At 45.6% G+C, this 144,179-nt stretch overlaps 3 protein-coding genes and 1 pseudogene across 5 annotated transcripts in view; 3 read left to right on the top strand and 1 right to left on the bottom strand.

Annotated features, from left to right (window-relative positions):
* Positions 1 to 16,242, bottom strand: part of LOC141121798 (uncharacterized) — a 17,873-nt gene extending 1,631 nt beyond the window's left edge. The window contains exons 1-8 of one of the 3 annotated variants that reach the window (XM_073611518.1): positions 16,152 to 16,242; positions 6,128 to 6,310; positions 5,869 to 6,003; positions 5,659 to 5,782; positions 5,445 to 5,542; positions 5,128 to 5,355; positions 4,841 to 5,047; positions 4,577 to 4,718 (exon numbers count right to left, since the gene is read on the bottom strand). In XM_073611518.1, coding sequence (XP_073467619.1) covers positions 4,577 to 4,718; positions 4,841 to 5,047; positions 5,128 to 5,355; positions 5,445 to 5,542; positions 5,659 to 5,782; positions 5,869 to 5,991 — 922 coding nt within the window. In that variant the 5' untranslated portion in view covers positions 5,992 to 6,003; positions 6,128 to 6,310; positions 16,152 to 16,242. The remainder of the gene's footprint in view (positions 1 to 4,576; positions 4,719 to 4,840; positions 5,048 to 5,127; positions 5,356 to 5,444; positions 5,543 to 5,658; positions 5,783 to 5,868; positions 6,004 to 6,127; positions 6,311 to 16,151) is intronic. The other 2 variants (XM_073611517.1, XM_073611519.1) reach the window with 2 other exon arrangements.
* A 19,383-nt stretch (positions 16,243 to 35,625) lies between these two features.
* LOC141121810 (uncharacterized) lies at positions 35,626 to 86,015 on the top strand. The gene is made up of 9 exons (XM_073611529.1): positions 35,626 to 35,865; positions 36,322 to 36,449; positions 36,536 to 36,659; positions 36,776 to 36,873; positions 36,963 to 37,190; positions 37,270 to 37,479; positions 37,605 to 37,749; positions 50,895 to 51,870; positions 83,208 to 86,015. The coding sequence occupies exons 3-9, from the start codon at positions 36,575 to 36,577 to the stop codon at positions 84,064 to 84,066; spliced, it is 2,601 nt and encodes an 866-aa protein (XP_073467630.1). The 5' UTR covers positions 35,626 to 35,865; positions 36,322 to 36,449; positions 36,536 to 36,574; the 3' UTR covers positions 84,067 to 86,015.
* A 22,492-nt stretch (positions 86,016 to 108,507) lies between these two features.
* On the top strand, positions 108,508 to 132,016 carry LOC141121792 (uncharacterized; annotated as a pseudogene).
* Positions 132,017 to 143,705: 11,689 nt separating this feature from the next.
* Positions 143,706 to 144,179, top strand: part of LOC141121791 (uncharacterized) — a 428,955-nt gene continuing 428,481 nt past the window's right edge. Inside the window, exon 1 of the mRNA XM_073611510.1 lies at positions 143,706 to 144,026. Within this exon, the coding sequence (XP_073467611.1) occupies positions 143,831 to 144,026 (196 nt within the window). The 5' untranslated portion in view covers positions 143,706 to 143,830. The remainder of the gene's footprint in view (positions 144,027 to 144,179) is intronic.

The raw sequence follows: 144,179 nt of genomic DNA, 5'->3' as shown, positions 1-144,179 counted from the left end.
TGAGCCTCATCAGAGGTCAGAGTGAGGATGGGGGGGGATAGAGTTGGGCGAACAGTTCTGTTCGGTGAACACCCAAATTTGCAGAAAGTTCGGCGGGTGTTCGCCCCGCCCAACATCCTGCAATGCACTAGACGCTGCACAGTGCAATCTAAGCCCTAATTGGGCAAAGCTTTATCCAATTAGGGCGCACTGAACAGCTGGTTGTTAAGGAGCAGGGCCGGGATGCCGGCCACTACGTCCTTAACAACTGATGAGTCATCAGCTGTCACTGGGCTTTCCCGCTGACAGTTGAATAGAAAAAAAACTGCCGGCAAAAAAAGTGAAAAAACAGCGTGGGTTCCCCCCAAAATCTATACCAGACCCTTAGCTAAGTATACAACCTGGCAGGCCAGGAAAGAGGGGGACAAGTGAGCACTCCCCCCTTCCTTAACTATACCAGCCCACATGCCCTCAACATGTGCATGCTAGGTCGGTGATGTCACGAGGGGGCGGTGCCACCAGCTAACATTGTCATGTGGCCCCGGCCTTACCTATATAAGAAATGTCAAATGACAAGCCAGGCATTTGGCGGTTTGCCTTAGTTGGAGACGGATCTTTTTTTTCCTTCTTTTTCGAGTCCGGCGGGGGCAAAGTGATTGACGATGGATCTACATCTGGGTTTTTTTTTTTTTTTAAATAAAAGAAATTGTCAAAAACTGCCTCATGTTTTTATTTATTTATACACTTTTTTGGTGAATTGGTAGGGGTACTATTTACCCCATACTCATTCACATAAGGGCGAAGCTGGGATCTGGAGCCCCCTGCCTGCAGACCCCCACAACCACTGGCCAGGGTTGTGGGGATGTGAACCTTGTCCCCTTCAACATAAGAACAAGGTGCATTGGCACAAAACACCCCCCCCCCATGTTGAGGGCATGTGGCGTTCAGGGGGACACTAACTGATCACCCCCCTTTGCTGACCCGCTGAGCTGCATTCTCGGATAAGGGTCTGGTATGGATTGTGAGGGGGGACCCCCATGCCATTTTTTAACCACTTAAGGACCGAGCCTCTATTTTAGATGTGTTGTTTACAGGTTAAAGTGTTTTTTTTTGCTAGAAAATTACTTAGAACCCCCAAACATTATACTTTTTTTTTTCTAACACCCTAGAGAATAAAACGGCGGTCGTTGCAATACTTTGTCACACCGTATTTGTGCAAACGCACTTTTTTTGAAAAAAATACACTTTTTTTTAATTAAAAAATAAGACAACGGTAAAGTAAGCCATTTTTTTCTATATTGTTAAAGATAATGTTAACCCGAGTAAATTGATACCCAACATGTCACGCTTCAAAATTGCGGCCGCTCGTGGAATGGCAACAAACTTTTACCCTTAAAAATCTCCATAGGCGACATTTAAAAAATTCGACAGGTTGCATGTTTTGCGTTACAGAGGAGGCCTAGGTCTGGAATTATTGCTCTTGCTCTACCGATTGCGGCAATACCTCACATGTGTGTTTTGAACACCGTTTTCATATGCGAGCGCTACTCACGTATGCATTCGCTTCTGCACACGAGCTCGGCAGGATGGGACGCGTTTAAAAAAATGTTTTTTTTTCTTATTTATTTTATCTTTTATTTTTACACTGAATTAAAAAAAAAATGTGTCACTTTTATTCCTATTACAAGCAATGTAAACATCCCTTGTAATAGAAAAAAAGCATGACAGGTCCTCTTAAATATGAGATGTGGGGTCAAAAAGACCTCAGATCTCATATTTACACTAAAATGCAATAAAAAAAAAATTGTCATTTATAAAAGTGAAAAAAAAAAAAATGACCCTTTTTAAGAGCTATGGGCGGAAGTGACGTTTTGACATCGCCTCTGCCCTGCAATGTCATGGAGACAGGTGGGGGCCATCTTAACTCTCACTCGTCTCCATGCACAGCCACCGAGAGGACCGGATCGCCTCCGCCGGGGGGCCCCTCTCCCGCTGCCGATAAAAGTGATCTTGCGGCAAATCCGCCGCAGAGATCACTTTTATCTTGTACCGGACCGTTGGCCGAACACGGTGATACCGGGTTATGGCAGCTAGCTGCTGCCATAACAACGATATCCATCCTCAAAGTGAGGACATATATCGGCGTGCAGTGGTCCGGAAGTAGTTAAAACATTTTTCTGTTGCCGTCAATTGTATTGTATTGTATTGCTGGCAATTTAAATGTGATTTTTTTTTCTTTAGAAACGTCAGTTTTGCTGTAGCAGGTTCTATACATGGTACAGATGCGCCACTTTACAAGCAAACTAAGGGGACCCCCCTCCCCCAGGCACTACTGTATATTTAAAGGAATTTTTATTGTTTCACTTTTAGCATCATTAAAATCACTGCTCCTTCAAAAACATTTTTTTGTATTGATACATGGCCCCCCAGGGCAGTACCCAGGCCCCCATACACTTTTTATGGCCAATTACTTGCATATAAGCCCCCAAAATGGGGAATTTTGATTTTTCAAGTTCAGGTCCCATAGACTTTTTAATAGAGTTTGGCGTTCAGGTCAGAATGTTTTGTCTGTTCGGGAGTTCTGGTGTGAACTGAACAGGGGGGTGTTTGGCCCATCTCTAGAGAACAACTAAGATGAAGACTGGACTGATCCTGAAGACCACCATCATTGGGTTATTGACTCCTCCCTCATTATCACTTTCTGTTTAAGGTTCCAAAGTTTGAGGATGTTATCACATTATTATCAACACATAAAAGTCTGTGCTCCAATCAGATCATCAGATATAAAATGTCCAGCTGGTAGAAAATGGGTGTAACAAAAGAGAATACATATTATGTGTATATATAGCAGTGGGTAGAGGGGAGAGAGCAGAAGTCAGGACTATGTAATGTACAACATATTGTAGAAGATACAACAGATAGGACTATATAGTATCAGAATGATGTACTGTACAACATAATATATATAATGCAGGGGTCAGGAGTATGTAATTAACAAGGTAGAGTATATAGTGCAGGGGTCAGGAGTATGTAATTAACAAGGTAGAGTATATAGTGCAGGGGTCCGGAGTATGTAATGTACAACAGAGTATATAGTGCAGTGGTCAGGAGTATATAATGTACAACATAGAGTATATAGTGAATAGAGGCTGCATTGATGGGCGCAGGTGAGGCTGTATTGATGGGCGCAGGTGAGGCTGCATTGATGGGCACAGGTGAGGCTGCCTTAATGGGCACAGGTGAGGCTGCCTTAATGGGCACAGGTGAGGCTGCATTGATGGGCGCAGGTGAGGCTGCCTTAATGGGCACAGGTGAGGCTGCATTAATGGGCACAGGTGAGGCCGTATTGATGGGCACTGACGAGTCGGCACTGATGAGTCTGCATTGATGGGCACTGGTGAGTCTGCATTGATGGGCACTGGTGTTGTTGTTAATAATTATTTTTGTAACTTAATTCTGCATAAAACATTTTACAGTGTCATTTCATGAGATGATTTATAAAGGCAGAATTGGGGGCAGGGCAGGGTAGGGGTTGGGTGGGGCAATTGGTGGCAAGTAACCCTTAAGGCCTGGCTAGTAGGACTTGAAATTTTGAGCCCTGACGCAGAGTATATAGGACTGATAATACTGGTAGTCAGCAAGCAGTGAAAGCTTAAAGTGGAAGTAAACCCGATTCATGAAATTTGAGCTGGGCACATATATCTGCAGTATTTTGTTATCTCTCTTTATGTCCCATAGCTTTGTCCTTCTTTGTTCCTCTGTTATCAGCCTGATAACTTTTGACATGCTCTCCAAGAGAAGTGTGTGTCAGGGTAGGTTGCTATAATTAGATTAGCAGAGTGCTGAACTATACACAGGCAACCTCTGCATGTGTGGGGAGGGGGTGTGTGCCTTTCCTCCAATCAGCTGTCTCACAGTGTCTAGCAATAATCCCCTCCTACAGGGGAACCAGGAAGAGAAAATTCTAACAGGATGTGCACTTTCTAAACAGTATATCAAGGTGAAAACAGAAGATATGCATGTAAGACTTATGTAGGGAGATTTGTTTCATCTCTGTGTATCATCTGAGGCTGTTCATGTCACTGGGTATATGGAGGGTTTGCATCCGCTTTAAATATTTACATGAGACAAGTTGCAGAGGTCCCACACCGCTGCCCCCCATCTCCTGAGACTGCACTCAGTGACTTGGGTCTGAGACTATACAGACATATCCCTCCACCCGGCACAGTCAGCAGACAACAGAACAAGTAATCCCAGGAGAATTGTTCTGTCAGAGATCTTACTAGACCCAGGAATGGGGCAGAAGGCCCAAAGCACATACCCCAGGTGCCTAGGTCTAGCAACGCCTATGGTAAAATCTAAATTTTACTGCCAAGTGAACCCCAGAATCTCCATAAATCCAGTCTAGATACATAAATTGTGTCTGCAGCACAGAGAAGGAAGATCATCCGAGAGAAATAGAGGAATACAGGACGGGGAACACAGCTCAGGAAAGTGACCAGGGGATTACAGGCTGATATCACCCAGTCCCCGCCCTACTCTGGACCAATCAGTGAGCAGTATGGGTGGAGGAATGTATTTAGTGTTAATGACCCACCTGTGCTGATCTCTGTAGGAGTGTCCTCCTCTATAAATGTCCCCGTTATTCCATCCTCCTCCATAGGCTGCTGATCATCCCTCACATACCTCTCTTCTTCTTCTGCTTTACCCTCAAATTCTATATCGATTGGATCTCCACTCTAAATCAAAAAAATGAGAGAAATATCATTTGTAAGATATAAGATTTTTTATTGTGACATCACATAAAAAATCCACACATTGTCTCAATGAGTCTGTGTTTTATAAGCTCCGTCCCACCAACCTTGTAACAGTGAGGGATGGTGTGATCTTCCTGTGTGGAATCCCGGGAATACAGAGGACGGGGACATCTCTCTGGTGGGTTCCTGGTATTAGGTGGCTCCATCATATCCTTGTGTCCTTCTGAAAACTCCTCCATCACTCCATACTCCTCATCCTCCTCTTTATACTCTTCTTTAACGACAATATTATAATCCCCGAGGTTTCCACTCTGAATATTTAATAAAACATTCATTGTAAAAAACATGCTTTTGTAACAATTATTAGTAATTATGATTTATTCATGTCTACCTGATGATGATGAGGGATGGTGAGATCTTCCTGTGCTGAATCCCGGGAATACAGAGGACGGGGACATCTCTCTGGTGGGTTTCTGTAGCTGGATGACTCCACCATGGTGTCCTGGTACAGATCTTTGTGTTCTTTTAGAAACTCTGACTCCTCCATCACCCCATCCTCATCATCCTCCTCTTTTATCTCTTCTTTAACCTCAACTTTAGAATCTCTCAGGTTTCCACTCTGAATATAGAATAAAAATGACATCAATTGTAACAATGCAGATAATGTACAGATCCTAATGATACTATCAGTGATTGTTCCTCATCTACCTGATGATGGTGAGGGATGGTGTGACCTTCCTGTGTGGAATCCCGGGAATACAGATGATGGGGACATCTCTCTGTTGGGTTCCCATTACTGGATCCATCTGTAGGAAACACACACACTGACTGAATACATTGTTTCTATGTGTTTATCAGATGATGGGGGATCTAGGTGGATCCTCTGTACTGCTCTCTCCTTTACAATAAAGTCTCCTCTTACCCGGTGATGTGAGGGGCGGCTGATTGTCCATCATGACGTCCTTGTAGAGATCCTTGTGTCCTTCTAAATACTCCCACTCCTCCATGGAGAAATAGACAGTGACATCCTGACACCTTATAGGAACCTGACACACACAATGATACAGTCACCATCCAGACACATCCCTTGTCTGTTACTGGATAATGTCCCAGAATTCCCAGCACCGCTCACCTCTCCTGTTAGCAGCTCCATCATCTTCTTGGTGACTTCTAGAATCTTCTGCATGTTGTGTCTCTCAGGTTTTAGGGAGTCACATGGAGGCACTGTGATGGTCATATGATCACCGGACTTCATAAGAGGAAATCTCTGTATGAGGAACCAATAGGAATATCATGTTAGAATCCCAGAATCCTCCTCACCTCTTCTGTCAGGTCTGTTTTATTAAAAGAGATAAGAGTGATGTCATGTGACCTCCCAGAATCCTCCTCACCTCTCCGGTCAGGTCTGTGTTTTATTAATAGAGATAAGAGTGATGTCATGTGACCTCCCAGAATCCTCCTCACCTCTCCGGTCAGCATGTAGATGATCTCCAGGGTGAGGTTTAGTATCCTCTCAGTCATGTGACTCCGGTCCTCCTCCATCCTCATAGGTGTTGTCATCTATGAAGGTTTCTCTGTAGACAAATAACAATGAAGAATTATCTGTATTGATATTGATTGTTCAATGTCTTTGTTATCTTTATGGTCTCTATGTTGGCGGTGCTTTCTTTCTGGTCATCGTTTTATTTAGTTTTGGAATTTTATAGACATAATGACAAATAGGATCTTCTGACTTCTTGAATAGTTTTGCTCTGATGCACTTTTTCCTTGCAGGCACTGTTGGGGGTCATTGTAAAATCAGTGTGATGTCATATAATGTGCTTACTCTGGATGGAGGGACATTGGGAGAGGAGCTGTGAGGTCAGTGTGATGTCATAGGACATGTTGACTCTCGATGGAGGGACATTTGGATAAGGAGATATATGAGGCTCCTGTGCAAACCAAATAGTTGTTCCTGGGTGCGTCCTATCTCTCCTAAACTGAAGAGTGAACTTTGACCTTTACCATACAGAAATCTGTGAAAGTAACCTCTCATGTAAGCAGCTGACGTGCGGAGGAACGGAGTATAAATATCACACAATTTTCTCCAGAGCTCTGACAGTTTACACAGCACTTTACAACATGAGGGTAGACAGTACATTTACAATACAGTGTAATACAGTAGGAATCAGAGGGCCCTCTTCATTCGAGCTTACAATCTAACAGGGAGGGTCAAGATATACAAAAGGTAATAACTGTGGGGGATGGGCGGATGGAGAAAATAATGTACAGTTGTTAGGTGGGGCTGGATAGGCTTCTCTGAAGAAATGCGTTTTCAGGGATCATCTGAAAGTGGATAGAGATAGCCAGACAGATTGCGGTAGGGAATTCCAGAGGATGGGAGAGGCTTGTGAGAAGTCCTGGGGCGAGTGTGGGATTAGGTGACAGGGGAGCTAGAGAGCAGGAGCTCTTGGGAGGAATGAAGAAAATGATTTGGTAGATATTTTGGGCTAGGTTAGTGATGTGGCTGGGGGGGGGGGGGAGTTGTGGATGGCTTTGTAAGTTGTTGTTAGTATTTTGAATTGAATTCATTGGGTGAGTGGCAGCCAATGAAGGGATTGGAAGAGAGGAGTAGCAGATGCTGAGGGTTTGTAAGGTTGATGAGCCTGGCAGCAGCATTGATGAAGGACTGAAGGGTGGATAGCTCATGTAAAGGTAAGCCAATGGGGAAGGCGTTGCAGTAGTCAAGGTGAGAGATGACCAGGGAGTGAACTAGGAGCTTTGTAGTGTCATTGATTAGGAAGGGACGTATCTTAGAGATGTTGCAGAGGTTGGGGCTGCAAGCTTTGGGCAGTGATTGGATGTGGGGATGGAAAGGATAGTTCAGAGTGCAGGATTACACCTAGCACCTTGGCATGCAGGGACGGATCGATAGTTGAGTCGATGATTATGACCGAGAAATCAGGGGAAGGGGCAGGTGGGGGAGGAAATATTATGAGCTCAGTTTTGCATAGATTGAGTTTGAGGATTTGTATGACATCTAGGCTGATATGTCTGTTAGTAAATTAGTAATGCATGAGGAGACTGACGTTGTGAGGTGAGGGGGAGGGAGATGGATTTGGGTGTCATTGGCATAGAAATGGTATTGAAAGCCATGACCCAGAGAGGAGGTGTAGAAAAAAAAAGAGATCCAAGAACAGAACCTTGGGGGACCCCGATGGAGAAAGGAAGAGGAGAAGAGGGAGAAGAATTGTAAGTGACACTGAAGGTGCGGTGGGATAGTTAGGATGAGAACCATCGAAGAGCACAGTCATGGAAACCAAAGGTGTGGAGGTTTTGTGAGGAGGAGGGGGTGGTCAACAATATCAAAGGCAGCAGAGAGGTCCAGAAGGGGTAGTGTAGAATAGTGTCTGTTGGTTTTAGCCATTAGTAGGTAATTTGTGAGTTTTGGGAGAGCAACTTCTCTGGAGTGTTGAGGGCAAAATCCAGACTGAAGGGGATCAAGAAGTTTGTTCTTAGTCAGATGGTCGCTCAGTCTGTTTCAGACCAGACATTCAAGGAGTTTGGAGGAAAAGGGGAGTAAAAAGATGGGGCATAGGTTGTTAAGTTTGGCGGGGTCCAGTGAGGGCTTTTTAAGTGTGGGGTGATTAATGCATGTTTTAGGGAGTTGGGGAAGATGGCAGAAGAGAAGGAGAGGTTGAAGATGTGAGTTAGAGTGGAGAACGGAACCTGAGGGTGACTGTAGCATTTGTGAGGGAGCAGGATCCAGGGGACAGGTGGTTAGGTGGGCATTAAAAAAAAGTTTAGTAACCTTGTCTATAGTAGCAGGGTTGAATAAGGGAAGTAATGAGGGTACCTGTGGACATGGGGTTTTAAATGGAGGAGGTATCTGCACATTGGAGATCTCCTCACAAATTGTATCAATCTTATTTTTGGAGTGATTGGCGATCTTCTGGGCAGTGATTGAGTTAGAGGGTGGAGGCAGTGGAGGACAGAGTAGAGAGTTAAAGGTAGAGAAGAGGTGACGGGGACTGGATGAGAAGGTGTTAATGAGAATGATAAAACAGGTCTGCTTGGCAGTGGGGAGGCAGGAATAGTATTTTTGAAGGGCATATTTTCATTGGTTGAAGACTTTCTAGGACTTAGTCTTACACCACAGGCACTCAAGAGTGCGGCTATATTTTCTGAAACTTCTGGTGTCACCTTTTTGCCAAGGTTTTAGGGGTCAGGGCCTGATTATGTGTATAGTGAGGTGGTGAGCTTGTCTAAGGAGGGTGACAGTGAGCTGTTGTAGACAGAAGCTAGGTTGGGGCAGGACAGGGGTGAGATTTTGTCATAGAGGTGGTCAGTAGTAGATAAGAGAAGGTTTAAGGTGGCAAAAGTTTCTACTGGTAACTGTTAGGTGGTTGGAGAGAGAGGAGGTGGAAGACAGGGAGAGAGTGAAATTAAAAAGGTGGTGATCAGAGAATGGGAGAGGATTGTTGGAGATGTTGCACGGGCTGCATACATAGGAGAATACAAGATCAAGGGTGTTGCCATCAAAGTGAGTAGGACCCTATATCAATTGCTTCAGGTCAAGATATGAGGTTAGACTGAGAAGTTTAGAAGTAGTAGTAGTAGAAGGATTCCCACTCCGCCTTCTGTCCACTGTGTCTGTGGAAGTGAGTGCAGAGAAGGCCACCGTGGGAGAGGCAAGCGGGAGAAGCCTTGTCGGATTCATGAAGCCAGGTTTCAGTAATGGGAAGTAGATTAAAGGATTTTGTGATAATGAGGTCATGGAGGGAGGCGAGTTTGTTAGACAGAGCGGGCATTCAAGAGATCACAGGAGAAGGGGAGGCTGGTTTTGGGAAGAAGAGGAATGGAAACCAAGTTATGTGGATTGTGGCTGCCAGAGGGTTAGATGATGGAGGCCCCGAGTTTGGGGATATGTCACCAAAGGTTAGGAGAAGTAGAAGGGTGAGGGAGGTAATGTGGGAGTGTGATTTATATGATGGGACATGCCCCAATGTCCTGGAGAATTTATCAGCATATTGGTGTAGAATTAGCAGGAGTTGGTGGGTGCAGTAATAGGGAGAGGACAGAAAGGAGGGCGATATATATAAGCTGTAGGCTGGAAAAGAGGGGTGAAGAAAAGAGAGTTTAAGGAGAGAGGACACAATTGTTAGAAGGAGTGGTAGAGAACGCATGTTACAGAGTGGAAGGAGAGCTGTTGCAATTCAGTGCAGTTTGCTATGTATCTTTGCTTCGTGCAATCACTGAAGTGCAGAGCTTGAAGTGCATATCACTTGTATAAAGAATCACTAAAGGAAAGAACCCCAGTAACATGATGACCCCATAAGGGTACTCTAGTTTTATACTGTTGTATACTGTACATTAAGCCAAAATACACAAGAATTCGTCATTTTTGTTGTCAAACAGTCAAAGTCTAGCACCTAAAAATCAAGTGTTCCAGCATTGTAATTTGTTTATAACGCACAGTAAGTTGAGGGAAATAGATTCCTCCATTCACTGCTTTTTACAAACACAGTAAACAAAACAAAATTACTCTTTTGTGCGTGTCTAATGCGCATTAATCATAATAATATTTATACTATTAGGCCCCTTTCACACTTGTGCGACGTCCTGCAACTTGGGACTGCAAAGTTGCATGACAAGTCATACCCCATGATTTCAAATGAGTACTGGTCACATCTGTTGAAAGAACAACAGCATGTAATGTAAAGTTGTTAATAAACTGACAATATTGTATGCATTATACCTATCTATGCAGCAGGTGGCACTGTGGTATTATAGTGTATATTTCTTATATTCTATAATATAACAGGATGTATTGTCTATCCATGCTCAATGCACTCGTTTGTGTTCTCTTCCTGTTCCATCATGATAAAGACATGTTCTGATATTTTTCCATGACAGTAAAGTATTCTCTGCATCCAAGAAGCTTCCAGCGCATGATTTCAATACTCAGCCAATAATATCTGTGCTCTATGCCAGAAAAATGATCACTCTCTGCTGGAAAAAACGTGCCCCCGCCGTCAATATTCCTATGGAAAACACATGTCAATAAAGTACTACCACTCTATAAGGAAACCTACCAAAATAGAGGATGCCCCAAAAAATACGGCAGAGTGTGAGCCAAATGGCTGGCGGAGGCCTCCACAGCAACTGCAGACTGATTGAGCATGTGCACAATACCACTCTACGGGTGGATGTGATTTTGATACTTTGGGTGACTTTTTGTATTGTAATCTCTGATATGGGTTTATTTGATATCTATTATTGTCCCTTGGGTCTCGAATGAATGATCTGATCCTTAGATATTTCAATTGAGCAGAAGCCAATACAGCACTAGGTTGTTTGTTTGTTCTTTTCTTGTAGACGTGCTACAGCTGTATGTCACTAATGATGGAAGCAGCCCAATTGCCGGCTGGCACTGGCCCCTGCATGGGTCTAGTCCCAATGCTGTAGCGGGTTTACTGTTGTTTTTCTGTTTGTATGTCTTATGCCGCGTACACACGGTCGGACTTTTCATCTACAAAAGACCGACGGACGCCGACGGACAAAATACGGCTGACAATCCGATCGTGTGTGGGCTTCCCCGGACTTTCAGCGGACTTTTCCAGCCGCAAATCTGATGGACTTTAGACTTGAAACATGCTTCAAATCTTTACGTCGTAACTACGCCGGACCCAGAAATCCACTCGTCTGTGTGCTAGTCCGACGGGCAAAAACCCACGCTAGGGCAGCTATTGGCTACTGGCTATCAACTTCCTTATTTTAGTCCAGTGTACGTCATCACGTACGAATCCGTCGGACTTTTGTGTGATCGTATGTAGGCAAGTCCGTTCGTTAGAAAGTCTGCCGCAAGTCCGCCAAAAGTCCGCCGAAAGTCCGTCGAAAGTCCGTCGGACAGGCTGTCGGACTTTTGTAGACGAAAAGTCCGACCGTGTGTACGCGGCATTATACTCATAAAAAGACTTAAAAAAAAAAAATATCTGTGCGACTTCAATGTCACAGCAACTTCAAAGTAGTCCCTGCACTAACTCCTCTATCTTCTCCATAATCACCATAAGAAATGAACTACCAGCTTGTTATCACAAGAGTCTAAAACAAAGACTTTCAAAGTGTATTACTTCCGATTGTTTTAAAAAAAAAAAAATCACAGTTACAATTGTGAGGACAAATATCCACTTTCCACAATACAGGAAATCAATGTCATACAAGTATCTTCCGTGTACCACACAGAAGGAACTGTGATGAGGAAGGCGTTGATAATCACTTATTGGTTCTGAGCCACAGTAAGCATCATACTATTCTTCCATTTTATGGAAGATTACGGAGATTATTCCGATGGCAAAACCGGTCGTGTGTATGCGGCATTGCAATTGAGAGGACAAGTATTTTCTTTACACAGTACAGGAATTAGATGTCATAGAAGCATCTTCCGGGTCCGCAGCAGTAGAAAATGTGAAAAGTCTCTTCTAAGCAACAAAGGACAACAAACTAGATCCTACTCTAAATTTCAAGTCTCCTGGGCCGGTAGATCAGCAGCCACGAAGATGTCTCTATTACCAACAATACTATACAATTTCAGAACGCTGCCTATCCCACTTACCATATCTTATCTTCAGGGTCTACAGTCCACCTTGAACCTTTTTATTTGGGGAAAACAACGCCCCCCGCTTCAGGAATTATATCTTATACAGGCCTAAATCAGCAACTGGAATTGGAGTGCCCAACTTTAAAATTCTATTATCATGCAGTCATACTGGACAAAGTTAAAGCATGGTGGCACCCACCGCCCAGCAAACAATGGGTACATATTGAACAAGCAATACTGGGCCACCCATTAAAAGGACTGTTAGGAGCACTGTCATTGGGACTTCCTGCCCCACTGTTCAAATTTCTTACCATGATAACCACCGCAAAATCCTGGAAGTTTAGTGTATCCTCACAACCTCACCGAGGCCTCCTCAAACTACAACTCTCTTCCTCTTTGTGCCCTCAAATTCTTCACTAAAGACCTCTCCCTCAGCAACTGGATGGATGCAGGAATCTCTACCATCAGACACCTCTATGAAGGAGGTACCCAGAATTACAATCGCGCTTCAACCTGCCACACAAAGACTTCTACAAATACCTTTGTAAGGAGGAGATCGAAATTCCACCAGATCTTCTTTCCTTTATCCAAGTGCATCCTAACACTACTCCACTAACCAAAAAGGAATATGACACTTCTACCAATGGCTTCTGTCTCCTTCTTCAAAGGAAAAAAATCTCACTCTACGATGTTGTTGGAAAAAGATCTCTCCCAAACCTTCCACAATCTACAATGGTACAACGCCACCAACAATGTAGATTCAAGATGTACTACACACTGGGAATCCCAACTAAAACTTGTCCACCATTGGTACTATACTCCAACATGCCTATCCAAGTTCTCCCCACTCCTTCTCCCCACTTTGCTGGAGATAATATTGAGAACAAGGATCCCTGCTGCACACGTGGTGGCAATGTCCTAAACTAACACCACTCTGGATCAGAGTTTTTCAATTTGTCTCCTCAATTGGTTTGAAACTAGATCCAGACCCCGCATTAGCACTCCTTCTTCTAAAATATGAACGCTGGCCCAAACGCCCCTACCCTTTCATCATACACCGCATGATCGCAGCCAGGAGATCTATCACATCTAATTGGAAGCAAACAGAACCTCCTGATCTCTCTTGATTTACAAAAAAAAATCTCAATTTAAACTTATGTTCTCCATCAAAAATGGTGAAAGCCAATCCTTCTGGTCTCAATGGTCACCTTGGTTACAACATCCGTCCTGCACAACGTGTCCATAATGATGGCACGATAACACCCAATGTTTCACTGGGAAGCCATCCTTTATGTTAAATAAAATGAATATTCCCGCGGGAGGAAGAGTAGGGCACTAGTTGCAGCAAGCACCGGATTGGTCAATCCGTACCAAGGAGAAAAATACAATAAAATCAATAGATGGTGCTGCGCACTAGTTGATATCGAACCACTGAAAATAACTTAATACAAAGTGCTATGTATTCATAATATACTTCAAAATGTGCAAATAATAATAATAAACAGTTTAAAGTGCTGAGTGCTCAAAATACATAGGTGGTATAATCTCAATGTACATTAAAGTGCAAAAATACTGTAATTATTCAAAGGGTATAGCATCCAGATAGATAATATCCTAAATAAGATAATGTGCTAGTGCCAACAAAGTACAGGGATAGAGTCCAAAAGTCAGCATAAATCTTCAAACCTATCTCTTGAGATCACCCCTCTTTGAGGTTCTTCTCCCTGAAGTTGCCAAAACCAGTTAATGCACTTACTTACCTGTTCTCTTACTTACCTGTTCTCTTACTTACCTGTTCTCTTACTTACCTGTTCTCTTACTTACCTGCTACTATATAACCCTTTATACACCTGAACAGCGTAAAAAATACATGATATAATGTACTACACCCTACAGAATGTTTGGATCTTTATCTACATTTCCCTTTTTTTTTTCATTTTCTTTCCATGTCAAAATGTCAAAAAATTACCATATGCTTACGATTGGATACTATTTCTTGGAATGTTACTATCTGAAATCTATCTTATTTGCTCTTCTGTAACAAAATCGTATTAACAATACTTGTTTATGCACCTTCAAATTAAATAAAATATGATTCATATAAAAAAAACTGCCAGCAATTGAAATTTCATTGCCGGCTATCTAAAGAGAAAAAAAGAAAAGAAAAAACACAGACCCCCTCCAAAGGTACCAAAAATAAGGACCCCCCCCAGGGTTTGGACACCCTCCAGGATTAGTGCACCCCTAAGGATTAGGACACCATAAAAGATAAAGGCATCCCCCAGGATAAGGATACCCCCCAGGATTAGTACATCCCCCAGGATAAGGACACCCTCCAGGACAAGGACATCCCCAGGATAAGAACATGCCCCAGGATAAGGACCCCCCCACCAGGATAGGGACATCCCCAGGATAAGGACCCCCCCCACCAGGATAGGGCATCCCCAGGATAAGGACACCCTCCAGGACAAGGGCATCCCCCAGGATAAGGACCCCCCCCCACCAGGTCAGGGCATCCCTAGGATAAGAACATCCCCCAGGATAAGGACCCCCCACCAGGATAGGGCATCCCCAGGATAAGGACACCCCCAGGATAAGGACACCCCCCCAGGATAAGGACATCCTCCAGGATAAAGACACCCTCCAGGATAAAGACACCCCCCCCCCAGGATAAGGACACCCCCCCCCCCCCCAGGATTAGTACACCCTCCAGGATTATCCCCCAGGATAAGGACACCCCCCCCCCCAGGATAAGGACACCCTCCAGGATAAAGACACCCCCCCCCAGGATAAGGACACCCCCCCCCCCAGGATTAGTACACCCTCCAGGATTATCCCCCAGGATAAGGACACCCCCCAGGATTAGTGCATTCCCCAGGATAAGGACACCCCCCCCAGGATTAGTACACCCTCCAGGATTATCCCCCAGGATAAGGACACCCCCCAGGATTAGGATATCCACCAGGATTAGGACACCATCAAAGATAAGGGAATCCCCCAGGATTAGGACACCCCCGGGAATGTCAGTTAAAGGAATTGGATAATTTTAATGTTTCACTTTAAGGATTTAATAATCACTGCTCCCGTGCCTAGTAGCCCAGAAAATGAGCATTTTTAATGTGACAGATTTGGATCCCAATTATTTTAATAGGATTTGGATTCAGCCTCAGAATTTCTTAGCAGTGAACAACACTCCAACCGAACCCAGGAATGTTCATCTCATCTCCAGTGAGAAGGTGACATCTCCACAATGAGGAGAATGTTCCGGCATCGTAAGTGGGGAAATGTTCTGCCCCTTAAAGTGGTTGTAAACCCTTACAGACCACTTTCACCTACAGGTAAACCTAGATTAAGGCTTACCTGTAGGTGCTTGAAATATCTCCTAAACCTACATGGTTTAGGAGATAATTACTGTTTCCCCGAACTATGCTGTCTTCTGCGCATGCACGGTTGTATTCAGCGCATGCTGTGCCGTTTCAAGCTGGGACGTCACGCGACTCCGGCCAGTCACAGAGCCGGAGTTTGCGGCCCCGGAAGGATACGGGGTGAAGAACGGACGCTCCCTGCCAATGAGGAAATCGGGGACATGGCAGGCTCCTGTGTCAGGTAAGTGACACATAATGGGCTACTATGCGATAGTAGCCCACTATGCTTTACATTTGCAGGGAAACAAAGAGGAAGTTTACTTTCTCTTTAAGGGGTTATTCTACATTTCCACACTATATATGTGTGTATCATCATCTGCTGGAGATAAAAGACATCACAGTGACTATGGAGGAAGAGGACGGACATGACGGGGGGTTACTGGGTGTAAATAGAAAATAAGATCTTATTACCTCCTCTGCTGCCTCTTCCAACAATGTCTCCTCTCTACTTCCTCCCAACTCACCTCTCACCCGGAACTTCCTGTCTGTACCTGACATCACTTCCTGTCTGTATTCCATAGAGACTTCCTGTCTGGGTAGAAGGGAGATCACCATCTTTTGGAGCTCAGAGGAACTGCAGCTCAGGTAAACGTCTCGTAGTGTGAACACGGCCTTGTGCTGTGTGTGTATGTACTGTATATCCTTATAGATGGGGTCATCTCCACTCCCACCAAGGGGGATAGAAATATATGATAATAGAACAAGAACGCCCCCTTTTTGGTGACAGACAAGACAGGGAGACCATGGATGGGACACTGCTATTTGATGATTATTGTTAAGGGAACATTCATGTCCATATATGATGTTCTAAGGAATGAGGTCTATAATTGGTGCTTGGAGGTAAATATATTGCATTTGGTGATATGTCTGAGGGAGTCTCTCTGTCCTCAGTTTGATCCCCCTGCATTTGGCACATTTTTGGTGGGAGATTTATGAGAGGATGTAGATTGCTTTTTCTTTGTCTGTTTTTGTTGTTTTTGTTCTTTTCTTGTTTTTGATATATATATACATACTCTTGGTGGAGCTGCTGGTTTATAGAGGGCTGTTACCGTCACCTTCTTTACCTCTATTTCACCAGAACTGGGTCTAGGGTCCCGTTGAGTTTATCATAAACAATGTAGGCACCGGACACTTGAGTATCTTTTCCAATGCTTTAATAAACGTAAACTGAAGGAAGTAGCAGGAAAGAGGTAGAAGGAAAGTTGCTGGGAAGCTCAAATACCTTTTCGTAATGTTCTTTGTGTAGCATTAGGGATTGAAAACTTGTAGCTGAATATACTCTCTCTGTAGAGTTGAATCTTTGCCCGCCTGGATAGGTTTTCTCTCACTAACCTAGCAGCCAGTACGCAGCACGAACAAAAGTCTCTGCCACAGACTTGATTGGAACAAAACCCGTACGATCCTCTGCCACAGGATGTATTGGTTCTCGATGAACAACGAACGCAGCACCAGGACCTTTAAGCCGACCCGGCAGTACTATGCGGTAGGATTACTTTAGGATACGTCCTCCAACTGAGTCACCAGGCCCCTCTCCAGACCAGCACTCTGCATGATCCTTCCATGACAGGTCCTCCCCTGGGATCTCCTCGGTTGTCCAGCTTCTTCACATAGGACAGACAGCCCAGGACCATTCCTCTGCCGCTGTGGAAGGCCCCAGACATGCTTCTGGGCCCACCCACACGCTGCAGCAACGTGGGCCTCCCGGTCGGAGGACCACGAGGTAGTACTCTTAGCGCATACCTGTCGGCCAGGAGGGCCAGCAGGTGGACGGAAAAAAAACCCCGAAACATGGCGTCTGTGCCATAAATACCCTCTCCCAGAATGCAACTCGGAGGACCACCTCCACCAAGTTATCTCCAGGACAGAGGAGCACTCATACGCTTCAACGTGTTGCCTTTCCAACACTGACCCATGGCGACAACGACATCCACAGGCACAGTGTGAAACTACATGCAACTCAGCCGAGCTGGAACAGATGTATGAACAGATAACCCACTAAATTTACCCATCAGCAGTAGTTTAAAAATCTACCAGCGCTACATATACACACACTTACTGGACACTTTATTAGGTACACCTGTTCAATTGCTTGGTACCACAAATTGCTAATCAGCCAATCACATGGCTGCAACTCAATGCATTTAGGTATATATAGATGTGGTGAAGGTGACTTGCTGAAGCTCAAACTGAGCATCAGAATAGGTAAGAAAGGGGATTTAAGTGACTTTGAACGTGGCACCTGAACAGCCTAAAAGAACATGACATAATGTACTACACCCTACAGAATGTTTGGGTCTTTATCTACATTTCTCTTTTTTTACTTTCAATTTTATTTTACTATTCAAGGAATAAGACAATGTCATAGAAAGTACATTCAATGAACAATAAAACTTATAAGTGTGAGATTAAGCATAAGCATCTGAGTGTCCTTCCATCAGGATATGTAGAAATACAACACTTCAAAACATTAAACGGAGAAATCTAGTATATTTGATGGAAGTATTGGTGAGGTTGACAAGATAAACTAACATAGAAGGATAAAAGTTGTTAGTGGCCAGATCATGAAATATGTTTCTGATTCTTTAGGAACTAACTCTGTAGAATCCCAATGAGCCACTTAGACTTGTACTATTGAAAGTGGTTATAGTACAGGGAAAAGGTACAGCGTAGGAACCGAAGGAGGGGGATAAATCTCAACAACATCTAATAATATGAACTATCAAGTCATCCTATATCTCTAAGGATATCTGATAAACAGCAATTATTTACATTTCTCTTTTTCTTTTTTGTTTTCTTTCCATGTCAAAATGTTAAAAAATGACCATATGCTTACAATTGGATACTATTTCTCGGAATGTTACTATCTGAAATCTAGATGACTTGCTGCAGTTCAAACCGAGCATCAGAATGGGGAAGAAAGGGGATTTAAGTAACTTTGAACATGGCGTGGTTGTTGTGGCAGACAGGCCAGTCTGAGTATTTCTGGGATTTTCACACACAACCATCTCTCGGGTTTACAGAGAATGGTGGGACAAAGAGAAAATATCCAGTGAGCGGCAGCTGTGTTGAGGAAAATGCCTGGTTGATGTCAGAGGTCAGAGGAGAGAATGGGCAGACTGGTTCCAGATTATAGAAAGGCAACAGTAATGCCCCGTACACACGGTCGGACTTTGTTCGGACATTTCGACAACAAAATCCATGGATTTTTTCTGACGGATGTTGGCTCAAACATGTCTTGCATACACACGGTCGCACAAAGTTGTCGGAAAATCCGATCGTTCTGAACGCGGTGACGTAAAACACGTACGTCGGGACTATAAACAGGGCAGTGGCCAATAGCTTTCATCTCTTTATTTATTCTGAGCATGCGTGGCACTTTGTCCGTCAGATTTGTGTACACACGATCGGAAATTCCGACAACGGATTTTGTTGTTGGAAAATTTTATAGCAAGCTCTCAAACTTTGTGTGTCGGAAAATCCGATAAAAAATAAGTGGTGGAGCCTACACACGGTCGGAATCACGGCGTCCTCTACATTTAGAACGCCATCCTTCGTTACACCATTCCGCACCGGGGACCCCACCAGACTGGACTCTGCTAGCTCCCCCTGGCCGGGCCCCTTTGCTCAACCTCTCCAGTGCCTCAACATCTGCTGGCCGGCACTACATTACCCCCGGCCTGCAATACCAAGGACCCCCCGACCTCGGGGGTCACTCAGCAGCTGGGGTACCACACCCACACAGGACCCAGGCCCAGACATCCTTCACTCATACCTCCTTTAACCTCCCGCCTTCAAACAATTGACGGGCCCACTCAGACTGGAGCCTTTCCAGGACCATTCTACTTACCGGTGGCCTTTTTGACGCCTTTTGTTGGGGATTGCTTCCCGGGTGGCCGTGCCTTGGATGGGAACATAGGCCTTGCGGGTTGCGGACCAGGAGCAGGACCTACGTCCGGTGGTGTTACGTCCCCCCCCTTCTTTCCTTTTTTATGGATGCAGCATTAGATACATGCCCCCCAAGCAATACTACATGACACATCTGTTGTTTGCTGATTCCAATCTGATACCCCTGAGGAAGAGCATAGCTCGAAACGCGTCGGGTACTCCCCGCATATGTGTTCCATGTGTATTGGAGTTCTAGGATTGTGAATTATTCTATGCATGTTTGTATTGCCAATTTTTGTATGTATCACGCTTGCTGCATATTTACCCCTTGTACTACAGATCCATCTAAAGATCTATACTATTAATAAACACTTTATCATACAATCCTTATATCCTCCATACTCTTTATGACCCATGAGTAGGTGTTTCCCTTTAAAGTCCCACTAGAGGATCAATTTCCACAAAGCAAGTTTAACTTGGGATGTGGGTCCACCTACCCCCAGACCTACCTATACACACGGTCGGAATTTCCGACAACAAGGTCCTATCACACATTTTCCGTCGGAAAATCCGACCGTGTGTACGGGGCATAACTCAAATAACCCCTCGTTACACCCAAGGTATGCAGAATACCATCTCTGAAAACACAGCACATCCGACCTTGAAGCAGATGGGCTACAGCAGCAGAAGACCACGCTGGGTGCCACTCCTGTCAGCTAAGAACAGGACACTGAGGCTACAATTCGCACCGTTCACCAAAATTGGTGTCAGGAATGGTGTCATTTCTTGGTTCACCTGCTGGTGGCACTGTTGCATTCAGCACCAAAGGGTGTAGTTCTGGTGGTCACCAGCGGGTGTCTCCATGCCAAGATTACTAACCATCAAGTTACACCCGATGTGGTTCTGCTGGACTACATGAGCCTGCCCTTGACCAAGGCTCAGGTCTTCAGAATTCCCTCTGCTAGCCTTCTCCCTGCCTGAACCTGATCTGTTTCCTGCCTTGCCCTGGACTCCTCTCCGTGTATCCTGTCCTTCAGACCTGTTACCTGCTCCCACTTGCTGACCGCTCCTAGTACCTGGTCTTCTGTTCCCCTTTGCTCTTGTCCTTGCCTTGGTTACTCCTTTCCTTGTGTGTATATATTAGTTAGATAGTAAGTTAGGTGTTTGGGGGGGTTGCTGTGTTTCATTTTTTCTTTATGGTTTGCTGGTGTTGCACGTATGTCCTTACCTTAATAAATATACAGTAAAACCTTGGTTTGCGAGCATAATTCATTCCAGAAACATGCTTGTAATCCAAAGCACTTGTATATCAAAGCATTTTTTTTTTTTTACAGGGTATAAAAGAGAAGAGAGGCACCTCTAAGGCCTCACGCACACGAGACGCTGTTAAACTCGCGTTCAGAGGCAGATGGACACTTTTTTCAACTGCCCTTGAACCCATTCAATGTTATCCTATGTGTCCATGCACACAGTCTTGTTTTTTGACGTTTTTAGGCAGTTGTGTTTAACCTCGTTTTTCCAGAAGCAAAAAAATGGGTTCATACGCAAAAGTTTTCCACGTTTCAGACGCTAAACGCAGCACCGCGTATAGCCGCGTTTGCATTTTTTAAGTGTTTTTAAAGGAACCCTATTTTTTGGACCAGAAAACACAGAAATATGATGGAAAACTGCAGCAGAGAATGACATTTTGCTACCTGAATTTAAGGAACCCCACATTTGGTATGCAAACACAGTGGAACTAGCACTACAACATATCCAAAGTTGGGGTTCCTAGCGCCAAGTGGTCCCGAGATATGGGGCCCCAAATTCAGGTCGGAAAATGTCAAGTGCTTCTGCAGCAGAGAATGACATTTTGCGACCTGACTTTGGGGCTCCATATCTCAGGGCCACTTGGTGCTAGAAACCCCAAATGTGGTGTGAAAACACAATGGAACTAGCACTACAACATATCCAAAATTGGGGTTCCTAGCGCTAAGTGGCCCCGAGATACAGGGCCCCAAATTTGGGTCAGAAAATATCAAGCGCTTTTCTGCAGCAGAGAATGACATTTTGCGACCCGAATTTGGGGCTCCATATCTCGGGGCCACTTGGTGCTAGGAACCCCGACTTTGGATATGTTGTAGTGCTAGTTCCACTGGTGTACCTAGCACCAAGTGGCCCCGAGATATGGGGCCCCAAAATCGGGTCGTAAAATGTCATTCCCTGCTGCAGAAAAGTGCTCGGGGAGGGTTTTTGTTATCTTAACTTAACTCTTCTAGACGCAAACACGGTAAAACGCGGCATGCAAACGCGGCAAAACGGGCGTTTCTAAATGCTGGTTTCAGCTTTTAAAAACGTGTGTTCAGCAGAGTTTGCACCGGCGTCTCGTGTGCATGGGGCCTAAGTGTAGCAATAAGTTGCTAAGTGTTGTACCTTCATTAAATATAACCATATTGCTACACTTAGAGGCTCCTCTCTTCTTTTTATATACTCCAGTTGTGACATGACGCTACTCTTATCTGAAGACATCGCTTGTATATCAAGGCAAAATTTATTAAAACATTTTGCTTGTCTTGCAAAACGCTCTCGAACCAAGTTACCCTCAAACCAAGGATTTACTGTACCTTTTTTCACTTACACGTGTGTTCCTGATTCCTTAAGTGCAGCCCAACGATCTGATTACCCCGTGCTGGTTGCCTGTGTATGGCATCCTTGACAACTGGACAATAGAAGATTGGAAAAATGTTGCCTGGTCTGATGGGTCTCGATTTCAGCTGCGACATTCAGATGGTCGGGTCAGAATTTGGCGTAAACAACATGGAAGCATGGATCCATTTAGCCTTGTATCACCGGTTCAGGCTGGTGGTGATGGTGTAATGGTGGGGGGACATTTTCTTGGCACACTTTGGGCCCCTTAGTACCAATTGATTTGGTTTGCTGTTAGTTCCACCCCTTCAGCTCCTGGGCCAGACATATCCCATGGCCACCTCTGAGAGATCACTTTTCGGAACTTCGGCTTTGCCGATTTCTAAGCATGAGGCTCTTTTAGCACCTCTATTTGCAAAAAGATATTTTTTTGTGATATACAGTAAAACCTTGGTTTGAGAGCGTTTTGCAAGACAAGCAAAATGTATTAATACATTTTGACTTGATATACAAGCGATGTTTTGATATACAAGTAGTGTCATGTCACAACTGAGTATAAAAGAGAAGAGAGGCGCCACTTAGTGTAGAAATACGGTTACATTTAATGAATGTACAACATTTAGAAACTCACATGGTTGATTAAAAGAGGCACATCTAAGTATGCAGGCATCCGGGGGAAAGATGTCCACATAGACCATCCTCCTCACCGCCATTGATGTTGTCCCATCCACGCTGCGCTCCATGAGCAATTCAAGCCTCGCTTTCAGATCGCTCTACTGCAGGGTAGTCTTCCCGGTCACGATTGCAGACAGTTTTACCCCGGATGCCTCCATACTTAGATGTGCCTCTTTTGATCATCAACTATGTGAGTTGCTAAATGTTGTACTTTCATTAAATGTAACCATATTGCTACACTTAGAGGCGCCTCTCTTCTCTTTTATACTCTGTAGCTCCTGATGGATTTTGTTTCTAATCTCCTTGTGGAGGCGGCCATTTGTGGATGCACATTTTATGGTTACACAACCTGTCACATTGCTATAATTTTTTTTATATGGACTATCAACTGAAGGACTTATTAATAAATGGTTGTGGAACGAATCATTTGCATTTCCATTATTTCTTATGGGGAAATTCGCTTTGATATACAAGTGCTTTGGATTACAAGCATGCTTCTGGGACTAATTGATATGATATGTTATAAATATCTACATCCCCCTGAAGAAGATCAAAAACAAAATTATGATTGAAACGCGTTGGGGTTATCCTCAACAGTAGCATTTACAGACATATTGTTTGTATATTTTTCAATGTCTATGTCATATTGGACATCTATCATGTAAAATGTTGTGTACACCAGAGCTCATGTAGTTGTTCCCCTTTTTTCACTTGTCCCCTCTTCCTTCCCTCCCCTCCTTTCGATATTGCTGTTTTTATTGACGGTTTTTTTATATCAATTGAAAATAAAATAATATTTTTATACAAAACAAGTACATTTATTACTTGCAAGCTGCGTATAGGCCCTTGGGAGTATTTTGTTTCTCTTCATATATGCTTTTGGGCTATCAGCACTCTGTCCACAACCAGAGGAGGTGGGTCCCATTTTTTTTGTACTTTACTGCTGTCTTATTTATATTAACTAAAAAAAGTGTAGTTTTTTAAAAAAAAAATTGCGCTTGTAATACTGCTGCGCAAATACGGTGTGACAAAGTATTGCAATGACCGGAATTTTATTATCTAGGGCATCTGGGAAAAAAATTATATATATATATATATATATATATATATATATATATATATATATATATATAATTTTTTTTTCAGATGCCCTAGATAACAATATATATATATATATATATATATATATTTATAATGTTTGGGGTTCTAAGTAATTCTCTAGCAAAAAAAAACAGATTTTGACTTGTAAACAACAAATCTTAAAAAGTGGCTTAGGGCTGAAGTGGTTAACAGGTTAGGTAGAATAGTTTAACTCTAGTGGGGTGTAGGAGAAATTGCCCACATTCCTAATATGAACCACAAAACAAAGAGAGACCCTCTGGTGGGACTTTGAAGGGCAAGAACTCCAATTGGGCGTAGACCAGTTGAATATGTAAAATATTTATTTTAATATTGCAAAATATAAAATAGGACACAGAATGAACTATGTCAAGCAAAATACAATTAGAAAAAATACATAAATGATGTGTACACCTTCAAAGTCCCACCAGAGGGTCTCTTTTTGTTTTTTAGTTACCAGGTTTTTTTCTCTCACATGGCATATGCATACTTGCAACTACACCCCAAAACACATTCTGCTACTCCTCCTGAGTATGGCGATAACACATGTGTGAGACTTTTACACAGCCTGGCCACATACAGAGGCCCAACATGCAGGGAGCACCTTCAGTCGTTTTATGGACATAAATTACACATCTAATTTCCTGACTACCTATTACATTTTGAAGGCCCTGGAGCACCAGGACAATGGAATCACCCACAAAATGACCCAATTTTGGAAAGCAAACACCCCAACGTAGTAGTGGCACTGATGGCACTGACTGTAGGGGCACAGGGATGGCACTGCAGGGGCACTCTGGATCATGCCAGCTGACGCTGCTTTGGTGTTTCTCTCTCCTCTCACACTGATACAGCATGTGAGGAGAGGACAGAGAAACACAGAAGCTGCATGAGATGAACCGGGCATGATCCCGGATTGTTGACAAAGTGATCGTTCTATCATTGGACAGCCATCACATGGTAAAGAGCCTTGATCCCTGACGTGCTGGGTCCCACAGACCCAGCAATCACGGACACTTCCAGGTGCGCGCCCCAGGGGGCGTGTAAGAAGACTGAGCATGGGAGGACGTCAATAGACGTCTCCTCAGAACTAGCCATCTGTGCTGTAGTCGTCATTCAGCTATAGGAAAGTATATTGAAGTGTGGTCAGCAAGTGGTTAAAGTGAAACAATAAAATTTTAAAATTCCTTTAAATATAGTGCCTGAGGGTCCCCCTAGTCTGCCTGTAAAGTGGTGCATCAAAGTGAAACAATAAAATTTTAAAATTCCTTTAAATATAGTGCCTGGGGGTCCCCTTAGTCTGCCTGTAAAGTGGTGCATCTGTACCATGTATAGAACCTGCTGCAGCAAAAAGGATATTTCTAAAAAAAAAAAAAAAAGGAATTAAATGACATATAAATTTACAATACAATACAATGCAATACAATACCAAATCTGGCAATAGAAAAATGTTTTAAAAAACCCAGCATGGTGGTCTCCCCCACCCACAATCCATACCAGGCCCTTCTGGTATGGATTCTAAGGGGAACCCCACGCAAAATTATAAAAAAAAAAAAAAAGCAGCTTATTCCTTCCCCACTTTATTTTATTTGTTAAGCCTATGTTTGTCACTTTTTGTAATTTTGTGTTTGTACACGGTTTGTTGCACTGTGTGATGAGTAGGGTAGCGGGTCCTCGGGCCAGCCCTGAAAGTCTTGGGAAGGGGTGGACATGGCCTTTTGGCTTAGTTCACCCTCTCTCATGGGGTATCCCTTCGGGTGGGTCTGTTTCGGCAGGCCCTCCAGAGAACGGGGTCCGTCTGGTTTCGGCCAGATGGACCAACTGTAAGTACCCTTGTCCCCGTCTGGAGCCTAACGCCCCGGGGGATTCAGGGCATTGGCACGTCTGTGTACCCGTTTGCACTTTTTTGTGTTTCACTCTTTATGTGTGTGCACATTTTTTTTGGCACCGGGTGAAGTTTTTGGGTGTGTTATGCACGCCATAGGCTTTCAAGAAAAAAAAAAAAAGGGGTCTCCAAAGTATCCCACTAGGATGTTTTTACCGGCCCGCAGCTAGAGTCCTCAGACTCACTGCAGGGACAGTCTCTCTGTTAAAGCGTTGCGGAACCTGCGATGCATACTCACCCCCACCCCGACAATGTGCAGCGCAGGTCCTGCAACCACTCCCAGCACCTCCATGTGTGGCTTGGTAGCTCGGACTGCCGGCATAAACCTGTGAATGAATTCAGTGCAGACTGGCTGCTCCTCCCGGCTCCACCCCGCTCTTAACACTGGTGTCCGCGCTGCAATTTTGCATACAGCGTGCATCTGTAACAGCGGGGCGAGAGCTGGTTGATGCAGAAGGTCTGCACTTACGGCTCATTGTATAGGAAAGAGACAGATGGGGAGGAAACAACGCGCCGGGTGGGGAGGGGGTGATGGCTCTGATGAGGGCACAATTCTGGGGGAGAAGGGTGATGGCTCCAATTTTATCAAGGCTCCGCCTACATGACAAAAGTGTCTCGAATTTTTTTTTTTTTTTTTATAAATACATTTTTTTCGGCCCTCGAGTATGTGTAAAATATACAATGTGGCCCTTGAAGTAAAAAAAGTTTGGAGACCCCTGATGTAGAACATCTGTTATATGGATACAAAGAACCCCAGCCGAGAGTAAAGGGTGGAAATGGCTCCTGATCCCCAGATTTGGGCAATTATGTCACCAATATAAATAGAATAAAACCCGCGCTATGTGTAACAACTCAAATACCTACAAAAATAACTTATACCGGACTGCTGCTATAACAAAGGTAAGTATTCCCTTTATCAACTAGAAGAGCATTATGTGTCACAGCGCTGTCCTATTGTGTGTGCACATAAATTATTATATTATTATTATACAATATTTATATAGCGCCAACAGTTTACGTAGCGCTTTACAACTTGAGGGTAGACAGTACAAATACAATACAATTTGATACAGTAGGAATCAGAGGGCCCTGCTCACTTAGAGCTTACAATCTAAGAGGGAAGGTTAAGAGATACAAGAGGTAATAGCTGTGGGTGATGTGCTGATTGAGAAGATAAATGTACAGTTGTTAGGTGGGGGCCAGATAGGCTTCTCTGAAGAGATGAGTTTTCAGGGATCGTCTGAAAGTGGATAAGGTAGGAGAAAATCGGACGGATTGGGGAAGAGCATTCCAGAGGATGGGGGAGGCTCTGGAGAAGTCCTGAAGGCGAGCATGGGATGAGGTGACAAGGGAGTTTGAGAGCAGGAGGTCTTGGGAGGAGCGAAGAGAACGATTAGGTTGGTATTTTGTGACTAGGTTAGAGATGTAGCTAGGGGCCAGGTTGTGGATGGCTTTGTAAGTTATAGTTAGTATCTTGAATTTAATTCGGTGACTGAGTGGCAGCCAATGGAGGGATTGGCAGAGGGGTGTAGCAGACGCTGAGCGGTTTGTGTGGTGGATGAGCCTGGCCGCAGCGTTCATGATGGACTGAAGTGGGGATAGCCTATTTAGAGGTAAACCAATGAGGAGGGAGTTGCAGTAGTCAAGGCGGGAGATGACCAGGGAGTGGATTAGAAGCTTTGTGGTGTCATTGGTTAGGAAGGGGCGTATCTTGGAGATGTTGCGAAGACAGAGGCGGCAAGCTTTGGATAGTGATAGAATGTGGGGTCGAAAGGTTAGTTCAGAGTCCAGGATTACACCTAGGACCTTGGCGTGGGGAGATGGGTTGATAGTTGAGCCGTTGATCTTGACAGGGAGATCAGGGGAAGTGGCACCTGAGGGAGGAAATATCATGAGCTCGGTTTTGGATAGGTTGAGTTTGAGAAAGTGATGTGACATCCAGGCTGATATGTCTGCTAATAAGTTGGTAATGCGTGAGGAGACAGATGGAGAGAGCTGGGGGGTGGAGAGATAGATTTGGGTGTCATCAGCGTAGAGATGATATTTAAAGCCGTGGGAGGCAATCAATTGACCCAAGGAGGTGGTGTAGATTGAGAAAAGGAGAGGTCCGAGAACAGAACCTTGGGGGACCCCGACGGAAAAAGGAAGAGGAGAAGAGGAAGTAGAGTTGTAAGTGACACTGAAGGAGCGGTGGGATAGGTAGGATGAGAACCAGCGAAGAGTACAGTCACGGAGACCAAAGGAGTGGAGTTTTTTGAGGAGGAGGGGGTGGTCCACTGTGTCAAAGGCAGCAGAGAGATCCAGGAGAAGTAGTACAGAATAGTGTCCATTGGCTTTAGCCATTAGTAGGTCATTTGAGAGTTTAAGGAGAGCAGTTTCCGTGGAGTGTTGAGGGCGAAAACCGGACTGAAGGGGATCAAGAAGTTTATTCATGGTCAGATGGTCGCTTAATCGGTTGTAGACCAGTCTTTCAAGAAGTTTGGAGGAGAAGGAGAGTAAGGAGATGGGACGTAAGTTGTTGAGATTGGTGGGATCCAGTGAGGGCTTTTTTAGTATGGGGGTGACTAGCGCATGTTTTAGAGAGTTTGGGAAGATGCCACAAGAGAGGGAGAGGTTGAAAATGTGAGTTAGAGAGCGTAGAATCGAGTCAGAGGGTGAGCGTAGCATTTGCGAGGGAACAGGATCCAGGGGGCAAGTGGTTAGATGAGTGCTAGATAAAAGTTTAGCAACCTCAGTAGTAGTAGCAGGGTTGAATGAGGGAAGTAATGATTGTATCTGTGGACATGGGGTGTTGCATGGGGGAGGTTTTTGCGCATTGGCGATCTCCTCATGAATTGTATCAATCTTAGTTTTGAAGTGATTGGCAATCTCCTGGGCAGTGAGTGAGTTGGTGGGTGGAGGCAGTGGAGGACAGAGTAGAGTGTTGAAGGTAGAGAAGAGTTGACGTGGACTGGATGAGAAGGTGTTGATGAGTGTGATAAAGTAGGTCTGTTTGGCAGTGTGAAGGCAGGAGTAGTATTTTAGGAGGGCAGATTTATATTGTGTGAAGTCTTCCTGGGTCTTAGTCTTATGCCACAGGCGCTCAAGAGTGCGGCTACGTTTTCTGAGACTTCTGGTGTCATCTGTTTGCCAGGGTTGTAGCAGTCGGGGCCTAATTCTGCGTGTAGTGAGGGGGGCCAGCTTGTCTAGGGAGGAAGACAGTGAGCTGTTGTAAACGAAAGTAGCTAGGTTGGGGCAGGACAGGGGGGAGATTTTGTCATAGAGGTGATCAGTAGCAGAGTAGAGAAGAGAAGGGTTGAGGTGGCGAAGGTTTCTGCGTGTAACTGTTAGGCGGTTGGAGGGAGAAGAGGTGGAAGACAAGGAGAGAGCAAAACTAATAAGGTGGTGATCAGAGAGTGGGAGTGGATTGTTGGAAAGGTTGCACGGAGTGCACAGATAGGAGAAGGCAAGGTCAAGGGTGTTGCCATTGGAGTGGGTAGGAGCCTGTATCCATTGCTTCAGGTCAAGCGATGAGGTTAGACTGAGAAGTTTAGAGGTAATAGTAGTGTTAGTGTTGACAGGGATGTTGAAGTCCCCAAGAATAATTGTGGGGATTTCAGAAGAGAGAAAGTAGGGTAGCCAGGCAGAGAAGTCATCAAGAAAGGCTGATACCGGTCCAGGGGGCCGGTAGATGACAGCAATTCTTAGAGAAATGGGAGAGAAAAGACGAATGCAGTGTGCCTCAAAAGAGGAGAGTATCAGAGAGGGAGGTGGGTGAAGAACCTGATAGGTGCTGCATGGAGCTAGAAGGATTCCCACTCCACCTCCCTTCCGTCCACTTGGTCTGGGGGAGTGAGTCCAGAGAAGGCCCCCATGGGAGAGGGAAGCAGGAGAAATAGTATCCGATTCATGAAGCCAGGTTTCAGTAATGGCAAGTAGGTTAAAGGAATTTGTGATGAAGAGGTCGTGGAGGGCGGTGAGTTTGTTGCAGACAGAACGTGCATTCCACAGGGCACAGGAAAAGGGGGGGCTGGTATTGGAAAGAGGAATAGAGACCAAGTTCTGTGGGTTGCGGCTCCTGCCAGAGGGTGTAGGGGGATGGGAGCAATGGGCAATGACAGATGATGGTGGCCCAGGGTTTGGGGATATGTCACCAGAGATTAGGAGAAGCAGGAGGGTGAGGGAGGTAATGTGGGACTGTGATTTATGTGAAGGGGCATGTTTCAGAGTACTGGAGGTTTTATCAGTGTATGGATGTAGAATGAGCGAGAGTTGGTAAGAGCAGTAGTAGGGGGAAGACAGAAGGCAGGGTGATATGTATAAGCAGGCGGGTGGAGAGGGGGGGTGAAGGTAAGAGAGTTTGAGGAGAGAGGTCAGGAGTGTCAGAAGTAGTGGTAGAGAGTGCATGTTACAGAGTGGAAGGAGAGCTTAAGAGAGAGACAGGGTCACCTGTAGTCTGTTAGCTGCTTTCCAGTGCAGATTGCTGTAATTGTTTGCTTCGTGCAATCGCTGAAGTGCAGAGAATGAAGTGCATATCACTTGTAGAAAGAATCACTTAGAGATAGAAGCCATAAGGATAGAAGCCCCTGCAATGTGCACCCCCCAGCAATGTGCTGACCCCTTAAGGATGCTCAAATATATACTGTTATAGGGGTGGGGTTGAAGTTCGTTAATTAATCATGAGTGACTATAAGAGTGCCTGGCAATCAAAGTGAACTTTTTGCTTCAAAAGTCAGAATAGCAAGAGGCCAAGACAAGATCAACACATAAAACTTAGGTAAGACAGTCCAGAAAAACAAATAATGTCATGGTTGTTCGCACAGGGCAACAGATAGAGAAGGCCACATACCAGAGATACACACACACACAGAGACAGCAGGCAGATTCCAATTTCAGTTAACGGTGGAAGATGTGGATGAGCTGACACATACCAGAGACACACACACACACAGAGACAGCAGGCAGATTCCAATTTCAGTTAACGGTGGAAGATGTGGATGAGCTGACACATACCAGAGACACACACACACAGAGACAGCAGGCAGATTCCAATTTCAGTTAACGGTGGAAGATGTGGATGAGCTGACACATACCAGAGACACACACACACAGAGACAGCAGGCAGATTCCAATTTCAGTTAACGGTGGAAGATGTGGATGAGCTGACACATACCAGAGACACACACACACAGAGACAGCAGGCAGATTCCAATTTCAGTTAACGGTGGAAGATGTGGATGAGCTGACACATACCTGTAAAGAGACAGAAGGAATGATCAGGTGAGGCAGAGAATGAAGTGCATATCACTTGTAGAAAGAATCACTTAGAGATAGAAGCCATAAGGATAGAAGCCCCTGCAATGTGCACCCCCCAGCAATGTGCTGACCCCTTAAGGATGCTCAAATATATACTGTTATAGGGGTGGGGTTGAAGTTCGTTAATTAATCATGAGTGACTATAAGAGTGCCTGGCAATCAAAGTGAACTTTTTGCTTCAAAAGTCAGAATAGCAAGAGGCCAAGACAAGATCAACACATAAAACTTAGGTAAGACAGTCCAGAAAAACAAATAATGTCATGGTTGTTCGCACAGGGCAACAGATAGAGAAGGCCACATACCAGAGATACACACACACACAGAGACAGCAGGCAGATTCCAATTTCAGTTAACGGTGGAAGATGTGGATGAGCTGACACATACCAGAGACACACACACACACAGAGACAGCAGGCAGATTCCAATTTCAGTTAACGGTGGAAGATGTGGATGAGCTGACACATACCAGAGACACACACACACAGAGACAGCAGGCAGATTCCAATTTCAGTTAACGGTGGAAGATGTGGATGAGCTGACACATACCAGAGACACACACACACAGAGACAGCAGGCAGATTCCAATTTCAGTTAACGGTGGAAGATGTGGATGAGCTGACACATACCAGAGACACACACACACAGAGACAGCAGGCAGATTCCAATTTCAGTTAACGGTGGAAGATGTGGATGAGCTGACACATACCTGTAAAGAGACAGAAGGAATGATCAGGTGAGGCAGAGAATGAAGTGCATATCACTTGTAGAAAGAATCACTTAGAGATAGAAGCCATAAGGATAGAAGCCCCTGCAATGTGCACCCCCCAGCAATGTGCTGACCCCTTAAGGATGCTCAAATATATACTGTTATAGGGGTGGGGTTGAAGTTCGTTAATTAATCATGAGTGACTATAAGAGTGCCTGGCAATCAAAGTGAACTTTTTGCTTCAAAAGTCAGAATAGCAAGAGGCCAAGACAAGATCAACACATAAAACTTAGGTAAGACAGTCCAGAAAAACAAATAATGTCATGGTTGTTCGCACAGGGCAACAGATAGAGAAGGCCACATACCAGAGATACACACACACACAGAGACAGCAGGCAGATTCCAATTTCAGTTAACGGTGGAAGATGTGGATGAGCTGACACATACCAGAGACACACACACACACAGAGACAGCAGGCAGATTCCAATTTCAGTTAACGGTGGAAGATGTGGATGAGCTGACACATACCAGAGACACACACACACAGAGACAGCAGGCAGATTCCAATTTCAGTTAACGGTGGAAGATGTGGATGAGCTGACACATACCAGAGACACACACACACAGAGACAGCAGGCAGATTCCAATTTCAGTTAACGGTGGAAGATGTGGATGAGCTGACACATACCAGAGACACACACACACAGAGACAGCAGGCAGATTCCAATTTCAGTTAACGGTGGAAGATGTGGATGAGCTGACACATACCAGAGATACACACACACACAGAGACAGCAGGCAGATTCCAATTTCAGTTAACGGTGGAAGATGTGGATGAGCTGACACATACCAGAGACACACACACACAGAGACAGCAGGCAGATTCCAATTTCAGTTAACGGTGGAAGATGTGGATGAGCTGACACATACCAGAGACACACACACACAGAGACAGCAGGCAGATTCCAATTTCAGTTAACGGTGGAAGATGTGGATGAGCTGACACATACCAGAGACACACACACACAGAGACAGCAGGCAGATTCCAATTTCAGTTAACGGTGGAAGATGTGGATGAGCTGACACATACCAGAGACACACACACACAGAGACAGCAGGCAGATTCCAATTTCAGTTAACGGTGGAAGATGTGGATGAGCTGACACATACCAGAGACACACACACACAGAGACAGCAGGCAGATTCCAATTTCAGTTAACGGTGGAAGATGTGGATGAGCTGACACATACCAGAGACACACACACACAGAGACAGCAGGCAGATTCCAATTTCAGTTAACGGTGGAAGATGTGGATGAGCTGACACATACCAGAGACACACACACACAGAGACAGCAGGCAGATTCCAATTTCAGTTAACGGTGGAAGATGTGGATGAGCTGACACATACCAGAGACACACACACACAGAGACAGCAGGCAGATTCCAATTTCAGTTAACGGTGGAAGATGTGGATGAGCTGACACATACCAGAGACACACACACACAGAGACAGCAGGCAGATTCCAATTTCAGTTAACGGTGGAAGATGTGGATGAGCTGACACATACCTGTAAAGAGACAGAAGGAATGATCAGGTGAGGCAGAGAATGAAGTGCATATCACTTGTAGAAAGAATCACTTAGAGATAGAAGCCATAAGGATAGAAGCCCCTGCAATGTGCACCCCCCAGCATCTGTTAAATCATCACAAATACACTAAAATATGTGGAGACATTCATATATAAAGTGCTAGGGGCTCAAATCATATTCTCTGCAGATCTACTGCTTCCACTTTACACCTACTTCATTCATCTTATGGTGTTTATCAATAAATGAAGTAAACTGATCCATGTGCAAATTCATATACAACATAAAGTGCTTTGTGCTTAATATAGTGTACTCTGCAAGTCCACTGCTTCCACTTTGCATCTACTTCAATGAACTTATTTTTCCAAAACAAATCCACCAATCAATGAAAAGTTGATAAGGTGTAAAGTTCTCGGTGCTCCAAACTGTGCCAGCTGTAGTGTAGCCACGCCTTCTTCCACCTCTTACACACGTGATGGTGAGGGCGCCCCCTTAGTAGTGCTTCCCCACTCACCAGAGCAATATGACTCCCAGCTTTTCATCTACCAGAGTCACCAACATCCTTCACACTCTCCTCACCTCCGATGGCAAAGGAACTGGATCCTCCTCGCTCACTCCTGAGAGTCTGCTGTGCTTTCTGTCATCTCCCTCCTAGACTCCTCCTCCTCCGACCGCTGTTCCAGCAGGAGCTCCGCCTCTTCATACACACATTTAGAGCTCCGCCTCTTCATACACACTCAGAGCTCCGCCTCTTCATACACACTCAGAGCTCCGCCTCTTCATACACACTCAGAGCTCCTCCTCTTCATACACACTCAGAGCTCCGCCTCTTCACACACACTCAGAGCTCCGCCTCTTCATACACACTCAGAGCTCCGCCTCTTCATACACACTCAGAGCTCCGCCTCTTCATACACACTCAGAGCTCCGCCTCTTCATACACACTCAGAGCTCCGCCTCTTCATACACACTCAGAGCTCCGCCTCTTCATACACACTCAGAGCTCCTCCTCTTCATACACACTCAGAGCTCCGCCTCTTCACACACACTCAGGGCTCCTCCTCTTCATACACACGCAGAGCTCCGCCTCTTCATACACACTCAGAGCTCCGCCTCTTCATACACAGAGCTCCGCCTCTTCATACACACTCAGAGCTCCGCCTCTTCATACACACTCAGAGCTCCGCCTCTTCATACACACTCAGAGCTCCGCCTCTTCATACACACTCAGAGCTCCTCCTCTTCATACACACTCAGAGCTCCGCCTCTTCATACACACGCAGAGCTCCACCTCTTCATACACACTCAGAGCTCCACCTCTTCATACACACTCAGAGCTCCGCCTCTTCATACACACTCAGAGCTCCTCCTCTTCATACACACTCAGAGCTCCTCCTCTTCATACACACTCAGAGCTCCTCCTCTTCATACACACGCAGAGCTCCACCTCTTCATACACACTCGGAGCTCCGCCTCTTCATACACACGCAGAGCTCCGCCTCTTCATACACACTCAGAGCTCCGCCTCTTCATACACACTCAGAGCTCCTCCTCTTCATACACACTCAGAGCTCCTCCTCTTCATACACACGCAGAGCTCGGCCTCTTCATACACACGCAGAGCTCGGCCTCTTCATACACACGCAGAGCTCGGCCTCTTCATACACACTCAGAGCTCCGCCTCTTCATACACACTCAGAGCTCCTCCTCTTCATACACACGCAGAGCTCCGCCTCTTCATACACACTCAGAGCTCCTCCTCTTCATACACACTCAGAGCTCCTCCTCTTCATACACACTCAGAGCTCCGCCTCTTCATACACACTCTGAGCTCCGCCTCTTCATACACACTCAGAGCTCCTCCTCTTCATACACACTCAGAGCTCCGACTCTTCATACACACTCAGAGCTCCGCCTCTTCATACACACTCTGAGCTCCGCCTCTTCATACACACTCAGGGAGTTGAAACTTTTTATCTTTTAAAAAGTGTTTCCCAGTGCTAAACCTGTCATCCTGTCATTTAGTTAACATTTTGTTTTTGGTTGATTCTCCTGTAAGGGGGTATGGCAGGGAGCGTGTCCTATGCCTACATACATTTGTTAGTAGGTGTCCTTCATTCCCATCTCAAAATGTTGGAGTTATACATACACACATATCACAGGGACGTGTTCACACCACGAGATGTGTCCTGGGCTGCAGTTCCTCTGAGCTCCACAAGGTGCTGATCTCACCTCTACCCAGACAGGAAGTCTCTATGGAATACAGACAGGAAGTGATGTCAGGTACAGACATTCCATTTGGAAAGACGTGGAGAGAATACACTGCTGGATCTGGTGGCAGAGGAGGTAATATGAAGATTAACCCCTTCAGGGGGATCAGTTGATGATTAATATATTTTGCTTCCAAAGCTGGTCATACATGGTTCAGTTTTATCCTTCAGAGGAAGGACACACCCAGAAACATTGATTAAAATCTCCCCATCCAAATGTCCCTCCATCCAGAGTCTATATGTCCTATGACATCACACTGACCTCACAGCTCCTCCTCCCAATGTCCCTCCATCTGGCTTTTTTTTCTGATGCTCTTAGGATGTGGGCGGACCCTTGGCATCCTCACTAGAAAAGTGGGACTGTTGGTCCTGTGTTGTATTTAATGATGTCAGAATACCTGCAACAAGCTTCTAATCTGCATAGTGTGGGGGTCCTGTGTGGGTGAATTATACCTTTAAAAAAAAGGGAGACCTGAATGATGAGGTGAGGAGGATTCTGGGAATAACATTTCATTTTACCATTTGTTTTCAGATCTGGAGTTTTCCTCCTGTGAAGTCTGGAGATCATATGACCATCACATTGCCTCCACCTCTCTCCCTGTTAGAATAGAGAAATAAAAAGAAGATTCTAGAAGTCACCAGAGAGATCATGGAGGAGAGGTGAGCGGTGCTGGGAATTCTGGGACATTATCCAGTAACAGACAAGGGATGTGTCTGGATGGTGACTGTATCATTGTGTGTGTCAGGTTCCTATAAGGTGTCAGGATGTCACTGTCTATTTCTCCATGGAGGAGTGGGAGTATTTAGAAGGACACAAGGATCTCTACAAGGACGTCATGATGGACAATCAGCCGCCCCTCACATCACCGGGTAAGAGGAGACTTTATTGTAAGGGAGAGAGCAGTACGGAGGGTCCACCTAGATCCCCCATCATCTGATAAACACATAGAAACAATGTATTCAGTCAGTGTGTATGTTTCCTACAGATGGATCCAGTAATGGGAACCCACCAGAGAGATGTCCCCGTCCTCTGTATTCCCGGGATTCCACACAGGAAGGTCACACCATCCCTCACCATCATCAGGTAGATGAGGAACAATCACTGATAGTATCATTAGGATCTGTACATTATCTGCATTGTTATCTTTGATGTCATTTTTATTATATATTCAGAGTGGAAACCTGAGAGATTCTAAAGTTGAAGTTAAAGAAGAGATAAAAGAGGAGGATGATGAGGATGGGGTGATGGAGGAGTCAGAGTCTGTAAAAGAACACAAAGATCTGTACCAGGACACCATGGTGGAGTCATCCAGCTACAGAAACCCACCAGAGAGATGTCCCCATCCTCTGTATTCCCGGGATTCCACACAGGAAGATCACACCATCCCTCACCATCATCAGGTAGATGATTGACAATTATTGGTAGTTCTGATTTATACACAGCATGTTTATTACAATTAATGTTTTATTATATATTCAGAGTGGAAACCTTGGGGATAATAATATTGATGTTAAAGAAGAGTATAAAGAGGAGGATGAGGAGTATGGGGGGATGGAGGAGTTTTCACAAGGACACAAGAATATGATGGAGCCACCTAATACCAGGAACCCACCAGAGAGATGTCCCCGCCCACTGTATTCCCGGGATTCCACACAGGAAGATCACATCATCCCTCACTGTTACCTCAAGGTTGGTGGGACGGAGCTTATTAAACACAGACTCATGGAGACAATGTGTGGATTTTTTTTATGTGATATCACAATATTAAAGCTTATATCTTACAGATTATATTCTCTCTCATTTTCTTGATTTAGAGTGGAGATCCAATCGATATAGAATTTGAGGTTAAAGCAGAAGAAGAAGAAGAGATGTATGTGAGGGATGATCAGCAGTCTATGGAGGAGGATGGAATAACGGGGACATTTATAGAGGAGGACACTCCTACAGAGATCAGTACAGGTGGGTCATTAACACTAAATACATTCCTCCTCCCATACTGCTCACTAGGGAGGAGCCCGATGTTTGTGTTGAACATAAGTTTGACTCGAACATCGGGTGTTTGCCGAATAGCAAACAATTTGGGGTGTTCACAGCAAATTCAAAAGCCGCGGAACACCCTTTTAAAAGTCTATGGGAGAAATCAAAAGTGCTAATTTTAAAGGCTTATATGCATGGTATTGTCATCAAAAGTGTTTGGGGACCTGGGTCCTGCCCCAGGGGACATGGATCAATGCAAAAAAAAAGTTTTAAAATCGGACGTTTTTTAGAGAGCAGTGATTTTAACAATGCTTAAAGTGAAACAATAAAAGTGAAATATTACTTTAAAATTCGTACCTGGGGGGTGTCTATAGTATGCCTGTAAAGTGGCGCATGTTTCCCATGTTTAGAACAGTCCCTGCACAAAATTACATTTCTAAAGGAAAAAAAGTCATTTAAAAGTACTCGCGGCTATAATGTATTGTTGGTCCTGGCAATACAAATAAAAGAAGTCATTGAAAAAAAACGGCATGGGATCCCCCCAGTCCATTACCAGGCCCTTTGGATCTGGTATGAATATTAAGGGAAACACTGAACCAAAATTTAAAAAAGAAAATTGCGTGGGTGTCCCCCCAAATTCCATACCAGGCCCTTTAGGTCTGGTATGGATTTTAAGGGGAACCCTGTGCCAAAATTAAAAATAAAATGGCGTGGGGGTCCCCCAAAAATTCATACCAGACCCTTATCTGAGCACGCAACCTGGCAGGCCGCAGAAAAAAAAGGGGAGATGAGAGAGCACCCCCCCTCCTGAACCATACCAGGCCACATGCCCTCAACATGGGGAGGGTGCTTTGGGGTAGCCCCCCAAAACACCTTGTCCCCATGTTGATGGGGACAAGGGCCTCATCCCCACAACCCTTGCCCAATGGTTGTGGGGGTCTGCGGGCAGGGGTTTACCAGAATCTGGAAGCCCCCTTTTAACAAGGGGACCCCCAGATCCCGGCCTCCCCCCTGTGTGAAATGGTAACAGGGTACAAATGTACCCCTACCATTTCAGAAAAAAAGTGTCAAAATGGTACAAATGACAAGACACGGCTTGGGACAAGTCCTTTATTAAAAAATAAAAATGTCCCACGAAGTCCATTCATCTTCTTTCGCTCCGCCGACGGACTGAAAAACCCACAAAGCCGCAAACCGACCCGCCTCCATGGGAGGCACCTGCCGTATGATGCCCGCCCCCTCTGACGCCCCCGGGAAAGCCATAGGGAAGTCCCTGTGCATCAGGGGGTGCAAAGTCACCTGGGAACATCACCGTGTGGCCCCGCCCTCAGTTATAAAAAACCTGTCAAAGCGAAGATGCGTCATACGGCGGGTGCCTCCCATGGAGGCGGGTCGGTCGCGGCTTTGTTTTTGTTTCTTTCTTTTTCAGTCCGTCAGCGGAGCGAGAGAAGATGAATGGACTTCGTGGGACATTTTTATTTTTTTATTTTTTAATAAAGGACTTGTTCCAAGCTGTGTCTTGTCATTTGTACCATTTTGACACTTTTTTTGTGAAATGGTAGGGGTACAATTGTACCCCGTTACCATTTCACATGGGGGGAGGCCGGGATCTGGGGGTCCCCTTGTTAAAGGGGGCTTCCAGATTCCGATAAGCCCCCCACCTGCAAACCCCCACAACCACCGGGCAAGGGCTGTGGGGATGAGACCCTTGTCCCCATCAACATGGGCACAAGGTGCTTTGGGGGGCTACCCCAAAGCACCCTCCCCTTGTTGAGGTCATGTGGCCTGGTACAGTTCAGGAGGGAGGGGCGATCTCTCGTCCCCCCCTTTATCTGCGACCTGCAAGGTTGCGTGCTCGGATAACGGTCTGGTATGGATTTTTGGAGGGACACCCACGCCATTTTTTAAAATTTTGGTTTGGGGTTCCCCTTAATATTCATACCAGACCCAAAGGGCCTGATAATGGACTGGGGGGATCCCATGCCGTTTTTTTCAATGACTACTTTTATCTGTATTGCCGGGACTGACAATACATTATAGCCGCGAGTACTTTTAAATGAATTTTTTCCTTTAGAAATGTCATTTTGTGCAGGGACTGTTCTAAACACGGGAAAAATGCGCCACTTTACAGGCATACTATAGACACCCCCCAGGTACGAAATTTAAAGGGATATTTCACTTTTATTGTTTCACTTTAAGCATTATTAAAATCACTGCTCCCGAAAAAACTGCCATTTTTAAAACTTTTTTTTGCATTGATCCATGTCCCCTGGGGCAGGACCCAGGTCCCCAAACACTTTTTATGACAATAACTTGCATATAAGCCTTTAAAATTAGCATTTTTGGTTATTCATGTTTGTGTCCCATAAACTTTAACGGTGTTCGAGCAAATTTTTTGCCTGTTCGCATGTTCTGCGAACTGAACCAGAGGATGGTTGGCTCATCCCTACTGCTCACTGATTGGTCCAGAGTAGGGCGGGGACTGGGTGATATCAGCCTGTAATCCCCTGGTCACTTTCCTGAGCTGTGTTCCCCATTCTGTATTCCTGTGTTTCTCTCGGATAATCTTCCTTCTCTGTACTGCAGACACAATTTATGTATCTAGACTGGATTTATGGAGATTCTGGGATTCAGCTGACAGCAAAATCTTGATTTCATTATATGGATAAGGAAACTTTGGATCGGCAGCACAAATACACAAAAAATAAAGTAGAATGTCTTTATTGAAACATGAATAATAACAAAAAAGGGCCCTCAAATTTTCCACTCGCATTTTGCGAGTGGCAAATGAGGGCTGGCGAGGAGCTGGGCTGCCTGGGGGTGGGGAGGTGAGCACCGCTGGCAGGTGGGGTTGATCGAGAGCCGTTCTCCCAGTGATCGCCCGGTGGAAGAGAGCATGGAGGAAGAGGAGAGCCATGGGGAAATGAGCGGTATAGCACGCTGTTAGAGCTTACATTGAAATTGCCTCCGCTCTGCTCTCCGTCACACACAGCCCCGCCTCCTCCTATCCCCGCCCCTTTGATAGACAGAATGCGGATCCAATGATAGGATGTGTTCTGTCTATCACAGGCGCGGGGTCAGGAGGAGGCGGGGCTGTGTGTGACGGCGAGCAGAGCGGAGGTAATTTCAATGTAAGCTGTAACCGCACGCTATACCGCTCGTGACCCCGTGACTCTCCTCTTCCTCCAGTCATGATCCGGCCACCCTCTCTCTTCCTCTGCCCTGGCGAGGCTGCAATGTTTGGCAAAGTGAGACTGCAATGGGGGCAGGGTGAGGCTGCAATGGTGGGCACTGGTGAGGCTGTACTGAGGGGAACCGATAAAGTTGTTAATATTTATTTTTGTAACTTAATTCTGCATAAAACATTTAGTTTCATTTCATGAGATTAAGAGGGCATAATTAGGGGCACGGCAAGGTAGGGGTTGGGCGGGGCAACTGGTGGCGAGTAACCCTTGAGGCCTGGCTGGTAGCTCAGGACTTGAAATTTTGAGCCCTGATATAAGCAATGGATGGGTACAGGCAGGGGAAATGCAGGTAGGTTGACGCGTTTCACACTATAGAAGTGCTTTGTCAAAACCACAAGTTTGCAAAAGTCTCTCTTATAACACATAAGTCACATGACATTCACAGGTGAAAATCATCAGATTAAACTAGGGTTGTCCCGATACCACTTTTTCAGGACCGAGTACAAGTACCGATACTTTTTTTCAAGTACTTGCCGATACCGAATACCGATACTTTTTTTTATGTCACGTGACAGTGTTTTTTTTATTTTTTTTTAACAGTGCTTTTTTTTTTTTTTTTTGGGGGGGGTGGGGGGTGGGGTGGGGGTGAACGGTGTATGTGTGTGTGTGTGTGTGTTTTTTTTTTTTTTTTTTTTAAATTTACAATTTTTATTTTTTACAATAATTTTTTTTTATTCTTTATTGCAATATGTGTTTTTCTTGTTTTTTTTTTAATCAGCCCTGTTGGGGGGCTTTGGTGAGATATCAGGGGTCTTAACAGACCTCTGATATCTCCCCCTTGAGACAGAGAAAGAGACAGAGGATAGAGATTCCCCAGTCCCTTTCTCTGCAGCCTCAGCTGCACTGAGAATGAATGGAGAGAAGACAGCGGCTCCTCTCCATTCATAAACTGACACATCGTAATCACAGGAGATTACAGTGTTTCAGTTATGTGAATGGACAGAGTCAGCTGACTCTCTCCATACACAAAGGAAGGAGGAGGAGGACGGCGGAACGGAGGGGACAGCGGAGGGGGACAGAGAAGGAGGGGGGAATGGAGGGGACAGCGGAGAGGCACAGAGGAACGGAGGGGGCATGGAGGAGGATGCAGTGACAGTCAGCTGTGAGCGATCACCGCTGTGTCACTAAAGCTGCAGAAAGCCGCTGGGGGAGAAGCTTGTATCTCCCCCACGCGCCGATCACAGCTGACTTTTAGGTATCGGGGAAGCATCGGGAGCATTTGCCCGAGTACAAGTACTTGGGCAAATGCTCGGTATCGGTGCCGATACCGATACTAGTATCGGTATCGGTGCCGATACCGATACTAGTATCGGTATCGGGACAACCCTGGATTAAACTCAGCAATTGCAAACACAAACCAATAAAATCTCCTTTTGAAAAAAAAAGATATTTTAAAAACAGAAAAGATTCTATTCTATATAGCAACCTCAAAAAATAAAAAAGGGAAAAAAATGATATTTCCCTTTAATCTAAAGAGGTTACACACTACATCTTGCGGACGTTCTTTAATCAATTGATTAACCCCGACCAGCCGCCGCATTTATACTGCATCATAGCTGTACGTTGGCTCTTTAAGACGCTCTAGCATGCGCGATGACCGCCAGGCACCTGCGATCGCTCGTGACAGAGTGAGAACCGGGATCTGTGTGTGTGTGTGTGTGTGTGAACACACAAATCCCAGTTCTGTCAGGGGAGAGGAGACAGAACGTGTGTTCCTACTAAGTAGGAACAATGATCTGTCTTCTCCCTCTAGTCAGCCACATTCCCGTCACAGTTAGAACACATCTGGGGAACACAGCTAACTCCTTGATTGTTCCCTAGTGTTAACCCATTCCCTGCCAGTGACATTTAGACAGTAATCAGTGGCTATTTTATAGTTCTGATCGCTGTATAAATGTCAATGGTCCCAAAAAAATGTCAAGTGTCCGATCTGTTTGCTGTAATGTCGCAGTCCTGCTAAACATCACAGATCGCCGCCATTACTAGTAAAAAATAATTTAATAATAAAATGCCATTAATCTAACCCCTATTTTGTAGATGCTATAACTTTTGCACAAACCAATCAATATACGCTTATTGCGATTCTTTTTTTTTTTTTTTTTTTACCAAAAATATGTAGAAGAATACATATTAGAACAAACTGAGGACGAAATTTGTTTTTTTTATTTAAATTGGGGGATATTTATTATAGTAAAAAATTTTTTTTTTTTTTTCAAAATTGCCGCGCTTTTTTTTGTTTATATCGCGAAAAAAAAAATTGCAGAGGTGATCAAATACCACCAAAAGAAAGCTCTATTTGTGGGAAAAAAGGGCGTCAATTTTTTTTTTTTTTGTACAACGTCGCACGACTGTGCAATTATCCGTTAAAACAACGCAGTGCCATATCGCAAAAAAAATGGCAGGGTCATTAAGGGGCCAAATCTTCCGGGGTTGAAGTGTTTAAAGAAAGGAAGAGCCATGTGAACAGATGATTGACATGAAGTGAAATAAAAATTGTTGTGTGTAACCTCTTTAGATTAAAGGGAAATATCATTTTTTTCCCTTTTTTGTTTTTTGAGGTTGCTATATAGAATAGAATCTTTTCTGTGTTTTTGTGTTTTTAAAATTATCTTTTTTCAAAAGGAGATTTTATTGGTTTGTGTTTGCAATTGCTGAGTTTAATCTGATGATTTTCACCCGTCTGTCAATGTCATGTGACTTATGTGTTATAAGTCCTGAATAATAATAAGAGAGACTTTTGCAAACTTGTGGCTTTGACAAAGCACTTCTATAGTGTGAAACGCGTCAACCTACCTGCATGTCCCCTGCCTGTACCCATCCATTGCTTTTATTAATAATTCATGTTTCAATAAAGACATTCTACTTTATTTTTTGTGTGGGTGTGCTTCCGATCCGAAGTTTCCTGTTCCAGAAGAAACCTTGGCGGGTAACTGATTGTATCACCTGTGAGCAGCGGTCTCTTTCTTTGATTTCATTATAGGTGTTACTAGACTTAGACACCTGAGGTGTGTGCTTTGGGTCTTCTGCCCCATACCCGGGTCTAGTAAGATCTCTGACAGAACAATTCTCCCAGGATTACCTGCTCTGTTGTCTGCTGGCTGTGCCGGGTGGAGGGATATGTCTGTATAGTCTCAGACCCAAGTCACTGAGTGCAGTCTCAGGAGATGGGAGGCAGCGGTGTGGGACCTCTGCAACTTGTCTCATGTAAACATTTAATCTTCCACTGATTACTGAATACCAGTATTATGGGTCCTGACCCTTACACTATATAATTTATATTGTACATTATATACTCCTGACCCCTGCACTATATACTCTATGTTGTACATTACATACTCCTGACCCCTGCACTATATACTCTATGTTGTACATTACATCATTCTGATGCTATAAAATCCTAATAGTTGTATCCTATATATTAAGTTGTACATTACATAGTTCTGACTTCTTTTGCACCCATTTCCTACCAGCTGGACATTTTTATATCTGATGATTTAATTGAAGCCCAGACTTTTACCTGGTGATAATAATGTGATCACATCCTCAAACTTTGGAACCTTAACCACTTCCGCCCCGGAAGATTTGGCTGCTCAATGACCAGGCCATTCTTTGCGATTCGGCACTGCATCGCTTTAACTGGCAATTGCGCGGTCATGCGACGTTGTACCCAAACAAAATTGATGCCTTTTTTTTCCCCGCAAATAGAACTTTCCTTTGGTGGTATTTGATCATCTCTGCAGTTTTTATTTTTTGCGCTATAAACAAAAAAAAGAGCGACAGTTTTGAAAAAAAAACACAATATTTTGTACTTTTGCTATAATAAATATCCCCATTTTTTTTTTAAAAAAAGCTAATTTTCTCTAGTCATCTTCCAGGATGGCACATCTGAGAGATGAGAGGCTCCTCCCCACAGGAAACACAATCAATCGACAGCTGTTTTAAGTCCCCACCCTTCCACTTGATCCTCAGTTTTTGATTGTGTTTCTCCCCACACAGCGAAACCGTTTGTTTTTTTCCAAATGATCCAAAGCCTGGGGCTGGTGGTCTCCCCCTGGGAGCCGGACCACAAGCTTGAGAAGCCTCTGGGTCCGGTAGGATATTCTTGTCCTTTCTGGGGGGTCTCCCTATCTTTTTCTTGGGGGGGGGGGGCAGCAATTGGAAGAGTCCCCCTGAGAGCTGAAGGACCCTGGTTACAGTGGTGTACCCAGAACTTCAGGGGCCATTATCCTGCCTCCCCCCTTACCTGTCCGGGCGTCCGTTCAGACGGGGTGCTGGCCGCCGGTTCTCTCCTGGGGCCCCTGGTAGCTCGCGTGGGCTGCTGGGGAGGGCGCCGCCTGAATGACCCGCGTTCTTACCCAGAAGGGAAGGCTGAGAGTCAGCAGGAGCAGGCGCCCACATCCTCCTTTCGAGGAGGCACCAGTTCACTATGGTGGATGTCTGCCTAAACCACCTCAGATGGGAATGAGGAACGTACGGAATTGCCCCCCCCCATGTGTATATACTGACTGGTACAGTGCAGGACAGCCTAACCTTGCAGCTCCCTACGGGGACAGCAGTTGGGGGGGCACTTTGGCGGCTATCCTCCTTGCGTGTGGACCATAAGGATGGAAAAGCAAGCCCGGTGGCTTTGGAAAAAGGGGAAGACGACAACGGTGAGTACTTTCCCTTACCTTGGGAATTTAGCTGCAAAATCCCCAATCCCAGCCTGATGGTTTCTGGGCATATGAGAATAATCTCCCCTGGGGTCTGGATTCAAATAGCCCAGAAGCTTCTGCTAAAAAAAAAACAGCCGCAGCTCCCTCTTACATCAGAGATGCTGTATGGTGGACAAGTGGTGCAGAGGAGCGAGTGTGCCTAAACCACCTCAGATGGGAAAGAGGTAGGTAAGGCATTTCTTCCCCTTCCCCCTATATATACTGAGTGGTGCAGTGCAGGGCCTGGGGTCTGCATAACAAAATAGCCCAGAAGCTACTGCTAAAACCACCAGCCACAGCTCCCTCCTTTAGCAGAGACACTGTGGTTATCACAACAGTAGGTTGCCAGCCTCTCCGTACATGTCCGGTTGTGGTACATTAGTAGGGGTGAATATAGCAAAGGGGGTGACCTGGTAGAACAAAGAGTTCCTTACTGGCCAGGTATACCACTGAACAAATTATTAATGGTGCAATGGTTGAAGGATTCAGGAGTAAGCTCCCCTGGTCAGCAGGTGCACTAGGTTATCTGGCCCTATTAGCCCAGCTGCTAGGAATCTGAAGTTGCTCCAAGATGCTTAAAGGCTGACCTAACATTCAACAATGTGGCAGGGACCAAGGTTCTGTGTGGCACAGTAGGGGTTCCCTTGTGACAGATCCTCCTTTTGGGGGTTGCTTGCTATGGGTAACTTTTCATAAGCTCCAACCTCCCGCTCCACCTTTACACTGTGGTTATATTATAGTGCAGGAGGTAAGAAAAACCTTTTTGTTGGTTTGGGCTACAGTCCACAAAGTGACAGATCTAAAGGCGATTTACTATAAGTCGCTTCCTATATCGATTAAGGATTTTCTGTGCAAACATATGCAAGAGCTAGATAGATACATGATTGCTTAAGGCCTGCAGGTGGCTATTTACCTCCAGGCTAAATTGGTGACCACCTCCTCTGGAGGCTGTCTTAAATTGGTCTCTAGGGCTGGGCTCATTGAGACTTTAGTTGCTGATCAGCCCCATTCGTGTATGAGCTGGCCAGCGTTTGCTCAGTCTATGGTAGGACAACAGCTACTATAGTAAGGTGTCCAACCATTTTAGGATTTGTTTCTTCAGTGGGGGTGAAGTGTTAGTACCTACAGCCCAGGCTTTGCCTATGGATCAAATTGCCCTGTTTGGTTATTTCATAAAGGGATACACCATGACCCCTTCTTGGTTGCACACCAGCAGACCTCAGTAGTGAAGGTTTGTCCTTGCTGGGATGTTTTGTGGCACAGCAGAAATACACATTGAGATTGGTGACATCTCTGCTCGTATATTGCTGTACATCAGAAATGCACTGCACTGAAGCTTGTTTGGTGTCATTTATATCCTAAAGGTACTGCTTTGTTTGGCTACAGATCAGAAAAATACAACAGGGAATGTGGTCTGTACTTTCTGGTCTTGTGACGCATGGTGGAAATGCACATCATTGAGTCTGGTGACCTCTCTGCTCATAGTTGTTATATTGCTGCACATCAGAGATTGAGGTCTGTCTGTGGGGTTTTGTGTCCTGTATTACTGCCTTATTGGTTGCTTATCAGAAAGGCAGTAGAAGATTGATGGTAGTACTTGTACTGCCTTTGGTAATCGGTGCAGCCCCGCAAAGTGGCGTCGTGCCGATAGTGCTATTAACGGCAATGGCTGCCGATTTTAGGCATGCGATTTTTACATGTTGAGTCGCATGCCAAATCACTTCAATATGGATGTGCTATCTCTATTCAGAATTGTTATATTGTTGCACATCAGACATATATACAAGATTGAAGGCTGTCTGTCCTTTATGTCTTACATATACTGCCTTATTGACCGCATATCAGAAAGGACACAGCAGTGAAGGTTGATTGTCCTTTTCTGATTGGTTTCTGCTGCCTCAGCAGGGAGACACATTGAGGATGGTGGCATCTCTGTTCAGTATTGGTATATTGCTACATATCAGACATACACAAAGATTGAAGATTGTTTGTGTCCTGTATGTCCTATATTTACTGCCTTTTCGGCTGCATATCAGGCACAGCAGTGAGGGGTTTCTCATTGTTCTACTTTGCTGCTTCTTAGGGATACACAGCAGGGGGTTGTTGGCTGCACTCCTCCAGGGAGTCACAGCATTGGGGACCCCTAACTTGTTCAACCTGAAATTTGCAAGTTTCCCTGGAATCTTGAGTAATCTTGAGGTCTGTGGATCCAGAAAGCGGGGACTGCTTGGAGGCGCTGCATTCTGGAGTTGCACAGACACGAATGGTACCCATTGGAAGCCATAGTGTATGACTTTTCTCTTGCGGTCCCAGGTTGCAGGTTGGGTCGCACGGGTGTGGGAGCCCTAAGCTTATCTGTCCCTTCTGGGTGAGGTTTTGTTACACAACAGGAATAGACATCATGGAGTTATTGCCTTACTTTGCAGTACACCAGAAAGATCGCAGCTGGGAAGGCTGTCTGTTTTTTTTGTTTTTATGTTGCTGCACAGCAGAAATTCTTAACATTGAAGCTTGTTGGTGCTTTCTGTTTCATATTGCCTTACCTTACTGCACTTCAGAAAAACACAATGCTGCAGGTTGCTTGTGTCCTTTCTGTGTTGGTTCTATCTGACTGCACTACAGAACTGCATAACAGAAAATATATTGTCTTGTGTTCCATATTATTTTACCCTGTGGCACAGAAGAAATGCACAACATGGGAGTTGGTGTTTTTTCCGTGTTCATATTGATCTTATAACTGTATTTGGTGGTTCATCAGAAATATGCAACATAGAAGTTTGGGTCTTTCTGTCTTATATTTATTGCCTTGTTTTGCTGTACATCAGTAAAACACCACCGTAAAGAGGGTTCCCGTCCTTTCTGTATTTATATCAGTTATGACCTAGCTAGCTGCATTTCAGAAACACGCAGCATTTAGGGTTTGCGTGCATCTTAATGTTTTTACATATTGGCCGCACATCAGAAAAGCAGACTGAGGATTGTTTATCTACATTGAAGTTCAGATTTGGGTCTCTCCCATATTTAATATGTTGGTTTAGCTAGCCACACTCGGATACCCAACATTATTGTCTATGCTTGTGTCCTTTCTGTCTAAATCTATTGTGCTGTGCCCACAATCTATGATTTTTTAATTTGTGATATTAATAATGCATGTATCACCTTTTGTATTTCAGCCCCCTTTTCCGTGGAGGGGCCAGGAGTTCTGACTGCAGACGTCACATGTCAGAAAGCCTCGACCCCTTACATTCAGGGATGCTGGAACCATTTCCTAGGGTTGAAGTTCAGTAGGGTTATAGGACACTGGAGGAAGGCGATAATGAATCACCCTGTTTAGTAAGAACTTGGGAAGTTCTGTTCAGAGGAGTATTATGACCTGAAGATGAAGTATAAAGATGTATATCCGACCGAATAAGTTACGGCTCGGTGCATGGCCTTCATCTCACCCTTCTAGCAGAACTAGATGTAGCAATATGAGTGTTCTATTCCTGCTATGGACTTTATTCTCCTGAAGTAGGCACTCAGGCGTAAGTAAAGCCACAGATTAGGCAGGCCTTAAACCCAGGGATCAAGCTTCTGTTAATCTATTACCCTTAAGCAGGTTTCCCTTTAGTCTTTGCTGACGTAAAGATAAAAATGAACAAAAAAGGTTGTCTGTTAGGGGCCCACCTTTTTTTTGCAGTTTTATTTCGCTGGACAAGGTTGTGTTAAGACAGGCCCTCTTAGTGATCAATGTAGTGTCCTTGTCTTACAACACAACTCTCTGATTAACCTTTAGGGGTTCTAAGTAGCACCTACAGGCACAATAGGCCATGGTTGTTAGATGTATGAGACAGGCAACATTGATAACCTACAAGTTTAACATGTTTTCTGATTCCATCTTTAAGAGCCCACTCCACCTAGATCCTGCATCCGAAGCAGAGACATCGGTGGAGTAGACTTGCAGATCAGCCGCATGATCCAGCTAAGATACCTTCATCAAGCATATGAAGTGGAGGTAAAACTCACTGTAGAACCAAGGTCTGCCAAGAGGGTCTTGCAGTGGCCCCACTCTAAGGTAGGCCTGAGGTACTTGATTATCCTCTCAGGTGTGCCGTCCTGGAAGATGTTTTTCTAGGATATCTTCCAGGACAGCATGCCTACTTCCCACCCGTTGGAGGAGGGAAAATTGTAGAACACTAGAAGGTGAGTGCCTATGAGGAATGATTTCCCTTGTGAACCAGGTTCAGGAGTTAATTCTCTACAAACTGAGGATCAAGGGGAAGGGTGGGGACTTAAAATAGCTGTCGATTGATTGTGTTTCCTGTAGGGAGGAGCCTCTAATCTCTCAGGTGTGCCGTCCTGGAAGATATCCTAGAAAAACAGTTACCGGTTGGTAACTGTCAATTTTTTCCTCAGTTTAGGTTGATATGTATTCTTCTACATATTTTTGGTAATAAAAGTTGCAATAAGCGTATACTGATTGGTTTGTGCAAAAGTTATAGCATCTACAAAATAGTGGAAAGATTTATGGTATTTTTAGTAGTAATGGCGGTGAGCAGTGATGTTTACACACACACGCCCCTGTTCTGGCTCTCGTGCCCACGATCGCGCATGGCCAGCGGTCATCAGCACCCCTGCAGCGCAGAGGGTGCGCACCTGCTATCCCGCTTAAGGGAGCTGTCGTTGAGCTACGACGGTTCGTGGGACCGTGCCGACCTGCCGCAGTATAATGACAAGTGGTTAAACAGAAGGTGATAATGAGGGAGGAGTCAATAACCCAATGATGGTGGTCTTCAGGATCAATCCAGTCTTCATCTTGGTTGTTCTCCCCCCATCCTCACTCTCTGACCTCTGGTGGGGCTCAGCCCCGCTGTTATTCATGACTAAATCATGGACTAAATAAGGAAGTGCAGGACTTCTTGTGTTGGGAAGATGGCAATGAGTGATAGAGGGGGTGGGGACACTCGTCCTATAATCCCCTCATCACTGTCACTCCTATAAAAGACAGTTCTCATTGTTTCCTCACTCTCTGACTAAGGTCCATGAATAAAGAAATGAACTGGTAGGAGATCAGAGGACCCATTTACTAGTTACCTTGAGGGTGGAATTGTAAGATCCTCAGAGAAAAGCTGCCTGATGTGGGCGGAGTCCTGGTTTAGGGGAACCAATCTGCTCATGTCTAGTAATAATCTTTTTATTTCTATTTTAGTAGATGGACGGGAGATGAGGAAAACCTCAGAGGATTGTCTCACTTTGTCTCCAGACTGTAAGGTAGAAAATGAGGACATCACACAGTATAGTCCAGGAGAAAACCCGGCTACCTCAAATGTCCATCCGGCACCACACAGTGTAGATGGACCATCGTATTCCTCTTATCCTGAGGAACCTCAGACTGTGAGGGACGGTGCCGTCCTTCCAACAGATAAGAGGTTTTCCTGTACTGAGTGCGGGAAGTGTTTCCGTTTAAAATCTTATCTTAATGTGCATAAAAAAATTCACACAGGAGAGAAGCCGTATTCCTGTCCTGAGTGCGGGAAATGTTTTTCAATGAAGTCTATTCTTTACAAACATCAGAGATCTCACACAGGGGAGAAGCCATATTCCTGTCCTGAGTGCGGGAAATGTTTTATAAAAAAATCATGCCTTGTCATACATCAGAGATCTCATACTGGGGAAAAGCCGTATTCCTGTCTTGAGTGCGGGAAATGTTTTTCAGTCATGTCCAGTCTTTACACACATCAGAGATCTCACACAGGGGTGAAGCCGTATTCCTGTCCTGAGTGCGGGAAATGTTTTTCAGAGAAGTCCAATCTTTACAAACATCAGAGATCTCACACTGGGGAGAAGCCGTATTCCTGTCCTGAGTGCGGGAAATGTTTTTCACAGAAGGTCAGTCTTTCCACACATCAGAGATCTCACACGGGGGAGAAACCGTATTCCTGTCCTGAGTGTGGGAAATGTTTTGCAAAAAAATCCAATCTTTACAACCATCAGAGATCTCACACAGGGGAGAAGCCGTATTCCTGTCCTGAGTGCGGGAAATGTTTTTCACAGAAGTCCCATCTTTCCACACATCAAAGATCTCACACAGGGGAGAAGCCACTTTCCTGTCCTGAGGATGGTAAATGTTTTTCAAATAAGTCCAATCTTTACAGACATCAGAGATTGCACATGGAAGAAAAGCCGTATTCCTGTCCTGAGTGCAGGAAACATTTTTCACGGAAGTTCAATCTTTACAGACATCAGAGATCTCACACAGGGGAGAAGCCACATTCCTGTCCTGAGTGAGGGAATTGTTCCTCACTGAAGTCCTGTCTTCCTGTACATCAGGGATCCCACACGACTTTCGAGGTGTATTAGTGTCTTGGAAATGTCTTCTATATGAATGTTGCTGGACATCACAGCTCTCATGTGGGGAAGAAGCACACCCTGATATACACCTCAGATATACTCCATGACTGATCTTCATCATGTAGGAAACAGTTCCAGGGATGTGGACATTTAAAAAAAATAAAAAAACTTGTCCAAGGGACTAAATCGGGGTCCCAATCTCTTTGTCCTGATAAAATAAAAATAATTTTTACCAAAACCGTATATAAATCTGAGGTGCTTTTAGGAACGTCGGGGGCTTTTATAACTTGGGTGCTCAGTACAAGTGCATGCTAAGAAGACAAATCACGCTCCGGTGTCCGCTCTGTTACAGGAAAAGTTCACCTTTTTTAAAAAAAAATAATAAATGCACATTTTCTGCAGGTAAATAAATGTTAATTTACTATTTTTTTTAAGATCCTGGAAAGCATTGCAGCCATGATGTGCTGATGGCTGGTGCTATGCAGGACTCCTGCAAACTGTCTGTGTAATCTGTCTGCCTGTACATTATATGGGAAGGCAGTTACAGTGACAGGAAGAGCCAATCATCTACCAGAGAGCTCAGCAGCGGTGTGGGAGTTCATTGAAAACTACAAGCCGACATTTGCAAAGGACAGAACTCTGTGAATGAATGGCACGGCCGCGCTCTTTTCATAAAGTGACAGCCGGTACAGGGAACTTCTCCCCGCACTGCTGTCACACAGAGGGCTCAGATCGCTGAGTTGCTACAGGAACATGTAACATCTTCCCGAATGGGAACATATCCTTTAACCCTTTCACTGCCACAGCTGTTTTTGATGTTTTTTTTTTTTTTTCCACACGTTTGGACCTGAAGATTACTTAAAACCACCAAAACATGATATTTTTTCTGAAAGCAGACACCCTAGAGCAGGGATATGCAATTAGCGGACCTCCAGCTGTTTCAAAACTACAGGTCCCATCATGCCTCTGCCTCTGGGTTTCATGTTTGTGGCTATCAGAGTCTTGCTCTGCCTCATGGGACTTGTAGTTCTGCAACAGCTGGAGGTCCGCAAATTGCATATCCCTGCCCTAGAGAATAAAATAGTGGTCGTTCCAATTTTTTTATGTCACACTATATTACCGCAAAAGTCTAAGAAACGCAAAATAATCAGTAAAAAACACACAGTTCATTTTATTGGGCACAAAAATGCAATAAAGTGCCCAATATTTTGGTAAAATATAAAAGCTTAGGTCACACTGAGTAAATAGATACCCAAAATGTCAAACCTGAAATTTGTGTGCGCCTGTAAAATGGTAATAGACTTCAGTACCCTATATTTTCTATAGGCAATGCTTTAAAAGCTCACTATAGGTCATCAGTTTAGTGTTACTGAGGAGGTCTGGTGATAGAATTATTGCTCTCATTCGGGTGTGTGCGGCGATATGTAACGTGTATTGCAATCAACGTTTTCAGGCATAGGCGCACCAAAGTGTGCATTTGTGTGTAAGTGTGTATATATGGGGGGCATCAAAATATTTGGGGGGATTTTATGTGCTTGGTTGTAACTTTAATTTTGTACAATAAAAAAAAGTTTTTTTTTCTTAACTTTTTTTTATGCACATGTCTATTATCCCGCTAATCTTTATAACTCATGACCAGCTGACTGTGTAAGCTACTTTGACATCACTATTTATCACCATCTCTTTGCTATGTCCCCCAAGCGTTGTGTAAGTGGCACATAATATACAATGTTCTAAAATGATGAGATTGCTATGTATTTATATTCTGTATGTTTTTTTAGTTAGGCTGATTTTCTTTGCTGCCAAGGCATAAAAGGTCCTGAAGAAGCTTATTGATGTGAAACGCGTCAACCTCTTGGACAATTCAGCAAAGCTAAATGAGTCATTATGAATATATATGGCCTAATGTTTGATGGATTTGTTCCCATGTGGTTTTAACACATCATTTTAATATCTGTACGAAAGATTGATATTTTATGTAATTTTTGTGTTCTGCGTGTTTCGTACCAAGTCTGACATACAAGGTTCTTTTTTGAAATTTTATATATATAATTGATGTAGTACATTTTATAGTTGCCAAATCTTCCTCTTTTTTTAAAATATAAAAAAGTAGCAGCATTCGCCCAGCTGTGATGAATATTAGATGTATTTTATTTCATACACTGATTTCCTTGGCTCCATCTAGTGGTCATAATGCGATATTGTGTTATTTTTACTAATGAAGGTATGTCAAGAACAATACCCCATTGTGGTCACTAGATGGAGCTGACAATCATAGGAAATCACTTTGTTACATTATGGCCAGAATTTGTAATGGCTGGATGAATGATTGTCACATTCATCCAATTAATTTTCTAGCATTAGACCCCTTAGTTTCCTTCATCAGACATGTCTTCATACAGATAACTGAGGTCATCCTCATACACTGGTGAGTACAGTACACACTGAAGGATATAAGTTAATCAAAGCAACAATATTAAACCAACCATTGATTTAAACCTGAAAATTAGCATTTGGCAATTAGATGGCGCTAAGTATCATAGAAGTTATCACCATCTAATGAACAAATGTAAAACTGGAAAACTTTCAACCAGCTCAGCGGATCGCTTAATTCCTTAATACCCCCATTCACACAGAAGGAATGTACATGCATTGTCACCGGGCAGATTGCTATGTAAATTATTTATGAATAGACCCCTAAATGTCAGGAGATGTTTATATAAAGATGGGAAGTATGTAGCAGATAAATGAATAGACCTCCTAGCAATGTTATTACCAGGCTGCAGCTAGGGGGAGCTCTAATGTTTAGAGTGTGACCATAGCAGAGTGATCCCATCTAGCTCACATTAACCCTTTCACTGCCAGAGCTGGTTTTACATTATTTTTGCACACATGTTAAAATGCAGATTTTGGGCCTGAAGATTAGATAAAACCCCCAAACATATATTTTCTGAAAGCAGAGGCCCTGGGGAATACAATGGTGGTAATTGTTAAGCTGTTCTTCGTACACAAATGTCACCTTCATATCCGGGTTTATTTTCTACTTTCCCCATTATATATGGTGTGATCTTTTCTACAATACTTTGTTATACATAAAATAGTGGAAAAATTAGTGTAATAACCACAACAACACCTCTCCATTCACATTGGTGCCATTATGGAAATATACAAATGGTAAGAAAAAGTAAAAAGATGTGCAAACGTCACATTCCAAACATTCCTCAAAGTCCATTAATAAGTGTAAAGAAGAAATCGCTCCACTCCCTTATATATACACCACTTAGTGCTCGTGTCACCCCTCCCCCCTTTTGGCACCACTCACCGGAACTATATGCCCCCCACTTTCATGGGTGGGAACACACATTATACACAATTTTAAGGTAAAATATAAAAGATGAGGTTGTGATGAGTAAATAGATACCAAACATGTCAAGTAATAAAATTGTGTGTACCTGTGACATGGGGAAAATACTACAGTACCTAAAAATCTCCATAGGAGGCGCTTTCCTGCTCATCAGTTTATGCAGGGGTCTCAAACTGGCGGCCCTCCAGCTGTTGCAAAACTACAAGTCCCATCATGCCTCTGCCTGTGGGAGTCATGCTTGTAACTGTCAGCCTTGCAATTCCTCATGGGACTTGTAGTTTCAAAACAGCTGGAGGGCTGCCAGTTTGAGACTCCTGGTTTAGAGAGAAGTGTGATCTCTGGTGGTAGAATTATTCCTCTCACTCCGACATTTGTGGTGATACCTCACATGTGTAGTGCAATCACACTTTACATACACATATACACAGTATGGGTGCGTTTGCAGGTATGTGCTGGGCAATAGGGGTTACTTTTCATCTTTAATATAAATTTTATCATCATTTTTTTTTAATATCTCTGTGATGCATAGAAAATGTTAAAGCTGCGCTGGCATTTACAAAAGAAAAAGTGTTTTAAAATTTACCAAAACAGCACACTGACCCCCCGATGTTCTTTTATGTATTTGGGAGACATATAGCAGCTCAGGCTGGTTGTTCGGGGTTTGGCAGCTTTCAGTGTCCCAACAACTGATGATGTGTTCCCGTCCAGTCCATTCAGCTGTCACCTGGGGATTAGTGGGTTAGTGCAAATAACTTTGTCACCCTGTACTGTACTGCCTGGAGCACAGAGGATCCTCTAGGTCTGACAGTAAAGCTGCGAGGCCAGAAATGATTGAACACAATATAGATCCTTCCTCATCTCTTTCCTGGTTATGGAAATCTATGATATTACTACAAACCTACCTACAATGGTGGAATCATTTGTCACAGAGAGCAGCAGTACCCTTCTGGAACATTCTGGTGAAGACTAAATGCACCCTCAGACATCCTCACAGGGTGAGCTTTCCAAACTGATGCTGGAGGGTTTCCATATACACCCACTATGTTTGTTGGGCCCCACTATCCCACCTATGAGCCTGGCATGGTGGCTGCCACTGGGTAGAAGAGAGAGAGAGACCAGAGAACATCCGCTCGCTGATCCCCATAGCTATAATGACCCCGGAAGTGATATGTATTAGGTGACTTCTGGGTTCATTGCTATCATTCCTGGCTGCTGTGGCCAGAGAATCTGGGAACTATTATTTTTATTATAGAGTATTTACTGTATATAGCGACAACAGTTTGCGCAGCACTTTTTAGTCCTGGAGGTGAGTATGGGAGGAGGTAACAAGGGACCCAGAGAGCAGGAGGTGTTGGGAGGAGCGGAGAAGATGATTTGAGCAATATCTGCAGATGAGGTTGGTGATGTAGCTGGGGGTGATGCTGTGGATGGCTTTGTATGTTGTGGTTAGTGTAACGGAATCACTTCCCACTCCGCTTGAGTGCTTCCTCTGATCTGAATATAGATATCAGATATTATAGCCGCATATTACAACCAAGACCTAGACAGGACTCGTTTGGCTGCAAAGCTGGAACACATTTATTTGATCAAACTAACACAGAATATATACACTATAGGAGGACACCCCCCTCCTGATCATATTACCCTATCAATACAAACTGCACACAGGAATATAATTACAACAACAGACATATACTATAAACATTACATTAATTAGCCACCTCAATGACTCAGAGGTTTCATTCCAGGTCAGACTTGCCGACTTCTATAATACTGAATGCAGTGTACTGGACAATACACATTATTACAAGTATAGACACAACCCACAATGGTTTGCTTAGCAGACAGACAATAGATGAGTTAATTAGCACAAATAACAAATGGGTGAAAGACCCTTAGGAGGCACACTAGACCTACTTGCAATAAACACATTATAGCAAGCAACCCCAGACAGGTGGCTTGCTGATGACATAAACATCTGCTATGAATCCCATAGTGTGGAGCTGTCCTTGCTTGAAATGTGAAATCTAGACCCTTAACATGGACCCCGGGCTTAGGCTGCTTTCACACTGGAGCGGGTGGGCGTTGACGGTAAAACACTGCTAGTTTTAGCGGCGCTTTACCGTCATTTTAGCGGCACTATTTGGCTGCTTGTGGGGTGCTTTTAACCCCCGGTAGCGGCCAATGAAGAGGTTAAATGCACCCGTGTATTGCGGCTGCGAAAGGGCTTTTCAGGTGCTTCGGCAGCTGTGCCCATTCATTTTAATGGGCAGCAGGAGTGGTGTATACACCGCTCCAAAGATGCTGCTTGGAGGACTTTTATTAACGTCCTGCCAGCGCATCGCCTCAGTGTGAAAGCACTCTGGTTTTCACACTGAGACTGCAGGGGAGCCGTTTTTCAGGTGCTATTTTTAACCCCAAAGTGCCTGAAAAATGCCCCAGTGTGAAAGGGGTCTTAGAGTCCCAGAGTCTGTGTGTCTTGGGGAGACATGGACTTGAATATAAAGTAACAAGGGCACTCCATGGATCCCCCAGGCATACACCTTCCAAAGTTGTAGTGTTCCCTTAAATACCAGGGCCCATAGTCAGTGGATAAGAGGCTTGCCCCCAGTCCTCTCCAAAAGCCCCTGTCCTGGCTAGGTCTGTCACAGTTAGTATTTTGAATTTTATACGGTGGGGTAGGGGAAGCCAATGAAGGGATTGGCAGAGAGGAGCAGCAGTAGGGATGAGCTTCGAGTTCGAGTTGAACTTATGTTCGACTTGAACATCAGCTGTTCGCCAGCTCTCCGAACAGCGAAAAATTTGGGGTGTTCACGGCAAATTCGAAAGCCGCGGAACACCCTTTAAAAGTCTATGGGAGAAATCAAAAGTGCTAATTTTAAAGGCTTATATGCATGGTATTGTCATAAAAAGTGTTTGGGGACCTGGGTCCTGCCCCAGGGGACATGGATCACTGCAAAAAAAAGTTTTAAAAACTGCCTTTTTTTCGGGAGCAGTGATTTTAATAATGCTTAAAGTGAAACAATAAAAGTGTAATATTCCTTTAAATTTCGTACCTGGGGGGTGTCTATAGTATGCCTGTAAAGGGGCACATGTTTCCCGTGTTTAGAACAGTCTGACAGCAAAATGACATTTCAAAGGAAAAAAGTCATTTAAAACTACTCGCAGCTATTAATGAATTGCCGGTCTGACAATACACATAAAAGTTCATTGATAAAAAACCCACAGGGGAACCCCGAACCAGAATTTAAAAAAAAAATGACGTGGGGGTCCCCCTAAATTCCATACCAGGCCCTTCAGGTCTGGTATGGATATTAGGGGAACCCCGGCCAAAAAAAAAAAATGGCATGGGGTCCCCTTCAAAATCTATATGATGCCCAGTCTGGATAACTGAACCACCAAAGTGGTTAAAATCACTGCTCCTTTAAAAACGATTGTTTTAAAAACTTTTTTTGCATTGATACATGTCCCCAGGGCAGTATCCAGGTCCCCATACATTTTTATGACAAATAACTTGCATATAAGCCTTTAAAATTAAGACTTTTCATGTTCGTTCCCCATAGACTTTAATAAAGTTTGCATGTTCGCTAGAACTTTTTGCCTGTTTGAGATGTTCTGGTGTGAACTGAACCGGGGGGTGTTTGGGCCATCCCTACAGCTGGTTCTGCTGCTTTCTGCTTCACAGCCGCCTGCCCACTGTGTATGTGCAAACTGCGCTGCTCTAGCTAACTGGCCCTGCAGTCTTTTTGGACCTGTGATGTGTCCCAGAAGGCTGCAGGCAGGGGGGAAGAAGGAGAACTTTTGCTCAGATGGCATAGGTAATCTGAGTGGAAGTGGGAGCGGGTACCTGTCAAAACCAAGTACGTGCCCCCCCCAAAAAAAAATTACATGCCAAATGTGGCAGAGGAGGAGGGGAGGACTTAAAGTGGAACTTCTCATTTTAGGTGAAGTTGAAATAGATCAGGCAATAAACTGTTAAATAGAAAGAGTTGTATAGAATCTAGAAAGGGAACCAGATTGGGGAGAGGAGTGGGAAGCCTAGCTACATATAGTGGGAATCCCAGTTACATATAGTGGGAGAAGAGTGGGAAGCCTAGCTACATATAGTAGGAATCCCAGCTACATATAGTGGGAGAGGAGTGGGAAGCCTAGCTACATATAGTGGGAAGCCCAGCTACATATAGTGGGAGAGGAGTGGGAAGCCCAGCTACATATAGTGGGAGAGGAGTGGGAAGCCCAGCTACATATAGTGGGAGAGGAGTGGGGAGCCCAGCTACATATAGTGGGAGAGGAGTGGGAAGCCCAGCTACATTTAGTACACTAAGATGTGCTGGGGGAAGATAAAGGCAGAACAGAATACAGCTGGTCGGGAGAGCAACGAGGGGACAACAGGGAAGATATATAGGCTGGGTAGACAAGTGACAGGATAGACAGGACAGAACGAGGAGTACATGAGTGAAGGACTGCAGGGAGACACCAGGACACAATCGGAGATATCAGGAAGGAGGATCGGATATTGATTGTAGGAAAAGGGTATGGGGGCATATCTGAGAAGAAGAGTGAGTATGGCAAGAATCTGGAGGGAGGAAGTGAAGAGAAACAAAGTTACAATCAGAAGAAAACATGAGTCACACAGAGAGGGAGTGCAGCTAACATTCAGAGCACTGAGCCACTCTGTGATAGAATGACAGGAAGCCAACAGAATGTAGCTTAGCGGCTGCAGATGGACATTTTAGCTTCCCGGGCTCCCTTCTGGAACTGACAGGGCCCGGGCCCCATACAGCAGGGTCGATGCTACCCCCTTATCAGTGGCCCTGCACACAAGTACTATGAATACATAAGGTGTACATACTCTGATATTTGGTTATAGGACAAGATGGCAGCATTGGGTATAGAAAACAACCGTTTCAGGTTTAGTCCAATCAGTGAGACGGATGATTACTAGCATGCCACACTCACTGGCTGCTAAATCCATGGGTAAAATCTCCTGGTGGGTCAGCGAGCCTTACCAGTGAAACATTAGTGACTCTATTATATCACTTCTAGAAGGAGCTATAAATCTGGCCACATTTTAATCATATCATTGGATGGAGATGGCTGTGATGAGGAGGGGGTGATGGCTGTGATGGGGCACAGTTCTGGGGGAGGGGGTTGAATTGCCGAATTGCGAACGATATGGGCCGTACGCACCAAATTCGTGTGGCGCGTCACGGCCCATAATTCACTGCGGCATCGCAGTGCATTGCTGGCTGATGATTGGCCAATCGTGCACTATGACCCGCATGCTTGGCCAATCACAGCGCCATCAGTAGAGAGAGCTCTAATTGGCCAAAGCCAGGGTGGCTTTGGCCAATTATGGCTCAGGGGGTTTAGAACACGCCCCACACTATATAAGGCCGCCTGCACGGCGGCCCTGTGTAGTGTGTTCCGGCGTGCTTAGAGAGAGAGAGACAGTGTCATTTCATTTGAGTTAGCTAGATTAGGCAGGACAGTCAGTGAGTTAGCTGCACTTACTTGTATTGTGTATATATATGCATCCCAGGTATTATATATATATATATATATATATATATATATATATATATACACTGTATTCAGTTTAGCTAGATCCGTTCCTGTTATCTTCCTACTGACAGGCAGGCTTGTCTTGTTACAGTATTTACAGCTACCTGAAGAAAATTGCTGGTGTTCTTTTGATCCTATTAGTACCACAGTCAGGCAGCTAGACTATTTACAGTTAGTGTAGTGCGTCCTCCTCACAGTGTTCAGTTAAAGCTACAAGTTAGTTTAGTGTGACCTCTGCACAGTGTTCAGCTAAAACTACAAGTTAGTGTAGTGCGTCCTCCTCACAGTGTTCAGCTAAAGCTACAAGTTAGTTTTGTGCGACCTCTGAACAGTGTATAGCTAAAGCTACAAGTTAGGGTAGTGCGTCCTCCTCACAGTGTTCAGCTAAAGCTACAAGTTAGTTTAGTGTGACCTCTGCACATTGTTCAGCTAAAGCTACAAGTTAGGGTAGTGCGTCCTCCTCACAGTGTTCAGCTAAAACTACAAGTTAGTGTAGTGCGACCTCTGCGCAGTGTTCAGCTAAAGCTACAAGTTAGTGTAGTGCGTCCTCCTCACAGTGTTCAGCTAAAACTACAAGTTAGTGTAGTGCGACCTCTGCACAGTGTTCAGTTAAAGCTACAAGTTAGTGTAGTGTGTCCTCCTCACAGTGTTCAGCTAAAACTACAAGTTAGTGTAGTGCGACCTCTGCACAGTGTTCAGCTAAAGCTACAAGTTAGTGTAGTGAGACCTCTGCACAGTGTTCAGCTAAAGCTACAAGTTAGTGTAGTGTGTCCTCCTCACAGTGTTCAGCTAAAGCTACAAGTTAGTGTAGTGAGACCTCTGCACAGTGTTCAGCTAAAGCTACAAGTTAGTATATATATATATATATATACACACTGTATTCAGTTTAGCTAGATCCGTTCCTGTTATCTTCCTACTGACAGGCAGGCTTGTCTTGTTACAGTATTTACAGCTACCTGAAGAAAATTGCTGGTGTTCTTTTGATCCTATTAGTACCACAGTCAGGCAGCTAGACTATTTACAGTTAGTGTAGTGCGTCCTCCTCACAGTGTTCAGTTAAAGCTACAAGTTAGTTTAGTGTGACCTCTGCACAGTGTTCAGCTAAAACTACAAGTTAGTGTAGTGCGTCCTCCTCACAGTGTTCAGCTAAAGCTACAAGTTAGTTTTGTGCGACCTCTGAACAGTGTATAGCTAAAGCTACAAGTTAGGGTAGTGCGTCCTCCTCACAGTGTTCAGCTAAAGCTACAAGTTAGTTTTGTGCGACCTCTGAACAGTGTATAGCTAAAGCTACAAGTTAGGGTAATGCGTCCTCCTCACAGTGTTCAGCTAAAGCTACAAGTTAGTTTAGTGTGACCTCTGCACATTGTTCAGCTAAAGCTACAAGTTAGGGTAGTGCGTCCTCCTCACAGTGTTCAGCTAAATCTACAAGTTAGTGTAGTGCGACCTCTGCGCAGTGTTCAGCTAAAGCTAGAAAGTTGGTGTAGTGCGTCCTCCTCACAGTGTTCAGCTAAAACTACAAGTTAGTGTAGTGCGACCTCTGCACAGTGTTCAGTTAAAGCTACAAGTTAGTGTAGTGTGTCCTCCTCACAGTGTTCAGCTAAAACTACAAGTTAGTGTAGTGCGACCTCTGCACAGTGTTCAGCTAAAGCTACAAGTTAGTGTAGTGAGACCTCTGCACAGTGTTCAGCTAAAGCTACAAGTTAGTGTAGTGTGTCCTCCTCACAGTGTTCAGCTAAAACTACAAGTTAGTGTAGTGCGTCCTCTGAACAGTGTTCAGCTAAAACTACAAGTTAGTGTAGTGCGAGCTCTGCACAGTGTTCACCTAAAGCTACCTGTAGAAGGTTGGTGGTGTTTTCCTGATCCTATCACTACCGCAGGCAGCTAAATAAGCTACAAGTTATTTTTTTGCGAGCTCTGCACAGTGTTCAGCTAAAGCTACCTGTAGAAGGTTGGTGGTGTTTTCCTGATCCTATAACTACCGCAGGCAGCTAAATAAGTTACAAGTTAGTTTTTTTGCGAGCCCTGCACAGTGTTCACCTAAAGCTACCTGTAGAAGGTTGGTGGTGTTTTCCTGATCCTATCACTACCGCAGGCAGCTAAATAAGCTACAAGTTAGTTTTTTGCAAGCTCTGCACAGTGTTCAGCTAAAACTACAAGTTAGTGTAGTGGGAGCTCTGCACAGTGTTCACCTAAAGCTACCTGTAGAAGGTTGGTGGTGCTTTCCTGATCCTATCACTACCGCAGGCAGCTAAATAAGCTAAAAGTTAGTTTTTTGCGAGCTCTGCACAGTGTTCATCTAAAGCTACCTGTAGAAGGTTGGTGGTATTTTCCTGATCCTATCACTACCGCAGGCAGCTAAATAAGCTACAAGTTATTTTTTTTGCGAGCTCTGCACAGTGTTCACCTAAAGCTACCTGTAGAAAGTTGGTGGTGTTTTCCTGATCCTATCACTACCGCAGGCAGCTAAATAAGCTACAAGTTAGTTTTTTGCAAGCTCTGCACAGTGTTCAGCTAAAACTACAAGTTAGTGTAGTGTGAGCTCTGCACAGTGTTCAGCTAAAGCTACCTGTAGAAGGTTGGTGGTGTTTTCCTGATCCTATCACTACCGCAGGCAGCTAAATAAGCTACAAGTTAGTTTTTTGCGAGCTCTGCACAGTGTTCAGCTAAAGCTACCTGTAGAAGGTTGGTGGTGTTTTCCTGATCCTATCACTACCGCAGGCAGCTAAATAAGCTACAAGTTATTTTTTTGCGAGCTCTGCACAGTGTTCAGCTAAAGCTACCTGTAGAAGGTTGGTGGTGTTTTCCTGATCCTATCACTACCGCAGGCAGCTAAATAAGCTACAAGTTATTTTTTTGTGAGCTCTGCACAGTGTTCACCTAAAGCTACCTGTAGAAGGTTGGTGGTGTTTTCCTGATCCTATCACTACCGCAGGCAGCTAAATAAGCTACAAGTTATTTTTTTGCGAGCTCTGCACAGTGTTCAGCTAAAGCTACCTGTAGAAGGTTGGTGGTGTTTTCCTGATCCTATCACTACCGCAGGCAGCTAAATAAGCTACAAGTTATTTTTTTGTGAGCTCTGCACAGTGTTCACCTAAAGCTACCTGTAGAAGGTTGGTGGTGTTTTCCTGATCCTATCACTACCGCAGGCAGCTAAATAAGCTACAAGTTATTTTTTTGCGAGCTCTGCACAGTGTTCACCTAAAGCTACCTGTAGGGACAGGTTCAGTGGTGGTTGACGCCACGCCAACTTAAGGCAGGAATGGTGGTTGGCGACAATGGCACCAACCTCCTCTCTGCCCTCCGACAGTGACAAATGACCCATGTGCCCTGTTTGGCTCATGTCCTTAACATGGTGGTGCAGCAGGTCTTGGGCAGGTACCCGGGCTTACAGGATGTCCTGAGGCAGTCCAGGAAAGTCTGTGTGCATTTCCGCCAGTCATATAATGCCAGTGCTCGGCTGGCGGACCTCCAAAAGGAGTTTAACCTGCCCAAGAACCGACTAATCTGTGACATGCCCACCAGGTGGAACTCAACGTTGGCCATGCTGCAGTGGCTGCACGCGCAGCAGAGGGCCAGCAATGAGTACCTGTGCGACTATGGCACTAGGACAGGGTCAGGGGAGCTTGTTTTTTTTTCCCCATGCTAGTGGACCATGATCAGGGATGCATGCACTGTCCTGCCACCATTTGAGGAGGCCACTAGGATGGTGAGCAGTGACAGTGCATGCATCAGTAACACTGTCCCCCTTGTCCACCTGTTGGAGCACACGCTGCGTGGAATAATGAACAGGGCACTTGAGGCAGAACAGAGGCAGGAAGAGGAGGACTTCCTTAGCTCTCAAGGCCCCCTTTATCCAGACAGTGTTCCTGCATGCCCGCCGATCACACAGGATGAGGAGGAGGAGGAGGATTGTGTCAGTATGGAGGTGGAGCCTGGCACTCAGCATCAGCAGCAGTCTTTAAGGGATCAGTCCCAAGGAACACATGGACTTGTACATGGCTGGGAGGAGGTATCTGCGGACCATGTCGTCCTTAGTGACTCCGGACCGAATGCCTCAGCAAACCTACGCTGCATGGCCTCCCTGATCCTGCAAAGCCTGCGTAAGGATCCTCGTATTCGTGGTATCAAGGAGAATGACCAATACTGGCTGGTAACCCTCCTTGATCCACGTTACAAGAGTAAGGTTGAGGACCTTATCTTGCTGTCGCAGAGGGAGCAGAGGATGAAACATCTTCGGGAGGCCTTGCAGAAAGGTCTGTGCAACGCGTTCCCAGAGACTGGGAGGTTACAAACTCCTGTTTCTGGACAACGTGTTGCTGAGGCTTCGGTCAGTCAAAGAAGGAGTGGTGGAGAAGGTGGCCGTCTGACCGATGCGTTCAGACAATTTTTTAGTCCGCAGCCCCAAGGTATGATCGGTTCCAGCAACCATCGCCAGCGTCTTTTTACATGGTGCATGAATACTTAGGGGCAAGATCTGACTTGGACACCTTTCCCACCGAAAATCCTCTGGGTTACTGGGTCTTGAGGATGGATCACTGGCCAGAGCTTGCACAGTATGCAATTGAGCTACTGGCATGTCCTGCATCCAGCTTTCTTTCGGAACGCACATTCAGTGCTGCTGGAGGCTTTGTAACCGATCACAGGGTGTGTCTGTCCACCGACTCAGTCGATCGACTGACCTTCATAAAAATGAATCAGCTACCAAGCACCTGATGCTGATGTAACCGAATAATTTTTTTTGAAATCTCAGGTCCCTTCAAAGACTGCCTATGCTGATGCTGAGTGACTATCCTGAGTAATTATCCTCTTCCTCCTCAATGATCACGCTGATAGCTTGTAAGAACATTTTTGGTTCTGGGCGCTGCCACCAGTGCCTAAGGCCCAATTTTTCAGCCCCTGTTCAACAGGGGCGTGTAATTACAATTTTTGATGCAATACTTTGCAGCAGGGCTCGTTCCTGCGTTCCAGCTAGAGTATCTGTGAGGGGTTGCAGTGTTGTGGCACCAGCACCAGTGCCTAAGGCCCACTTTTTCAGCCCCTGTTTAACAGGGGCGTGTAATTACAATTTTTGATGCAATACTTTGTATCAGGGCTCGTTCCTGCGTTCCAAATAGAGTATCTGTGAGGGGTTGCAGGGTTGTGGCACCAGCACCAGTGCCTAAGGCCCAATTTTTCAGCCCCTGTTTAACAGGGGCGTGTAATTACAATTTTTGATGCAATACTTTGCAGCAGGGCTCGTTCCTGCGTTCCAACTAGAGTATCTGTGAGAGGTTGCAGTGTTGTGGCACCAGCACCAGTGCCTAAGGCCTAATTTTTCAGCCCCTGTTTAACAGGGGCGTGTAATTACAATTTTTAATGCAATACTTTGCAGCAGGGCTCGTTCCTGCGTTCCAAATAGAGTATCTTTGAGGTGTTGCAGTGTTGTGGCACCAGCACCAGTGCCTAAGGCCCAATTTTTCAGCCCGTTTAACAGGGGCGTGTAATTACAATTCTTGATCTAATATTTCACAGCAGGGCACGTTTCTGCGCCCACCAAGATCAACTGTGAGTACTTACAGTGTTGTGCCACCAGCACCACCACCAAAGGCCCAATTTTTCTGGCCCTGTTCAACAGGGGCATGTAATTACAATTCCTGATCTAATATTTCACAGGAGGGCCCTGTGAGGGCTTACAGTGTTGTGGCCACAACAACACATAAGGCCCAAATTTCTGCTGAGTATATAGGGCAGGCCCCTACTTTCAAACATCCAACTTACAAACGACTCCTACTTGCAAACGGAAGGAGACAACAGGAAGTGAGATGAAATCTGCCCCTAGGAAGGGAAATTCTCTCCTATAAGAGTTAATATGGGAAAAACTTTTCTCATTTCCACTGATGCTTTAGCACCAATCCTTGTTTCACAAAAAAAACCCAAATTTAAAAAAAACATTTGTCATTGGGACAAAAAGTCAGGTGAAATCTTCTGAAGAGGAGCACAGACAGCAAATCAAATGTCACAGGGGTGATAACCCTTCCCTAGGTTCTCCACAAAGCTTAAAATAGATTTTTTGGCTGGAGCTAAATACGTTAAAAATGTACCAGTTCAAAATTACAAACAGATTCTAATTAACAACAAACCTACAGTCCCTGTCTTGTTTGCACCGCCTGTATAACTGCTGTTCAGAGTACAGAGCCTGTATACTGCTGTTTCCTTTTTTAATTTGGGTGTGGGGTTCCCCTTAATATCCATACAAGACCCAAAGGGCATGGTAATGGACTGGGGGGTACCCATGCCATTTGTCTCACTGATTTTCATCCATATTGCCAGGACCCGACATTACATTAAAGCCGCAAGCAGGTTTAAATTACTTTTTTTCCTTTAAAAGTGACATTTTGTGCAGGGACTGTTCTAAGCACGGGAAACATGCACCACTTTACAGGCATACTATAGACACGCCCCAGGTACGATATTTAAAGGAATATTTCACTTTTTTTACTTTAAGCATCATTAAAATCACTGCTCCCGAAAAAACATTTTTAAAAGTTTTTTTGCATTGATACATGTCCCCTGGGGCAGGACCCGGGTCCCCAAACCCTTTTTAGGACAATACCATGGAAATTAGCCTTTAAAATGAGCACTTTTGAATTTGAAAGTTCGAGTCCCATAGACATTAATGGGGTTCTAACGTTCGTGCAAATTTTCGGTCCGTTCGCAGGTTCTGGTGCGAACCGAACCGGGGGGGGGGGGTGTTCGGCTCATCCCTAGTGGTTACATTCATATATAAAGGGCTAGGGGCTCAAAATAATATTCTCTGCAGATCTACTGCCTCCACTTTACACCTACTTCATGGATTGTATAGTGTTTATCAATAAATTAAAGAAACTGATCCATGTGCAAATTCATATACAACATAAAGTGCTTTGTGCTCAATATAGTGTTCTCTGCAAGTCAACTGCTTCCACTTTGCATCTACTTCAATTAACTTATTTTACTAAAAAACAATCCACCAATCAATGAAAAGTTGATAAGGTGTAAAGTTCTCGGTGCTCCAAACTGTGCCAGCTGTAGTGTAGCCACGCCTTCTTCCACCTCTTACACACGTGATGGTGAGGGCGCCCCCTTAGTAGTGCTTCCCCACTCACCAGAGCAATATGACTCCCAGCTTTTCATCTACCAGAGTCACCAACATCCTTCACACTCTCCTCACCTCCGATGGCAAAGGAACTGGATCCTCCTCGCTCACTCCTGAGAGTCTGCTGAGCTTTCTGTCATCTCCCTCCTAGACTCCTCCTCCGACCGCTGTTCCAGCAGGAGCTCCGCCTCTTCATACACACTCAGCGCTCCTCCTCTTCATACACACTCAGAGCTCCGCCTCTTCATACACACTCAGAGCTCCGCCCCTTCATACACACTCAGAGCTCCGCCTCTTCATACACACTCAGAGCTCTGCCTCTTCATACACACACAGGGCTCCGCCTCTTCATACACACTCAGGGCTCCGCCTCTTCATACACACTCAGGGCTCCGCCTCTTTATACACACTCAGAGCTCCGCCTCTTCATACACACTCAGGGCTCCGCCTCTTTATACACACTCAGAGCTCCTCCTCTTCATACACACTCAGAGCTCCGCCTCTTCATACGCACTTAGAGCTCCGCCTCTTCATACACGCTCAGAGTGCCGCCTCTTCAAACACTCAGAGCTCTGCCTCTTCATACACACTCAGAGCTCCGCCTCTTCATACACACTCAGAGCTCCGCCTCTTCATACACGCTCAGAGCGCCGCCTCTTCATACACGCTCAGAGCTCCGCCTCTTCATACACACTCAGAGCTCCGCCTCTTCATACACGCTCAGAGCTCTGCCTCTTCATACACATTCAGAGCTCCGCCTCTTCATACACACTCAGAACTCCGCCTCTTCATACACACTCAGAGCTCCGCCTCTTCATACACATTCAGAGCTCCGCCTCTTCATACACAATCAGAGCTCTGCCTCTTCATACATACTCAGAGCTCCGCCTCTTCATACACACTCAGAGCTCCGCCTCTTCATACACGCTCAGAGCTCTGCTTCTTCATACACATTCAGAGCTCCGCCTCTTCATACACATTCAGAGCTCCGCCTCTTCATACACACTCAGAACTCCGCCTCTTCATACACACTCAGAGCTCCGCCTCTTCATACACATTCAGAGCTCCGCCTCTTCATACACACTCAGAGCTCCGCCTCTTCATACACACTCAGAACTCCGCCTCTTCATACACGCTCAGAGCTCTGCCTCTTCATACACACTCAGAGCTCTGCCTCTTCATACACACTCAGAGCTCCGCCTCTTCATACACACTCAGAACTCCGCCTCTTCATACACGCTCAGAGCTCTGCCTCTTCATACACACTCAGGGCTCCGCCTCTTCATACACACTCAGAGCTCCGCCTCTTCATACACACTCAGAGCTCCGCCTCTTCATACACACTCAGGGCTCCGCCTCTTCATACACACTCAGAGCTCCACCTCTTCATACACACTCAGAGCTCCGCCTCTTCATACACACTCAGAGCTCCGCCTCTTCATACACACTCAGAGCTCCGCCTCTTCATACACACTCAGAGCTCCTCCTCTTCATACACACTCAGAGCTCCGCCTCTTCATACACACTCAGAGCTCCGCCTCTTCATACACACTCAGAGCTCCTCCTCTTCATACACACTCAGAGCTCCGCCTCTTCATACACACTCAGGGCTCCGCCTCTTCATACACACTCAGGGAGGAGAGAAAGGGGAAGGATATACAGTACATACACACACAGCACAACTGTCCCTCATTTTGGTCTGATATATATAGTTGTATGTAAAATGCACTTTATAAATTGCTGTATTTGTACATTTTAAAAGCCAATATAAAGGAATAGTAGTGATAAAAAAAAGCCCTTGTGGATTTAATTAACCTTTTGTTTTTGGTTGATTCTCCTGTAAGGGGGTATGGCAGGGAGCGTGTCCTATGCCTACATACATTTGTTAGTAGGTGTCCTTCATTCCCATCTCAAAATGTTGGAGGTATACATACACACATATCACAGGGCCGTGTTCACACCACGAGATGTGTCCTGGGCTGCAGTTTCTCTGAGCTCCACAAGATGGTGATCTCACCTCTACCCAGACAGGAAGTCTATGGAATACAGACAGGAAGTCTCTATGGAAGACAGGAAATGATGTCAGATACAGACAACATTCCATTTGGAAGGGCGTAGAGAGAAGACGCTGCAGGAACTGGAGGTAATATGTAGATTAACCCCTTCAGGGGGATCAGTTGATGATAAATATATTTTGCTTCCAAATCTGGCCATACATGGTTCAGTTTTATCGTTCAGCCAGCGGGATGAGAGGAAAAAACTGAAGTGATTCCCCCATCCACACATTGGAGGGGGATGGGGGAATCCTCCCCGCTGCACTATTGTATTCTGACAATGGGGGGCGCTCCTCCGCTCTCAGAATACACAGATCAGTGATAAAGCTATTGGCTGCAGCCGCTGATGGAGTGACTTTTATCCGGCAGTGACCACACATGGATGGAAATGTGACCGATCCCTGCTGAACCAGCTGAATTTCCATGTCTCTATGGTCACCATAAGTGACTTCCTCCCCTCCCCCTCATCTCCTTCATTATGTAAGTCATGCTGAGATAATCTCCCATTGGCTGAGCAATATTCTCATTTGTCTCTGAGCTCCTTCTTGCTATTCCTCGTCCTGCCTGTTGTTTCCTTGGATTGATTTTCTGTGTAGTGACCCCGGCTTCATCTCTTGGATGCGCTCGTCTGTGGCTTGTCCTGACCTTTATCCTGATTCCTGGATCTCCTCCTCATCTCTCCTCCATATCCTCTTACACAGCTTTTCTCCACACCTGCAGTGACCCTGGGGGGTGGAAACTTGGCACCAGCACTCAGCGAAATCCATCCCCACCATTAGGAGCTCTGGAGAAAATTGTCTGTTATTTACACTCCGTTCCTCCGCACGTCACCTGATCACATGAGATCTTACTTTCACAGATTCATGACAGATTTCTGTATGGTAAAGGTCAAAGTTCACTCTTCAGTTTAGAAGAGGTAGGACACACCCAGGGACAATGATTCAAATCTCCCCATCCAAATGTTCCTTCATCCAGAGTCTATATGTCCTATGACATCACACTGACCTCACAACTCCTCCTCCCAATGTCCCTCCATCTGGCTTTTTTTTCTAATGCTCTTAGGATGTGGGCGGACCCTTGGCATCCTCACTTACAAAGTGAGACTGTTGGTCCTGCATTGTATGTAATGATGTCAGAATACCTGCAACAAGCTTCTAACCTGCATAGTGTGGGGGTCCTGTGGGTGAATTATACCTTTTAATAAAATGGAGACCTGAATGGTGAGGTGAGGAGGATTCTGGGAATATCATTTGATTTTACTATTTGTGTTCATATCTAGAGTTTTCCTCCTGTGAAGTCTGGTGATCAGATGACCATCACATTGCCTCCACCTCCCTCCCTGATAGAATAGAGAAATACAAAGAAGATTGTAGAAGTCACCAGAGAGATCATGGAGGAGAGGTGAGCGGTGCTGGGAATTCTGGGACATTATCCAGTAACAGACATGGGATGTGTCTGGATGGTGACTGTATCATTGTGTGTGTCAGGTTCCTATAAGGTGTCAGGATGTCACTGTCTATTTCTCCATGGAGGAGTGGGAGTATTTAGAAGGACACAAGGATCTCTACAAGGACGTCATGATGGACAATCAGCCGCCCCTCACATCACCGGGTAAGAGGAGACTTTATTGTAAAGGAGAGAGCAGTACGGAGGGTCCACCTAGATCCCCCATCATCTGATAAACACATAGAAACAATGTATTCAGTCAGTGTGTGTGCTTCCTACAGATGGATCCAGTAATGGGAACCCACCAGAGAGATGTCCCCGTCCTCTGTATTCCCGGGATTCCACACAGGAAGATCACACCATCCCTCACCATCATCAGGTAGATGAGGAACAATCACTGATAGTATCATTAGGATCTGTACATTATCTGCATTGTTATAATGGGTGTAATTTTTGTTATATATTCAGAGTGGAAACCTGAGAGATAATAAAGTTGAGGTTAAAGAAGAGATAAAAGAAGAGGAGGATGATGAGGATGGGGTGATGGAGGAGTCAGAGTCTCTAAAAGAACACAAAGATCTGAACCAGGACACCATGGTGGAGTCATCCAGCTACAGAAACCCACCAGAGAGATGTCCCCATCCTCTGTATTCCCGGGATTCCACACAGGAAGATCACACCATCCCTCACCATCATCAGGTAGACGATTGACAATTATTGGTAGTTCTGATTTATACACAGCATGTTTGTTACAATGAATGTTTTATTCAGAGTGGAAACCTCGGGGATGATAATATTGACGTTAAAGAAGAGTATAAAGAGGAGGATGAGGAGTATGGAATGATGGAGGAGTTTTCAGAAGGACACAAGAATATGATGGAGCCACTTAATACCAGGAACCCACCAGAGAGATGTCCCCGTCCTCTGTATTCCCGGGATTCTACACGGGAAGGTCACACCATCCCTCACTGTTACCTCAAGGTTGGTGGGACGGAGCTTATAAAACACAGACTCATTCAGACAATGTGTGGATTTTTTTATGTGATATCACAATATTAAAGCTTATATCTTACAGATGATATTTTCTTGATTTAGAGTGGAGATCCAATCGATATAGAATTTGAGGTTAAAGCAGAAGAAGAGAGGTATGTGAGGGATGATCAGCAGTCTATGGAGGAGAATGGAATAACGGGGACATTTATAGAGGAGGACACTCCTACAGAGATCAGCACAGGTGGGTCATTAACACTAAATACATTCCTCCTCCCATACTGCTCACTAGGGATGAGCCCGATGTTTGTGTTAAACATAAGTTTGAATCGAACATCGGGTGTTCGCCGAATAGCGAACCATTTGGGATGTTCACGGCAAATTCGAAAGCCGCGGAACACCCTCTAAAAGTCTATGGGAGAAATCAAAAGTGCTAATTTTAAAGGCTTATATGCATGGTATTGTCATAAAAAGTGTTTGGGGACCTGGGTCCTGCCCCAGGGGACATGTATCAATGCAAAAAAAGTTTTAAAAACGAACGTTTTTTCAGGAGCAGTGATTTTAATAATGCTTAAAGTGAAACAATAAAAGTGAAATATTCCTTTAAAATTCGTACCTGGGGGGTGTCTATAGTATGCCTGTAAAGTTGCGCATTTTTCCCATGTTTAGAACAGTCCCTGCACAAAATGACATTTCTAAAGGAAAAAAGTCATTTAAAAGTACTCGGGCTATAATGTATTGTTGGTCCTGGCACGGGCGCTTGGGTTCGGCACATCACGGATCTTGTGGACAGATTACTGGGAGGGGCTGGGGAAGACCCGGCTGTCATGGTGCACGTTGGCACCAATGACAAAGTCAGGGCAGATGGAGTGTCCTAAAGAACGATTTTAGGGACTTAGGAGCTAAATTGAGGAAAAGGACCTCCAAGGTAGTATTCTCAGGAATACTACCGGTACATCAAGCCACACCAGAAAGGCAGAGGGAGATTAGGGAAGTAAACAAGTAGCTGAAGAGCTTGTGTAGTAAGGAGGGGTTTGGGTTCCTGGAGGACTGGGCAGACTTCTCAGTCGATAACTGGTACTATAGAAGGGACGGACTGCACCTAAATGAGGAGGGTGCAGATCTGCTGGGAATGAAATGGCCAAAAAGTTAGAGGGGTTTTTAAACTAGGCAATGGGGGGGAGGGTCCAGCGGTAGAGATAGCCAGCGCGGAAGATTCCAGAGGGTAGTAGTGGGAGCATTAGTGGTAGGTTAACCAAAGCAGTAGCAAGTCCTAGTTGCAATCTCGAAACACCCAATACGAGGACAATATGTGACCGGTCTAAACTATGTGGCATGTTCACCAATGCCAGGAGCATGGCGGACAAGATGGGTGAACTAGAGATACTGTTGTACGAGGAGGATTTGGATTTTGTGGGAATTTCAGAGACCTGGTTCAACAGCTTTCATGATTGGCTGGCAAACATTCAAGGGTATACCCTATACCGCAAGGATAGAGAGGGTAAAAAAGGGGGAGGGGTATGCCTATATATAAAGAATAATGTACAAGTAAATGTGAGAGATGACATCGCTAAGGGAGCTAGGGAGGAGGTGGAATCCTTATGGGTAGAGCTACAAAGGGAGGAAACTAAGGGGAAAATAATACTGGGAGTATGCTATAGGCCCCCTAACCTGAGGGAGGAGGGGAAGATGGGTCTCCTATCACAATTTGGATTAGCAGCAAGGATGGGAAGTGTTATCATAATGGGGGATTTTAATTATCCAGACATAGACTGGGCGGAGGGAACCGCAAATTCTTTTAAGGCTCGCCAGTTCTTTAATATCTTGCAGGACAATTTTATGGGTCAGATGGTAGATGCACCAACTAGAAATAAAACATTACTGGATCTACTGATTACCAACAATACAGACCTGATCACGGATGTGGAAATACGGGGCAATTTAGGTAACAGCGATCACAGGTCAATTAGTTTCAGTATAAATCACACAAATAGGAAACCTAAAGGGAATACAAAGACACTGAATTTCAAAAGAGCCAATTTCCCTAAACTACAAACCTTGCTAAAAGGCATAAATTGGGATAAAATATTAGGAACAAAGAATACGGAGGAGAGATGGGTTTGCTTTAAGAGCATATTAAATAAGGGCATTAGCCAATGTATCCCATTGGGTAATAAATTTAAAAGAGTGAACAAAAGTCCTGGATGGCTTAACTCCAATGTAAAAATGCATATAAAAGCAAAGGAGAAGGCCTTCAAAAAATACAAGGTTGAGGGATCATCTTCAGCATTCAGACTTTATAAAGAATGCAACAAGAAATGTAAGGGTGCAATTAGGACGGCTAAGATAGAACATGAAAGACACATAGCGGAGGAGAGCAAATAAAATCCCAAGAAATTCTTTAAGTATGTAAACAGTAAAAAAGGGAGGACAGACCATATTGGCCCCATAAAGAATGAGGAAGGACATCTGGTTACAAAGGATGGGGAGATGGTATTGAATTTCTTCTTCTCCTCAGTCTTCACGAGTGAATCGGGGGGCTTCAGTAACCAAAACTGCAGTGTTTATCCTCATGACACACAGGAAGCACCTCCATGGTTAACAGAGGACAGAATTAAAATTAGACTTGAGAAACTTAACATTAATAAATCACCGGGACCAGATGGCTTGCATCCGAGGGTACTTAGGGAACTCAGTCAAGTGATTGCCAGACCGTTGTTCCTAATTTTTACAGACAGTCTACTGACTGGAATGGTACCAGATGATTGGAGAAAAGCCAATGTAGCACCAATATTTAAAAAGGGCCCAAAATACATCCCTGGGGATTACAGACCAGTTTGCCTAACATCAATAGTATGTAAACTCTTGGAGGGGATGATAAGGGACTATATACAAGATTTTAGTAATAAGAACGGTATCATTAGCAGTAATCAGCATGGATTCATGAAGAATCGTTCTTGCCAAACCAATCTATTAACCTTCTATGAGGGGTGAGTTGCCATCTAGATAACGATAATTCTCCCACTCTACAAGACTCTTGTCCAGCCGCACCTGGAGTATGCTGTCCAGTTCTGGGCACCAGACCTCAGGAATAGGGATGAGCCGAACACCCCCCTGTTCGGTTCGCACCAGAACATGCGAACAGGAAAAAAGTTCGTTCTAACACGCGAACACCGTTAAAGTCTATGGGACACGAACATGAATAATCAAAAGTGCTAATTTTAAAGGCTTATATGCAAGTTATTGTCATAAAAAGTGTTTGGGGTCCTGCCCCAGGGGACATGCATCAATGCAAAAAAAAGTTTTAAAAATGGCTGTTTTTTCAGGAGCAGTGATTTTAATAATGCTTAAAGTCAAACAATAAAAGTGTAATATCCCTTTAAATTTCGTAGCTGGGGGGTGTCTATAGTATGCCTGTAAAGGGGTGCGTGTTTCCCGTGTTTAGAACAGTCTGACAGCAAAATGACATTTCAAAGGAAAAAAGTAATTTAAAACTACTCGCGGCTATTGCATTGCCGGTCCGACAATACACATAAAAGTTCATTGATAAAAACGGCATTGGAATTCCCCACAGGGGAACCCCGAACCAAAATTTAAAAAAAAAATGACGTGGGGGTCCCCCTAAATTCCATACCAGACCCTTATCCGAGCACGCAACCTGGCAGGCCGCAGGAAAAGAGGGGGGACGAGAGAGTGCCCCCCCTCCTGAACCGTACCAGGCCACATGCCCTCAACATTGGGATGGTGCTTTGGGGTAGCCCCCCAAAACACCTTGTCCCCATGTTGATGAGGACAAGGGCCTCATCCCCACAAACCTGGCCGGTGGTTGTGGGGGTCTGCGGGCGGGGGGCCTATCAGAATCTGGAAGCCCCCTTTAACAAGGCGACCCCCAGATCCCGGCCCCCCCCCATGTGTGAAATGGTAAGGGGGTACGAAAGTACCCCTACCATTTCACTAAAAAACTGTCAAAAATGTTAAAAATGATAAGAGACAGTTTTTGACAATTCCTTTATTTAAATGCTTCTTCTTTCTTCTATCTTCCTTCATCATCTTCTTCTGGCTCTTCTGGTTCTTCCTCCGGCGTTCTCGTCCAGCATCTCCTCCGTGGCGTCTTCTATCTTCTTCTCCTGGGGCCGCTCCGCACCCATGGCATGGGGGGAGGCTCCCGCTCTTCTCTTCATCTTCTTCTCTTCTTCATTTTCTTCTCCGGGCCGCTCCACACCCATGCTGGCATGGAGGGAGGCTCCCGCTGTGTGACCCGTCTCCTCTTCTGACAGTTCTTAAATAACGGGGGGCGGGGTCACCCGGTGACCCCGCCCCCCTCTGACGCATGGTGACTTGACGGGACTTCCCTGTGACATCACGGGGAATGCAAGAGGGAACTCCCGTGCAACAGAGGGGGGCGGAGTCACCGGGTGGCCCCGCCCCCGTTATTTAAGAACCGTCAGAAGAGGAGACGTGTCACACAGCGGGAGCCTCCTTCCATGCCAGCATGGATGCGGAGCGGCCCGGAGAAGAAAATGAAGAGAAGAAGTTGAAGAGAAGAGCGGGAGCCTCCCCCCATGCCATGGGTGCAGAGCGGCCCGAGGAGAAGAAGATAGAAGACGCCGCGGAGGATATGCTGGACGAGAACGCCGGAGGAAGAACCAGAAGAGCCAGAAGAACCAGAAGAAGATGAAGGAAGATAGAAGAAAGAAGAAGCCTTTAAATAAAGGAATTGTCAAAAACTGTCTCTTGTCATTTTTAACATTTTTGACAGTTTTTTAGTGAAATAGTAGGGGTACAAGTACCCCCTTACCATTTCACACAGGGGGGGGCCAGGATCTGGGGGTCCCCTTGCTAAAGGGGGCTTCCAGATTCTGATAAGCCCCCCACCCGCAGACCCCCACAACCACCGGCCAGGGTTGTGGGGATGAGGCCCTTGTCCTCATCAACATGGGGACAAGCTGTTTTGGGGGGCTACCCCAAAGCACCCTCCCAATGTTGAGGGCATGAGGCCTGGTACGGTTCAGGAGGGGGGGGCGCTCTCTCGTCACCCCCTCTTTTCCTGCGGCCTGCCAGGTTGCGTGCTCGGATAAGGGTCTGGTATGGATTTTTGGGGGGACCCCACGCCGTTTTTTTTTTCTAATTTTGGCGCGGGGTTCCCCTTAAAATCCATACCAGACCTGAAGGGTCTGGTATGGAATTTAGGGGGACCCCCACGTCATTTTTTTTTTTTAAATTTTGGCCGGGGTTCCCCTAATATCCATACCAGAACTGAAGGGCCTGGTATGGAATTTAGGGGGACCCCCACGTCATTTTTTTAAAATTTTGGTTCAGGGTTCCCCTGTGGGGAATTCCCATGCCGTTTTTATCAATGAACTTCTATGTGTATTGTCGGACCGGCAATGCAATAGCCGCAAGTAGTTTTAAATGACTTTTTCCTTTGAAATGTCATTTTGCTGTCAGACTGTTCTAAACATGGGAAACATGCGCCCCTTTACAGGCATACTATAGACACCCCCCAGGTACGAAATTTAAAGGGATTTTACACTTTTATTGTTTGACTTTAAGCATTATTAAAATCACTGCTCCTGGAAAAAACGGCCGTTTTTAAAACTTTTTTTTGCATTGATCCATGTCCCCTGGGGCAGGACCCGGGTCTCCAAACACTTTTTATGACAATACCATGCATATAAGCCTTTAAAATTAGCACTTTTGATTTCTCCCATAGACTTTTAAAGGGTGTTCCGCGGCATTCGAATTTGCCGCGGACACCCCAAATTGTTCGCTATTCGGCGAACTTGCGAACAGCCAATGTTCGAGTCGAACATGAGTTCGACTCAAACTCGAAGCTCATCCCTACTCAGGAAGGATGTACTGGAAATGGAGCGAGTACAAAGAAGGGCAACAAAGCTAATAAAGGGTCTGGAGGATCTTAGTTATGAGGAAAGGTTGCGAGCACTGAACGTATTCTCTCTGGAGAAGAGACGCTTGAGAGGGGATATGATTTCAATATACAAATACCATACTGGTGACCCTACAATAGAAATAAAACTTTTTCGCAGAAGAGAGTTTAACAAGACTCGCGGCCACTCATTAAAATTAGAAGAAAAGAGGTTTAACCTTAAACTACATAGAGGGTTCTTAACTGTAAGAGCGTCAAGGATGTGGAATTCCCTTCCACAGGCGGTGGTCTCAGCAGGGAGCATTGATAGTTTCAAGAAACTATTAGATAAGCACCTGAATGACCGCAACATACAGAGATATATAATGTAATACTGACACATAATCACACACATGGGTTGGACTTGATGGACTTTTGTCTTTTTTCAATCTCACCTACTATGTAACTATGTAATGCAGATAAAAGAAGTCATTGAAAAAAACAGCATAGGATTCCCCCAGTCCATTACCAGGCCCTTTGGGTCTGGTATGAATATTAAGGGGAACCCTGAACCAAAATTTAAAAAAAAATTGCCTGGGGGTCCCTCCAAATTCCATACCAGGCCCTTTAGGTCTAGTATGGATATTAAGGGGAACCCCGCGCCAAAATTAAAATAAAAATTGGCGTGGGGGTCCCCCTCAAAATCCATACCAGACCCTTATCCGAGCACGCAACCTGGCAGGCCGCAGGAAAAGAGGAGGGGACGAGAGAGCGCTCCCCCTCCTGAACCATACCAGGCCACATGCCCTCAGCATGGGGAGGGTGCTTTGGGGTAACCCCTTAAAGCACCTTGTCCCCATGTTGATGGGGACAAGGGCCTCATCCGCACAACCCTTGCTTGATGGTTGTGGGGGTCTGCGGGCAGGGGCTTATCGAAATCTGGAAGCCCCCTTTTAACAAGGGGACCCCCAGATCCTGCCCCCCCCGTGTGAAATAGTAATGGGGTACAAATGTACCCCTACCATTTCACAAAAAAAGTTTCAAAATGGTACACAAATGACAAGACACGGCTTGGGACAAGTCCTTTATTAAAAAATAAAAATGTCCCACGAAATCCATTCATCTTCTCTCGCTCCGCCGACGGACCGAAAAAAACATAAAGCCGCAACCGATCCACCTCCATGGGAGGCACCTGCCGTATGACGCCCACCCCCCTCTGATGCCCATATGGCCCGCCCCCCTCTGACGCCCCGGGAAAGCCATAGGGAAGTCCCCGTGCATCAGAGGGGGGTGGAGTCACTAGGGAACATTACCGTGTGGCCCGCCCTCAGTTATAAAAGAACTGTCAAAGCGAAGATGCGTCTTATGGCGGGTGCCTCCCATGGAGGCGGGTCGGTCGCAGCTTTGTTTTTGTTTTTTTCTTTTTCGGTCCGTCGGAGGAGCAAGAGAAGATGAATGGACTTCGTGGGACATTTTTTTTTTTTATTTTTTAATAAAGGACTTGTCCCAAGCTGTGTCTTGTCATTTGTACCATTTTGACACATTTTTTTGTGAAATGGTAGGGGTACAATTGTACCCCGTTACCATTTCACACAGGGGGGAGGCCGGGATCTGGGGGTCCCCTTGTTAAAGGGGGCTTCCAGATTCCGATAAGCCCCCCGCCGCCAGACCCCCACAACCACCGGGCAAGGGTTGTGGGGATGAGGCCCTTGTCCCCATCAACATGGGGTGAGGCTGGTGAGGCTGTACTGAGGGGAACTGATAAAGCTGTTAATATTTATTTTTGTAACTTAATTCTGCATAAAACATTTAAGGTTCTTTTCATTATTATGATTATTTATGAGGGCGTGATTAGGGGCGGGGCAAGGTAGGGGTTTGGCGGGGCAACTGGTGGCGAATAACCCTTGAGGCCTGGCTAGTAGCTCAGGACTTGAAATTTTGAGCCCTGATATAAGCAATGGATGGGTACAGGCAGGTGAAATGCAGGTAGGTTGACGCGTTTCACACTATAGAAGTGCTTTGTCAAAACCACAAGTTTTAAAAAATCCACAGTTTCTCTTATAACACATAAGTCACATGACATTCACAGGTGAAAATCATCAGATTAAACTCAGCAACTGCAAACACAAACCAATAAAATCTCCTTTTGAAAAAAAAGATATTTTAAAAACAGAAAAGATTCTATTCTATATAGCAACCTCAAAAAATAAAAAAGGGAAAAAAATTATATTTCCCTTTACTCTAAAGAGGTTACACACTACATCTTGCGGACGTTCTTTAATCAATTGACTAACTCCTTCCCGACAAGCCACCGCATTTTACTGCATCATAGCTGTACGTTGGCTCTTTAAGGCGCTCTAGCAGGCGTGCGCCTGCAGCCGATGCGCTTGCCCGGTGGGCGTGATGACCGCCAGGCACCCGCAATTGCTCGTGACAGAGCGAGAACTGGGATCTGTGTGTGTGTGTGTGTAAACACACAAATTCTGGGTTCTGTCAGGGGAAAGGAGACAGAACGTGTGTTCCTACTAAGTAGGAACAATGATCTGTCTCCTCCTCTAGTCAGCCACATTCCCCTCACAGTTAGAGCACATCTAAGGAACACAGTTAACCCCTTGATTGCCTCCTAGTGTTAACCCATTCCCTGCCAGTGACATTTAGACAGTAATCAGTGGCTATTTATAGTTCTGATTGCTGTATAAATGTCAATGGTCCCAAAAAAATGTCAAGTGTCCGATCTGTTTGCTGTAATGTCGCAGTCCTGCTAAAAATCACAGATCACTGCCATTACTAGTAAAAAAATAATTTAATAATAAAATGCCATTAATCTAACCCCTATTTTGTAGATGCTAGTTGTTACTAGACTTAGGCACCTGAGGTGTATGCTTTGGGTCTTCTGCCCCATACCCGGGTCTAGTAAGATCTCTGCCAGAACAATTCTCCCAGGATTACTTGCTCTGTTGTTTGCTGGGTGTGCCGAGTGAAGGGATATGTCTGTATAGTCTTAGACCCAAGTCACTGAGTGCAGTCTCAGGAGATGGGAGGCAGCGATGTGGGACCTCTGCAACTTGTCTCATGGAAACATTTAACCTTCCACTGATTACTGAATACCAATATTATGAGTCCTGACCCTTACACTGTATAATTTATATTGTACATTACATACTCCTGACCCCTGCACTATATACTCTGTTGTACATTACATACTCCTGACCGCTGCACTATATACTCTATGTTGTACATTACATCATTCTGATGCTATAAAATCCTAATTGTTGTATCCTACATATTAAGTTGTACATTACATAGTCCTGACTTCTTTTGCACCCATTTCCTACCAGCTGGACATTTTTATATCTGATGATTTGATTGGAGCACAGACTTTTACATGTTGATAATGTAATAACATCCTCAAACTTTGGAACCTTAACCACTTCCGCCCCGGAAGATTTGGCTGCTCAATGACCAGGCCATTCTTTGCGATACGGCCACTGCATCGCTTTAACTGGCAATTGCGCGGTCCTGCGACGTTGTACCCAAACAAAATTGATGCCTTTTTTTTTTCCTCGCAAATAGAACTTTCCTTTGGTGGTATTTGATCATCTCTGTGGTTTTTATTTTTTGCGCTATAAACAAAAAAAGAGCGACAATTTTGAAAAAAACACAATATTTTGTACTTTTGCTATAATAAATATCCTCCTTTTTTTTTTTATTTTTTATAAAAAACTAATTTTTTCCTCAGTTTAGGTTGATATGTATTCTTCTACATATTTTTGGTAATAAAAATTGCAATAAGCGTATATTGATTGGTTTGTGCAAAAGTTATAGCATCTACAAAATAGGGGAAAGATTTATGGTATTTTTAGTATTATTTTTTTTTTTACTAGTAATGGCGGTGAGCAGTGATGTTTACACACACACACCCTTGTTCTGGCTCTCGTGCCCGCGATCGCGCATGGCCAGCGGTCATCGGCACCCCTGCAGTGCAGAGGGTGCACACCAACTATCCCGCTTAAAGGAGCCGACGTAGAGCTACGGCGGTTCATGGGACCGTGCCGACCTGCCGCAGTATAATGACAAGTGGTTAAACAGAAAATGATAATGAGGGAGGAGTCAATAACCCAATGATGGTGGTCTTCAGGATCAGTCCAGTCTTCATCTTGGTTGTTCTCCCCCCATCCTCACTCTCTGACCTCTGGTGGGGCTCAGCCTCCGCTGTTATTCATGACTAAATCATGGACTAAATAAGGAAGTGCAGGACTTCTTGTGTTGGGAAGATGGAAATGAGTGATAGGGGAGGTGGGGACTCTCGTCCTATAATCCCCTCATCACTGTCACTCCTATAAAAGACAGTCCTCGTTGTTTCCTCACTCTCTGACTAAGGTCCGTGAATAAAGAAATGAACTGGTAGGAGATCAGAGGACCCATTTACTAGTTACCTTGAGGGGGGAATTGTAAGATCCTCAGAGACAAAGCTGCCTGATGTGGGCGAAGTCCTGGTTTAGGGGAACCAATCTGCTCATGTATAGTAATAATCTTTTTATTTCTATTTTAGTAGATGGATGGGAGATGAGGAAAACCTCAGAGGATTGTCTCACTTTGTCTCCAGACTGTAAAGTAGAAGATGAGGACATCACACAGTATTGTCCAGGAGAAAACCCGACTACCTCAAATGTCCATCCGGCACCACACAGTGTAGATGGACCATCGTATTCCTCTTATCCTGAGGAACCTCAGACTGTGAGGGACGGTGCCGTCCTTCCAACAGATAAGAGGTTTTCCTGTACTGAGTGCGGGAAGTGTTTCCGTTTAAAAGCTGATCTTAATGTGCATAAAAGAACTCACACAGGAGAGAAGCCGTATTTCTGTCCTGAGTGCGGGAAATGTTTTTCAATGAAGTCCAGTCTTTACAAACATCAGAGATCTCACACTGGGGAGAAGCCGTATTCCTGTCCTGAGTGCGGGAAATGTTTTATACAAAAATCATGCCTCGTAATACATCAGAGATCTCATACTGGGGAAAAGCCGTATTCCTGTCCTGAGTGCGGCAAATGTTTTTCAGTCATGTCCAGTCTTTACACACATCAGAGATCTCACACAGGGGAGAAGCCGTATTCTTGTCCTGAGTGCGGGAAATGTTTTTCAGAGAAGTCGAATCTTTACAAACATCAGAGATCTCACACTGGGGAGAAGCCGCATTCCTGTCCTGAGTGCGGGAAATGTTTTTCACAGAAGGCCAGTCTTTCCACACATCAGAGATCTCACACGGGGGAGAAACCGTATTCCTGTCCTGAGTGCGGGAAATGTTTTGCAAAGAAATCCAATCTTTACAAACATCAGAGATCTCACACAGGGGAGAAGCCGTATTCCTGTCCTGAGTGTGGGAAATGTTTTTCACAGAAGTCCCATCTTTCCACACATCAGAGATCTCACACAGGGGAGAAGCCACTTTCCTGTCCTGAGTGTGGAAAATGTTTTTCAGATAAGTCCAATCTTTACAGACATCAGAAATTGCACATGGAAGAAAAGCCATATTCGTGTCCTGAGTGTGGGAAACGTTTTTCACGGAAGTCCAATCTTCACTCACATCAGAGATCTCACACAGGGGAGAAGCCGTATTCCTGTCCTGAGTGAGGGAATTGTTCCTCACTGAAGTCCTGTCTTCCTGTACATCAGGGATCCCACACAACCCTTGAGGTGTATTAGTGCCTTGAGTCTGGTCTTCTATATGAAGTTGATGGACATCACAGGTCTCATGTGGGGAAGAAGCACACCCTGATATACACCTCAGATATACTCCATGGCTGATCTTCATCATGTAAGAAACAGTTCCAGGGGTGTGGACATTTAATTAAAAAAAAAAAACTTTTCCAAGGGACTAGATCGGGGTCCCAATCTCCTTTGTCCCTTATGACAATCTCCTTGTCCTGATAAAATAAAAACATTTTTACCAAACCGGTATATAACTCTGAGGTGCTTTTAGGAATGTCGGAGACTTTTATACTTGGGTGCTCAGTACAAGTGCATGCTAAGCAGACAAATCACGCTACGGTGTCGGCTCCAGTAAAGGAAAAGTTCACGTTTTATAAAAAAAATAATAAATGCACATTTTCTCCAGGTAAAGAAATGTTAATTTACTATTGTTTTTAGGATCCTGGAAAGCATTGCAGCCATGATGTGCTGATGGCTGGTGCTATGCAGGACTCCTGCAGACTGTCCGTGTAATCTGTCTGCCTGTACATTATATGGGAAGGCAGTTACAGTGACAGGAAGAACCAATCATCTACCAGAGAGTTCAGCAGTGGTGTGGGAGTTCATTAAAAACTACAAGCCGACATCGACAAAGGACAGAACTCTGTGAATGAATGGCACGGCCGCGCTCTTTTCATAAAGTGACAGCTGGTACAGGGAACTTCTCCCCGCACTGCTGTCACAGAGAGGGCTCAGTTTGCTGAGTTGCTGCAGGAACATGTAACATCTTCCCGAATGGGAACATATCCTTTAACCCTTTCCCTGCCAGAGCTGTTTTTGTTGTTTTTTTTTTTTTTCCACACGTTTGGACCTGAAGATTACTTAAAACCACCAAAACATGATATATTTTCTGAAAGCAGACACCCTAGAGAATAAAACAGTGGTCGTTCCAATTTTTTTATGTCACACGATATTACCACAAAAGTCTAAGAAACACAAAATATCAGTAAAAAACACACAGTTCATTTTAGTGGGCACAAAAATGCAATAAAATGCCCAATATTTTGGTAAAATATAAAAGCTTAGGTCACACTGAGTAAATAGAGACCCAAAATGTCAAACCTGAAATTTGTGTGCGCCTGTAAAATGGTGACAGACTTCAGTACCCTATATTTTCTATAGGCGATGCTTTAAAAGCTCCCTATAGGTCAAAAGTTTAGTCTTACTGAGGAGGTCTGGTGATAGAATTATTGATCTCATTCGGGTGTGTGCGGCGATATGTAACATGTGTATTGCAATCAACGTTTTCAGGCATAGGCACCCCAAAGTGTGCATTTAATTGTAAGTGTGTATATGTGGGGGGCATCAAAATATTTGGGGGGATTTTATGTGCTTGGTTGTAACTTTAATTTTGTACAATAAAAACGTGTTTTTTTTTAACTTTTTTTCATGCACATGTCTATTATCCCGCTAATCTTTATAACTCATGACCAGCTGACTGTGTAAGCTACTTAGACACCGCCATTTATCACCGTCTCCTAGCTATGTCCCCCAAGCGTTGTGTAAGTGGCACAGATGATAATTTACAATGTTCTAAAATGATGAGATTGCTATGGATTTATATTCTGTATGTTTTTTTTAGTTAGGCTGATTTTCTTTGCTGCCAAGGCATAAAAGATCCTGAAGAAGCTTATTGATGTGAAACGCGTCAACCTCTTGGACAATTCAGCAAAGCTAAATGAGTCATTATGAATATATATGGCCTAATGTTTGATGGATTTGTTCCCATGTGGTTTTAACACATCATTTTAATATCTGTAAGAAAGATTTATATTTTATGTAATTTTTGTGTTCTGCGTGTTTCGTACCAATAAAGTCTGACATACAAGGTTCTTTTTGAAATTTTATATAATTGATGTAGTACATTTATAGTAGCCAAATCTTCCTCTTTTTTAAATATAAAAAAAGTTGAATGAATGTGACCAGCATTCGCCCAGCTGTGATGAATATTGGATGTATTTTATTTCATACACTGATTTCCTTGGCTCCATCTAGTGGCCATAATGCAGTATTGTGTTATTTTTACTAATGAAGGTATGTCAAGAAAAATACCCCATTATGGTCACTAGATGGAGCTGCCCATCATAGGAAATCACTTTGCTACATTATGGCTAGAATTTGTAATGGCTGGATGAATGATTGTCACATTCATCCAATTAATTTTCTTTTGAGATCATCCTCATACACTGGTGAGTACAGAACACACTGAAGGATATAAGATAATCAAAGCAACAATATTAAAAGAACCATTGATTTAAACCTGAAAATTTGCATGTGGCCATTAGATGGCGCTAAGTATCATAGAAGTTATCACCATCTAATGAACAAATGTAACAATGTTTATTTTCATTCCATGGAAAACTTTCAACCAGCTCAGCGGATCGCTTAATTCCTTAATACCCCCATTCACACAGAAGGAATGTACAAGCATTGTCACCGGGCAGATTGCTCTGTATATTATTTATGAATAGACCCCTAAATGTCAGGAGACGTTTATATAAAGATGGGAAGTATGTAGCAGATAAATTAATAGACCTCCTAGCAATGTTATTACCAGGCTGCAGCTAGGGGGAGCTCTAATGTTTAGAGTGTGACCACAGCAGAGTGATCCCATCTAGCTCACATTAACCCTTTCACTGCCAGAGCTGGTTTTACATTATTTTTGCACACATGGTAAAAAGCAGATTTTGGGCCTGAAGATTAGATAAAACCCCCAAACATATATTTTCTGAAATCAGAGGCCCTGGGGAATACAATGGTGGTAATTGTTAAGGTGTTCCTCATACACAAATGTCACCTTCATATTCAGGGTTATTTTCTACTTTCCCACATTTTTTATGGTGTGATCTTTTCTACAATACTTTGTTATACATAAAATAGTGGAAAAATGAGTGTAATAACCACAACAACACCTCCCCATTCACATTGGCACCATTATGGAAATATACAAATGGTAAAAAAATGTGAAAAGATGTGCAAACGTCACATTCCAAACTTTCCTCAAAGTCCATTAATAAGTGTGAAGAAGAAATCGCTCCACTCCCTTATATATACACCACTTAGTGCTCGCGTCACCTCTCCCCCATCTTGGCACCACTCACCGGAACTATATGCCCCCCCACTTTCATGGGTGGGAACACACACACATTATACACAATTGTAAGGTAAAATATAAAATATGAGGTTGTGCTGAGTAAATAGATACCAAACATGTCAAGTAATAAAATCGTGTGTCTGTGACATGGGAAAATACTACAGTACCTAAAAATCTCCATAGGAGGTGCTTTCCTGCTCAACAATTTATGCAGGGGTCTCAAACTGGCGGCCCTCCAGCTGTTGCAAAACTACAAGTCCCATCATGCCTCTGCCTGTGGGAGTCATCCTTGTAACTGTCAGCCTTGCAATGCCTCATGGGACTTGGTAGTTTCAAAATAGTACAAACTGGCGAGTATGTACACTTTATGTATTCATAGTACTTGTGTGCAGGGCCACTGATAAGGGGGTACCACCGGCTCCGCTGTATGGGGCCCGGGCCCTATCAGTTCCAGAGGGGGCCCAGGAAGCTAACATGTCTATATGCAGCCGCTAAGCTACATTCTGTTTGCTTCCTGTCATTCTGCTCTGCATGTTAGCTGCACTCCCTCTCTGCTCTCTCAGTGTGACTTGTTCATGTTTCCTTCTGATTGTAACTTTGTTTCTCTTCACTTCCTACCTCCAGATTCTTGCCATACTCACTCTGCTCCTCAGATATGCCTCCCTCAGTCCCCCTTTCCTAAAATCAAGCTCTGATCCTTTTCCCTGATATCTATGACTGTGTCCTGGTGGCTCCCTGCAGTTCCTTGAGTAATGTACTCCTTGTTTTGTCTGATCTATCCTGTCTCCTGTCTGCCCAGCCTATATATCTTCCCTGTTGTCTCCTTGCTGGTCAGCTCTGCTCCTTTATCTTCTCCCAGCACAGCTTAGTATACTATATGTAGCTGGTTATAACACTCCTCTCCCACTTTATGTAGCTGGTCTTCCCACTCCTTTCCCACTATATGTAGCTGGGCTTCCAACTTCTCTCCCACTATATGTAGCTGGACTTCCCACTCCTCTCCCACTATATGTAGCTGGGCTTCCCACTCCTCTCCCACTATATGTAGCTGGACTTCCCACTCCTCTCCCACTATATGTAGCTGGACTTCTCACACCAGTCCTACTATATGTAACTGGGCTTCCAACTCCTCTCCCACTATATGTAGCTGGACTTCCCACTCCTCTCCCACTATATGTAGCTGGACTTCTCACACCAGTCCTACTATATGTAGCTGGGCTTCCCACTCCTCTCCCACTATTTGTAACTGGGCTTCTCATTCCTCTCCCACTATATGCAACTGGGCTTCTCACACCTCTCCCACTATATGCAACTGGGCTTCTCACACCTCTCCCACTATATGCAACTGGACTTCTCACACCTCTCCCACTATATGCAGCTGGTCTTCCCACTCCTCTCCCACTATATGTAGCTGGGCTTCCCACTCCTCTCCCACTATATGTAGCTGGGCTTCCCACTCCTCTCCCACTATATGTAGCTTGGCTTCCCACTCCTCTCCCACTATATGTAGCTTGGCTTCCCACTCCTCTCCCACTATATGTAGCTGGGCTTCACACTCCTCTCCCACTATATGTAGCTGGGCTTTCCACTCCTCTCCCACTATATGTAGCTTGGCTTCCCACTCCTCTCCCACTATATGTAGCTGGGCTTTCAACTCCTCTCCCACTATATGTAGCTTGGCTTCCCACTCCTCTCCCACTATATGTAGCTGGGCTTTCCACTCCTCTTCCACTATATGTAGCTGGGCTTCTTACACCTCTCCCACTATATGTAGCTGGGCTTCACACTCCTCTCCCACTATATGTAGCTGGGCTTTCCACTATATGTAGCTGGGCTTCACACTCCTCTCCCTCTATATGTAGCTGGGCTTCCCACTCCTCTCCCACTATATGTAGCTGGGCTTCCCACTCCTCTCCCACTATATGTAGCTGGGCTTCCCTGTCAGGGGATGTTATACACAACATCCAATGCAGGTGATCAGATCGCTGGGCTGCACCAAGAGATTGGGGACAAACAAGTAAATGAAAAAAGTATGTTTATTATTATATTTATTATATTATTTAATATTAATATATTATTTATTTATATTATTATTATTTATTATAATGATAAAGACACACGTGTAACCAAAACAGCAAACCAAAACAAGTAAATAGTGAAACACAGCAGACCCCAAACCACCTAAATATCTATCTAACTAATATGATACATGAGCAAGGAAACACACATGGAATAAATAAGGCAGGGACAAAAGAAACAAGGGAACAGAAACCAGGAATATGGAAGCAGACCAAAAAGAGCAGGGAACAGGACTCAAAGACAGGATAAGCGAAACTGGACCCAGGAACAAGAGCAGGTACTGGCAGGGACAAGGGCTAGCAGAGGAATTCTGAAGCACTGAGCTTAGTTCAAGCGGGTTTATTTAGTCCAGCAAACCCATAACAGGTGTGCTTGATGGCAGGTCTCAAGTCCAGGCAGGGAGACACCCGCTGGTGGCTACTGGAATTACACCCTTAGGTGCTGAACGTAATAGTGCCACCAGCAGGTGAAACCAGAAATGACAACGTTCCTGACAGTTCCCCCTCCTAAAGGAGTGGCCTCCAGACGCTCCATTCAGCCCTAGGTACGACAGTCTGAGTGGGTGCAGAAACACCCTAAAATGTTTCCCTACTGAGTCTGCAGACTTCTTCGCACTTCCAAGGCCAGAGTCTTTTAATTCACTGGGGAACATGCCACCAAAGTCCGAAAATAAGGCACACACCCCACCACCCGGGTCAGGAAGTTTGGATCCGGAGATAAAAATTTGCAGGGTAACAGGCAAGAAACCATCGGAGGCAGACCACACAGAGGCCTTACATTCAGGCTGGGCGACAAACAGGATTGACACAGCGGCAAGATGGGCATCAGTCAGGAACAGTTTTAGCAGGCACCATGTCATCAGGCTGGGCAAAGGGCACCGGGTCATCAGGCTGGGAAGGCTCTGGGTCATCAGGCTGGGCAGCAAACAGAGGTACATCAAGCTGGGCATCAGACAAAGACACATCAAGCTGGGCACAAGGCAAAGGCACATCAAGCTGGGCAGGGGCACATCAAGCTGGGCAACAGGCACTGGCACATCAAGCTGGGCAGCAGGCACATAAAATTGGGCAGTGGGCACAGGCACATCGAGCTAGAAAGCAGGCAAAGGCACATCGAGCTGGGCAGCAGGCATAGGCACATCGAGCTGGGCAGCAGGCATAGGCACATCGAGCTGGGCAGCAGGCACATCAAATTGGGCAGTGGGCACAGGCACATTGAGCTAGAAAGCAGGCAAAGGCACATCGAGCTGGGCAGCAGGCATAGGCACATTGAGCTGGGCAGCAGGCATAGGCACTTCAGCAGGCAAAGGCACATCAGGCTGGGCAGCAGAGAGTGGCACATCAGGCTGGGCGGCAGACAGTGGCACATCAGGCTGAGCGGCAGACAGGAACACATCAGGCTGAGCGGCAGACAGGAACACATCAGGCTGAGCGGCAGACAGTGGCACATCAGGCTGGGCAGCAGACCATGGCACATCAGGCTGGGCAGCAGACAGTGGCACATCAGGCTGGGCAGCAGACAGTGGCACATCAGGCTGAGCAGCAGACAGGAACACATCAGGCTGGGCAGCAGACAGTGGCACATCATGCTGTGCAGCAGACAGGAACACATCAGGCTGGGCAGCAAACAGTGGCACATCAGGGTGAGCAGCAGACAGGAACACATCAGGCTGAGCAGCAGACAGGAACACATCAGGCTGAGCAGCAGACAGGAACACATCAGGCTGGGAAGGCTCCGGGTCATCAGGCTGGGCAGCAAGCAGAAGTACATCAAGCTGGGCATCAGACAAAGACACATCAAGCTGGGCACAAGGCAAAGGCACATCAAGCTGGGCAGGGGCACATCAAGCTGGCCAATGGGCACTGGCACATCAAGCTGGGCAGCAGGCACATCAAATTGAGCAGTGGGCACGGGCACATCGAGCTAGAAAGCAGGCAAAGGCACATTGAGCTGGGCAGCAAGCATAGGCACATCAGGCTGAGCAGCAGACAGTTGCACAGCAGGCTGGGCGGCAGACAGTGGCACATCAGGCTGAGCAGCAGACAGTTGCACAGCAGGCTGGGCGGCAGACAGTGGCACATCAGGCTGAGCAGCAGACAGTGGCACATCAGGCTGAGCAGCAGACAGTTGCACAGCAGGCTGGGCGGCAGACAGTTGCACAGCAGGCTGGGCGGCAGACAGTGGCACATCAGGCTGAGCGGCAGACAGTGGCACATCAGGCTGAGCGGCAGACAGTGGCACATCAGGCTGAGCGGCAGACAGTGGCACATCAGGCTGAGCGGCAGACAGTGGCACATCAGGCTGAGCAGCAGACAGGAACACATCAGGCTGGGCAGCAGACAGGAACACATCAGGCTGGGCAGCAGACAGGAACACATCAGGCTGGGCAGCAGACAGGAACACATCAGGCTGGGCAGCAGACAGGAACACATCAGGCTGAGCAGCAGACAGGAACACATCAGGCTGAGCAGCAGACAGGAACACATCAGGCTGGGCAGCAGACAGGAACACATCAGGCTGGGCAGCAGACAGGAACACATCAGGCTGAGTGGCAGACAGTGGCACATCAGGCTGAGCAGCAGACAGGAACACATCAGGCTGAGCAGCAGACAGGAACACATCAGGCTGGGCAGCAGACAGGAACACATCAGGCTGGGCAGCAGACAGGAACACATCAGGCTGGGCAGCAGACAGGAACACATCAGGCTGAGCAGCAGACAGGAACACATCAGGCTGGGCAGCAGACAGGAACACATCAGGCTGGGCAGCAGACAGGAACACATCAGGCTGGGCAGCAGACAGTGGCACATCAAGCTGGGCATTGGGCACATCAGACTGGAGAGTGGGCACTGGGACATCAGACTGGAAGGCAGGCACGTCAGACTGGAAAGCGGGCACAGCCGACTGGAAAGCGGGCATGTCAGACTGGAAGGCAAGCGCCGAGACAGACTGAACAGCGGGCACCAAGACATCAGACCGGGCAGCAGGTACTGGAACTTCAGACTGGGCAGCAGGCACAGGCACATCAGGCAGAGCATCGGACTGGATAGCAGGTACTGGAACTTTAAACCGGGCAGCCGGTACTGGAACTTCAGACTGGGCAGCAGACAGTGGCACATCAGGCTGGGCAGCAGACAGTGGCACATCAGGCTGGGCAGCAGACAGTGGCACATCAGGCTGGGCAGCAGACAGTGGCACATCAGGCTGGGCAGCAGACAGTGGCACATCAGGCTGGAGAGTGGGCACCGAGGCATCAGATTGAACAGTGGGCACCGAGACAGACCGGGCAGCAGGTACTGGAACTTCAGGCTGGGCAGCAGGCACTGGCGCATCAGGCAGAACAGCAGGTGCTGGCACAAATGACTGAACAGCAGGTGCATCGGACTGGATAGCAGGTACTGGAACTTCAAACTGGGCAGCGGTTACTGGAACGTCAGACTGGGCAGCAGGCACATCAGACTGGAACATGGATACTGGGATGTCAGACTGTACAACAGGCAAAGACACTGGCACAACAGGCTGAACAGCAGGCATCGGACCATCAGGCTGGAACAGATCAGCTGGTGGGGAGGCAGGATTGGATACTGGCATGATGGTATGGGTTGGGAAAAACTTCTGCATCTTTTTGGTTTTAGCCACTGGGGATTTATAAGTGGGTACAGGGCTGTAGGTAGTGAATGCAGCTGGTAGAAGCGAAGAGTGAAAGGATGGCAAAACAGAGGGAGCAAGTTTTGAAGGGAGATTTAGTGGAGCTGATGGAGGCAGCTGAGAAGAAGCAGGGGGGCTAAAAGCAGGGTAGGTGAAACAGGGGGAAACAGGGTACTGGTATTTCATTGGTAGAAGGGTATATTGGGAGCTGACAGAGGCTAAGTGCAACAGACTTGACCAGGCCTGTAATAATGATTGCACCAAATCAGGTTTGCACTTAGCTTGTCTGACCAGAGACTGCGCTGATTAAATACATTTTGCAAGCACCTGTTGAGGACAAGCTGAATATTGGTCAAAGAAAAATGCAGAGCCATCATCCAAACAACCAAACTAAAGATTCTACCTGAGCTGCACTAAATGGGGGTGTATAGTTATCACCTCCCCCAGTGACATCAGACTGGGCCAACTCAGCACAGATCTGAATTAATGGTTGCACATCTTCAAACAAAAAACTGCCTTGATCAATAAAAACCATGAGCTAGGCAGATGCATTCTAACAATTGTTCCCTAGTGTATTCACCCAATCTCTGATAACAAAAGTCTCTGTCATCATTTGCCAGGAGCGATAAATACCAAACACTTTCAAAATCCATCTTTCAACAATAGCTGGGGCTCAGACCCCAATTCCCAGGTGCAAACGATCCCATTGTATGGCTTCAGAATTCTGTCAGGGGATGTTATACACAACATCCAATGCAGGTAATCAGATCGCTGGGCTGCACCAAGGAATCAGGGACAAACAAGTGAATGAAAAAAGTATGTTTATTATTAATTATAAAGACACACGTGTAACCAAAACAGCAAACCAAAACAAGTAAATAGTGAAACACATAAAATCCCAAACCACCTAACTATCTATCTAATATGATACATGAGCAAGGAAACACACATGGAATAAATAAGGCAGGGACAAAAGAAACAAGGGAACAGAAACCAGGAATATGGAAGCAGACCAAAAAGAGCAGGGAACAGGACTCAAAGACAGGATAAGCAAAACAGGATCCAGGAACAAGAGCAGGTACTGGCAGGGACAAGGGCTAGCAGAGGAATTCTGAAGCAGTGAGCTTAGTTCAGGGCGGGTTTATATAGTCCAGCAAATTCATAACAGGGGTGCTTGATGGCAGGTCTGAAGTCCAGGCAGGGAGACACCCACTGGTGGCCACTGGAATTACACCCTTAGGTGCTGAGCGTAATAGTGCCACCAGCAGGTGAAACCAGAAATAACACCGTTCCTGACATTCCCACTCCTCTCCCACTATATGTAGCTAGTTTTCTCACTCCTCTCCCACTATATGTAGCTGGTCTTCCCACACCTTTCCCACTATATGTAACTGGGCTTCTCACACCGCTCCCTCTATATGTAAAAAGGGAAGAAAAGGCTGCGCTACAAATGGAAAGTCCATACAGCGGTTCTTGGATGGACAATATTAGTTCAATCTAGTGACGAACACCCAGGTGAATCAGAGTAATATCAAACGTGCCACCACCTGAAGAAAAACCTGCTTACCAGCTGGCAGGTAAGTCGGGCAGTTGGCTTATACCCAGCCAGGGCCTTTCCTCATAAGGGTGATCCGCTGACGGACCGCGTCTGGGCGAGGACACGTGTTGACGTCACCACGCTCCTACGTTAGGAGGACAGGATTTTGTTTACAGCCGGCCAGGTCCACTTTTGATCTGTGATATTTTAACCTCATGTAAGTGCATTACTTTTTATTAAATTAAAATTGTGACAGTATTACGCTATGGATGGTCTCTCTTCTTCTATATGTGGCTGGGTCTCGTGGTCTGGTTAAGGTCTAGTGCTGCCAGGAGGAGTTTGAGTGTCCAATCCATTTCATCTTATATCCATCCTCCGGTCCGTCAGCGGATTCCCCTTATGAGGAAAGGCCCTGGCTGGGTATAAGCCAACTGCCCGACTTACCTGCCAGCTGGTAAGCAGGTTTTTCTTCAGGTGGTGGCATGTTTGATATTACTCTGATTCACCTGGGTGTTCGTCACTAGATTGAACTAATATTGTCCATCCAAGAACCACTGTATGGACTTTCCATTTGTAGCGCAGCCTTTTCTTCCCTTTTTACAGTTTATTTGTGTTATCACATTGTGAGCTGCTGCTTTTTGGACTTTATTTTTTTGGTTTACAGTTATTGTGAATTTCAAAATTTTTACATATGTTTCAATGTATGTTATTTCTGACTTAGCGCGTTTTTTTTCTTACTAGCCCTCTATATGTAGCTGGGCTTCCAACTCCTCTCCCACTATATGTAGCTGGTCTTCCCACTATATGTAGCTGGTCTGCCCACACCTCTCCCACTATATGTAGCTGGGCTTCCCACTCCTCTCCCACTATATGTAGCTGGTCTGCCCACACCTCTCCCACTATATGTAGCTGGGCTTCCCACTCCTCTCCCCCTATATATAGCTGGGCTTCCCACTCCTCTCCCACTATATGTAGCTGGGCTTTCCACTCCTCTCCCACTATATGTAGCTGGGCTTTCCACTCCTCTCCCACTATATGTAGCTGGGCTTCCCATTCCTCTCCCACTATATGTAGCTGGGCTTCCAACTCCTCTCCCACTATATGTAGCTGGTCTTCCCACTATATGTAGCTGGTCTTCCCACACCTCTCCCACTATATGTAGCTGGGCTTCTCACTCCTCTCCCACTATATGAAGCTGGGCTTCTCATTCCTCTCCCACTATATGTAGCTGGGCTTCCCACTCCTCTCCCCCTATATATAGCTGGGCTTCCCACTCCTCTCCCACTATATGTAGCTGGGCTTTCCACTCCTCTCCCACTATATGTAGCTGGTCTTCCCACACCTCTCCCACTATATGTAGCTGGGCTTCTCACTCCTCTCCCACTATATGAAGCTGGGCTTCTCATTCCTCTCCCACTATATGTAGCTGGACTTCCCACTCCTCTCCCCCTATATATAACTGGGCTTCCCACTCCTCTCCCACTATATGTAGCTGGGCTTTCCACTCCTTTCCCACTATATGTAGCTGGGCTTCCCACTCCTCTCCCACTATATGTAGCTGGGCTTCCCATTCCTCTCCCACTATATGTAGCTGGGCTTCCCATTCCTCTCCCACTATATGTAGCTGGTCTTCCAACTCCTCTCCCACTATAAGTAGCTGGTCTTCCCACACCTCTCCCACTATATGTAGCTCGGCCTCTCATTCCTCTCCCACTATATGTAGCTGGGCTTCCCACTCCTCTCCCACTATATGTAGCTGGGCTTCCCACTCCTCTCCCACTATATGTAGCTGGGCTTTCCACCCCTTCCCCGCTATATGTAGCTGGGCTTCTCACACCTCTCCCACTATATGTACCTGAGTTTCTCACACCTCTCCCACTATATGTACCTGGGCTTCTAACTCCTCTCCCACTATATGTAGCTGGTCTTCCCACTTCTCTCCAACTATATGTAGCTGGGCTTCTCAATCCTCTCCCACTAAATGTAGCTGGACTTCCCACTCCTCTCTCACTATATGTAGCTGGGCTTCCCACTCTTCTCCCACTAAATGTAGCTGGACTTCCCACTCCTCTCCCATTATATGTAGTTGGGATTCCCACTCCTCTCCCACTATATGTAGCTGGGCTTCCCACTCCTCTCCCACTATATGTAGCTGGTCTTTCCACTCCTCTCCCACTATATGTAGCTGGGCTTCCCACTCGTCTCCCACTATATGTAGCTGGGCTTCCCACTCCTCTCCCACTATATGTAGCTGGGCTTCCCACTCCTCTCCCACTATATGTAGCTGGGCTTCACACTCCTCTCCCACTATATGTAGCTGGGCTTTCCACTCCTCTCCCACTATATGTAGCTGGGCTTTCCACTCCTCTCCCACTATATGTAGCTGGGCTTCCCACTCCTCTCCCACTATATGTAGCTGGGCTTCACACTCCTCTCCCTCTATATGTAGCTGGGCTTCACACTCCTCTCCCACTATATGTAGCTGGGCTTCCCACTCCTCTCCCACTATATGTAGCTGGGCTTCACACTCCTCTCCCACTATATGTAGCTGGGCTTTCCACTCCTCTCCCACTATATGTAGCTGGGCTTCACACTCCTCTCCCACTATATGCAACTGGACTTCACACTCCTCTCCCACTATATGGAGCTGGGCTTCCCACTCCTCTCCCACTATATGTAGCTGGGCTTCACACTCCTCTCCCACTATATGTAGCTGGGCTTTCCACTCCTCTCCCACTATATGTAGCTGGGCTTCCCTCTCCTCTCCCACTATATGTAGCTCGGGCTTTCACACTGAACAAACAGCGGAGGCTGTTTAGGGGCGGTTTGCAGGCGCTATTTTTAGCGCAATAACGCCTGCAAACCGCCCCAGTGTGAAAGGGGTCTTAGGATGCCAACACTGGGAACCCGAAGTCTAGTGAAGAACTAACCCTGGTGAGGACGGTGCTGGATCCCTACACAGGTAAGTGTCCTTTTATTAAAAGTCAACAGCTACAGGAATTGTTGCTGTTGACTTTCAATTGTTTTTTTTCTAGAGAGATTTCTAATTGAATTTCACTGCTAGTCCAATTGCATTCTCAATTCCGGGTCTGTCTCCTTCCTCTACCTAAAATAGCCTTTAGGGCTTGTTCACACCACTTGTGGTGCAGGAATGCATGCAAGAACGGTCATTTTCCTGTACCACAAGGAAACGCACTGCCCTCTGCAGATGTGTGCAGTTGACACAGTACTATGTAGTTAGGTCCAACACACTTTAAAAAAATGAATTTCCGCATGTTAGGCTGCCCATTAAAAATAATGGGCTATGCAAAAAAAATTAAAGAATACCACATTCTGGCCCTTACAGCAACTTATCGAGAATATAATTTTGATATTTATTTGGGGGGGTTGCTCCTGTCAGGTACGCTGTACAGGGCCCCATGATATCTAATGGCCCTGCTTGTGTGAATGTTGATATTGATTAGAATACTGTTTCTCAATTCACCATTGTAAAGGATGTATATCTGCCGAATGGACACTGACAGTGAGTACTGACAAGGCACAATGATACCTGATGCCTCCCCTATAGTTCCAGCTACTGTGACATCACTGTGAGGGAGACTAGAGGAGGGCGTGGAGTGTGTGAGAATCATCTTGTCTCCCTCTCTCATCAGTGGCTATTGATTCCAGCAGGTGTGGAATGCTGTAGTGAGATGAGCACAATAGATGACATGTGTACAGTATACCTGTACTTCACACTGATCCTAACTGTACTCCACTGATCCCCACCAGCCCCCCACTTCTGTCCATCCCAGAAACTTGTGTGTGACATCACCTGGGATAGATGAGAGAGGAGAGCTGGCTGAGATCAGCACACCATAACAGACATGTGTCAGCAGCTTCCCTGTGCAGCTCTGCATGTGGTCAAAAATAAACACCACTACAGACCCCCTGTGCCCAGACCTTGTGACCCCCCCTGTTCCCTGACATGATGACTTTTGTGTGCCCTGCCCTGGTGACGCCCCTGTGCTCTGTCCTGGGGACATCCCTGTGCCCTGACCTGGTGACACCTTTGTCCCCTGACCTTGTGACTCCCTCTGTTCACTGACCCGAAGACTCCTATGTGCCCTGTCCTGGTGATTCCCCTGTTCTCTGTCCTGAGGACCCCCTGTGCCCTGACCCGGTGTCATCCCTGTGCCCTGACCTGGTGACTCCCCTGTACCCTGTCCTGGTGACCCCCCTGTGCCCTGACCTGGTGACTCCCCTGTGCCCTGTGCTGGTGACTCCCCGGTGCCCTGCTCTGGTGACTCCCCTGTGTCCTGCTCTGGTGACTCCCCTGTGCCCTGACCTGGTGACTCCCCTGTGCCCTGTGCTGGTGACTCCCCGGTGCCCTGCTCTGGTGACTCCCCTGTGTCCTGCTCTGGTGACTCCCCTGTGCCCTGACCTGGTGACACCCCTGTGCCCTGACCTGGTGACTCCCCTGTGTCCTGCTCTGGTGACCCCCCTGTATCCTGTCCTGGTGACTCCCCAGTGCCCTTACCTGGTGACTTCCCTGTGCCCTTACCTGGTGTCTTCCCTGTGCCCTTCTCTGGTGACTTCCCTGTGCCCTGACCTTTTGACTTCCGTGTGCCATGATCTATTGACTTTCCTGTGCCCTGACCTGGTGACTCTCTTGTGTCCTAAACCTGGTGACTCCCCTGTGCCCTGACCTCGTGACTCCCCTATACATGTACATTTACGTCGGCAGAATGGCACGGCTGGGCAAATGGGCATACAGGTACGTCCTTTTGAATTTGCCGACGTGTGGTCGCATGCGCGCGACCCTGCCACGAGCTCAGTGAGTAGGACCCTGCCACAAGCTCAGTGAGTAGGATCACGGGTCCTGCGGACTTGATCTCCGCGGGGATACCCGCGATCATCTCACGTAGCTGAAGAACGGGGAGATGCTAATGTAAACAAGCATCTCCCCGTTCTGCCTAGTGACACTGTCACTGATCACAGCTCCCTGTGATTGGGAGCTATGATCAGTGATGTGCCACACGTAGCCATGCCCCCTAACAGTTAGAATCACTCCCTAGGACACACTTAACCCCTTCCTAGCCAGCTAGTGGTTAACCCCTTCACTGCCAGTGTCATTTTTACAGTAATCAGTGCAATTTTATAGCACTGATCGCTGTAAAAATGACAATGGTTCCAAAAATGTGTCAAACTTGTCCGATGCGTTTGCCATAATGTCTCAGTCACGATAAAAATCGCAGATCGCCGCCATTACTAGTAAAAAAAAAATATTAATAAAAATGCCATAAAACTAACCCCTATTTTGTAGATGCTATAACTTTTGTGCAAACCAATCAATAAATGCTTATTGTGATTTTTTTTTTATGAAAAATATGTAGAAGAATACGTATCAGCCTAAACTGAGGAAAAAAATAGTTTTTTTATATATTTTTTGGGGATATTTATTATAGCAAAAAGTAAAAAATAATGTGTTTTTTTTTCAAAATTGTCGCTCTTTTTTGTTTATAGCGCAAAAAATAAAACCCGCAGAGGTGATCAAATACCACCAAAAGAAAGCTCTATTTGTGGGAAAAAAAGGATGTCAATTTTGTTTGGGAGCCACATCGCATGACTGCACAATTGTCAGTTAAAGCGACACAGTGCCCAATCGCAAAATATGCTTTGGTCTTTGGCCAGCCAAATGGTCCGGGGCTTAGGTGGTTAAAGAAGTCATTTTTAATATTAATTCTATTATTTAATGATATTTCTAAAAATAATAATTGTTATATCAACAGCTCGCTGATCACACCGATGTTCCATGAGCTGTGGATCTGAAAATTATTTTAGGGATTCCCCAAGGATTTCAAATTTTTTGCCAAGGGTTCCTCAAAGGCAAAAAGGTTGAGAAACGCTGGATTAGAAGAACATCAGAAAAATTAAAGTGACTGAATACATCCCAGTGTACAGCGGAGTCAGATTTAACCCCTTCATTACACTTACCTCTCTAGTCAGCAGGCTGAGGATCTCCAAGGTGAGGTTCAATATTGTCTCATTCCGGGAAAATTCCTTCCTTACAGTCTTCACAAAATTCAATTCTGCTGATTGTCCATCATGACGTCCTTGTAGAGATCCTTGTGTCCTTCTAAATACTCCCACTCCTCCATGGAGAAATAGACAGTGACATCCTGACACCTTATAGGAACCTGACACACACAATGATACAGTCACCATCCAGACACATCCCTTGTCTGTTACTGGATAATGTCCCAGAATTCCCAGCACCGCTCACCTCTCCTGTCAGCAGCTCCATCATCTTCTTGGTGACTTCTAGAATCTTCTGCATGTTGTGTCTCTCAGGTTTTAGGGAGTCACATGGAGGCACTGTGATGGTCATATGATCACCTGACTTCACAAGAGGAAATCTCTGTATTGAGGAACCAATAAGAATATCATGTTAGAATCCCAGAATCCTCCTCACCTCTCCGGTCAGGTCTGTGTTTTGTTAATAGAGATAAGAGTGATGTCATGTGACCTCCCAGAATCCTCCTCACCTCTCCGGTCAGGTCTGTGATTTATTAATAGAGATAAGAGTGATGTCATGTGACCTCCCAGAATCCTCCTCACCTCTCCGGTCAGGTCTGTGTTTTATTAATAAAGATAAGAGTGATGTCATGTGACCTCCCAGAATCCTCCTCACCTCTCCAGTCAGGTCTGTGTTTTATTAATAAAGATAAGAGTGATGTCATGTGACCTCCCAGAATCCTCCTCACCTCTCCGGTCAGCGGGTAGATGATCTCCAGGGTGAGGTTTAGTATCTTCTCAGTCATGTGACTCCGGTCCTCCTCCATCCTCATTGGTGCCATCATTTGATCTATACAGGTCTCCTTGTAGACATATAACTGTGGGAAATGCAAATAAGAATTATTTGGATGGTATTGGTCACACAATAATAGGATGTGGATGTGAGGGGGTAATAGGAGGGTTGCTGTACATTCAAAAATTAAAGCGGAGTTCCACCCAAAAGTGTAACTTCCACTCATTGTACTCTTTCTGCCCTCCGGTGCCACATTTGGCACCTTTCGGGGGGAGGGGGACAGGATACCTGTCTTTTACAGGTATCCTCTTCCCTTTTCTGGGACCCTTTAGATCTGCAGACAAGGAATGATAAATACAACCCTTAATTTGACTTGTTTGCTCTGAGGCGGTGCTGTGAGGTCAATGTCAGGTCATCATGATGTCCAGGAAGGTGAACTTGCTGACTTTTGGCCGGAGTTGTCGGCTAATCAGGATAATTGCCAGAACTCTGGCTGCAAGGCTCCAATCTCCGTCAGCCTGCTGACTGACAGGAGTGATGTCAATATCATTCTCTGCAGTAATAGAAGGGATTGGATTGGATAACAGAAGGATGGTGCTGGTGGAGTACAAAACTATGGGGGGAGGGGTCTGTTCTGTCCTTTTCAATAGCAACTCAGTGTGGGTAGGAGGAGGACAACAGGGGGAAGGGGTTTGTTCACTTAGTCTAGGTCTATTTTGTGGAACATTTTTTTCTGGAGCATTTTTCTTGACCAGTGATATGGTGAGGTGAAGCCATTCTTCATTTGCTGGAAGGAGTTCTTTAAGGTGGTCAGAAAAGTAGGGTGGGGTGGGAGGACCATCAGAGACCAAGAGCCCCTATGGGCCCTAAAGCCTTAGGGCCTCAGAGCCTTGCAGCCTGACTACCCCCTCAGAGGCCCCACAGCCCTTCAGCCTCACTAACCTCTCAGAGTTGTTCAGCCCTATCACTTCCTAAGAGGCCCCCAAAGTCCTTCATCTACACTTCCTCCTCAGGGGTCCCAGAGCCCTTCACATGACGTAAACTCTTATGCCCCGTACACACGGTCGGACTTTGTTCGGACATTCCGACAACAAAATCCTAGGATTTTTTCCGACGTATGTTGGCTCAAACTTGTCTTGCATACACACTATCACACAAAGTTGTCGGAAAATCCGATCGTTCTGAACGCGGTGACGTAAAACACGTACGTCGGGACTATAAATGGGGCAGTGGCCAATAGCTTTCATCTCTTTATATATTCTGAGCATGCGTGGCACTTTGTCGGTCGGATTTGTGTACACACGATCGGAATTTCCGACAACGGATTTTGTTGTCGGAAAATTTTATAGCCTGCTCTCAAACTTTGTGTGTCGGAAAATCCGATGGAAAATGTGTGATGGAGCCTACACACAGTGGGAATTTCCGACAACAAGGTCCTATCACACATTTTCCGTCGGAAAATCCGACCGTGTGTACGGGGCATTAGAGGCTTGCAGAATCCTTTAGTCCCACTACCGCTTCAGAGACCCCTCAGCTCCTCTAGTTTATTCAGAACCAGTTGCAGAACTATTACAGTCACAAAGGTCACACCAGCAGGAAAGGGTCTTTCTGCCAGCGGAAAGGGTCCCAGGATCAGGGGAGGCTCCCTTGGTGATGGCCAGTTTGAATTACTGAGAACAGAGTGTGCAGCACATTCGGCCTTTGCAGAGCCCGCTTGCTATCTCTGATCTGCTCCCGGCACAGGCAAAGCGCCCTCCAACATGAGCCAACTCCTCTACCCGCTCCTCCTCCCCCAGACACAAGCTCCAATTATTCCATACTGAGCAGGCTCTGTGCCTTGTGCCGCCTCTGAGGGACCCGTCACTGATGCCAGCTGCAGGGCCCAGAGCCTGGTGATTACCTGTATGTGGAGTGGCAGTCCTCGGTGTGTGTGGGGCCATTGAGATGTGTGTGGGGGGCAGGATCAGCTCCCTGCACATCTCAAACTCCTCTCCTACCTCTGCCAGCTGCTCTCTGGAGTTTCTGCTCAGCCTGCTGCCCTCATCTCCCCCCAACACCTATGTGCCCCTTCCAGGGCTGCCTATATTATTGCCCCTTCATCTGTCCCACCCATTCCTATCCATCCTCATCTCATACCTCTGCTCCATGCCCATAACCCCCTCTGACTGGCACTCCAAGAACTCAGCACACTCCAGGTGTGGGGAAAGTCTCAAGGTGGATTTAGCCTGTCATTTATCATAGGTAAAAATGTCCACACATGGACTTCCACGGGTACCACCGAGACTACATATATAACTTGTACAGTGTCCCCAGGTAAATTTAGACTGTAATTAACTGCTTCCCGTCAGGCCTATAGCAGAATGATGGCCGAGTGGGAGCTCTCCAATCCTAGGTGAACATCATATGAAATCTTCCAAAACTAGTAGCCAGCAGCTCCACCAGATGACAGATCATTATACCGGGCTGGTCCCAGTACTATGTGATCTCTGTGACCAATCACAGCGATCACATGACAGTTGTACACAATGAATGGCTTTCGTTCATAGTCATTAATTGTGTACTATTGTGAATATCTCTGTGATTGGTCACAGTGATCACATGGTACAGACAGGGCCTATCACATCTGTAATATTTTAATTTCTTTTTTTACATACTGCCACCAGTCAGTATCACTGATCACCACCACACCAGTCATATGATTATGCTGTACCGATCTGGTGACAAATAAATTATAAAAACAAGAGTGGCAGCGCTGAAATCTGAAAATTGGCCTGGGCAGGAAGGAGATGAAAGTGTCGGGTACTGAAGTGGTTAATAATGCACAAATGTCCATATAAGGATTTCTATAGGGACCACCGAGACCATCTCTGCATGGCTTGGACATAGCTCCCAACTGTCCCTGATTTCAAGGGTCTGTCCCTGATTTGGAGCAATGTCCCCCTGTCCCTCATTCCTCCTCATTTGTCCCTTATTTTGGTCTGATCTATATAGTTGTATAGAAAATGCACTTTTTATCTTTCAAATACTGTTTCCCCTGTGCTAAACCTTTCATCCAATTTTTAAATTGCTGCATTTGTAAATTTAAAAGCTGATGCTGATATGTAAGGTTTAGCTCATTTGGGCAGGGCCTAGGTACCATCGCATCAGTACCTTCAGACTCGCCTCCACCAAGGTAATGTTTAGCAACCCTTGGTAGGAGGAAGAGAAGGCCCCATGTCATTCCTCCAAGTCCCATACCTGTAAGAGGTCTCTCTTCCATTCCACCATGTAGAGGGGCTTAGTGAAATCAGCGAATAGTGACTTGTAAATCACAGGTTTTCCAACGTCTGCTCCATGGTCTGGCCACACCATTGTTCATAGGCCAAGATTCTGGGAGGTTCGGGTTTTAGTCACCCATAAGGAGTGTAAAAAATGGGAGACTTGGAGAAATCGGAACTTCTCTGCCAGGGACATATCCAGTCTACTTATACAAAAACGAAGTGAGATCCGAACTGCAGGGCCGGATTAACATAGGGGCTTTAGGAGGTGCAGCTCCAGGCCCCTGCCTTAAAATCGGCCCGTCCAGCCAGCAGTATAAGCCCGATTTTCTCCTGTCCATAAACTTCTATGGGACAGGAGAAGCTGTGTGTAAATGTAGGGGTGTCTGGCTGCATCTGTGTTTGCTCACTGTGGTTATTACAATGTCATAGTGCACAGTCCCCCCCCCTACACAAATGGGAGAGGCTGAGTCGGCTCTGCCCCTCCCCTCTCCCTCTGTGAAGTCTGTGCAGTGAAGGATCCGTGTGGTTGGGAAATTATGAACAGAACATCGGCAGAGAGAAGGTGAACAGGATATCTCTGAGTGATGAGCCTCCAGAGACCAAAGTGACTGGACTCTCATCTCCCTTCCCCTCGTTTTTAACTTTCTTCTCCAGCAGTAGCTCTTATAACTGCAGCCAAAGTGTTTAGAATTGTGTCCTCAGCCTGTGGTAGTGCTCGGTCCCTTGTGCTTTTAGGTGGGTTCACACTGATTTGCTAAGTTTTGGACCATTGCTGGTGTTTCCACCGTTTTCCTGTGTTTTACCCACAGTCCTATTGATTTCTATTAGGTTGTGTGTTTTTTCTGCATTTTCTGAAAGTGCACCCAAATTCCTACAGTCTACATCTTATCTTTGGCGCACTGTCAGAAAATGCAGCAAAAACCTGCAACCTAATATATACAGTGGGGACGGAAAATATTCAGACCCCCTTAATGGGCAGTTTAGAAATGTGGTCGCCCTATGTTGCTGTTAGCAGGTGGTATTGGTGGTGTTGCTGCTCCTCAAAGGCTGCACGGCTGTTATTACTGGTGAGAGTATATTTAATTTGTTTTAGAAAAACATTTTTGCATTTTCATTTTGTTTCCATAAAAAGGCCCACCAAAATCCTCAGCACCAGGCCCATGATGCTCTTAATCTGGCCCCGCGGACCTGAAGACTTGAAAACGTGACCAATCCTATACAACCCTTTGTTCAGCCACCATTTAAAAGCTTTGATGTCCATGCCTGGAAGAAACTGAAGGTTATGAAACAGATGGGCTAATGGGTGACTATCAGAGACCAACTCTGGAGGACCTCTAAGTCCACCCCATAGGGTTACTGAATGAGAGAAAGTTGGAGCCAAGATAGAGGGACAAGGAGGACACCACATTAGGTCATCCAGAGTGATCTGGGGTACCGCCTGTACTTCCATATCCACCCAATCGGGTTTAGTAACTCGGGAATATATGATTGAGATGTGGGCTAGTTGAGCGGCTTAGTAGTACTATAATAGGTTTGGCAGACCAAGACCGCCTTTGTCGCGAATGTGAAATAGACCCTCTTAGCCACTCGATGCCCTTTCGAACCCCAGATAAAGTCAGTAATGTTGGCCTGAAAATGCTGTAGATGGTCATTAACGATAGGGAAGGGTAGGGAGTTGGAGAGGTATAGTACATGTGGGAGTAAAGTCATCTTAATGGAATGACCCCGACCTCACCAAGACAGGTGGAGTTGTGCCCATTGTTTTATATCTGCTTCTAATTTCTTGTACATCGGGGGAGGGGGTGAGGTTGGTTCCATACAGTTGGTCTCTGCTGGCGGCTACATTCACTCCCAGGTAAGGAATGACTGAATGACTCCAAGCCACAGTGATCTTTCATGCGTGTGACTAGTGTGTGCGGGTCCGTGATATGTCATGTCTGAGATTTGGACATGTTGATGTTCAGGCCAGAGATCCACCAAAATCATCCAGTAATGGGCGTTTGTTGGGGGAGGAGATTAAAGGGGAAGTGACAAATAAAAGGAGATCATCAGAGAAGAGGGCGCATTTATGATGTTGTGGTCCGCACTGTACTGTGTTTATCAATGAATTATGTGACCTGATCCATCTGCAAATTCATATACAAAGGGGGATGCAAAGTGGAAGCAGTGGACTTGCAGAGAACACTATATTGAGCACAAAATATTGTATGATTACATGAATGTGCACAGGATTTTGGTTTATTTAATATAGCAGCAAATATTATAAGATCACTGAAGTAGGTGTAAAGTGGAAGCAGTAGATCTGCAGAGAATATTATGTGAGCCCCTAGCACTTTATATATGAATGTCTCCACATATTTTAGTGTATTTGTGATGATATATGTGCACACACAATAGGACAGCGCTGTGACACATAATGCTCTTCTAGTTGATAAAGGGAATACTTACCTTTGTTACAGCAGCAGTCCGGTATAAGTTATTTTTGTAGGTATTTGAATTGTTACACATAGCGCGGGTTTTATTCTATTTATATTGGTGACATAATTGCCCAAATCTGGGGATCAGGAGCCATTTCCACCCTTTACTCTCGGCTGGGGTTCTTTGTATCCATATAACAGATGTTCTACATGACTAAATCTGCCATCAATTTTACTGCAAAATCAAAGGGGCCAAAATGTCTCCCCCCCGAGCAGTAATGTAGTGCTGGTAGATTTTCAATCTACTGCTGATAGGTAAATTTAGTGGGTTATCTGTTCATACATAGCCAGATTTTCCTCTATTCCAGCTTGGCTGAGTTGCATGCAGTTTCACACTGTGCCTGTGGGTGTCGTTGTCACCATGGGTCGGTGTTGGAAAGGCAACACGTTGAAGCATATGGAGGCTCCTCTGTCCCGGAGATAACTCAGTGGAGGTGGTCCTCCGAGTTGCATTCTGGGAGAGGGTATTTATGGGACAGACGCCATGTTTCAGGGTTTTTTCCTGTCCACCTGCTGGCCCTCCTGGCCGACAGGTATGCGCTAAGAGTACTACCTCGTGGTTCTCCGATTGGGGGGCCCACGGCACTGCAGCGTGTGGGTGGGCCCAGAGGCTTGTCTGGGGCCTTCCACAGCGGCAGAGGAATGGTCCTGGGCTGTCTGTCCTATGTGAAGAAGCTGGACAACCGAGGAGATCCCAGGGGAGGACCTGTCATGGAAGGATCAGGCAGAGTGCTGGTCTGGAGAGGGGCCTGGTGACTCAGTTGGAGGACATATCCTAAAGTAATCCTATCGCATAGTACTGCCGGGTCGGCTTAAAGGTCCTGGTGCTGCGTTCGTTGTTCATCGTGAACCATTACATCCTGTGGCAGAGGATCGTACGGGTTTCTATTCCATTCAAGTCTGTGGCAGAAACTTTTGTTCGTGCTGCGTACTGGCTGCTAGGTTAGTGAGAGGAACCTATCCAGGAGGGCAAAGATTCAACTCTACAGAGAGAGTATATTCAGCTACAAGTTTTCAATCCCTAATGCTACACAAAGAACATTAAGAAAAGGTATTTGAGCTTCCCAACAACTTTCCTTCTACCTCTTTCCTGCTACTTCCTTCAATTTACGTTTATTAAAGCATTGGAAAAGATACTCAAGTGTCCGGTGCCTACATTGTTTATGGTAAACTCAACGGGACCCTAGACCCAGTTCTGGTGAAATAGAGGTAAAGAAGGTGACAGTAACAGCCCTCTATAAACCAGCAGCTCCACCAAGAGTTATTGCTACAGTAATATATTTCTATCCCCCTTGGTGGGAGTGGAGATGACCCATCTATAAGGATATACAGTACATACACACACAGCACAAGGCCGTGTTCACGCTACAAGACGTTTCTGCAGTTCCTCTGAGCTCCACAAGGTGGTGATCTCACTTCTACCCAGACAGGAAGTCTCTATGGAAGACAGGAAGTGATGTCAGACACAGAGAGGACAAAGGACATTCCATTTGGAAAGACGTAGAGAGGAGACGTTGCTGGATTTGGCGGCAGAGGAGGTAATATGTCGATTAACCCCTTCAGGGGGATCAGTTGATTATTAATATATCTTTCTTCCAAATCTGGCCATACATAGTTCAGTTTTATCGTTCAGCCAGCGAGTGAAAAAAAAAAACTGAAGTGATTCCCCCATCCACACATTGGAGGGGGATGGGGGAATCCTCCCCGCTGCACTATTGTATTCTGACAATGGGGGGCGCTCCTCCGCTCTCAGAATACACAGATCAGTGATGAAGCTATTGGCTGCAGCTGCTGATCGAGTGACTTTTATCCGGCAGTGACCACACATGGATGGAAATGTGACCGATCCCTGCTGAACCAGCTGAATTTCCATGTCTCTATGGTCACCTTAACTGCTTCCCACCGAGCGTACGCAGATGTGCGTACTCGGCTTGCGGGGGTTATACCGGGATGATGCCTGCAGCTGCAGGCATTATCCTGGTACTGTTTTAGAGCCGGCGATCGGCTTTCCAGGTATAACAACCGATGCGGCTAAAAGCCGCTCGGCTGTTATACCGGAGGAGCGGGATGGGATGCCCCCTCTCTTACCCGTCGCTCTTAAAATTTAAAGCGTCGCCTGTGGAGATTTTTAGGTACCGTAGTTTGTCGCCATTCCACGAGTGCGTGCAATTATAAAGGGTGACATGTTTGGTATCCATTTACTCGGCATAACATCATCTTTCACATTATACAAAAAAATTGGGCTAACTTTACTGTTTGGTTTTTTTAAAATTCATGAAAGTGTCCCTTTTCCCAAAAAGTTGCATTTAAAACACCGCTGCACAAATACCGCGTGATATAAAATATTGCAACGATCGCCATTTTATTCTCTAGATTCTCTGCTAAAATATATATATATAATGTTTGGGGGCTCTAAGTAATTTTCTAGCAAAAAATACAGATTTTAACTTGTAAACACCAAATGTCAAAAATAGGCTTAGTCATGAAAGGGTTAAGTCAGGATTCAACAAATACCAGGTCACCATGGTGACTAGAAATGGCGTCCTCCTGGCTCCTGAGCTCTTGTCAGCCCATTCTCACTGTTGGTCTGAATAATGTTTCTGCCGGAAACCCGGACACATTATTCAGACAGGAATGTGTCTCGGAGCGGGGCCATGGGGGGAGGGTGAGGGGAGGAGGAGGAGATGATGACACCCGACCTGTGAAGTGAGGGGTGGACTGGACAGGACAGCGGCATGAGAGGACTCATCTCACTGAGCTCCCGCTGCCGATCTTTCTCCTTTCTGCGGCCGCATTACTGTCACCATCGGCTCCTGCTTCCCCCCACAGCTGCCTGTGTCCCTGCAGAGCCCTCCGGCAGAACAGAGAGGAAGGAGCGGGACCGAATCTCCAACATGGCGCCACCTCGGCACTGCCACAAAGATCTCCACAAGGTGCTGAGAAACAGGACTACAGAGTCCTTACAGGAGTAACCAGGACAAGACTGCAAAGCAGCCAGCTAAGAAACCAGCCAGGGAGGGACATGCTGCTTTATGTACACAAGATGTCCTCTCCATCCACTCTGCTCTCACACACTGCTGGGGGAGATGTACAGGACATGCAGGAGGACACAGGGGAGTAGGGGGACTGCATTCCTGTCCTGCATTCTGCACCTTGCACCCGTGTCCTGTACCCTTCCCCTGCATTCCATGTCCTGTGTTCTGCACCCTTGTCCTGGATCCTGAAGGTCCTAATGTGACCTACACCCTTTTCTGGTACCCTGTACCATATTTGCTCCTTTCTGCACCCTCTACCCTTTCCCTGCACTCCATGTCCTGCATTGTGCACAATGTACCCTTCCCCCTGCACCCTTCTCCTGCATCCCATGTGCTGTGGTGACCTACACCCTTCTCTGGTACCCTGCACCCCATGTCCTGCATTTTGCACCCTTCTCCTGCATTCCATGTTCTGTGGTGACCTACACCATTCTCTGGTACCCTGCACCCCATGTCCTGCATTCTGCACCCATTGTTCTGCACCACGTGTCCTGCATTCTGCACAATGTACCCTTCCTCTGCACTCCATGTCCTGCATTCTGCATCCTTCTCCTGCATCCCATGTACTGTGGTGACCTACACCCTTCTCTGGTACCCTTCTCCCCATCTCCTGCATTGTGCACACTGTACCCTTCCCCTGCACCCCATGTCCTGTGTTATGCACCCAGCACCACATGTCCTGCACCTTGCACCCCGATGTTCTACATGCTGCACACTGCTCCCCATGTCCTGCATTCTGCATAATGTACCCTTCTCCTGCACCCCATGTACTGCATTTTGCACCCTTCTCCTGCATCCCATGTGCTGCATTTTGCACACTTCTCCTGCACCCCATGTCCTACATTCTGCACCCTTCTCCTGCATCCCATGTGCTGCAGTGACCTACACCCTTCTCTGGTACCCTTCACCGCATGTCCTGCATTCTGCACAATGTGCCTTTCCCCTGCACCCCATGTCCTATGTTATGCACCCTGCACCCCAATGTTCTACATTCTGCGCCCTGCTCCCCATGTCCTACAGTCTGCACAATGTACCCTTCCCCTGAACCCCATGTCATGCATTCTGCACCCTTCTCATGCATCCCATGTGCTGTGGTGACCTACACCCTTCTCTGGCCCAAAATCCACTGACAAAGATACCAAGTGATGTCAGGGTGGGGGGGAAGGGCTCTCTCACTTTCTCATTCAGTGGGAAAGGATCGCTCAAAGCCCCCACATCCTACGGATAATAAGAGAGGGCTACAGGTTGGAACTACTCTCCTCACCTCCCCCAAGCTTCCTTCTAACCTGCCTACCCAGGGTTCCGATGAAAGCGAGCTTCGGGTAGCTGGCAGAGCAGGGTGTTATAGTACCTGTCCAAGTAGAGCAACTCGCTCGAGGGTTTCAGTCTCACATCTTTGTGGTCCCAAAGCCCTCGGGAAAGTACCATAAAATAAATTTAAGAAGGCTAAACAGGTTCTTACGGTAAAAGAAGTCAGGAAGCATCTTCTGAAGAAGGTGTTTATGGTCACGATAGACCTAAAAGATGCCTATCTTCACGTCCCCATTTTCCCAGGGCACCAGGAATTTCTATGGTTTGCGATTCTCTCGGGTCCGGGCATGGAGCATTGGCAGTTTTGCGCCCTACCCTTTGGGCTGGCAGCCAGCCCGAGAGTTTACACAAAGATTCTTGCAGAGGTGGTTTTGTACCTCCATCTCCAAGGGATAGAGCTGATCACCTATCTGGATGACCTTTTGGTTTACAACCAGAGGCGCGATCTACTACTGTCCGACCTGGACAAAGTATTAAGTACCTTGGAGTCCGGGGCAGACCAAGGTTTACCTAGGGTTCCTGGTAAACACAGCACAGAAGCTTGTGTTGCCCCCGGAGAAAGTAGAGGGCCTGATAGCTGCAGTCTCGTCCCTCCTAGAGGCAGAGGAGGTCTCTTTCAGAAAAGTTATGAAAGTCCTTGAGTTAATGACAGCCTGTATTCCTGCAGTGCCGTGGGCTCCACTCCAGGACACTCCAGCAGTTTCGCCTATCCTGGGATGGAAAAAGGGGAACCTTCGACGAAAAGGTCTCCATTCCAGGAGGGGTAAAGGAGTCTTTGGAGTGGTGGTTCAACCCTAGGAGGTTAGGGGAGGGTCACCTCTGGGCTCAGTTTCAACCCCTCAGGGTGAAGACCGATGCCAGCGCCTGGGATTGGGGGGGCACGTCTGGAGGAACTGCTGGCCCAGGGTGTCTGGAACCAAGTTCAGAGGGGCTCTTCCTCCAACTTCCGGGAGCTCTTGGCAGTCAGGGAAGCCTTAAAGGCTTTCAAAGAAAGAATCCGGGAAATGAGGTTTAGATCCTTTCCGACAATTCAACTACAGTGACCTTCCTAAAACACCGGAGGGGGGGCACCAGGTCCCGTGCTTTTTTTGGGCCTGTCTCAGAAACTCCTGGAGTGGGCGGAACAGAGGATCCCCTCAATTTCAGCAGTGCATATAAAGGGGGTCTGCAATGTCAAAACGGACTACCTCAGTCGACAGCTGATTCACCAGGGAGAGTGGAAATTGAAGCCCTCGTGTACTCCCTCGTGTGTCGACGCTTCGGCAGACCGGAGATAGCTATCTTCAAGCGCAGAGGGAACAGGAAGGTGAATAGGTTCTTTTCACACGTTGGCCCAAGACTGGGACTTCCACTTGGCCTATGCCTTTCCCCCCTTGGCTCTGATCCCAAAGATAGTGCAGAAGTTGAGTCAGCCTGAGGGTAGACTGATTTTAATCGCTCCCTGGTGGCCCAAGAGTACCTGGTTCTCTACCCTGGGAAATTGGTCCATGTCTCCTCCACAGCATCTTCCGGAGTGGCAGGACCTTCTCCTACAGAGTTCAGTCTGCCACCCAAACCCCGGTTTCTTCAAGCTAGCGGCTTGGCTCTTGAAAGGGAGAGCATGCGGCAGAAGAGGTGTTCAGAGAGCATAATTGACACCCTGATACAGAGTAGGAAGCCGGTTACCAGGTGTATTTATGCCAAATTCTGGGGAGCTTTCTTGCGTTGTTGTCAGGCGAGGGGAACTTCCCAGCAGGAGATCTCTGCAATACTGGATTTCCTCCAGGATGGCATGGATCAGGGTCTAGCTACTAAGATGCTCAGGGTCCAGGTGGCAGCCTTCTCCAGTTTTTTGGACAGGAGACTGGCACTGAACCCACAGATCAAGAGATTTTTGTTGGCTAGGTAGAGGATGTCCCGGGTGAAAATGAACCAATTTCCACCATTAGATCTTACCCTAGTCCTTGGAGCCCTGACCAAGGCACCGTTCGAGCCCTTTGCTCATATCCCACTTAAATTACTTGCCCTTAAGACAGCCTTCCTGCTGACCATTACAACGGCCAGGGGGATAGGTGATCTCCAGGCTCTTTCTGTAAAAGAGCCCTTTTTGAAGACAGGATTATCCTTAGGCAGGATCCCCTGTACCTTTCGGCAGGTGGCCTCATGGTTCCACAGGACGCAGGAGACTCCTTCTTTCCATTTGTGCCAATCCTCAGAACAAGGAGGAGAGTAAATTTCATTGTTTAGATGTCAGACGGTGTCTGTTAGTTTATTTAGAGAGAGTGAAGGATTTTTGAAGGTCCAGTCACTTATTAGTTGGTTTTTGCGGCCAGAAGAGTTTTATCCCCAGGGAAAATGACTAGTTACACTTACCCGTAACGGTGTTTCTGGGCAGTCTTCCAGGACAGCAGGCCTACTTCCCACCCGTTTTTTGTGTGTTGGGGTGGTTCTCACACTCGTGCACTGGTGTGGGTCAATACTTTTTCACAACTGAGGAGTACAGGAAAGGGCAGGGGTTTTTGACCTCTTCTTCTTTGATTGTTTCTTGTCAAGTGGGACCAGTTATCTCTCAGGGTGCTGTCCTGGAAGACTTCCCACACTGTTACCGGTAAGTGTAATGCCCCGTACACACGGTCGGATTTTCCGATGGACAATGTCCGATCGGAGCGTGTTGTCGGAAATTCCGACCGTGTGTGGGCGCCATCGGACATTTTCCATCGGATTTTCCGACACACAAAGTTGGAGAGCAGGAGATAAAATTTTCCGACAACAAAATCCGATCGCGTCAATTCCGACAGTGTGTGGCCTGTTCCGACGCACAAAGTGCCACGCATGCTCAGAAGAAATTCCGACACAGGACAGCTCGTTCTGGTAAACTTAGCGTTCGCAATGGATACAGCACTTTCGTCACGCTGCAATGTTCAAAATGGTTTAATACAGCGCACTCTCTTCTTCTTTATAATGTGACAAGAATTAAGTAGTTTTGCTGCTCATATTCACACACACTTCTCACAAACTTATTTCGTTACTATTTATCGGGATTCCCTCAATATATTTTGATTTCTCACATCTGACAACATATTTTTTTTTTTACTTTAATGTAGATTCTTTTTTTGTGTTTCTCTTTTTTAATTTTTTTTTTTTGGTGATTTTGATTTGTACTCCCAAAAATGTTTGTGTGTTTTTGGTGACAAGTTCCCACAACACCATTGATATGTTGTTCTATTTAATCTGTAGGAGATTGTTTGGTGTTGTTGTCCCTTGTTAATTTCACATTTTATGTTTTTAGAAATGTACCTGAATCGTCACCAACAAACTGTCCTTTTTGGATGAAAACACACACAGGAGAGTAGAATTTACCGAAAATTTTTTATTAAGGGCTCACAACTATAAACAAAGAGGGAGGCAACGCTGGAGAAACTGCAGAAGTGGGCGAAGCCTTGGACCCCCAGGGCACACATCAATTATTTAAAAGCAAAATTGGTGGCCTGAGGAGTTCATATCTAAGGGAGGGCAGTCTGGTCCAGAAGTCCCAGAGATCCGGAAAGCAGCAGATGACATCTGTGTCCCCAGGCTGTGGTCATACGAGAGACTGCAGCTTTTGTCAGACCAGACTGAACCCAGGGTCATCACTCTCAGGTCTTCCTTCCACGCTTCCTTCCAGGCTTTGGCTGTGGTGGTGGAGTTGTGGCAGCAGGAGGAGGATCGTCGATCTCAATGACATCTGTCTTGTGTGTCAGTTCCCCACTCTCCCCCTTACGTAGGACTTTATAAATCAGGTCCTCAGAGATCTTGCGTTGGCCCTCCTGCATGCCCAGCAATTTGGTGGCAGCCATGCAGGCAAAGGCCTCTTCAGGACTGGGGAAGGCTCTGAGGGACGCCGAAGCCTCCTGGATCAGCCTGTATTCTGAATCCTGCACAGGACTGGGAGTCATCTTCCTGGCTCGTTTATGTGGCAGGCAGAGGGGAGGAACCTGAGACTCAGTCAGGCTGCGACTGGTCCCAGGCTTCTCTTGGCTGCCACTAATCCCCGCCTCCTCCTGGCTGCCACTAATCCCCGCCTCCTCCTGGCTGACACTAATCCCCGCCTCCTCCTGGCTGCCACATTCCACAGCCTCCTCCTGGCTGAGGTCTTCCTGTGTATGAAAAAGGGACATAGTTTTTGTATTTTTTACATCAATCACACACAATTTTCACCTCCTGACTGCTGCAAATTAAATATTAACAAATATAACAGACTATCATTCTGAGCCCAGCATTTTGCATTCTTGTCCCAATTTTGGGTGCCCACTACTGTCTATTGATGTGTAAAACACTTTCAATTAATGATCAATAATAACATCTAGTAAACATCATTTCTTTATTGCCCAGAAATCTGTAGAAGAATGCTATACCTGACTCCAGCTGGGCTCCTCCATTTCTTCCTGGCTGGAAGGCCCAGGTTGGACATCAGAAGCCTCAGCTGGTATGGAAGGAAATGTGGAAGAAAGAGTGGAGAGGGATTCCCTGACTTCAGTGTGGTCTGACAGAAATCGCAGTCTTTCGTAGTACCACAGCCTGGGGACATAAACGTCATCTGCTGCAGCTCCGGACCTCTGGGAATCTGTGACCTTCTTGCGCTCCCTAAGATAAGTGCTCCTCAGGCCACCAATTTTTGCTTTTAAATAAGGGATGGTTGCTGTGGGGACCACCGGCTTCACCAACTCCAGCAGTTTCTCCAGCGCTGCCTGCCTCTTCTGTTTGTGGTTATAGTGGGGGTGTCTCACCTGCCACAGACAGGGCAGCTCCCTGTACTTGTCAATGAACAGGGGCAGGAAATTGTGGTCGTTGAACCCATCCATTTTCTCTGCAAGACACAACACAAGACAAACCCTAATGTCAGCCCAAACTCCCCTAATCTTGTTACAATATAGGCTTCAATTTCGAAGCAGTATAGGCGCAAGTTTAGATCTTACCTTCGTTATCACGATCGGCGTCTCCGATGCTCCTTCCTCCGCTCACAGATCGTACGTAAGACGCGTGCGTTACGATTTATACACACTGCGCATGCGTATAACTCCGCCCGCCCCTGACATTCTTTCTAGTCTATTCCCCGCCCCTTTTCGTTCGGCGCAGTGGGGGAAGAGCACATGGCGGATAGACAGCAGGATCGTGCTAATTATAGCAACGAGGAGGAGGAAAGGCCGGAGCCTGAAACGTCCCGATCCAGAAGGAGATTAAAGGACTTAAATATGTCCTTTGGGGAGATGTTGGACATCCTGAAGAAGGCCGACTATGATGGAAAGTATGGGCCTTACCCCAACCCCAATATCAGAAAGGCCAAGATCATGGCGAAAGTGGTCAGGAGTCTGCACCGGAAATTCGGGGTACGACGATCGAAAGATCAGCTCAGGAAGCGGTGGTCGGACCTCAAATTACGAGAACATGAGCAGTACAGAAAGATCCGGAGAGTGCTGCAAAAAAGTAAGTATTTGTGCTGTGTTCCTATTCTTTTTGTGTTTATTACGTTCATGCTGCTCATGTGCTTTTAGGAACTGTTGTACAGTTTAAAATGGCAACTTTCATGTTCATGGGCACATTATTCGTTCGGATCACACATTTTTATTTCGGACGATAAAATACCATTGTTTAGGCCATATGCATTTGGCCACCATTTTGACGCCCTATACTTGTCTTCAAAGAATTGGGTTGTGTAGATGGCTTTGTTACTAGAATGAAATGCAAACTAGATTGTGTGTAAGGAGAGGACACTGAGCAGCTGTTTTCACATCTGGACACTGGAGCACTAGTGTGGGACACAAGAACACCATTTTTATTAGGGGGCCACACAGGTACTCCAGTGTATACTATGGGGGGGGTCTCCATCTGTGAAGCTTGTACCAAACAGGTAAAGTATTGAAGCTTGACAAAGGACACTCAAAATTCTACATCTTGGAACTCTGCTAAAATAGATCATTGTACCCCACTTCCAAGCAATGTTTCAACTTTCTAGTTCTGCCATCAAATATCTGTGTGCTAATTATACCATTTTTGTTTTACATAGGGGAGAAAAGACTCGGAGGACACCCCTCATGCCAGGAGACCAGAGCCCCCCCCCCTCTGGAAGAAGGGGAAATCCCCCCAACACAAGCTGAGCAGGAGGAAGAAGACGTGGTGGAACTAGTCACCACAACAGGTGAGTGTCTGCGACTACAGGCTCAGATAAGAGATGGATGGCGGCATTTTTTTTAGACCTAATTTATTTTGGGGTTCCTCTCTTTTTAGGTGATCGTGAGGTTGTGGATGAAGATCCTTTCACATCCGAAAGTGGCCAGATCCTGATCGGGGAGATCATGGGGTGTAATTTACAATTGGAAAACATCAAGCAAAACATCAATGATGTTATTCCAAAATATAAAAACATCATTGATGTTTTGGGGCGAGTTTAAAGCCCCTCCAAATCACTTTCTTCTTTTGTGTGCTACAATGTGCGAAATGTTTTTGTGATTTTTTTTTTCCCAAAGCCAAATTTGGAGGATGCACACAGTGTGCCAACATGTGCTATCTCCCATCATGGGAGATCAATGGACGCGTTTTGGGGGTGCAACCCCTTCCTCAATTATAAAGTAGCGGTGAGGAAGGGGTTTCTCACCCAAAACACGTCCCTTCATCCCCCGTGATGGCAGATAGCACATGTTGACATTGTGAAATTTGTGTGCATCTTCCAAATTTGGCTTTTCCTGGGGTGATTTCCCCCCATCTGAACGCTATATCAAACACAGTTCCTAAATACTCATGTCTGATATTGCCTTCAAGTTCTACCAAATGTGAACTTTGTAAGATCAAGATTTGTGTCTTGTTGGTTTTACACAGGCCTGTTTTCTATAAAATGCACATTTTGATTTTGGATAATGACACCACAAAAATTGTTATACAACAAACATGTTGGTTTGTCAGAAAAACCTTTGGTAAATGCACATGTAATTGTGCAGGTATTAAAAAGATTGTTCATCAAGAATGTGTGGATTATTGTCTCAACGCTACAACACTTTTGGGGTGATGTAATTGTTGTTTTATGAGAAAATGGGGGTAATTTCCTAAGGGCAAATCCACTTTGCACTACAAGTGCAGTTTCAGTGCAGTTGCAAGTGCACTTGTAATGAAAAGGATCTTTGCATTTAGTAAATAACAGCCAACAGTGCTTTGTAAGGTTACACAATCACGACATTTTCTGGACTCCACACATTTCTGTCAGGGTCAGCTCAAACAAACACAAGCAGTAAATGTCCACAAAGAAGAGCCTGGGGGGAGATGCCTGTCGAGAACTTGAGGTCCTGCAGACTTCTCCCTGTGGCCAAATACCGCAAGGTAGCGACCAACCTCTGCTCCGGAGTGATGGCTTGACTCATGCAGGTATCCTGCCTGCTAATATAGGGGGTCAGCGAAGCCAACAGACGGTGAAATACGGGGTCCTTCATCCTGAGATAGTTCCTGAAATCATCAGGATTATTCTCACGGAGCAAAGGCATATGACAGAACTGGTCACGCTGAAGCAACCAATTCTTGGTCCATGAACTCCTCCTCACCCTGTTCATGGACTGGACTTGTGTCAAGGTCAGGACCCCAACACCAAGCCCCCGCACAGCACGAACTCTACGAGGAGTACGCATATGAAACATGGCTAGAAAACGGTCGGCTGCTCAGAACGAAGTAACAGAACGCACTGAGGAACAGCAAGGCCTGTGAAGAGCGACCTGAAAACCAGTAACGAACGAACAAGAATACAATGACTACCTAAAGTCACGCGGAACTTGCTGCACGCACTGAAGAGCAGATACAAACCCACAAGCACAAACTGAACGGCAGAAAACAATCTGAAAGCCACGAGTCTGAAAAAGCGCGAATCGTCTCTCACCAAACTTTTACTAACACGAGATTAGCAAAAGGAGCCCAAAGGGTGCCGCGCTTGGTTCTGAACTGGCCTTTTCTAGTCTCGTCGTACGTGGTGTACGTGACCGCGTGGTTGTCGATCGGAAATTCCGACAACTTTGTGCGACCGTGTGTAGACAAAACAAGTTTGAGCCAACATCCGTCGGAAAAAATCCTAGGATTTTGTTGTCGGAATGTCCGAACAAAGTCCAACCGTGTGTACGCCCTATAACTGGTAATTTTCTCCAGAGATAAAACTATAATTCTACCACTTTATAAAACTCTGGTCAGGCCACATCTGGAGTATTTCATCTAGTTTTGGTCACCAGTCCTCAGAAGGGATGTGTTGGAGAGAGTCCAAAGAAGGGCAACTAAATTAATTAGGGGGCTGGAGGACCAACTACAAGCGCTAAATTTATTCTCGCTGGAGAAAAGTTGCTTGAGAGGAGATATGATGGCTATTTACAAAGATCTCCGTGGTGATCCCAGCATAGGAAAAAAGCTATTCAATCTCAGGGGGTGTGAGAGGACACGGGGACACACAATGAGATTGGAGGAAAATCAGTTTAACCTTAAGCTGTGTAGGTTTTTTTTTTACTGTCAGGGTGGTAAGAATGTGGAACTCTCTTCCACAAGTGGTGGTGGCTGCGGGGAGTATGGATATTTTTAAGAGACTCTTGGACGTGCATCTTAAAGAACACAACATACATGGATATGGGAAATGATTATTGACACTGAGATAAGTGCACCTACACAGGTAGGACTGGATGGACTATTGTCTTTATTCAACCTTACCTACTATGTAACTATGTTTTGCATTCAGCACACTGTACCCTTCTCCTGTATCTCATGTTCTGTGGTGACCTACACCCTTCTCTGGTACCCGGCACCCCATGTCCTGCTTTCTGCACTTTACACCACATGTCCTGCATTCTGCACACAGCACAACATGTCCTGCACCCTTCTCCTGCACCTTGCACCCCAAGTGCTGTGTTCTGCACCTCACAAATTACTTACCCTGTCCCAGGCACCGATAACCCACACTTCCCTTAAAAACTCTCCTAACTTTTTTAGCTGGCTCCTAGATTCAAAGCAAATTTGTTAAGCCCCACCCAGGGGCATAACTAGAAATCACAGGGCCCCATAGCAAAATGTTGTATGCCCCCCCCACAAAAAATGGTGGGGCTTAAATTAGTGGGTGTGTCTCAAAGGGGGTGTGGTTGAAGTCTGAGATAAATGAGGGATGAAGGAAGGAAGGAAAGAAAGGAAAGAAACAGGCCCAGATCCCAATAGCAATATATGTATTCCAGAAAGTTTAACAATCAACAGATAAAGATACTCCAAACACCTGGGGTTGGCGCTTCAATCACTCTCACCTGTGCCCAATGCAGCGTGACCACTGCCCAATGTGGCCTGTGTGTTCCCAATGCAGCGTGGCCTGCCCGTGCGCAATACAGCCTCACCTGTGCCCAATACAGCCTCACCTGTGCCCACTTGTGCCCAATGCAGCCTGGCCTGTGCCCAATGCAGCGTGTCCAATGCCGGATACAGCCTCACCTGTGCCCAGTGCAGCGTATCCAGTGCCCAATGCAGCATGACCTGCCTGTGCCCAATGCAGCATGACCTGCCTGTGCCCAATGCAGCATGTCCAGTGCCCAATGCAGCCCCACCTGTGCCCAATGTGGTCTGCCTGTTCCCACTGCAGTGTGGCCTGCCCATGCCCAATGCAGCCTCACCTGTGCCCAATGCAGCCTCACCTGTGCCCAGTGCAGCGTGACCCGTGCCCAATACAGCCTTACCTGTGACATGTGCCCAATACTGCCTCACCTGTGCCCAATGCAGCGTGACCCATGCACAATGCAGACTCACCTGTGCAGAGAAAGAGGCTAGCCACTGGCGGAACTACCAGGGAGGATGAGGAATGCATACTGCAGCCCTCAAATCGCTGTTGGCAAGTGTGGGGCTGCCTCAAAGTGGGGGGGCGAGCACCGACCTCACGGTCCCCCAGCCAGGGGAAGTGAGAAGAGGTGAGCTGTCCATACTAGCAGAGAGCTGTAACAGCTTTCATTTGAATTTCCTGTGTTCCCGGGGCTCACCGTCACATAGCCCCACCTCTTAGCCCGGCGCCTTTGATGATGTCACATGTCCTGCATTGGACCGGTGTTCTGTCTATCAAAGGCACCGGGCCAAGAGGTGGGGCTATGTGACGATGAGCCCCGGGAACACAGGAAATTCTAATGAAAGCTATTACAGCGGACTATCTCGCTCTCTGCTCGTAGACAGCTTGCCTCTTCCTCTCCTCACTTCCCCTGGCTGGGGGACCGTGCGGGCGGTGCTCACCCCCCCGCGCAGTATGCATTCCTCATCCTCCCCACGGGCCCCTCTCGGCTGCGGGCCCCATAGCGCCCGCGTGGCTCGCTATGGCGGTAGTTCTGCCACTGGCCCCACCTTAAGTGTCTTCCTCCCCTCCCCCTCATCTCCTTCATTATGTAAGTCATGCTGAGCAATATTCTCATTTGTCTCTGAGCTCCTTCTTGCTATTCCTCGTCCTGCCTGTTGTTTCCTTGGATTGATTTTCTGTGTAGTGACCCCGGCTTCATCTCTTGGATGCGCTCGTCTGTTGCTTGTCCTGATTCCTGGATCTCCTCCTCATCTCTCCTCCATATCCTCTTACACAGCTTTTCTCCACATCTGCAGTGATCCTGGGGGGTGGAAACTTGGCACCAGCACTCAGCGAAATCCATCCCCACCATTAGGAGCTCTGGAGAAAATTGTCTGCTATTTACACTCCGTTCCTCCGCACGTCACCTGATCACATGAGAGCTTACTTTCACAGATTCCTGACAGATTTCTGTATGGTAAAGGTCAAAGTTCACTCTTCAGTTTAATTGGGAAATCCAACTTTATTGAACATAAACTTACAGGTTTACAGTTAGCATTTGACGTATCCTAATACATGAGTTCAGTCATAACTATTACAGATGCATGTGATTACATTCAATTGTCTACCATGAATAACAGTTAAAGAGAGACCTTTAGCACTTGAAGTGTATCCTTTCTAGATTAAGCTTATGTGAGTTTCCCATGTTTGGCAAATTTTGTATACCCTGTATCCAACAGAGCTTCACCATCAAAGCGGGCAGTACTCAGTTTTAAACTCCTTATGTACAGGTTTCTCCGTCTTCTACCCATCTATCCCAGACCTTCGAGTATTTTTGAGTGCAGCCTCTGTGTATATAAATCAATTTTTTGTAAGGAAGGGTATTATTGACATCCCTTTTCCAGCTTGCTATTCTCGGAGGTGTGGTTTGCATCCAGGTGCGGGCTATAACTTTTCTGGAAATAAACAAAGTTTCATAAATGAAAGTAGTGTGAAACTTGTCTAAATCTGTGTCAGGTAGTAGCCCCAATATACATAGCTTTGGGTCTAAAACAACCGGGGAGCCCATGTTGTCATGCAAAAATTTTATCACCTGCCTCCAGTATTCTTGTATCGTGGGGCAATCCCATATCAAGTGATAGAAGGTGCCTGGCCCATAGGTACATAAGGGGCATGTTGATCTATATGAAGGTTGGAATTTTGCCAGCCTCTGCGGTGTCAGGTATGCTTGGTGGACTATATACAGCTGGGTGAGCCTGTCTGACAGTTTGGGTGAGGACATTTTTACATTCTCTAGTACTTCATCCCAGTCTGTATCATTAATAGCTCCCACATTCCTTTCCCATCCTGATTTGGCTTTCTGAATTACTGACAATATCCCAGGTATACGAATAGTGTAGTATAGACCTGAGATTAGTTTTTGGGATCCTTCACCCAGAATTATATCCAAAACCTGAGGGTGAGCAATGGTGCTTGTTACGCTTCTGACTTGTGAATGTAGAGCATGGCGAAGCTGCAGGTACCTGAACAATAAGTGATGCGGAATTGAGTATTCGTCCTTTAAAGACTGGAAGGATTTGGGCCGCATATCAGTCATTACCTGATGTAGGTATATTATCCCGTACCTGGCCCACACAGTTGGGTCTGGTATGTTTTTGAGTTCTGGCATATTATTATTAAGCCATAGGGGAGAATAGGAGTGTATATGTCCCATTTTTAGCCTTTTCGAAGTTATTTCCCATATTTTCCGATGGTGTGAGAGCATTCCTACATTGAATCTGGGAGTTCCTTTACGCGCTTGTCCCCCTCTAAATATAGCTTGCAAGGGGGTCGACAGTGGGCTCCTTGGATCCTCGCACACTAACATTTTGTAACGCTGCATTTCAGTCTTGTTGAAATAGTACAAATGGGATAATTGTGCCGCAATGTAATATTCCTGTAAGTCTGGCAGTGCGGTTCCCCCCCATAGATTTGGGATTTTTAAGAATGTGCCAGGCCAATTTATGCCTTCCATGCCCCCAAACAAATGAATTAAGAATAGCTTCCATTTTTTTAAAGATCTTAAGAGGAATATATAGGGGTGCATGCCATACCATATATAAGATTTTAGGGAGTAAAATCATCTTGATGATGTTTATCCGTCCCATTACCCCCAGGGGCAATCTGGACCAGGCCTGTGTCTTGGTTTTTATCAAGGAGAACAATGGCTCCACATTGTTGGTAATGTAGTCCCCTAAATCCCGCGTAACCATTACCCCTAGGTATTTAATCATATTTACTCTAGTTAGAGGGAGTTCCGGGCATGTATGCGGAGGGGGAGAAAGATCTATGGGGAGTATCTGGGATTTATCCCAATTTATGCGTAGTCCCGAGTAGCTTCCCATCTTTTCAATAATACCTAGCGCTGTTTGAAGCGATGTGCCCTGGTCTGCTAGATATAGGATAGTGTCATCTGCGTATAAGCCTATTTTTTCAGTATAATTATCTATACGTAGCCCATCAATTCCTGGTTCCACTCGGATAGCAATTGCCAGCGGTTCGGCTGCCAATGCATATAAAAGAGGGGAGAGGGGACACCCCTGCCGTGTGCCCCTTTCCAGGGGAACTGATCTGATAGCCACCCATTTACGAATACTCTTGCTTTTGGCGTTTGATATAATATTTGCACCCATTTAAGGAAACGAGGGCCAAAACCAAATTCCTTTAAACACTCCCATAGAAATAACCATTCTACTGAGTCAAAGGCCTTGGCTGTATCCAAGGCCACCACCACCCTAGTTCCGTAATTGTCGTGTTGGGCTTGGAGGTTCATAAATAACCTCCTGATATTCATGGCCGTATTTTTGCCCGGCATAAAGCCAGTTTGGTCTGGGTGTATTAAGGATAAAATGACTTTATTAAGGCGTGAGCCAAGTATCTTGGCTAACAGCTTGATGTCTACCTGGAGTAAGGAAATGGGTCTATACGACTCGGGAAAAACGAGTGTCTTTCCCTGCCTTAGGTAAGACTATTATTTGTGCTTCTTGCATAGATGGGGGGAGTATTCCCGTTTCAAAAATATTATGGTATAATTGTTTGAGCTTAGGAATGAGTATCTCTGAAAAAGTGTCATAAAATTCTAAAGGTAAACCGTCTGACCCAGGCGCCTTGGATTTAGATAGATGGGATATAGCTTCCGCAATGTCTTCCTGTGTTATAGGAGCTTCAAGCATCTCAACTTGCTCCGTGTTGAGTCTGGGGAACTGTATTGTGTGCAAATAGGCCTGTATGTCCTGCTGGGAGTGATTGTTCTGAGATTTGTACAGTTCACCATAGAATGACTGAAACCTGGCCGCCACCTGGGGGGGATCCGTAACAATGTCTCCCTGCGGTGTACTCAGGGACACTATTACTGGGGGTTTATCATTCAAATGTGCCAAATACGCCAGGAGCTTACCTGCCTGTTCGCTATGCTCAAACACTCGCTGTTTGCAGAAAAAAACTTGTTGTCTAGCTTTTTCTATATGTATATGATTAACTACTCTGGTTTGTAATTTAACTCTTTGAAGATTTTCAGAGTTAGGGTCTGATGTGTATTCTCTTTCAAGTTCTGTCAGTTTGTCAGTTGCCATTTGTAGAATAAATTTTGAGGATGCTTTATATCTATTTATCCTGAGGGACAGTAATTTACGTGCATGTGCTTTAAATGCGTCCCATTCTGCGCCTGATGTATCTCTATTACACTTATCATTAAGTATATGTTGTAGTTCTATCGCAAGGCCCTCTGTGTTTGGTAGAACTGTGAGCCAGAAGGGGTTGAGTCGCCACACAGGTGGGGGCTGATTTTAGTAGAGATATCGTTATCCAGCACGGAGCGTGATCTGATAAAGCTCTAGGTGCGATTCCAGACCCAGTAACCTTTGGTAGTAGAGTATTTGTTACTAATACATAATCTATCCGTGACATCGTATGATGACCCACTGTATGACAGGTATATGCCCTTGTGGATGGATTGTGCCACCTCCAGACATCCGTGAGGGCAAATTCTGTCAGCAGACGGCTCAATCTAGTGTGTTGTGATGAACCCCTGGGGGAACCTTCTTGCAATGGCCTGTCTAATGCTGGATTCATAACCATGTTGAAGTCTCCCATCCAAACGGCCGGGGTCGATGGGTTCTTGGCTAAAAATGCCAACCCCTTCATGACCACTTCCGACGCGAATGGGGGAGGTATATAGCTTGCCAGCACCAAAAGTGGATTCCCTCCTATAAGTGCATTGAGAAACAAAAATCTTCCCTGCTGGTCCGATTCCAAAGATACCAACTCAAACTGAACTTTTTTGGCAATAATAATTGAAACTCCTCTAGACTGGTTGGTATGTATGCTATGATAGCTCCATCCCACCCACGGTTTTTTTTAAAGCCGTCTGCAGATGTCCCGTAATGTGCGTTTCTACCAAGGCAGTAATATGAGCTTTTTGTGATTTCAGGTATGTTAGGACCGCAGTCCGCTTGACCCTATCTCGCAGGCCCCTCACATTCCACATTACAAATTTAATAGAGGTCATTTTATCAAAGAGTAAGCTTTACTATAACCAGACCAGCAGGGTAAGATCAAATCCACGTAGATGTCTCCAATACTCCATCTCCTCCTCTGCATATCACATTTATCTGCTTTTCTATTCATAGTATATGTACTAATATGTCTATAGATTACAGCCATGTTACATTTCCCAAAACTAAAATAACAAAATTGAACCCATCCTTTCCCGGCTGCACGCCTCCCCAACTTGGCGTGAGCATGTAATCCCGAACTTTCAAAACGAGAATTAACATCCAGCTAATTAAACCAGCTGGAGGCACAAATCTTAACGCATCCACTAACCGTGGTCTGCTTTGTATAACCATTTCTTTGGGGGCGAAAATAAAAAAGAGTTTTCCACTGACAGTCACGAAGCAAGGTGACAAGAGGGGGAGCGAAGTTATTGCCATGCTCCCCCCGCGGCACCTCCATGTGAATCCGAACCATGACTGTGTCAGAATTTCCTCTTGTTCCGAGTCTGCATGGAAAAGTGTGAGACGCATTTTCTAGTGCCATATTCGGGTCCTTGAATGTATTCCGCCAGGGTACAATTCAGATTAAGGAGAAAAAGGGAGGGGGAGTATTGCAAAGTTCAAAGTGCTATCCATAATGAGTACGCATGGCTTGCAATAGTGCTTGCGGTGGAATACTAAACAGGGGAGATCAAAATATGGGGGATAGAGTTGGGGGAGGGGAAAGCACTTCGCTGTGCCCTGTAAGTCATTGTTGGGATATGCACATCATTTTTGGTTCTCTTCCTTACCTCCCATCGCATAGCAAGAAAGTCTGTCCATCTGTCCAATCTTCACTGAAGTATCGATTATTATGCTGGACGGCCTCTTCGGTCTAGCCATGCTGCTGCAGCCTCAGGATCCTCAAAGAACTGTGCGCGTCCATCTTCCTCCACCTGCAGCCTGGCGGGAAATAGCATAGCATACTTAAGGTGCAGTGTGTGCAAGCGTCGCTTTATGTCTTGAAATTGCGCTGGTTTCTTCTGTACTGCATTGGAAAAATCTGGGAATACCGCAATATGAGTATTTCCTAGTTGAATATTCCCCTTTTCCCTCGATAAACGGAGAACTTTATCCCTGTCACGAAAGTTCAAGAATTTTGCAATAAATGTACGAGACAGCGCTCCAGGCGGGGGGGGGGGGGTCTTGCTGGGATGCGGTGAGCCCTCTCCACCGCAAACATCATAGAAAAGGCTTCTCTGCCATATTGTGCAGTAAGGAGAGATTCTAGAAATGTGACTGGGTCAGTGCCTTCCTCCTTTTCCGGGATGCCTATGAACCGGAGGTTACATCTCCGAATACGATTTTCGAGGTCATCTTGGTGGGATTGCAGCTGCTGAATTTGCCTCTGCATATCCTCTGTAGCATGTTGCATAGGATATAGAATGTTCTCCATTGTTCCGACCCGGGTTTCCACCTCCGTTACTCTATCCTTCACTTTAGATAGATCTTGTCTGAGCAGGGATATATCTATCTTTACTTCGTCAATTTTAGCTGTTAGAGTGCCCTGCAGAGCCGCTATGGCATCTAGTACTTTAGCTGTGCCGTCAGCATGAGGATCAGTGTCTGTACCTGAGCCGGCGCCATCTTCAGTCTGCATCTCCTTTTCGTGCCGGCGATATTGTGCCAGCTTGTTGGCCGCCCCAGTTGCCTTTTTCGGTGGTGACATTTTCCCCCACCAGCCTGGATCACAGGGAGGTAGATTTGGAACTTTATTTGCCCCGGATATTAGCTCAGGATCTTTGTTAGAAGTGCCGGGAGAAGGAGCTCTCTCTTCCCACGTCCTACTCCATGAACTGCCAGGCCACGCCCCCCCTCACTCTTCAGTTTAGGAGAGGTAGGACGCACCCAGGAACAATGATTTGGTTTGTACATGAGCCTCAAAACTTCCCATCCAAATGTCCCGCCATTGAGACTCTATATGTCCTATGACATCACACTGACCTCACAGCTCCCCCTCCCAAAGTCCCTCCATCCATAGTCAGAGAATCCTATGACATCACACTAACCTCACAGCTGCTCCTCCTAATGTGCATCTATCTGGCTTTTTTTCTGATGCTCTTAGGATGTGGGCGGACCCTTGGCATCCTCACTAGCAAAGTGGGACTGTTGGTCCTGCTTTGTATGTAATGACATTAAAATGCCTGCAACAAGCTTTTAACCTATGTAGTGTTGGTGTCCTTTGAGGGTAAATTATACCTCAGCCTGAAGTGGGGCTTTAATAAATGGAAACCTGAATGGTGAGAAGGATTCTGGGAATATTTAATGATTTTGCTATTTGTGTTTAGATCTAGAGTTTTCCTGGAGATCAGATGACCATCACATTGCCTCCACCTCCCTCCCTGATAGAATAGAGAAATACAAAGAAGATTCTAGAAGTCACCAGAGAGATCATCGAGGAGAGGTGAGCGGTGCTGGGAATTCTGGGACATTATCCAGTAACAGACAAGGGATGTGTCTGGATGGTGACTGTATCATTGTGTGTGTCAGGTTCCTATAAGGTGTCAGGATGTCACTGTCTATTTTTCCATAGAGGAGTGGAAGTATTTAGAAGGACACAAGGATCTCTACAAGGACGTCATGATGGACAATCAGCCACCTCTCACATCACCGGGTAAGAGGAGACTTTATTGTAAAGGAGAGAGCAGTATGGAGGGTCCACCTAGATCCCCCATCATCTGATAAACACATAGAAACAATGTATTCAGTCAGTGTGTGTGTTTCCTACAGATGGATCCAGTAATGGGAACCCACCAGAGAGATGTCCCCGTCCTCTGTATTCCCGGGATTCCACACAGGAAGGTCACACCATCCCTCACCATCATCAGGTAGATGATTGACATTTATTGGTAGTTCTGATTTATACACAGCATGTTTGTTACAATCAATGTTTTATTATATATCCAGAGTGGAAACCTCAGGGATGATAATATTGATGTTAAAGAAGAGTATAAAGAGGAGGATGAGGAGTATGGAGTGCTGAAGGAGTTTTCAGAAGGACAAAAGGATAAGATGGAGCTACCAAATACCAGGAACCTACCAGAGAGATGTCCCCGTCCTCTGTTTTCTCGGGGTTCCACAAAGGTAGATCACACCATCCCTCACTGTTACAAGGTTGGTGGGATGGAGCATCTAGAACATGGACTCCTAGAGATGATGTGTGGATTTATTATGTGATGTCACAATAATAAATCCTATTGTTTACAGATGATATTCTCTCATTTTCTTGAATTAGAGTGGAGATCCAATCGATATTACATGTGAGGTTAAAGTAGAAGAAGAAGAGACGTATGTGAGGGAGGATGGAATAATTGTAACATTTATAGAGGAGGACACTCCTACAGATATCAATACAGGTAGGTTCAGCTGCCAGTAAAAGGTTGATTTTCACCATAGATGTTGCTCTACCTAGGCACCTTGGGCATGTGCTTTGGGTCTTCTGCCCCATGCCCAGGTCTAGCATGATCTCTGACAGAACAATTCTCCCAGGATTACCGGTACTTGTTTTATTGTTTGATGGTTGTGCCGAGTGGAGGGATATGTCTGTATAGTTTCAGACTCAAGTCTGAGTGCAATCTAAGTAGATGGGAGTCAGTGGTGTGGGACCTTTTTAACTTGTCTCATGTAAACATTTAAGCTTCCACTGATTACCAATAATAGTCCTGACCCTTACACTGTATAATTTATATTGTACATTTAGATACCCCTAACCCCTGCATACTTTATGGTGTACATTACATACACCTAACCCCTGCATTATATACTTTATGTTGTATATTACATATATACTCTATGGTGTACACAACATACTCCTGACCCCTGCACTATATACTCTATGGTGTACATTACATACTTCTGACCCCTACACTATATATACTCTATGTTGTACATTATATAGTCCTGACCCCTGCACTATATACTTTGTTGTACATTACATCGTTCTGATACTATATAGTCCTATCTGTTTTATCTTATACAATATGTTGTACATTACATAGTCCTGACTTCTCCCACCCCTCTCCCCACTGCTATATATACACACATAATATGTATTCTCTTTTGTTACACCCATTTCCTACCAGCTGGACATTTTTATATCTGATGGTTTGATTGGAGCACAGACTTTTACATGTTGAGAATAATGTGATAACATCCTCAAACTTTGGAACCTTAAACAGAAAGTGATAATGAGGGAGGAGTCAATAACCCAATGATGGTGGTCTTCAGGATCAGTCCAGTCTTCATCTTGGTTGTTCTCCCCCCCATCCTCACTCTCTGACCTCTGGTGGGGCTCAGCCCTGCTGTTATTCATGACTAAATCACTGACTAAATAAGGAAGTGCAGGACTTCTTGTGTTGGGAAGATGGCAATGAGTGATAGGGGGGGTGGGGACACTCGTCCTATAATCTCCTCATCACTGTCACTTCTATAAAAGACAGTTCCCGTTGTTTCCTCACTCTCTGACTAAGGTCCATGAATAAAGAAATGGACTGGTAGGAGATCAGAGGACCCATTTACTAGTTACCTTGAGGGTGGAATTGTAATATCCGCAGAGACAAAGCTGCCTGATGTGGGCGAAGTCCTGGTTCAGGGGAACCAATCTGCTCATGTCTAATAATAATCTTTTTATTTCTATTTTAGTAGATGGACGGGAGATGAGGAAAACCTCAGAGGATTGTCTCACTTTGTCTCCAGACTGCAAAGTAGAAGATGAGGACATCACACAGTATAGTCCAGGAGAAAACCCGACTACCTCAAATGTCCAACCGGCACCAGACAGTGTAGTGAGGGACAGTGCCGTTCTTCCAACAGAGAAGAGGTTTTCCTGTACTGAGTGCGGGAAGTGTTTCAATTTTAAATCCCATCTTAATGTGCATATAAGATCTCATACAGGAGAGAAGCCATATTCCTGTCCTGAGTGTGGGAAATGCTTTTTAGTGAAGTCCAGTCTTTACAAACATCAGAGATCTCACAGGGGGGAGAAACCCTATTCCTGTCCTGAGTGTGGAAAATGTTTTTTAGTGAAGTCCAGTCTTTACAAACATCAGAGATCTCACAGGGGGGAGAAGCCATTTTCCTGCCCTGAGTGCGGGAAATGTTTTTCAGATAAGTCCTATGTTTACACACATCAGAGATCTCACACGGGGGAGAAGCCGCATTCCTGCCCTGAGTGCGGGAAATGTTTTTCACACAAGTCCAATCTTTACACACATCAGAGAACTCATACAGGGGAGAAGCCATATTCCTGTCCTGAGTGCAGGAAATGTTTTTTACTGAAGTCCAGTCTTGACAAACATCAGAGATCTCACACGGGGGAGAAGCCATTTTCCTGCCCTGAGTGTGGGAAATGTTTTTCAGATAAGTCCCATCTTTACAGACATCAGAGATCTCACACAGGGGAGAAGCCGCATTCCTGCCCTGAGTGCGGGAAATGTTTTTCAGACAAGTCCAATCTTTACACACATCAGAGATTTCACACGGGGGAGAAGCCATATTTCTGTCCTGAGTGTGGGAAATGTTTTTCAGACAAGTCCAGTCTTTACAAACATCAGAGATCTCACACGGGGGAGAAGCCATATTCCTGTCCTGAGTGCGGGAAATGTTTTTCACAGAAGTCCCATCTTTACACACATCAGAGATCTCACACAGTAGGAGAAGTTGTATTCCTGTCCTGAGTGCGGGAAATGTTTTTCACGGAAGTCCATTCTTTACACACATCAGAGATCTCACACGCGGGGAGAAGCCTTATACCTGTCCTGAGTGAGGGAATTGTTCTTCACTGAAATCCTGAATTCCTGTACTTCAGGGATCCCACACAACTCTTGAGGTGTATTAGTGAATCAAGTGCGGGAAATGTCTTCTATATGAATGTTGCTGGACATCACAGCTCTCATGTGGAGAAGAAGCACACCCTGATATATATCTCAGATATACTCCATGGCTGATCTTCATTATGTAAGAAACCGTTCATAAGGAGATCACCAAAGACATGGATGAAGTGTTGTAAAAATACAATGGATGGGCGGCTCATACAGGTCTGGTAATGTACTTTTATGTCATGGCTTTCTTCCAGGTCCTCACCCATGCACGCGCACACCCAGCAATCCCCGCTGTCATTGGCTGTAGGACAAGTTTGTCAGCAGGTCCCAGCCAATGATTTTGCCCTGTACCCTGCTGATCACCTGCAGCCAATGACAAATCACTCTTGTGTTTTATTTTGTGAACAAGGGGAGCTATCTTGCGATTTCTTCTCTTCCCGAGTCCTTTTCGATTCAGGAAGAGAAGAGAACACCACACTGTGAGTATAATCATCACACTTTACACCCACACACCTTAGATTGGCACATTTAACCCCATCGATTGCCCTCATTCACCCTTTGATCACCCCTGTCACCCAACCAGTGCCATTAGTACAGCGTCAGTGTACAGTATTTTTCACCCATCGCTGTATTAGGATCACTTGTTACATCAGATAGCGCCAAGGTCAGCTAGTATTATATTGCCCGCACACTATCGCACCCAAGCTATAGGATTCCGATCAACACCATTGCTAGTATATTGTCTGTATGGATCGATATCCTGATCACCGCCATTTTTAGTATAGTGTCTGTATGGATCAATATCCTGATCATGAACAGACCTATAGTAGTGTCCCGAAATATATTTATAAAAGATGGATATCAGACTACTGTTATGTTAAGGCAATATAGACCAATGTGTCTTGTATAGACAGGGTACCTCCACAACTTAGCTAACAATTTACAAAAAAGATAGAACACCAGACGGGGGATGGGAAAGTAGTTGAAAGGAGGACCAACCATGGTATTCATATGCCAAAAATTCTTTAATTGTGAACAAATAATTAAATAGTGAAAATCCACCCTCTAAACACCATTAAAATGTTAAAAATATATAGCAAAGAGACAACGTTGTCACCTTAAAATAATTGACACACAGGAGCTAGCTGCTTAAAATCTAGGATAGCCGCATTTAAACATAGCACAGAAATTCCCATTTATCTAAGTCAGGGTGGTCTTCTGGGTGAATTATCTTAGAGCTACGTCAGAAATCTGACAAACTAGAAACCCAATAACGCCAGAAAAACTTTCCCTGCGTGTTTTGGACCTAAATCAGTGTGGGTCATTGGAAAACCATATTATCCATTCATCATTGTTTGGCTACTTGAGATACAGCTAAGGAGGATGATTTATGTTTGGGTCATTTGGTTAATATTGCATTCAGAGAGCATCAGCAGCAAACAGACATCAAAGTGCTGATGATTCAGCAGGGATAGTCAAAGTCAATAAAAGACTGCCGTACATACGATTCCCCGTTGGCTTGGTTCGATATATAGGGATGTCAGGGGCAGGTCAGATAAGGCTCCCATCACTTCTGAGTTTTATCTCAGTGAGGTCTTCCTCCTACAGCTGTGTATGCTTCTCATCCTCCGTAGGTAAGGATACAGACATCCGTCCTCACTGGTTTAGACACAGTTCCTTTGGAAAGACACCAGCAGTGTCACATCTCCAGTGTACCGATATATCGGAGCCTTGCTCGTTTGTTGCCTCGGCTCAGCAGCATCCAGCATGCAGCTTGGCGTCCTGTGGTCTCTGCTACACGTCAATGCATTTCATGAACCTTTACATTCGCTTCATCAGGACGTTGAGACGTTAGCCAGACGTCTGTTTTAAAGCCTGGGGATTACACAGTTTAACGTCTGTACAGGTCTCTGTGGGGGCATCTAGTGGTCATTCAGTAGATAACAGGGAAAATTCCTAAAGACAGACCTACCGGTACTAGGAAATTTCATACATCAATCAAGAAAACATTTTTAAGAAAACATAGAGAAACCAAACCTCTTCCCTGGCTATCTCTCTGAGTTATCACTAGGGCTAAAAGATATCTAGTAATGAAATGAAAGATATACAGGAACAAGGTATAGTGAAAAAAACACGAGAAAATTACTTGGTTGATAAATCAATATGAATTAAGTAACAGGAGGAGAGATGTTATATCCATAGGGTTATGTTTTATATAGATTGATAGATCTCTCCATCTAGCATCTATGGTTGTCAATTAAACTGTGAATGTGATTTAGTCTCTCTTGGTCAAGGAACACTTTCAGGCTCAATTCATTATTTAACCCTTTGGGGGTCGTACTTCCTAATCTGAAAATCCAGGTTTTTTTTCCTTTCTCAGAAGAATGGTGTCAAAATCGCCTCTTCTGGTCGGGAGATTAAGGGCAAAAAACCCTTTTACCTTTAGGCCTTCTGGACATGCATTATGGTGATCAGCAAAATGCTGACCAATAGGGTTATCCTCTTTGTGGTTAATACTTTTTGATGTGTTCACCGATCCTGATGTGCAGCTGACGTTTTGTCTTACCCACATATAGTTTCCCACATGGACATTCCAATAAGTAAAGAACTCTAGTGGTGGCACAATTAATAAATTCTTTGATGTTATATCTGTTGGTACCATCAGAATCAGTGAACACATCCGAGCACTCCACAAATCTACAAATGTCGCAGTGACCACACTGAAACATCTGAGTTGTGGCAAATTAGCCAGTTTCTGTTTGTGGTTTTAGTGAATTCTCATTGGACCAGAGTGTCATTAAGATTGCTTGCTCTCTTGGCCACTAAATAGGGTCTAGAACCGACTATACAGTATCTCTGAGATCTACTGATCGTGTAAGGATATGCCACTGTTCTTTTAGTATTCTGTTCAAAATACTCCTCTGTGCGCCAAATTTGGTAATAGTCCTCACAGGTCCCTCTCTTGTGGTCCTTGGTATTGTCCGTGGCTTTATTAAATAGTTTCTACATTTACTGCTTGCTAACCTCTTAGCTCTTCTCAGGTTACGATGTGAGTATCCTCTCTCTCTCTAAATCTCTGATAGATTTCCTTTGCGTCCTGTTTATAGTCCAACTCATTCGAGCAATTACGCCTAATTCTTTGAAACTGACCAATGGGGATGCCGCGTATCAGAGATTTAGGATGGTGGCTGCTAGCATGGAGCAAAGTTTTTGCCGCCATGCTTTTTCTGAAGGTTTGGGTGCTCAGGTAGCTATTTCCCAGACGAATTAACAGATCCAGGAAAGAAATGTCATGTGCATCTGCTGTAAATGTCAGCCTGATGTTCCTGGAATTGTTATTAAGCTCATCCATAAAAAGAGAGAGATCCTCATCTGGTCCTTCCCACAGCATCAGCACGTCATCTATGTACCTGAGCCACAGTCGCACGTGGCTCAGGTACATAGGCGAGGCGTATACCACCTCTTCCTCCAAGCACCCTAGGTGCGAACAAGCATAACCAGGTGTCCATGGAGCTCCCATGGCTGTAGCTCTGGACTCAAAATTTCAGTACCAGATCCCTAATAAGGGAATAAATTTACCGATTCTCTCCTGGGGGATTCCTCTTGCCCTTATGGATTTTCGGAATGATATAAAAAGTTGGGACGTTAAAGTCCTCCACCCTTAAATATCCAAATTCCTTTTTTGTTATCAAATCATCGTCCAATGTAAAATACAACTTGTCGTTAATCAGAGCGACAAGGGAAGGAAATGGGCTATGATCCAATTTTTAAAGGTATAGCCGTCTCCTAACAGACGTCTAGCTTCCTTTTCATAGTTCTCTTCTGATAACACTGCATTTCACCCCTTGTCGTTCTTCTTCACGAGAAGGCCCTCAGCTTCATGCAGCACAACCCGTGCTTTCCTTTCCTCCAGGGTCAGGTTATCTGAAAACTCACTGTGCCAGGCCAGTTTACTAAGGTCATCTTCTACCAGCTCAAGGAACGCACCAAGCCATTTATTTTTTCTTAATTGTGGCATAGATGTAGATCTAATCTAGAGATTAGCCTTATGTCTCGATTGTTCTATAGTAAACATCTCCTCATCATCCGAGGCCGTGTCGCATACCTCAAGCAGAGAAATAAGCTGCTCCACAACTTCTTTATTTTGTGTACTGTTTTCCTCAACTGCAGAGTCCTGTCCTTCCTTTGTATATATCTGTTTATAGTATACTTTCCTAAGGAACAGATTTAGATCTTTGTAGATGTCAAAATGGTCCATTTTCTCAACCAGGGAGAAAGACAGACAGACCTCTGCTCAGAAGAGTGATATTTCTTTCCTTTAAGTCGAAATCTGAAAGGTTTGTTTTTGATCTTTTTCCATAGCCATGGCGGCATGTTGACAGACTACATGTCCTCCATGGCTAGTCTTCCTAATATTTCTGACTCCTTGTCCTTGTCCTGTCGTTCCTCTTTTGATTTCCAGATTCCCTGGGTTTTCCTCTCCCCTTTCCCTTTTCTCCTTCTAATATTTCCTACGTGATTTCCTTTTAAAATTCCCTTTGATGTTTGGGATACTAAAAAAAAATCCAAATTATTTAGTTCTTCTTCCTCACTCCCGGAGGTTGTGTGATCTAATTTAGGAACTACCTGTGAGGGGTTTCTATGTTTCCTTGATCTACTTCTTCCATCTCTTGGTGTAAGATCGAAAATTTACCCTTTTGCCCAGTCATCAATGTCACGTTTAAACTTGGACTGTTTTGTCTGTTTAAGATTTTTTGTGTTCTATCTGTTTCTTTTTTCAGTAGTTCATTAAGTTTAATAAACTCTTCTTTGTCCTTAAACGGTTCAAGTTTATCTTTACTTTCGGTAATCTGTTCCTGTAGAGTGGAAATTTGGATTTTCTCTTCCTCAGTAATTTGTTTCATGACCTCAATACCGTGGTCAATGCATTGTTGTTTCCACTTCTCCAGGAACCTCTCCGTATGTAGATGAATGGCCGGGATGACACGTTCTCTTAGACCACGTGGTCTAATGCTATTTGTAATATAGGACTCCAGTGAGAGAATATCCCATTTTTTCTGTTGAGGGATTTTACAATAAATTTTTTGTGTTCCCTAAACAGAACCTTGCGTTCCTCATTCTCAGGTTGCATAGATATCTGATTTTCACAGTCAAATGATGCCCAGATTTCGTTATCTAATTCATCTGCTAGCATAAATGCCATTCCAACCGTTTAGTCATATACTGCAGCCGCAGACCCACAACCACCAAAAACCTAGGTGCTTAAAGAGTAGATAATGACAGTAGGAGATTACATCAGAATAGATCCATCTAAGATCTGGCAGATTGACTAGAAAAATATATAAAAGATGGATCTGAGACTACTGTTATAGTAAGGCAATAGAGACCAATTTGTCTTGTATAGACGGGGTACCTCCACAACTTGGCTAACAATTAACAAAAAAGATAGGACACCAGACGGGGGATGGGAAAGTAGTTGAAAGGAGGACCAACCATGGTATTCATATGCCAAAAATTCTTTAACTGTGAACAAATAATTAAATAGTGAAAATCCACCCTCTAAGCACCATAAAAATTTTAAAAATATATATCAAAGCGACGTTGTCACCTTAAAATAATTGACACACAGGCGCTAGCTGCTTAAAACCTAGGATAGCCGCATTTAAACATAGCACAGGAATTCCCATTTATCTAAGTCAGGGTGGTCTTCTGGGTGAATTATCTTAGAGCTCAGAGCAGTACTCGTCCCTTCTGGGCTAATTGTACGCTACACATGTACTAAGTTCCCCCCGCAGGGATATCGACCAATCAACCTGAACTTTAATGATGAAGAGGGGGAAAAGAGGCACCATGGTTGGTCCTCCTTTCAACTACTTTCCCATCGCCCATCTGGTATCCTATATTAGTGTCCCCCTTAGTATAGTGTCTGTATGGATCAATATCCTGATCATGAACAGAACTATATTTGTGTCCCCCTCAGTATAGTGTCCCTAATAATACAGCATTAGCAGGATCAGCCCTCCTGCCCCTCACCCCCCCCAACAAGTGCAGTGTCAGTAGATCACCGGCACCTCTAATACATTGTACACATAACCGCAGTGTTGGCAGAATCAAGCCTGATCTCTATTAGCTCTAGCAGGTACGTTTTATTTGTGTAGCACCCTGGAGTTTAGGCAGGGAGCTCCTCACAAATCTACTTGCCAGGAGTAGTTAGCCTGGTTGATTGTTGGAGATCTATTGATTTCTCCCTAAGTTTGACCTTTGTTGCACTTTTCTCTTCTACCACTAGGTGGCCAGGCACTTGGTGGTACTAGATATGAGAAGGACAGCTCAAGGTCAGGTTATGGGTATATGGGGTATCTCAGCCAATGGGCAGGGGTTTTCTTGAATCCCTTGGTCTGCCGGGAGAGCCTACATATTTGGGTGGAGTCAGGTGATCAGGGTTCTGTACCACACAGATGGCTGGCCCGGGGGCGTCTGGCTGCTTGGCTGTCTAAAGGGGCCTATCCAGAGGTAAGAGAGCAGCGCAGGGTTGGGATTGTAGTCCAACCAGAAGAGACGGTTCTGCCGGCCGGACAACCTGTCAATCTGACAATACGATCGTGTGTACGAGGCTTTAGGGTTCCCGGTGTCAGCATCCTAACTGTGGACAGCTGGCTTGGGATGGGCGAGCGGTTCAGCCCGAGCATAAGTTCGGGCCGAACATTTGCCTGTTTGGCTATGAGCTGAACACCCAAATTTGCAGGGCGTTCACCCCGATGAAAACCCTTCAATGCACTGAGCGCTGCACAGTGCATTCTGTGCCCTGATTGGGCAAAGCTTTGCCAATCAGGGCACAGTGTAAGCTAGTAGTTAATGAAAGGGGCCGGGAAGCCGGCAGTGGCGTCCTTAACCACAAAAGAGTCATCAGCTGTCAATGGGTTTCCCCACTGACAGCTGAATAAAAAAAAGTTCCGGTAAAAAAATAAAGAAAAAAAAAAAAAACGGCATTATATGCAAGTGATTGGCCTTAAAAGAGTATGGGGGTCTGGGTACTGCCCTGGGGGACATGTATCAATAAATAAAACAATCATTTTTTTCAGCAGGAGTGATCTTAACGATGCTTAAAGTGCAGCAATGAAAATGAATTATTCCCTTAAATATTGTGCCTGGGGGGGCCCCTTAATATGCCTGTAAAGTGACGCATTTGTAGCATATACAGAACATGCTACAGCAAAACTGAAATTTCTAAACAAAAAAATCCCATTTAAAATGACTCGCGGTTACAAATGCCGGCACCCAGCTATTAAAAAGTAAAGAAAAAGATGGCGTGGGGTCCCCGCAGTCCATACCAGGCCCTTTGGATCTGGTATGGATTTTAAGGGGAACCCCATGCGAAAATTAAAAAAACGGCATGGGGTCCCCCCTTCAAGATCCATACCAGACCCTTAGCCGAGCATACAGCCTAGCAGGTTAGAATGGGGGGGACAAGCGAGTGCCCTCCCCCCTCCTGAACCATACCAGGCCACATTCCCTCAACATGGGGGGATGGGTGATTTGGGTTAGGGGGGTTCTGCAGCCCCCCCACCCCAAAGCACCTTGTCCAATGTTGGGGTAAAGGGCCTCTTCCCAACAACCCTGGGCTACGGTTGTTGGGGTCTGAGGGCAGGGGACTTATCGGAATCTGGAAGCCCCCTTTAACAAGGGGGCCCCAGATCTCGCCACTTATGTGAATGGGTATCGGGTACAATGCAACCCTACCCATTCACCAAAAAAGTGTCAAAAAGTAAAAACCACAAGAGACAGTTTTTGACAAATCCTTTATTAAAAAATTTTAAAAAGTGTCCTACAATGTAATCCACTGTCAATCACGCTGCCCGACCATCACTGGGTGGCCCCGCCCTTGCTTATATAAGAGTTATCAAAGGGAAGAGAGCACATACGGAGGGTAGCTTCCAATGGAGGTGGAGCGTTTTCATTTTTTCTTGCTCCGCCGGGGGGGCCTCCTTGTTAAAGGGGGCTTCCAGATTCCGATAAGCCCCCCACCCGCAGACCCCGACAACCACAGCCTATGTTTTTTGGGAACAGGCTCGTGTCCCCATCAACATGGGAACAAAGTGCTTTGGGGTGGGGGGGCAGAGCCCCCTCTGCCCCAAAGAACCCACCCCTCCATGTTGAGGGCATGTGGCCTGGTATGGTTCAGGAGAGAGGGGCGCTCGCTCTTCCCCACCATCCTGACCTGCCAGGCTGCATGCTCGCATATGGGTCTGGTATGGATTTTTGGGGGGACCCCACACCATTTTTGTTTTTTTAATTTTGGCGTTGGGTTCCCCTTAAAATCCATACCAGATCATCTGCATCTGCCTGGGCACTGATTGGCATATCCCTGGTGGTCCAGGGTGGCATACCTGATGGGCATCCCTGAGTGGACATCCACGGGGAGCTTCACTGATAAACAATCAGCGTAGACCCCCCTGTCAGGAGTGCTGCCGATCGGCTCTCCTCTATTCACGTCTGTCAGATGTGAGTGAGGAAAAGCTGACAAACGGCTCTTCCTGTTTACACTGTGATCAGCCGTGATTGGACATGGCTGATCATGTAGTAAAGAGCCTCCGTCAGAGGCTCTTTACCGAGATCGGTTGTGCGGTGTGTCAGACACCACTGATCACCGCGCTGCGTGCCCCCTAGGGCTTATACTGCTGGATGTCATATGACGCCCAGTCAGGATAACTGAACCACCAAAGTGGTTAAAATCACTGCTCCTTTAAAAACGATTGTTTTAATAACTTTTTTTGCATTGATACATGTCCCCAGGGCAGTATCCAGGTCCCCATACATTTTTATGACAAATAACTTGCATAATAAGCCTTTAAAATTAGGACTTTTCCTGTTCGTTCCCCATAGACTTTAATAGCGTTTGCATGTTCGCTAGAACTTTTTGCCTGTTTGAGATGTTCTGGTGCGAACTGAACCGGGGGGTGTTTGGGCCATCCCTACAGCTGGCTCTGCTGCTTTCTGCTTCACAGCCGCCTGCCCACTGTGCATGTGCAAGCCGCGCTGCTCTATCTAACTGGCCCTGCAGTCTTTTTGGACGTGTGATGTGTCCCAGAAGGCTGCAGGCAGGGAGGAAGAAGGAGAACTTTTGTTCAGATTGCATTGGTAATCTGAGTGGAAGTGGGAGTGGGTACCTGTCAAAACCAAGTACGTGCCCCCCCCCAAAAAAATAATTGACATGCCAAATGTGGCAGAGGAGGAGGAGAGGACTTAAAGCGGAACTTCCCATTTTAGGTGAAGTGGAAATAGATCAGGCAGTAAACTGTTAAAAAGAAAGAGTTGTTCAGTGATATATAGATTTGGTGATGACAGTGTAGGGAGGGGAGAGAAGAGTTGTATAGAATCTAGGAAGGGAACCAGACTGGGGGAGAGGAGTGGGAAGCCCAGCTACATGTAGTGGGAGAGGAGTGGGAAGCCCAGCTACATATAGTGGGAGAGGAGTGGGAAGCCTAGCTACATATAGTGGGAAGCCCAGCTACATATAGTGGGAGAGGAGTGGGAAGCCTAGCTACATATAGTGGGAGAGGAGTGGGAAGCCTAGCTACATATAGTGGGAGAGGAGTGGGAAGCCCAGCTACATGTAGTGGGAGAGGAGTGGGAAGCCCAGCTACATATAGTGGGAGAGGAGTGGGAAGCCTAGCTACATATAGTGGGAAGCCCAGCTACATATAGTGGGAGAGGAGTGGGAAGCCTAGCTACATATAGTGGGAAGCCTAGCTACATATAGTGGGAGAGGAGTGGGAAGCCTAGCTACATAAAGTGGGAGAGGAGTGGGAAGCCTAGCTACATATAGTGGGAGAGGAGTGGGAAGCCCAGCTACATGTAGTGGGAGAGGAGTGGGAAGCCCAGCTACATATAGTGGGAGAGGAGTGGGAAGCCTAGCTACATATAGTGGGAAGCCCAGCTACATATAGTGGGAGAGGAGTGGGAAGCCTAGCTACATATAGTGGGAAGCCTAGCTACATATAGTGGGAAGCCCAGCTACATATAGTGGGAGAGGAGTGGGAAGCCTAGCTACATATAGTGGGAAGCCTAGCTACATATAGTGGGAGAGGAGTGGGAAGCCTAGCTACATATAGTGGGAAGCCCAGCTACATAAAGTGGGAGAGGAGTGGGAAGCCCAGCTACATATAGTGGGAGAGGAGTGGGAAGCCCAGCTACATATAGTGGGAGAGGAGTGGGAAGCCCAGCTACATATAGTGGGAAGCCTAGCTACATTTAGTACACTAAGCTGTGCTGGGAGAAGATAAAGGCAGAACAGAATACAACTGGTCGGGAGAGCAACGAGGGGACAACAGGGAAGATATATAGGCTGGGTAGACCAGTGACAGGATAGACAGGACAGAACGAGGAGTACATGAGTAAAGGACTGCTGGGAGACACAATCAAAGCTATCAGGGAGAAGGATCGGAGATTGACTGTAGGAAAAGGGAATGGGGGCATATCTGAGAAGAAAAAACAAGGAATAGGGGTGCCTCTGAGTATATATCATAAAACAATTTATTAAAATCATAATATCCACTCACATGAAGGAAAGAGAAGTAGTATTCAGGAACATGATCAGGGCTGAGAAGATGATGATGTGGGACTGTAGTTAGCAGCAGTTCCAGTGTAGCTGATACTCAATCAGATCCAGGCAGGCAGGAGTGTAGATGGCTGAGCACAACACAGTCTGATAGGGTTCAGTATTCCTGGCAGATGGCAAAAGCAGTCCGGTGGAGAGGGGGGGGGGGGATGTCAGTCAGATGCTGACAGGGATGTCTGTGGGGGGAGGGGGGAAGGACGTACGGATGGCCGAGCCGTGCTGTATCTCCACAGCGTTCGCACTGTCCCTGTATAGTAGAGGGAAAGACACGGCCGTGTGTGCAGATTGAAAAGCGAGGCTTGGAGTGCAGACAAAGGTCGGTGCCCATGCTTGAGAAAGGAATGCGGCTATCTCTTCCATCCATAGCCAGCTAGTTCAGAAACGCGTCGCATGTTGATGATGTCACGGCTCGGCGCCGGCCTGTGTCTGCAGTCTTATAATATCATAAGCTCAGTTTTGGACAAGTTGAGTTTGAGGAAGTGGTGTGACATCCATACAGATATGTCGGTTAGTAAGTTAGTGATGCGTGAGGAGACTGATGGAGTCAGTTGAGGGGTAGAGAGATAGATTTGTGTGTCGTCAGCGTAGAAATGATATTGAAAGCCATGAGAGGCTATCAGCTGACCCAGGGAAGAGGTGTAGATTGAAAATAAAAGAGGTCCAAGAACAAAGAACAGAACCAACTAATGACTACCGACTAATGAAGAGGAAAGAGGGACTTTGTTCCAAATCAGGGACAGTCCCTGGAAATCAGGGACAGTTGGAGCTATGTAAGAGTTTCAAGATGGCCAAATAGACTCAATCTGTAGTGTATCTACCAGTAACACAGTATGTTATGTTTAAGACTGTTCACAATCTGTTTTTAGGTTGTTTATACATTTTTGGTTTGAATGTAAAAAAAGGGGAGAAGTGATGGAGTTCTTATACTAACACATTGACTCTATTGTAATACATTCTATGGTAATATTGCATTGCTTGTACTTCCTGTTCTGTGTTTGCTGTTCCTGTTATACAATTCAACACGACTCCTCAAACAGTTTGCAGTGTCTTCATTTCTATACTGTAAAGCTCTGCGTAAACTGTTGGTGCTATATAAATCCTGTATAATAATAATAATACTTGAAACAGCAGTGTTCACGCTATGAGACGTTTCTTCAGCTGCAGTTCCTCTGAGTTCCACAAGGTGGTGATCTCACCTCTACCCAGTAAAAAAAGTCTCTATGGAATACAGACAGGAAGTGATGTCAGATACAGACAGGAAGTGATGTCATGTATACAGGACATTCCATTTGAAAGGACGTGGAGAGAAGACACTGCTGGATCTGGCGGCAGAGGAGGTAATATGTAGATTAACCCCTTCAAGGGGATCAGTTGATGATTAATATATTTTGCTTCCAAATCTGGCCATACATGGTTCAGTTTTATCGTTCAGCCAGCGGGATGAGTGAAAACAACAGAACCAATTCCCCCATCCACACATTGGAGGGGGA

Source organism: Aquarana catesbeiana, unplaced genomic scaffold, assembly GCF_042186555.1.
Source record: "Aquarana catesbeiana isolate 2022-GZ unplaced genomic scaffold, ASM4218655v1 unanchor232, whole genome shotgun sequence".
NCBI lineage: Eukaryota > Metazoa > Chordata > Amphibia > Anura > Ranidae > Aquarana > Aquarana catesbeiana.
This window is presented reverse-complemented; position numbering and strand designations above follow the sequence as displayed.

Excerpts from the sequence above, each read along its gene's own strand:
- LOC141121810 (XM_073611529.1), top strand. The coding sequence starts at position 36,575 with ATGGAGGAGTGGGAGTATTTAGAAGGACACAAGGATCTCTACAAGGAC. Across the intron at positions 36,660-36,775 it reads GCCGCCCCTCACATCACCGG|ATGGATCCAGTAATGGGAAC; the intron begins GTAAGAGGAGAC and ends TGTTTCCTACAG. Across the intron at positions 37,750-50,894 it reads TCCTACAGAGATCAGTACAG|TAGATGGACGGGAGATGAGG; the intron begins GTGGGTCATTAA and ends TTTCTATTTTAG.